This window comes from Passer domesticus, chromosome 1, assembly GCF_036417665.1.
Source record: "Passer domesticus isolate bPasDom1 chromosome 1, bPasDom1.hap1, whole genome shotgun sequence".
In the NCBI taxonomy this organism is placed as follows: Eukaryota; Metazoa; Chordata; class Aves; order Passeriformes; family Passeridae; genus Passer; species Passer domesticus.
The window spans coordinates 87,220,632-87,348,178 of NC_087474.1; the positions used below are offsets into that span (position 1 = coordinate 87,220,632).

At 41.1% G+C, this 127,547-nt stretch overlaps 1 protein-coding gene and 1 long non-coding RNA gene across 3 annotated transcripts; one reads left to right on the forward strand and one right to left on the reverse strand.

Moving 5' to 3' along the window:
- The first annotated feature begins 14,961 nt into the window (after nucleotides 1-14,961).
- Nucleotides 14,962-121,606, forward strand: ANKH (ANKH inorganic pyrophosphate transport regulator). Its single transcript, XM_064428221.1, has 12 exons — nucleotides 14,962-15,095; nucleotides 70,475-70,691; nucleotides 79,020-79,138; nucleotides 80,216-80,299; nucleotides 82,705-82,875; nucleotides 83,461-83,595; nucleotides 86,470-86,562; nucleotides 90,061-90,156; nucleotides 108,119-108,248; nucleotides 108,859-108,982; nucleotides 109,570-109,669; nucleotides 111,979-121,606. The coding sequence occupies exons 1-12, from the start codon at nucleotides 15,000-15,002 to the stop codon at nucleotides 112,093-112,095; spliced, it is 1,482 nt and encodes a 493-aa protein (XP_064284291.1). The 5' UTR covers nucleotides 14,962-14,999; the 3' UTR covers nucleotides 112,096-121,606.
- Nucleotides 27,512-39,216, reverse strand: LOC135288607 (uncharacterized). 2 transcript variants are annotated; one of them, XR_010351660.1, is made up of 7 exons: nucleotides 39,047-39,216; nucleotides 35,210-35,362; nucleotides 34,816-35,076; nucleotides 33,349-33,501; nucleotides 28,386-28,752; nucleotides 28,061-28,226; nucleotides 27,512-27,674 (listed from the first exon to the last, which is right to left on the reverse strand). It is a non-coding gene; the product is annotated as an uncharacterized LOC135288607 (long non-coding RNA). The 2 variants fall into 2 exon arrangements; XR_010351661.1 differs by lacking the exon at nucleotides 33,349-33,501 and having other exon boundaries at nucleotides 39,047-39,215.
- Nucleotides 121,607-127,547: the final 5,941 nt, after the last annotated feature.

The following is a 127,547-nucleotide window of genomic DNA, read 5'->3' on the forward strand; positions in this document are numbered from 1 at the left end:
AAAAAGGTGAGTCAGCCACATTTTGGAACTGCCTACCTATCTCCTTCCACCATCTCAGGAGAGGGGTAGAACAATTTTCATCTCAAGACATACGTGGCATTTTGGAGGGCAGAAACTGATCTACCACACTGATGCCTCAGCCAGGCTGTGTCTAGGTTCTCATCCCAACTATCGCTTTTGAATGAGAATGCCAGTGACACATGAGATACTTTGGCATAGATACCTTCCAGAACAGTACTGTCTAAAAAAAACCTTACCTCAATAATGCTGAAGTTTTCTGCCCAGAACATTTGAATAATCCTGAGAGAGCTCAGGACTCAGGACCCAACTTTCAATGAGTCTTCTTATTTTTTTAGTAAGGCATTTATTAGTGTAGCCGTTTCCTGCCTCCGGAACAAAGGGAAAAAAAGTAAAGCACACAAGAGACCCTAAAATCTATTAGCATTTGACATTAACTGCATCAAAATGATGCTATTTTGTCAAGGAATAACCTCACGGCCTTGCAGCATCAGAGCCTTTTTTGGCAGCACACATAAAATTCAGATTTCACAATGGTAAAATGGCACATCTGATTTTAGCTGCAGATAAAAGCACAACACAATTCTTCAACAATTCAGCTGCTGCTGATTATTAGTATAAGCTTTTATTATTAGTATAAGCTTTCAGACTGCTAAAGAAAATGAATCTATTATCCTGTCTCTGTAGATTTGTACTATCTCCTTCATCTAAAAAGAACACATTTCTAAATTTTTTAAAAATGTTATATTGTTGCTGAGAGACAAACCACATACAGTGCAATCTTACAAAGCTACAATTGTATTTATAATTACTGCCATATATTTTCGGTGTTGTTAAGTTTTTCAATAAATCACCCTGTTTCATTGGCAAGGATTTTTGTATATATATTATCTATCTGTCTCATTCCCTGAGCTGATAGGGTCCCCATCTCTAGAAAGATGGCCTAAAGTGTTGTGAATATGCAGATGTTTCTGTTGAAATCCTTGCCAAGCATTTTGGCAGCTGTGAAATAAATGTTCAGTGTGTAATTTTTGATGGAAACCATATCTGACAGATGGATGAGCATCTTAACTCCACTCTCTGACACTGCTTTAGCCTAAATGTTTTTATACAATTTCTCAGAATAAGAGATAAGAACTCTGAAGAACAGAACATAAGAGAACATCTAATGACCACACTTCAGAGGCTTCCATGCATTCATGTCTTAACTACAGGAGCAGGAGACATTATTAAGTGAAGACAGCTGACAGACTCCCAAAATTTGCCAGCTTGGTCAAAATCTCCAGAAGCTTTAAATAGCCTTTATATTGTCAGCACCAACCAATAAAGTAAAATCAAATATTTAGTCTTCATATTTGCTTTCCAAGAGCTCATTTTCACATTTTCGTAAGATCCACTAGGTACAGCACAAACGATCATTTTTAGAGCACTTTTCAATACCAGCAGGATATCATCATAGAGGTAAATTGCAAAATAAAAATGTAACTAATTAACTTTGACAGTGCATTTATTTGATGAAGTATCATCTTGCACATCATAGAGTCAGTTACAAGCACCTGCTGCCAGGCTGAAGAAATCACTGTTAATCTGCTTAACTGTGAGGCTCCTTTAGCTCCAGACTCCTTCTGATGCAGTCTCATGGGATCCCAGCAGTAGATCCCTCATGGGATCCCAGCAAAACCTTGCTTCCTTCCATGATAAAACAACAAATAGATTTATTGATTAAGAACTGTTCCTGTTTAGAATGTGGAAGTGCAAGCAGGATGGATTAATAGTGATTTGCAAAAGATTAAAAATGGGAATCACATTTAAATCTCTATTCAATTAATTAACATTTACAAAGCATGTTCGGTAACTGGCAAATCTTGGATTATTTACCTTTGATAAAGGGGTATCAAGGGGAGAGCCCTGTGCTGGGGCCCCTTCTGAAGGTTTGGCTCCCTGAGGCTGAGGGCCAATGTGGGCTGTCCATCACTAATGAATGCATTTACGTTTAACACTGCAGCTGGAAGAATTAGCATTTTCACTTATCCCAAGATGTGAAATAAATTAATTACTCTCAGCAGATGCTACCTGGCAACAAGGGATCTGCCAAACTAGAATCAGCTGTTCAAAGAGGGTACAGGCAGACTAACATCCTCCCAAGTCCAATAAGATACCTAAAATGCTGCTGCTGCACAAAGTGCAGCTAGTGGACAAACACTGTGACTGACTGGCTGAAGCTTCATGCATGCAGGACTGCCTTGGGCAGAAGTAAATCCAGGTATTCAGGATGCAGCTGCTCTTACCCACCCACCCCAAATCCAGCTGTTTCCATCCCTTTGCTGTGTGTCTGAGGTTGCAGTGCTCCTGTCTCCATTAAGCCCCAGATGGGTACTGTACACTCTTTCCAAAATCCTGCACCTGTTTGCTTTGGAAAGAAGACAAGCCTGCCCTGGGAAATGGTGGGCAACCAGAATAATGGACCCTCTTTGAACAATACAGAACATCTACAGACCTCACTTGGAACAAGTTTTCATTAACTCATTCATTTTGGGGGCCACTTTTGTGACTGTGAAGAAGAACTTCCATTTTCAGAAATTAGAGAGAACACCCTCCCCTTGGTGTCCCATGTCCTGGACTCCACTATCTTGAAACAAAAGGTTTTACTTGTTTTACTGCAAAAGTGCCCAAAAATGCAGTGCTTTCTGGCATTTTGATGGCAACAACTAAATGGAAGAAAAATTTGGAACAGCTTCAGCACTTGAAGGACAACTCCAGGTCAAATGGCCCCACGGCAGATTTAACAGGCCATGGTGTTTCCTGCATGAATTAACAATTTCATGGACTAGAAAGACCACACTTCACAAGTTCACCCATATCCTGGGAAGATTACAATCTCTGGTCCAGACAGCCACAGGAGGTCAAGCCTCCGGTCATAGCCAGCAATGCAACCAAAATTGGAAGATTACTACCAAGAACAGCTATCACAGAATTTCCCAAATGCTGCGTTAACAAACTGAACTGAAAATGCATTTCTTTTTCAACAAAGGAAGCTTGTCAAAGACATGAGACAAAATTGATAATGAAAAGAGAAGTTAATTTTAAGATATTTTGTTCCTGGTTATGTGGTATAAACATTGACAAAACAATAAAGGTAACAGCTGATCAGGGCAGAACAAAATCTTAATGTTAACAATGCAAAAGCATCTCTTGGGGGAAACTAACAAACATCTTCATTTATATTTTTTTCATTTAAAAACCAAAGAGAAAAAAAAATTAACGTGGTTTATCTGTACTATTGCTTATATACCAGAAGTACACAAAGAAATTTAATTCAATACATAAAACACAAAACATAAAACCACATATTCAATTAAAAATAAAACCAAAATATTCTGGTGTTTGTCTGTTTATGCCTTCATTCCAGAGATGCCCAGATGCATATGAGGAATAATGAAATGCTAGGAAGAGGTATCAAGCTTTGTTCAGTGAATTTTGATAGGACTAGAAGTGTCAGACATATTGAAAATCATACAAAAATTTACTTAAGTTTCATATGGAGCATTAATAAAGACTTCAATGAAATCTGGCATCCTGGAATAACCTAACTCGTTCTGCAACCACATCTGGAAAAAGTGGGAATCAGATGGAGGAGTTTGATATATGTTAGTAAATAGTTATATCATCAAAATAAACTGGTTATCAGCTTCAGGTGGTTCACTCTTGAAAAGGAAATGTTTAAACACTTTTTTTATTTTTTTTAAAGTACTGCTTGATAGAGTAGCAAAAGAGGGATCCATTTCAGAAAAATGATCTGATTAGTGTGGTAAAGGGGGACTATAAGAGGCAAAAAACTGGGAAATAAATCTCAACTCCATCTCCTCAGGGCAGCTGTACACCTGTATCTCCAGCTACCTCAGTGATAACATGTTGCATACATAGAGGCCTCGGGGTCAATCATTTAAAAGGTAAATAAAATAATAAAAGTTAATGTCAAGGTCTGTTATCAAGCAGCAAGTCTGTTTGAGGATTACATATACACACACAAATACCAAAGTTTCATAATTATGGATTTCCGTCTCATAGCTAATCGAGCCTACACAGATCAGTATCATCAGCCAGGATCTGAAAGCACACTTTGGGAATCTGATCACTATCAGCAAGTGATCAGCTCCCAATTTAATGTTACACATAACTACTTCTCCTCAACCTCAAAGTTCAGCACACAACTTCCAGAGGAATTTTTCTGTCACATTCTCAAACATAGTAAGGAACTGCCATTCCACAGTGCTGAACTCCCTTGCCCAGTTTAGTCCATATTCCCATGCCGAGGAGAAAGACTCAAAACCCAGCAGAAGTATGCAAAGAAGCACCAGAAAGAACACTCGCTCTGCTAATCCTTCCACAGAAGCCACCAGCAGTGGAACATGAACACTCAGTGACAGAGAAATCCCACAGCACTGCATCCCTTTTCCTCTACTCGTGCGAATCCTCACGCACAGAGATGATTGTAGCATGGTAACTATTAAGTGAGTAACTGAAATGAAGCATTTCAGTGAGTAACTGAAATGAATGCATTACACCATAAAATAAGATTAAAAGAGTTATTTTCCTATACTAAAACTTGTAAGTATAAAAACAGAGGTACCCCCCAGTGGGAACAAGCAGCAATTGCTGGCTTGCTGGGACAGGTCTTAACTTGCAGGCAGCACAGTGATGTGTTTGCTCGCATGCGACAAAAGCAATTATTTTTGCCAAAATGAATCACTTTACATTCTGGAGCTATACAAATAATTAAGAGTCAACTAAATTTGCCAAAATACATAAGCATAACACCCTGCAACATTAAAGACTCTGCACTATGCAAGAAATTTCAGCTCAAAGCACAAATTGAAACCTCATCATTTTGTCCAAATGATTTCTGAACCCTGAGGAGCTCAACTCAGAGCTGGAAGTTCAAATGGCAGGAACCTGGGGTTGGAAAATTACCTCATGGTACTTGTAACATCTTCCACTATCAAAGCTCTGAGTTAAAAGAAATTGTTTAGGCAGTTGACATGCTGTGAATCAAAGAATGCTAAAACTTTACAGAGAGATTCATCTGCAGGCAAATAGCATTGATTCTAACTTTGTATTCCCAGGGCTTCATGTCAGTCAAACAATGTTCACGGGTTTGTTTTTTTTCTATATACCTTTTATCTGCACTAAAAGCTCATAAGGATCCATTACACCTTTATGAAAAACTAATTTGAATTTTTCCAAGGTTTTCACATAAGTTAGCAAGCTGACAGAAAATATCTGATAAAAATGGGGGGGAAAAGACACTTCTATTTTTTTTTTCAGTTTATTGAACAATAAAATTTTTCAGGCTCAATTCTGACAGGTCATATTTAGCTGATTAAGTGTTTCCTAAGCACAGGAGGCAGTCTGATACACTGCTGTTTGCCAGTTCATCCATTTGTCCTTGCCTGACATTCTTTAAGCTATCTGACCACCTTCAACTATTTTTTGCTAGAGGAGAAAAAGCCTTGGAAAGTCTTCTGAGTTCTTCAGGGATTAGCAGTCAGGCATTTGGGAATTTTAAGAGCACACAATAAACCAAATTTTATTTTCTGGGCATTCAAAAATGACAGATAGCTTCCTGCTTGAAAGAAAACCAGACTTTACTGGGAAACAAACTTGGAAAAACCTGAAAAAATAGTAGCAGAAGAGATTGACATCCGACAGAATACACTGGTAAAATTCCCAATCCAGTCTGCTATTGTCTACAGTGAGTAGATAGAAAAGGATTCCTTCTTCATCCTGAGGAAGACCAGACTTAGTGGATATCAGGTGAATGGGAAGTAAATACGTTGCCTTTGATGGATATTTGGTTTTGAGGATTGCACTTTCCAATCCATCTGGCACGGATACAATTCAGGCACTAGACCATGGTGCCTGTGACATCTGTTACCTGCAAGGCTCAACATCTGTCCTTGCTAGCTGCATTCACTGCTGGCTGTTTGTCACAGCAATGGCTTCAGTGCCAAACAGGTCTCTCATCGAGAGACTGAGGGCAGTACCATCCTCACAGAATCTGTATTTCAAAACACCTTTCACATGGTGCCTCTTCCTGTCTTTTAACAAACAAGGAAAAAAACTGTCACATCACCAACAAAAATAACATTTTAAACTGCAGACTACAGTGAGTACCACAGCATCCTTCAGCAAACTTACATCTATTCTTCTCAGTAGGGCTGATCTTAAACAGCAAGGTACCAAGGCACTGCCTACCATCAATGTAATCCTGACCTACTACAGATGCTTTCACATATTCTTGGACTGATGCCCCAAAATTATTGTCTTCCCCTACGTCCCCATGAGATGCTGCTGCTCCCCCATCCTACCAGGCTGCAGGCTTTAACCTCATCACCTACTCAGGTTCAGCTCCCCGATCCTGAGAGGCAATGCCATGACATCCAGCAAAGGCAAGATCCTTTGGGGAAAATCAATTATTTACCCTGGTGTCATGCCACAAATTCACAGCAGAAGCAACAGAGCACTGCATCTCTGGTTTTACCACTGAGCTCCACCCATGCAGGCAGAAGATGAGGTTATTGTTGTCACTGCCACTGACCAAACAAGCCCTGCTCCAATTGTGAGGTTCATTTTGATTTCCCCACTCTCCCTCCCCACCACTTCCAGCAGATCCTCATTCCCTTGCACCCAGAGCACAGTAATGTCTTCCTGTGCAGTTTTCTGGTGTCACCGAGATGTCATTGCTGTTGGGATGCATCTGGCCAGCTTGATCCAGTGGCCAAGCTTCAAGAGAGAAGCATTCCCACTTCCTTCCATAACAAAGGTTCCTCAAACACAACAAGCCCACCCTGTCACATGTGGTTTCTCTACTACCTCCTTTCACCTGCTCTTGCCTCCAGTCCATAGCACAGCTGCTGGATGGAGAACGAAGAAGGCACTTTTGCTAGAAAGGAAAGGAAAACATCCTGATCCTGGAAGCTGTCTCCACCAAATTCCTTGCAGTTCATGACAACTGAGACAACACATTTGTTACTTTTAGTAAGAAATCCATTCAGCGTACAATTTTTACTTTCAGTAGCAAATGAGAAAATAAATTCTGTTTTATTCCATTGAATTTGATATATCTTTTTTTGCAATTTTAGGTACATGTTAATCTGAATTCTCATAAGCAGATAAGACTGTGCTACAGTTTCTTTTCTAAGTTTGCTAAGACAAGTCTCTTTTTTAGGCTTATCTTAGCACAATGGGGTTCAGCTAATAAAGAGTGTCATTCCACCCACATGCAAGAAACAATTTTTTGACTTTATCCAGATACAAATACACCTGGTTTAGATGGTAAGTTGGAGTCTGAAGGGCTTAACAAACTCACTGTACTGCACCCAAAAAAACAAGAAAACAATTGAAAATTTTGATAACTTAACTAAAAATATTTAGTTTTCCTTGTCCTAGGAAGGATGTGAATCCTATAAATGAATTATCCAGAATGGAAGGCAGAGCAATTCTGAGAGAATCCTGCCTAAGATATTTCAGGTCCACATGCAAGACAACCAGTGCTGTACTTAGTTTCTTTTGTCTCTTCACAACACTGTTTTGAATCTAGAGAAAAAATGGACAGCAAACTGTTGGAAGAAGGGAAAATGCCAATAGCTATGTCATTCATCACCCTTCATGAAATAAAAGATTTCTACATTCCTTTAACAGTTTTACAGGTGCTCTCATAGCAGACTTGAAAGGAAGTGCAAAACAGTATTTGAACATTATATAAACCTCAAACATAACTTTATATCATAGATTGAAAGAATCACAGAATAGTTTGGGTTGGAAGAGACTTTTAAAGGTCACCTAGTCCAGCCCTCCTGCAATGAGCAGGGACATCTCCAACACAATCAGGTAGGTTGCTCAGAGCCCCATCAGGCCTGACCATGACTATGGGGAAAGGGTGGCATTCACCACCTCTCTGAGCAATCTGCTCCAGTGTTTCATCACCCTAATTGTAAAAAAAAAAATTATTCCTTATATCTGATCTAAATTGACCCTCTTGTAGTTTAAAACTATTACCCCTTGTACCATTGCATTTGATAAATACAAAATTTAGCACTGGAGAACTTCAGCTGAAATTTATATTCAGGAGATACTGGCTTTAGGCATGCATATACAATAGTATTTTTGGCCCTCCAAGCACTAATAAATAATGGTTATGCATTTGCATATTACTGCATTCTCAAAAATACATTGCTAACTCATTAGTTTACTATGAGTAATATGGTACTCTATAAAGGCTATTTTGGTAACACAGAAGCCATGTTTGGCAAGACACATTCAGGATGGACTGAGGCCCTTCTAAACAAAACTGGAGAGGGTGAAATATGGCAAGCTTATAAGTGCATATTTCTAAAATGTTTAAACATATTCTCAACAATTAATCTAACAACTGAGCCCTACACAAAAGAAAATTGAATACAGGAATGCAAAATCACCATCTCCTCCCACAGGTTTTAGTTAAATGGCATTCAGTTGCATCAATAATCTCTAAACAGCTCAAGTCCATTATTGATTACTGTTTTAATAAAACACAAGCCATAAAGGTTGACCTTTGCAAGAGTATGCTGTTGGTGGCATTGTGTGTTATTAAATTCCATATACAGAATAGCAAGTGAAATTACATGTGGATGTTTTAGTAGGAATTGAACAGACTGCAAAAAGTACATCCTAATGCTTGAAGCAAAGATGCCAAATTTAAATTTAAAAATGGGTTCTGAATTCCAGGCAAATACACATAAACACATTTTAATTTATTAACTAGAAATAAGTTCTGGAAAATATTTTCAATTATTACTTGCCTTTTTTTTTTCCAAATGTTTGAATGCCCAAGTTACAACCATTAAATAAACTGTAATTTAGAAATTAGGCAGAGTAAAAACCTACACAAAATGCACTAAGATTTAAGATAAAGGATTTAATTTCTTCCATGCTGAGAAAATGCAACATTTGTGCACATTTGCTTTGACAAGGAAAAAGCAATGTTGGAGCCTCAGCCCAATGTGAGGGATGTAATTCCCTCTGTAGAAAGCAAAGTTTATAAGCATTCCAGTGTCTCAGAATCCCAGATACCACACTACAAGCCCTTGAGAGACAGAAACCTTTAACTCAGGCAGCACCTGGTCCAGTTACCCTTCTGCAGTGCCATATTTACATTAATACCAGTCCCACACCGAGGAAGGAGCTATTTGGATTAATCAGCTAAGAAAGAGCACAGCATCATTGCCTTAGTGAGCAGGGCTCCAGCTGGGCATCCCTGAGCACCCCCAAGGGCAGCTGGAGCCCAGCTGCTCCCACCAGCTCTCTTGGGTGGGAGCTGCTGCAGAGTCACGTGCCCCAGGCTGCATCAGGAGAAGATAACAGTTTTGGGCTCAGAACACAAGCCCAAAGAACAAAGAGCGCTAATAAGGCCAGTGCCACAAGTGATGCACACAGCTGAGATCACCCCAGGCCGTGAGGCTGAGCCATAGAGCAGACACCATTGTAAAGATGGGGGATACAGAGCCCGTGGATCTGTACACGGGTGCCCTGTGGCAGAAGGCACATCCTGCACGAGTCCTCCACTGCAGGTGACCAGAGACAGCACTCTGAGTCTCATCCGAAAAATAAGTCAGGCACTACTGAGAAACCCAGGTCTCCTTGTGCCACTGAAACCCAACATCATTTTTATCTTGGTCTACCAAGAATTAATAGGAAGCTTCTTCTGCTTCATCAGCTGGGAAATAATTTTGCCTGAAGCTACCGCCAGGGCGCTTGTGCCAGCCAAAAAAGAAAGACATGGGTTTCCTGCAGGGGCACCATCCTTATCATCTAACTTGACAAGCCAGCTGCGTTCAGAGCAGGCTGGTCTCAGGCAAGTGGCATAGGTCAGTTGTAAAGACCATTTTTATTCTTCACACAGAGAAGCAGCTAAATCAGAACTGTATTAGTCAGACACTTGTCTGACTGACAACCCAATTCCTCTGGCTGTTTTCTGATCTTTCAATTCAACCTTACCAATTCACAGAATAAAATGCTACATACATATTCTTTTCCTGCAGCACTTCTGTAGTCTTTACAGTCGTGAACTGCATCAGCCGAGAAGCCATGGCCAGGCATACAACCCAAGAACCTAGTGCTCCTTGATCCTAAGGCTGATGCAGAAGGAGTGAGACAAGGAGAGTTCCACTAACCCTTTGAGGTAAAGGCCTTCTGCACAGCTCACAGTGATTGTAGTGACTCAGGCTTTGCTGACCCCTGGTAAGAGAAAGTGTTGTGTCTCTAGTCCTCCTTTGTCCTGTCCTTTGCAGGAAAAGAGACACTAGAAACAGGCTTTCTGCAGAACTCAGGTCCATGGAAAGAAGGGGATCTTCAGTTGGGTCCTGAATATTCCTTGCAAAGGTGTGTCTGGTCAGACCCCCAGAAAAATCAGTGTGTAGAAGAATTTCTTTGTTTTTATTCCTCAACACTAAATGGGAAAGAGTATTTTTCCATTTCATGCACAAGACTCGCATTCTGAGCATTCCTTCAATAACATTCAGTCATAGTTTTACAATATTTTAAATTACTATCTTATTGTTTTAACTGCTGTGGTGTAAAGAGCTGGAAATATGCATCAGACTCAGTTCCAACTTAAAAGTTAAATTTGCAAGAGGAAGCTGTTGCTGGGGGAGGAATAACTCAAGACCAAAGCAGAATATGACTGCAGAGATGTCCTTCCATTTTATCTGAAAACATATAGGAAAAAGTCATCATTTACTCTCTGAGCCCACAGACATTCAGACACCAGAATCACTGGCCATTTTTTAGGCTGGGAAATCCAGCTCATCTGTACTCTTATGGGATGACTGGCTGACAAATTTTGTTATTTGCTGGTTTGAGTTTATTGTACAATGAGTGATTTTAAATCACCAGATCACAAGGAAAAAATCCTATGTAGAAGAAAAGGTTTGAAAGAAACCCAGTAGCTCCAAAACGAAGGGATGACAGCTAAACAGCCAACTAGAGATGGAAAACCTAAACACGGTGATTCAAAAAACAAATCCAAGCCATGTTTTCTCTAGCAGGTAATTAGGAGTAGCCTCAACAAGGAAAAAAGAGGCATGGTTCTGAAGTAAGGCAATACCACAGCAGGGTCCTTTCAAGATTCCCACCACGTATTTGTGGTAAGAGGCCTCCTTTAAGCTCAGGACAGCACTGGGTCTCTAACACATTAAAGCCCATGTGCTGATCTTCATGCTGGATTTCTGACTGAGTAAAAGTAATGTGCACTGTCCTGATTCATTCTGCTGCTGGGGACACCTTCAGGCTTTGCCCCCATTGCTTAAGCAGCAATTACATTTCATTACCAGGCACAAGGGAGTTTTGTGATACCTTTCATCATTTCTACACTGTAACACATTGCAGCACTGTACTCTATTCATATGGACTTCTCCAGTGAGATGGCTCCATTTGAGATACTCCCGGACCAGATGATTTTTCTGTAAAGAGCAGTGAGATTATGGCTAATTATTTCCTGCTGTCCTCTCTGTCTTTTTTATTCCACTAAACAAACAGACAGTGTTTGGAATATGAGTAAGAAATGTAGTGTAACAGAAAATATGTTAGAAAGGAAATGATTACTAATCACTGCTTTTTGCCCAATACAGCTAAAATGACCTATTTCCTCAGCTCATCAGCTGAGCAAACTACTGACTTCAAGATGTGAGAAACCATCCTTTTTCTTTGACAGCAAACACAATTTTGCTTCTGTAATGAATCCAAGGAGCAAACATGACCTGGGCTGAAAGAGAAGGACACAAAAACTAGTCTGTCCAGAAAACGAAGACAGGAATGGGAAGCAGAAAGACAAACCTGAAACACTGTCTAACCCTTTATTAAGTATGATTTTAAAAAATGGAACTCAAGAAAGCATCAGTTAGGTTAGCACTTGCCCAGGACACTACAATACATGTGAGGAGGTAAAATGTAAAACTACTCTTAAAATAAAACTGTACTGCTTTGAGCAGCAAGAAGATAAAAAATTAACCACAGCCCTCAAGTGACCGATCAGATGAAAATGAATTAAAGATGTAAGGGGAATGATTCATTATCTAGTGGAATTAAAAAGTGTTAACTACCTTATGAACACATACAAAACCTCCAAATGGATATACTTCTCTTATACTACATTAAACTACTTGGGTTTCTCAGTATTTCCAGGACTGAACATGACTTTGGGACAAATAATCACTATGCACTATGAGACACACAGTATCCAAATGTTTTGATTCAAAAAGCTTTATTTTTGGGGTGGCTTGTTTTTTGGTTTTTTTTCCAGGAATTAGAGGAGGTAGTTCTCAAACATCAGCTCATCTGGACTTTTCAAATGGCAAGCTAAAATCATATATTTACAAGTGGCTTTGGGGATTCCCTTTCACTTTTCTCTGACTCAAAAACAGCACTAAATGTTTCTTTCCCTTATATAAAGAATCTCTCTAAACTGAAACAAGAGGCACACTCTGTAAAGAAAGCATTCTAAAATATGAAGTTTAAAAAAATATTCTTCCATAATTTCACCTACAAGCTGTTCTCAAGACCCATGGCAGGGAGGAATGAGCTCAATGACAATAAAATCTAGTCCTGACAGGAAGGAATTAGTTACTGGCAATACAGTTATCTAAAACCATACACATTCTCAGGAAGAAAGAATGTAATATTGAATTAATGCTTCAATATATATCCAGCCTTGCATTCAAAAGACACAAGGCTTGCTTCAAGGAAAAGGACCTGCAACTTACATCTCAGTGTACATAAAGGCTATGCCTAAATTGGCATGGAATTCAGCTCAGTGCAAGCAAACAAGTAAAACAAGGCAGCTGGTGTAAGGCCACTGCATCTCTAAGAATTTCTCCTTCAAGTCCAGCTTTAGTCAGATTGGCTGGAAGACAAATGTTCCCTCTCAGTGGACACGGTTCGAAGATGTCCGATGGATGAACCACTGGTCCATCTGGAGATGATTAGCTCTCCCTTAGGATGACGAGGAGTTGGTGCTGTTAAACCAAAGACACTCCTAGGCAATCACAAACAACTTCTTCTTCCCTCTTGTCAGTCCATGGTCCTCTCCTGTTTTTCTCAGCTTCGCTCCAGGACACCATGCCTGTGGCATTGTAAGTGATCTACAGGATGAAGGCAGGTTTGCTCTTATAAGCACTTGAGTTTGGTCCCCTGTGCTCACAGCGACGGCTGCTCCAGCTCAAGGGCTGATAGGTGAGACAAACTCCAGCTAAAGGAGGGTAAAAGCCTCCAGCACAACAGGGGCTGACTTTGCCAAGAACCTCAGGAATCAGGGACTCCTTTTCTCCAGCCCCACCCCACAGCCTGTCATTTGCCTACCAGAGATTTTCTGAGCTCCCCTCCTGTTGACTCTCCAAATATGTGCTTGGTCACGGGGACATTTTAATACAGCTGTCTCTGGGAGAGGGAGGCTTTGCAGCACTCTTCTGCTGGCCACTGCTCCTCTGAGGATCAGATACAGGTATCTGACTCCTCACAGGGTTCCCACCTTCCCAAAATATTTGCTAACTCTCCTTGAAGGGGGAAAGGTGAAGATAACACCGCAAATCTAAATGACCCAGAGAAACTCAGTAACAATGAAACCTTGAAACCATGCTGCAATTTTGAAAATGGTGAGAAACTTCTGCAAGTTGTTCAGAAGGGGTTTGCCTTCTCAACTCTCTCCCACCCTTAGCTGACAAAACCTCGTGGCTTGCCACGGCCCCGGCTCAGAAGGCAGCCGGTGCTCCAGCCAGCGAGGGCTCTCCTGCAAGCTCCCTTGGGCCACAAGCACATTCCCTTGCCCACAGCTCGGAGAGATCTTGAGAGATGAAGATGTTATACTGCCAATCGTTCAAGATTTATTTATTTCAGGGTTTTGACCAGAAGCGCTGTGGGTCAGACACCCTGGTTCAGGACCTCCACCCTTCCTGCAGCTGCCCGAGTGCCCCTGCCCGAGGCCCGAAGCCCACGGCTAGGGAACGCCTTCCCTTGCCCCCGGCTGCACGAGCAGGGCGGCGGGCGTGCGGCCGGGGGAAGCCCGGGGGGCCATCGGGACCCGGCGGGGTGAAGGGGCGCGGACAGGTGCCGAGCCCGGCCCGGCCCGGCCCTGCCGCGGGCGGGGGGCGCAGCGCGGCCGCTCCGCCGTCGGGAGGAGCCGCTCGGTGCCGCTCTTTCCCCCGCCGCCGCCGCCGCCCGGCTGCGAGCGTGTGTCAAACCCACGTGCTCCGCCGGCCCGGAGCGGCCCCGCCGCCGGCCCCGCACCGCCGCCGGCCCCGCAGGCCCCGCGCCGGCCGCACGGGCACCGCCGCTGCCGGCCGCGCCGCACCGCGGCCTGCGCCGTCCCCGCAGCGCCGGCGGGGAGGAGGAGGAGGAGGAGGAGGAGGAGGAGAAGGAGGGCGGTGTTTTCCTGCGCGGCGCCGCGGCCGTCGCCCCGCCGCCGGCGAGCGTCAGGCGGGGGGGGGCCCGGCCCGGCCCTTCCCCTGGCCCCCGCGCCCCGAGGATGGCAGCGCTGCCCGCACGAGTGGCTGGCGGCGGTGTCCCTCCTCTTTTTTTTTCCGGCAGCGGCGGCGGCGGCGGCAGCGGCGGCGGATCATTGTTGTGTGGGAGGAGGGCGGCGGGGATGGACTTGATCTCTCGGGTCTCCTGCTAAGGCGGCAGCACAGCGCGCCCCGCCGCCCAGCCAGCGCCGCGCCGGGCAGGGAGGGACCGGACCGGCCCCCCGCCCGCTCCCCGGCTCTTTATTTTTAGGGGGCTCTGCTGCTCCTCTCCTTCTCCCTTATCTCCCCCCCACCCCCTCTCCGCCCGCACACACGCACAGGGACACGCACGCACCCTCCTCCGGTGCCCTTTCATCCTTCCCCCCGCCGTCCTCCCGCGCCGTCTCCTGCCGCGGCAGATGCGCCGCGGGTCACCGCGCAGCTGGGACTATGGTGAAATTTCCAGCGCTCACTAACTACTGGCCCCTGATCCGGTTCCTGGTCCCTCTCGGCATCACCAACATCGCCATCGACTTCGGGGAGCAGGTAAGGCAGCGCCTCTCCGGGGAGCAACCCTCTCCCTCCAGCCCGCCCTCCCTCAGCGCCGGGCTGGCGCGGTCGGTGCCTCCGCCGGCAAGGGAAGGGACGGAGAACCGAGCCAAGCCGTGCCGAGCCGAGCCGAGCCGAGCCGTCCTGCCCCGGCTCATCGCGCCGGGCGGGGACTGCGGCCCCTGCGCCTGCGGGGGCAGCGAGCGGCTGGTGCCGGCGTGCCTGCCCCGGCGGCCGCCCGGGACCACGGGCTGCCCCGCACCGCCAGGAGATGCCCGGGCAAGAATGGCAGGGTTTGGGTTGTTTTGAGGAATTTTTCCCCCTCGCATTTCAGGATTATATAATCTGAAATTACATAATGCATTGGCCGGGGGCTGGTGGTGCTTTATCCCCGCGCTGACACGGCCGCTCAGGTGCAGCAGCCCCTAGCGCAGTGCAGCGCGGCTCGGCGGCGGCTGGAGCGGGGCGGGCGGCCCGGCTGCCGCTGCCCAGGGGAGCCGAGCCCCCCGCCCGCTGCCGCAGCGGTTCGGCCCCCGGCGCCGAGAGCCCCCGGCGCGGCACGGCGGGAGGAGCGCGGCATCCCGCGGGGAGCCGCTCCGCGCCCGCCGGGCAGGGGAACCTCCGGCTGCACCCCTGCCCCCGCCGGCGTTCCGTGCGCCCCGGCACTGCTGCAGTTCTGTGTTGGTGACCTAAGGCTGTCCCCTGGCATGGGCACCGACGAGATAGACCGGCGCATCCGAACCTGCCGTCAGCCTGTCTCCCTGACATGCAGCCGCCCCATTTCGTCCTCCCAATCCCCGCTTGCTGCGTTTGCACTGAGAAAATGTTCAGGGCTTGACTCCCCTGGCCGAGCTAGTGCTCGTTTGCCCCTGCACTGGGGGGGAATCTCTCTCTCACGTTTTGGTATTTATGACAATCCAGGCCCTGTCTTGTGTTAGGCTGCACTATATGGGACCTGTCATTACATTTTTAGTCGGATGGCACACACTACTACTTACTTGCAAGTGTTAAGCTGGGCAGCCACACTAAATATTGCACCCCAATAGCTTCATCCTTGTCCTAAGTTGCACAGTTTGGCTAAGAAGAATAGACACTTGTGCCTGTGCTTCTTGAGAAAACATATCAGAAAAATTAGTGGGTACTTTCAAGCATTTGTAAAGAAGAAAGTGAAAGGAAAAATACTACAGTGGGAAAAAATAGCTGACATTAACCATATGTTTGTCATGGCTGTGTCAATTGCATTTTGATTCCTAGTCCTTTAAATAAACTGCAGTACTAAAAAATACAATTCCATCCTTGTCTAACATCTATGTGCTTTCCTACTAAGTCAGTCTTCTTTAAAACATACTGGGGGAGGGAGGAGGGAGAGGGAAGGGAAATCTAAGTATAGAAATGACAAAGGAAAATGAGATTTAAGTGCTAATAACTATGCCATGTTAATAACATATAGTAGAAGTTAAATTGAAAGCAGTGCACTCAGCAAACTGAGTATGACAGGTGCATTCATATGGTTTGCTTCGTACAAGGTCAGTTCAATTCAAGATAAATGTCAGCCTATAAAAAAACATCCCCATGGCTTCAGTGTGCTCTGAACCAGGATTTCAAAATTTGCAAGAGATTTTATAAGCGAGGGTCCTTCTGTCTGGCTGGGTACCAGTGACACAGGAGGGATGTTAATCTGTGAATGCTACATGTAAACACTTTAACAACTTTCACAGTGTTAGGGACACAAATATCTTAGAAAATGTGTTTTGTTTGATAGCCAAGTCATAGGATTTGATTTTCAGGGGAGTTGAGTTTATCCCTTGACTCAGATGGCTGCCCGGGGAGATATTTAATTGAAAAGGGAGAAATCCAGCCTGCTAGAACTCTAGCTTCTCTCAGGAGCAGAAACTGAAAAGATAGTTTTTCTTACCAGCCTACATGGAAATCAGGAAACTGAAGCAGGGACAAAACCACTCCATGTCTGAAGGGTTCATCAGACAAAAGGACAGTGATTTTATTTTCCTCTATGTAATACATGAAGTTACTTTTGCACTTGTATGATGTTGCTGTTGGACTTGAGAGACTGAAAGTACATTGACTTGCTGAGCCAGTCACCTTTCTGCTTTACATTTTCAAAAAAATGCAATAATTTTAATGTGAGGGATGGAAGCAACATAGAAGAATGGGTGTGCCAACAAATAGCTCTGCAAAGGCTGCAGTACCCCCTCCTTTGAATGTATACTGCAGATAACACAGATTTTTAAGAATGATAAGGGAAGGAAAATTTGCATGAAGGAATGTTACTTGTTCTGGACAATACTGTAAGAGAGACAGGAGAACTGCAGGTTAGAAGTAAGACATGACTGGAAAAAATTAAGGAGAGAATGGACCTTGCCTGACCAGGGAAGAAGAGATGTATAAGAAATGCTGTAAGTCATAAACCCTTTTGATGTATGGTGCTCATACATTGCTCCCTCAGGTGAGGAGAGTATTTGCAAGTAGATAATTCAAAGCAGAGCCTTCTTAGCAAAGCCTTATACTATTAGATACCTCAGATTGAAAAGTGAGAAGCAAAGAGAATCACATCTTTTTTTTTCTTATTACCTTGAGAGGCTTTTCTGGGTGTCGAGTAGTTGTAGTCAATAGCAAACATCACTAGAAAATTACCAGATCCCTGGTATGCAGCTGCCTCTAGGTTTCTTGCTAGGTTAAGGGAAATTTACAGTAAGATTATGTTTGCAGGACATAGGTTAAGGCTGTCACCATTGCCCCATATAAGATGCTTGGTATGGCAAGTCTGTTTAGTTTACAGGAAGTAAAAAATGCTGGCGCAGTGCTTAAGAACTAATAAGCTCAGCTCCTGAAGTCACTTTCAGAACCGCTACAGCCAGTGAAGAGCCTCCTGTTGACCCTGGACTCTAATCCAACAATGCCTTAGGACAAGACTATATTACAGAGTTACTCCAATCTAGTGAGCTGACCTCAGTTCTTCACCTCATAAATTCTCTCAGACAAATACCTGAATTTTTTTCCTCTACTTAAAAAAGTAGTCCTGATGCATAACCAGGTAAATTACCAGAATATTAGAGAAATAAACCATTTCTAACTTACCTTCTTGATTTCCTTCTGCAACCCAATTCCAGTTTATTAACAGTGCTACATGGCTTTTATGAAATTAAATACTACATACCTTTCTTCTTAAAAGTATGGCCTTCAGGAAAATAGTCCCAAATATTTTGGCTAAATGTTCCTTCTCCACTCAAATCTGTGTCTCTGTGTGTCAGTAACATGTGTGTTCATGTGCATGCATCTATATATATCTTTTTCTCCAGGTATATGCATGCACTCATAAATATACACAACACAGCATTTTCATCCCAAGAGTTTAACACCACCAGAAGAGAGACGGTCTCTTGAATTCTGCCATTGAGAGGAGCTTTCAACTCTCAACGTCTTACCCTGAGATTCACAATAATTACTGTTGTATTTAGAGCTCAGTCATTGGAAAGCAAAGTTTGCATGAAAAGTTCTGTCTCCCTTGGAAAATGTTGGATGTACTTGCTTAGAAATAAATAAATACATGGCTGCCATGTGATGGAGAGCAGCACAACCTCAAACAACTCAACCAGCAAATAACAGCATTGCTACTCCGTGGGCTCAAAAATCCATCACCACCCACTTTAGTTTTCCTTTTAACACAGTTCCAGAGCTGCTGACATATATTCTGGTGGCCTGACTTGTAACATAAATGTGTATTTGCATCAGCATTTTTACAAAGGGGGAAAGCTGAGGTGGGCATGAATTCACTAACTTTGTCAGAAGCACAGACTCAGCCGTAGGCAGCGCTAAATACAGTTTGCAGTCGTGGCTGGGAACTCTCTCTGATGCTCATGGGGTGGCAAAGGCCAGACAGAGAGCAGTGTTTCAATCTCAAGTTCTGCTTGCAGTAGTCCCTTAATTATCAATGGGAAGGGACACTAGTACGGTTTTTTGGTTTGGGTTTGGTTTTTTTTAAACTTTGTATCTATCATGTAGATACATTAGTTTGTGTCGCTGTCAGTAGTTGTTGGCGGGGCAGTTTAGCATGCCAGCATAATTTATGTGTGCATCCACGGTGTTCAGTGGCTTGTATGGCCTTGGAAACTAAAACTGAGCAAGCACAGCCCTGCCTCCTCTTTTTCCAAAAGGCACTCAGGTACTCTGGTCCCTGCAGAGAACTTGCCATATATTGCCCACGTTGTAGTGTTTGAGATCCAACAGACAGGCCATAAAGGAAATGCTAAGTGTTTTGGATTCCAAATTATTTTGCAGTAATTGCTGTTTTTTCTTGTATTTGATTGGGGTTTTTTTGGACTGTTGTTTTGTTTTGGTTTGGTTTTTTGTTTTTTTTTTTTTTTTTAAAGTTGCCAGAAAAGGAGAACAAGTCATGAATAATGTATCAAAAAGAATTAGTGAGCTTATTGTCTGCCCATGCCATTTGCAAACTTAGTAGGGGGTTAAACATTTTGATTAATGCCTTATGAAGCTTGGTTTTGGGGTAAGCATTATTGTCTGGACGTTCAAAACAAGTAATGGGAGAGTTCACATTCCCAGCTGTTCACCAGGGATTTGTGCCAAGTTGTGTAACCTTTCCATGGCATAGTTTCCCTGCCTTTGAAGTGTGCCTAGACACCTACCTGTATGTAGATGTAATGAAAATTCATGTGTCAGAAGCACTCTGAATGATGAGATGAAAGGTGCTGTATGAGTGCAAAGTGCTCCTGTTATTGATGTTGTAAGAGGTCAGGGACTTGTTTCAATTGTGTAGGACTTTAGTACCATATAAACAAGAAAGCTAACAGCGTCCTATAATTGGTGTACAACATGACTGTATATTATTACCACAACCACATTATTAATAGGGTAGGCTGACGGAAATGTCCTATTTATTTTAAATGAATGTGAACTATACAGCTTTTAAAATTAAATTTAGATTAAGTTATGTTGAAGAAGGAAACATACACAGAGTATTCTATCAACAGAATTTTTTTGTTTTTATTATTTTCCATAGCATTATTTTGAAGTAGTTTCTATTGCAGAATTCACAAGCCGAATGCTCAGGGAAATAGCTAGGAATGACCACTGAAGTATATCTAACTTTCCTGTTTAGAGTGAGCAAATCCAAGTGAGACTGTCTATGAAGGATTAGAAACCAAACCACGCACACCTGAAGTAGTAACTTTCAGGATCTATACCTCAGTGCTGTGTCCAGAGACTTTTTTGTAAGCAGTGCAGCTTTACTTCCCTGTGCATGCCAGCATGAGCCTTCCAGCCCTGTCTCCTAAATGGTCATCTGCCAGGCTCTGGGGTTTTCACACCAGTGCTAGATGGGCTCTAGACCACGTGGACAGCTCTTGAGACTGCCCAAGAGATTAATTAGGCTTATATGTCAGTGTTAGTGCAGCGGGCATTACACACCAGGCATTGCATTCACTGCTCACGCAGAGCATTTGCTGGCATTTCACAGCAAGCAGTGCATGCTGAGATCTGGGAAGAAGTCAAAGATCTCATGAAACATTTGCAGATAAAAGCCAAATCTCAACAAAGCGCTAATGTTCTTAGAGGTGACAAAGACTTACTCCTGGCAGCTAAACCAATATCTATTTGAATTTTATAGCACGCAAGGTACAAAATAAACAGGTTTTGAAGAGCACTGGGGCTATCACCACTGGAGATTTCACATGGTACTAGAAATTATGAGAATGAACCTGCACTACTAATGAACTGTCCATTCCCTGCAGTGCTCCATGTTGCCATACTGTAAAATACATAATCTTGAGCTAGGACCTATTTTGCTTAATTTGTCAGTACCTTCCCCTTTTTTATCCTGCTCTCTGCTTCCTTCACAAAACCATCCAGTTCCCTGCCTCCCAACTCCCATGGCTATGTCAGCTCGGCACTAAGGACTTCTCTGGACTTTCTTATGCTTCAGTGTTAAGAGCAGGCAGGTTTTGTACTTGATGATAACCATTAAGCATGTCTGAAGGCATTTGCTATCTACAAAGCAGGTAGAGAGAGCTTATTTCCAGGACATGTTGGAAGTGGGGGGATGGGGGCATGGGGGACAGCAACTCCATGCAGCACCAACCAGCCACTTTTTAATGAAGTAAATTAATTTATCTCAAAACTGTAAGTTCAGATTATATTTGCCCACCAGGTTGCTGGAAAATAAAAATGTGAGGTGTGTGGGGTGGAAATTATTCTCCCTACCAGATGTCTAACTTATGCAGTGGGAGACAAGGAACATTTACAACTTTGCCAAGCAGTCCCAGTTCCCAGTCTCCAGGCTGGAGGGCCCTCACTGGAGATACTCCAGTCATAATATCTTTTGATATCCACTGAAAAAGGTGCATGGGGTAACCAAATACTTCTCATGCTTATTTCAGAGATAGGCAAATTGGCTTCTCCTCCCTATGCCAGTGAAAATCTAGAAGACTAAGACAGCATCACAAATTGAAATCAGGTGTTGAAAATACCCCAAGTCTAATTTTAAACCATGGGTTCAAAACTGAAATTTTGAAATGGGTTTGAAACACTGTATTCTACATCATGTTGAGAAATCCCTGAAGTAAAACTTTCGGATGTGAAGTGGCCTGACCATTTGCTTTGTTTTGGGGCTTTTCTTGTTTATTTCTTTTTGCTGCCTTTTTCCAAAGCCGAGGAAGCTGATTTCTCTTCACATTTGCTTTGGTCTGAACTGAATTCTTTTTAATCATTGCTCATTTTGCTGCTGCCTGAAGAAGTTGGTTGTATACAAAGGCTTATATGACATAGCCAATCTTATGACTAAAGATAAAGTGTCTTTTTATATTCAAAGGAGGCATACACTCAAGGCTCTAGCTCTGGAAGTGCAGATTCTATCTGTTCCTATCTTGATCTTAGACAAGACATTTCTCCTTGTGTGAGTTTCGTCAGTTCTAAAATTGTGATGTGTTTCACAAGGCAGTTACAAAGTATATTCCTTCATATTTGTAAAACATGGATGTAAGTTGTTGCATAAATAGAAAATTTAAATATATCTGCCAGCTCATGCAGAAAACTCCATGCATAAAACTGAGCAATGTCAAACAGATTTTGCTTTGCAGCTACTTTGAGAAATCTGTGATGTTTTTAAATAACAGATATTACTGCTGAGCTCAATTCCAGTTTAAATGACATATCAGAACAAGCATTTCTTTAAAAAATATGGGTAATTTGTTACTATCTTATATTTTAACAAGCTAATTTAATCAGCCATTGCAACCTCATGCTCTTTGTATTTGGAAACCTATGGATTTGGGGGTGAAGGAAACAGGAATGTTAATATGCAATTAGATCATCAGATTGCACTTCTTTCTGCTTGCTTGATTTTCTACTGATGTGATACTGCTGTAGCTATGGCTTTAGACACCACCACTGTCTTTTCAGATAACCATTAGATAGAGAATTAAAAAAGAACCACCATAAGAGATGTAAATGGCCTGTGCAGTTTGGTGTCTGAAACAGCAAAGCTCTGCAGTTTTCCCATGTTCTGCCTCCTTCATGGTATCACCTCTCTTTCAGATTTTCCATAGGATGTCACTACCTTGCTATAGAGTTTTTCTGCATGTGCACTTTTTCTTGATGAGTTCCCTCCCAATATAATTTAGAATAAAAGAGCCTCTGTGAAACATTGACTAAGAATAATTCCAGGTGTAAATAAGCATTTTGTTCCAAAGAGGGCTGAAGTAGAGCATTGTTACTTGTAATAGTATAGTTGATTTCCACAGCCTTTGCAAGAGCATTCTAAAAAAGGACAAAGGAAAAATACTGGAGTAAGGAGCAGTTTGTTGAAAAATAAGTGCCACAAGGGCGTGAAATCTCAAGTGCCATTTTAATTATTTTCCCAAAGATGATGCAAAAAATTCACTGTTCCTGTTTTGGCTGGAGTGTTACTGTTGGAGAAAGGGTGGTCACTGTTGCCCAACACAGTTTGCTTTACTGATGTAGTGGTTCAGCAAGAGTTCAGCTTTTTGTGTGGGAAATGAATAAACTGCAATACACTACTTATTTTCAAACGTTTTGCTTCACATAGTATTTCTGCATTGTTAAGGCAGTTTTTTTTTCAACCCTTTTCAATTTTTACAGCCCAGAAAATTTTCAGTGGAGTGCAGAGAAAATTCACATGCATAGGAGCGGGAGAGCATACATGGTTTTATATTTCTTCATTACCTGTTTCCAACTCTTTGTAAGCATTCCCTAAGGTACAGGGTTCTGTGAGGCTGAAAGCTCACTGAACCAAAACATGTGCCAGTCTGTTTGCTGACAAATACATTTGAAAGGCTTTTGGCTGGGAGATGGCCTTTTTACCCAGTGTTTTGCACTTAAGTGTGTGAATGAAGTCAGATGCAGGGTGCACCTGAACTTTAATATGCTGGCATGAAGAATGCAGTGGTGCCTGTCAGCTGGGACTGATGTTTTTCCTTCATCAAGTCAGATGTGCAGCTTGTGTAGTTATAAGTGATGCAACCACATAACCCTATGTTCTTCCCTTGTTTTTTTAAAGATGATGTTTGACATCTGCTTTCCTCAAAATGCAGGGTTTATGTCTAGATTTTATTTGGCTCTTTTTCCTGTTCACTCCCTACTCACCTCTCCTTCCTTCTCCTGCATACCAGTGACCAATGTCTTATTTTTGTAACCTCTGTGTTGGTATGCAATAACTGCTATTCCTGTAGCTATGGATAGTTAAGGTGAGGTAGCCTCTGATCCACCCCTGGCGTCTTCACTCCTCAAGACAAAAGCTTTCCTTGCCACAGCATACTAATGTGCTCCTAGAATTTGGCAGCCTTTGATCTCAAATCTGCTGTCCTGCAGATGGAAGACGGATATTTGAACAAGTCCATCATTGCCATTTCCTCTGTCAGCATCTTACCAATTAAAAAACCTTCAGGCCATTTGAAAAGAAAATGAATTGTTAGCAGCATCTTGGAGTGGGAAGACACTTCACATTTTTGGTTCTGTTGAGAGGGGAAAAAAATGTCAGTTACACAAGAGGAAAGATTATAGCAGTGAAGCATTTATAGCTTGGACGGAAAGGGGAGTTTGATAACCATCTGCAGTTGTATGAACTGTGGTGTGGTCATGAAGGAGAGGAAAGGGGAAATGAGGTTGGCTAGGTCACTGCTGTGGAGAAAAATGTGGGCAGGAGTGGTGAGAAAGACTGGGGTGATAAACACAGTTTAAACTGAAAAGATTTCCAGATTGTTTTCCAATTAAAAAGCAGAGGATTTTCCCTCTCACACTTTAGTTCCTTCTAAAATGTGGCACAAAGAGTGCTGACCTTCAGACAGCATTAGGTGGTGGTGGTAGTGGTTGTGTTTTACATAGGCTCAAATTCAGTGGGTTACCAAAAAAAAAGTGTTGTGATCACTGTAAAGTGATCACATGATGGATCAAACCTGAAGACCACATTTTCAGAGCTTGAGAACCACATCCTCCTCAAAGGCATTCAGTGCACTCTAGAAGGGCACTGTAATTATGGGCTCTTACTAAGGTGAAGTATAAAAAACCTGCAACTCAGAGGTGAGGAATTTCCTCTATTAATAATCGGTGGTCATGATACAGTTTTCTCACAGCACCCTGTTTTTCACATGCTGCCTCCCATATTCAGCATACAGAGAGCATTTGCTGGGGGGATAAACAGAGCTACCTAGCTAGTAGAAGTATTGACTGTGAATCCTTATCTTGTTGCTTTTAGAAGCATTCACTGGAGGCAGCGTGCCCTTTGCTACCCGAGTGAGCAATACGCTGTGTTAGGGTCTCCTGGCAGAGCTGAGGGGAAAAAAATTCCAAACAAAATGAGCTTACCAAAATGCAGGAACCTTTCCAGTATGAGAGAAACAGAGTGTTGAAATGTCCTCAGTGTGGAAATAAGGGAGATCTTAACTCTGCTTTTTAGCTGGAGGTTGCTGAGTTTTTTTTAAAGGCATAAGCTTTTGTCAGACAAGTCGTGGCAAGCACAGGGGAGGTTTCAGTCCTGTGGTCCCATATGGTGTATGCCCACAGCCCTCTACCCTTTCTTGACCTTCCTCATTTACCCTTTCTTACTGTCTTTCCAGTTCAGTTCTTCAGGTACTTTGCTTGGTTGTCCCATGGGTGCTGGAGTGTGTTAGTCACACAGACATCTCTGTGGCTTTGTTGCCAGACTGGAGCTGCAGTGCAGCACCTCTTCCTGATTGCTACCAGGGAGCCCATTCATTCTGCCCTCACCCTGCTACTGGCTTGGGTAATTTATTCTGTCAGTCCATTCCCCTTCCTCCTCCACTGTGGCATTTTGGAGATGACTTTGAACATTAGAATTATTTGCAACCCACTCAGCCCAAGAGGCCAGCTAAGAGGATGAGTTCAAACCAGCCACCAACTCTCCCCAACAGAAGTGAAAATGCCAGGTAATGTACTTGACTTCTCTGGCCATTTTTCTCTGCACTTAGTAGCACATAACAGCTGGTAATATGGGCCTCCAAATTTAGTGTGACAGCACTGTCAGCTTCCCCTGTAGTTATGTTGGGTCATAACTATTTTGGAATCTCAAGCATTCACTTTAAAAGGGGAGCAAAATCCAAACCACACAACATTTTTCAGCACATTAAAACTCCAAAGGCAGTCATCCACTGAAAGCTTTTTTTTGACACAGGTAAACACATTTTTCACATGCTTCTTTAAGACACACATGCGTGTGTACGTGGTGTGCTGTGAGCAGGAGACTGCCCTTATAGGAGAATTATACACTGAGTGGTGCTAAAGTACTGTCTTGATTTCTACTGACTTATATCCAAGACTAAATAAATGGGTGAGGAAATAAGGAGATGGGCTGTAACTGCTCATGCGCCTGATTTGTTGCTTATAGTTTGAGCCATCTCTGGTTACATGTTGCATGTGCAAATGCTGTTTTGTATTTGAATTAATGGTTTTGTGCATGGATTTTAACTTCTCAAAATGTGATCTTGAGAGCAGTCCTGATCACTTCACCACTGTTCTTTATATACTTGTGGGCAGTCATTTTGCTTCAGAGTGTTTTATTTCAAAGCATGAAAGCATGACGACCTTTCAGCATTCAGAGTCTTGTTCTTATATGAGCTTTCTGAGATGCAGTCAACGGTCTGCTGGTTAGGACATGCTCCAGCATTGTAACAGTCTTGGGAAGAGCTTTCGTCAGCAATGCCTTCTGGATCTAATATATAAGTAGTGTGTGTTTTTTCTGTTAATACTGTGCAGAAGCCAGTGTTTCTTTCTTTAAGTAAATTCACAATAAATCACAGCAGGTATCTTACTTGACATTTTCTTATTCCAGGCTTGACCTGTTGGTGAGCTTTGAGTCGCTGTCCAGAAAAGGCCAGTGTCATTTTGGGCTAGCTTTTCCAAATCACAGCATGCCATTCTTGTCAGCTGCAAGCTCCTACCACTTTGTGGGTGGTTGCATCACTGAGGAGAAAATAGCTAAGGAAGGCACAATCATTGCCTCGGGACTTTGCCAAAGAAACCTCATGTGAAGTTACATATTTGTGACTTTGAGCTCCAAGGGTTTGGTCATGCTTGCACTAAACTGCAGATGTGGGGTCTGTTGTATTCAGTGTGCATCCAGAGATTTGGAAGGGGAAATGAGTGGTAGGAAAGAGGGGTTTAGATCAAGCTGTCTGAAAGGAAAAGGTCTGACATCCTTGGCTTTAGAAATACTGCCACATTCCAGAAGTCCTGGGTCATGAAAGCTTTTCACTGCACCAGAAGGGCTGAAATTCTCCAGTCAAAGCGACTGCAGGGCCATAATTTCATCACTAATATCTTGCTGCATAACAAACTAGAAACTTTTTCCTCTGTCATTCTGCTGAAAGTCTAAAGTAGACAAAGGAGGCGTGCCAGTGCAAGTTTAGTTTAATGAGAAGGCCGTCAGATTCTGTATTGAGAGCATCATTGAAAAGAATGTTAAATCAATAGTTGTCCAGCTGGTGATAAAGGATAACCTGCGCTTAACCGTAGAAATAAATAGAGGAAAAAATATGACTCGCTAATATCCTTGACCTTTTTTCAAGAACAGAGAATAGTAGCAGCACATGAAACCATTAGATATGAATACAGTCTCTTGAGAAGTCTGAGTATGGAGTGCTATGACAAGAAATAAGCAAATTGGCTGGACAGGGAAGTGATTCTGTCTGCAGCCAGAAGAACAAAGAATACTTGAGCTTGTTGTTTTGGGTTTTTCACTCTTAACACACTTATAGCATTAGGGAACCCTAAGCACTGTTCTGCTTTTCTGTTGACACAGCATAGGGTGAGGGATGCACAGAGAGGTTGGAACAATTACAAGAAAGGATTAGTAGTTTATTTGCAAGAGGTTAGTATTGCAGCTTTTGGGAGTTGGTTTCAAAGGCAACTACAAGCATGAGTGTCTCTTGTTTGCTTTCCTTGAAGAATCGTGCCTCTATAGTCTCTTGACATTTAAAATGAAATACCTCTACGTTTTCCTTCTTTCTGTTTCAACCAGATAAGATTCTGTAACCTCAAATCTTCTGTGTATATCCCTTTGTTTTGCAATTCCTTTGTGAAAGAAAGAAAACAACCATTGAGAAAGAGAGAAACAGGAGATAAAAATAGGGAGCTGCCCTCAATTCAATTCTTTTTTTGTCTTCCACTGAATCCCTGTGTGGCAGTGCAGTGATGCAGCACCATAACCAACAGTCTGGCATCTGCAGCCTGCCAAGCTGATCCCTGAAGGATCAAGCATCATCAATCTCATCTTTTACTTTCTGGTTTTGGCTCTTTGTTTATACATATTTATTTAAGAAGGGGAAGTTTTGGTTTCAGCCCTCCCATGCACTGCTCTACGTGGTGGCCCTGGACAGCTCCCGTCCCTTCACCTTGTCATCCTGCCTCCTATTTACTGCCCTTTTTTTAGTCCACAGTAATCTCTAAGCTTCAAATACCTGCTTGTCTTCTGTCTCCTCTGCTTTTCCTTTCCTGTGCCTGTCCACAGGCTGCCTCCAAGGCACATCCCATTGCTGTTTTTGCAGACAAGCAGCCCACGGTAAGCACAGCAGCAAGGTACCCACTGCCTGGCCCCAACAGATTCCTTCCTTGCAAACAAGGTGCCTGGTTCAGCAAAAGAAACGCTTAATTAAAAATCTTCTTTGTATTTGTGGCCTTTAAATGTAGGTCTCACTTCAGCTGATGTACAGGTATTTATCTCATATGAGACAGACAGAATTCAAATGAAGAATGTGAGCTTTGTAAAGCTGCAAGACTTTTTACCTAGCAAAGGGTCCATGCTTGCCACTCCTTCCTTCAGACATGCAGTTGTGGTACCAGGCTGCACATTAACCAGCTGTACGTGTTCCTCCTTTCACATCCCACCGTGTCAGAGCCAGGTCCAGGTCAGTGTGGTTCAGATACTTTTTCTCTAGGACTGGCATGGTACAATGCTGGCAAGGCACGGCTGTGACTACTTCACTACCTGAACCGTGGCTCCCCTTCATCCTCACCCAGGTGGCCTGTTTTGAATTCCTGCTCAGCATGATGCCATGTAGGAGAAGCAGTGAAATTTTTGTCCCTGCATGTTGATGTCTGATGGCACATGGTAAATGCCTGGTGTCCTCATTGGTGGCTTTTTTCAAAGTACCTACAAACCAAGGTCAGAGTGATTATTCTCTCTAATTCTTAAAGCCAATTTCTGGATCACAGACAAGAATAGCATTGCCTGCATTCCCCACATGCCTGTTCATCCTGCTGTTAGGTCTCATGGCTGTGGTTAGGTCTCATTGCTCCTGAAAACAGGAATATTTTCTTACCTGCATGGCCAGAGATAAAGTTGTTGGAGTGCTGAGACAATCTAATCTCAACAAAGCCCCTTTAAGATCAGACAGCACGTCTGCTCTTTGGTGTATTCTTTCAAAGACAATCCTTTGAGGAAACCTGGGAGAAGCATGCCAAGCTCAGTCAGTTGTACGTGGGCATGGATATAAGGTGCAGAGGTCCAGATGTTGTGAAGGTGATTGCTGTAGGCTTCAGAGAGAAACGTCCCTATTGTGAACCTGTGCATCCCTTGAGGGACTTTGATGTTCATGACCATTTTTAACATTATAAATATTTTTTAAATGCTATATATAATTTGTCTTCAGACATTTTCAGGTCATAACTAAACTACTAGGCTTGTTCCAAATTAGGGATGGATGGCATGAATAGCACAGTGTGAGTCAGACTCATCACATGTTCCAAATTAAACTTGTGCTGAGCCAACATTGATCTTAAGACTCTTTCTGAAAATGTCTCTACCTCTACAGATATTGCTGATAGTGTTTCTACAGAGGTTGACAATGAAGAAAAATATAAAGCAGAAGCATGGAGAACAACTGTATGATGGAAGGACTCAAAACATGCAACTAGGAGAAAGTATTCTGAATAAAAAAATTTGTGAAATAACAGCTTCAGCAGCATATAGGTTTTGGCTTGCCTAGCACTCTTAAAAGTTCAAATTGCAAACCTCTAAAGTTGATGAAGCAGAGTTGTCTCCTAATGACTACAGATGGATGTTTCCCTACCTAGGAATTGCAAGGTGCCTGAAGTATAACCACAAAGGGCTCTGTTTTCTGGGGGTGGAGCAGAAGAGGAGTTATGAGGGTAACATAAAGATCAGAAGATAGAAGGTCTTGGAGGATTTATCTGATGACCTGTCCCCAGTAGAGGTAATGCATGCTCTGAGATTTCACCTGGGATATTTGTCACAGTTATGACCATACATACTTAAGGCAGGTCAGTTCAAACTTGTTCAAAAGATTAGGCAAAAGAAATCCCAGCTATTAATTTCTCCTTTTTTTTTTTCATCATCTTATCTGTGAAGGTGAAACTGAAAGGTTTTGGTTTCTGTAGCCCAGCAAAGAAAGGTAGAGATTGATTAAAGTGTTTGTCTGTGAGGGAGATGGGATCATGTTTTCTGATGGGAAGATGGTAGCCTACCTGCAAACAAGAGGAAATTGAGTAGCAACATATGACTGTGAATAGACAATGAGCACTTTTAAACTGGAAATGAGGAAGGCTCCCATCTACCAGAAGAATGAGACTCTGGAAAGAGCAGGGTCAGGAAAGCTGACCAACTTGTTTTTAAGATTGCATTAATGGAAGTCATGCTATTACAGGTGTGCCTGGAGCATCACAACGGATTGACTACACCCCTGCAAGTAGCTTCCATTCCCTTTGTGAAGGGAAGGTAGTAAAAACTTCTTAATCTGAATATGCTGTGGTTCTAAAATACTTGTTTTTCAATATTTCTACCTTCTTTAAAGCAGGTCATTGCTCACTTGAGACCTTCACAAACCCAGTTCTCTCTTAGGAATGATTCCCAAAAATGGAAGGTGTCCCCTCACCCAGGGACACAGAGGCAGGGAGCTGCTTCTGCAGGGCTGACATTGCTGCTGTGCTGCTGTGCTGCTGCTGCTGGCGAACAAACAGAGCTCTGTTCATTTTCTGCTCCAGCAGAACGAGCAGGGGGCGGGGAATGGGACAGAAGAAGGATGAGCTCGAGGATGGAGGTTGCTCAACAGAATGAGAAAAACATGATGAGAGAAGACAATGTATATTCCATTTCATAAAGAAATTCATTCAATTACACATGTTAAACAAAATTTGGAAGGGTTTGCCCTTTTATTGTTGTTCACAGGACTCCTTATCTGTTCATTTTTTCTGTTTTGCGTGCTAATGATAAATCAAAGCTGATCATCTTGTCATTGCCATTGATCCTGATTTAGGGAAACCTAAAAACATAAAATACTTTCCATTTTTCTCATTGCTTATTTCTCCCTGCATTCCAAATAGCAAGCTGCTGTTGTGATATGAAAATCATTTTAAAGACTGAAGCATCCAGACTGTACTGACAGCACAGGAAGAGACCTGCTTTTGTTCTATTGGCCACTTTGGAAGTCTCAGTCTGTATATTTTTCATCAATTTGAATTATGTTGCTTTGGTCCTTCTGAAAACAAAGCAACTAGTAATGAAAAAAAAAATCTGTTACAAGTTTTATAAGACACAGTACTTTCAAAAATATGGCATTTTAGAACTGTGGCTATTAAATTTGTTGGCCTCTGCATGACTGGTCTACTAAGAAGCTGTACTGGTGTTGTTCTAGTAAGTTAAAAATGTTATTTTAAAGTGTTTTTGTACTGTCACTAGAACAATGCATGATATAAGACGAGCAAATTCTGAAACACAAGAGTCTTAATTCTGTGTCTGAGAGATTCTGCATTTTTATTTGGGTGAGTTGAGGCTGAGGGAAGAGACTTTCATTTTGCTTGGGGACTTTGGGATTCTTTTTAGTTTCACCACACATATGCACGTGTTGGAGCACTGATGAAGCACAGTCCAGTTACTCTACTGACAGCAAATGGAAGCAAAAGGCCCAACCATGAGGTGTGTCCTCCCTGCTCTGACCTGTGGCCATCATCTTGCCCTACTCCTTCTTCAGCCTTGCTGAGGAGGGATGGCCAGGGGAAGGGGTAGGCCAAAAGGTTTGTCTCACTCTGTCACTGCCATATATGCAAAGAGGTGAATCCTCCCGCCTCCTCCCGCCTTTATAAAAGCTGCCTTTTTTTTTTTTTTTTTTTTTTTTTTTTTTTTTTTTTTTTTAATCAGGGCAATGTTCATTTTTCCACAAATGAAGTGGCAGATCTGTGTACTTTATACTTACATTCTAGGCTCAGGAAGGTTGAAATCTCACTGCAGCATAGCTGTTCCCTTTTCATCTCTGTGATCACTCCTCATTGCTAGAGTAATGCATGGGAAAATGGGTGCAGATTTGGTATTTCCCTAAATATCTTCTCTCCTTCAATAATCATGACGATCCCCGCAAACATAGAAGGTAGCAATGCCCTTAGAAAGCAGAAAACTGATTTTCTTTCTTCCCCAGTCTTTTTAAAAGACTGGTCTTTTTCATTCACTCTTGGTAGTGAATTAGGAATTTGCTGTATCATTGTTAACTAAGAGGAATAAAGACAGTCTGGAAATAGAAATGGCTGCAGCCTGTGCAGATAGATGTCAGCTGTTGCTCAATGTCATTATGAAACTGTGAAGTCATCAGAAATAGTCCCCACAGGGAATGTGAATATTGGGCACAATGCTGGGTTTCCAAACTGAAAACAGAGAGACAGAAACCTGGGTTAAAAAAAAAAAAAGGAGTCTCACATGACATAAAAGTGGCTCTAGTTCTTTTTGGCTCACTGGAAGTTTTTGGCTGTCAATAATGTCTGATACTCACAGAAAAGATACATGAAGATCTATGACCAATAAATGCACTCTTAATCCAAGATGGCCTGTAGAATTTCCCTATGCTTAGTGGGAACTTTGTCCACATTAACATTGAAGCCATGCAAAAACATGACCCTTGAAAGAGAACAGGAGGAGGAGATTTCGGAAAGGATAACTTATCTTGTTAATGACACCAAGGAATAAGACACTCAAGAGAAATCCAATAGCTTCAGCAGTAAAGGTTCCGTAAGCACTGTCAAGGATGAAAAGGAAAACCTTTAAGAAAAAGAGGCAATAAATTTGCTTTCCAACTCCTTTATCACCCATTACATAAAAAAGCCTGAGGGAACAAGATCTTACAATTGGAAAGAGACTTAATGGCCCAAAACTCAGCCCAGACATTGGAACAAAGCTATAGTCATCACATTTCTTTGCTTTCTGGACAAAGAACTTATTATGTAAAAAGCAGAATAAAACTCAAGAGCCTGGGATGCCAATAAGCAAACCTCCCTTTACTCAGACAGTAAAAACCCAGACTGTTAACCCATCAGACCAATGTGGGTTTGAGATGAAGATCCACCACTTTTTCACCTACAGGAAATTACACCATCTGTGCCCTTTGGAGTTTCTCTCAAACATCAAGGCCAAAGATTCCACAACTTCCATCAGAAGTTATTGCTGTTGTAAAAGTGAGGGGTATCTGCTTATTCATATAACATGATTCAGCTTCTTTTGCTTCCAGTAATGTTGAAATCACTGCTGAGTGCTTGTTGCATAGTAGTAGTGATGTTTCAGAAGAAAAAAGAAAAGAATAGAGAAGTTGGTAATTTAAATACTTGTATTACTGCCTCAACAATATTTCTGTATCACTTGTATCACAGACAGAGAAGTCAGCAATGAAGGAGAAGGCAGCTGGCACTCATCATTGACAGAAGAGGAGACAGTGTGTGAAAAAAGTATTTTTACTTAACAAACTCATACCAGATAATCCTAATGAAGCTGCAGGATGTCAGTTGTAGAAAGCAGCAGCCAAATCTCACAGATTTTCATGAAACTTAACAAAATAAGGTGAGGCATGTTCTTTTCTTTTAATGGTCCAACAGCCTGGTCTTTATTTGTAACTGAAGGGTACTTCTGTGAAGAAATCACTGGTGTTAGTAAGTATATAGTAAGATGCAGAGCTCCCAGGAGAGGTAAGGAAACCACTGCATTTGCCTTCACTGGATATCCAAGGAGTGCTGTCTTTGATGCCTCCATTGAATATAACTTTTGCCCACTGACAGAAGGTTACTGCTAAGAAGAACAAGCTCAGGCCTGAACAAACAAGAAGACGATTTTTACTATATGGAAGTGTGAAATGTTTTCTGGGAATAAAGCTCAGATCAAGCTGATTCCTTATAACATTAATCCCATAAAAACTAAATTTAAGGCGGTGATTCAGGCAAGTTTCTGTTTGAAACTAAATTGAGAACTACTGTCCTTGAATAGTTCTATTTTCTACAATTTTCTCTGGTGACAAATGTTCATGTTACCTGCAGAAGAATAACGATACATGTAGCTGACTCTACCCATTCTTAACACAGTCAGAGGAGGAGGGCTAGTTAAGGCCATGAAACAGGCTGCTCTGAAGCTACAGCTACATTTTGTCTTCCTATTTTAAAAATACATAAGGAACCAATTTTTCAATATTGTATTGTCTCAATTGTATTTATTAAACTAATAGCGGGAATAGAAAAAAACCCATTAGTCTAGTCAAGTCAGGTAAGCAAGCCTCAGACAGCTCAAAATTGTGGAGGCTATACAAGAGCTGTAGAGAGGAAGCCGCATTATTTGTGGTATTATGTTTTGGGAAAAAATTGGAGAAAAAAAGTTACAGGTTATAAGATTATATAATCCCACCCAAATGTACAGCTACACTAAAAGAAAAAAAAAAAAAACAAAAAACCCACAAATGGTTTACTTGATTTATCTACATTTCAGTAGGTTTTTAGTTCAGCCTTTTACTATAGAATTTCAGTATCTCATAGGTAGTGTACATGCAGACTTAGGGATACCAGAGCAAAGCTCAAGATAAAAATTAAGTGTGCTTATACAGTGAAAGGGAATTTTTCATTATAATATCTTGGCTGCCTTACTGTGTCTGTGACCAGAGAATTTAGACTTGAAGAAAGGACAGTTTCTGTGTTTCAAACAAGCAACTAACAAATAAGTTCAGTTACAGCATTCTGTGTTTTAACACCATGTTTCATTCTAGATCATCTACACTGTAATTACTTAGTATTCTGAACACCCAGCATATTCTGTTTAAAAAGAACAGGAAAAAAAAAGGAAGTACTGTTTTCTTCTAATGTTCTTTCTAGTTTGCATGACACTGCAACTGTAATTCCATATTTGCAGTTACAGAAGTAGTCAAAAAAGATTGTTTTCTCCAGAAACCCAAAGACCCACCTTTTCAATGGGGCTCATTGCTTCTAAAGAGTGTGCTTTGCCTGCTAGCAAACATCAACCTCCAATTTCTATGCAGATACTTTTGATCACATGTATCTGAGTCATGTTTCTTCTTTAAACATAGGCAATGAATTCTCCAAATACCAAGCCAACCTGCTGTACTGAATGGCCACTTTGCTGCCTGCTGGGCTGGGGTACAGCTGGTGGCAGCAATGCTTCTGTGTTCTCAGCTTAGTTGTCAGCAGTGCGGTTGTTCACAGCCTGACGGGTAATAGCATGCAAGATAAAAAGTGATAAAAATATGTTTTCCAGAAAACCTCACAATCTTAAAGAAATTATTTTTCTTCCATCAAATCACCTCCCCATCCCCTTCCCACATCTCAGCCCCTCTTACTCAATCAGCACCTAATTTCTTCCCTTCCACAGCCAGGATCCACTGAGGATTATTTACAGTGCTGACACTCTCGCTGTCGCGTGGGTCCCAAAGCTATCTCTGGCAGCTTCAGCACAGGAGTGCAGCTAAGCTGGGCAGAACTGCACTGCTGAACTGGGGAGAAGTGACAAACCAGAGGACTTAGTGACATCACAGTCCCCTGCAGCTACTTCCCTTTAGAAAAAAGCTCATTAGTATTAAAGTTAAATTTTGCTTAAGTAATTTATGTACTTTTGAAGTCATCAGCTGAAGAGATGCTGTAAACAAATAATATGGTAATTATAATTCACTGCTGAATGTTTGTCCCAGTTAAGAACTCTGTGTTCAGATTTTTCTTCACTGTTAGTGACTGTCAACATTTCACCTGCCCTATCTAATAGGTGCAGTTCTGTGATGCAAGTCACTTGCTCCTTTGCTCAGTTATTTCCTCCCTGCTCAATGAATAGTTAGCCAATCTAAAAAGAAACGTGAATTATCTGTAAATACTATGTTTGGGCTGCAGGCTGTTAAGTAGAAGCAAATTCAGCCAACCATTGTGTATGTGTGATAAAATGAAATCTGTGCACTGATTTTCCCCCTGCTTTGAACTCTAGGCCATCTTGTATTTCTGGCTGCTTGCTAGAACAATGAGGCTGTATCTGACAACAGAAGTGGACTTTAAAAGGCAAAATATAAATATTTGGAATGTGCCCAGGGAGACGAGTCTCGCATCTTCCTTTTTGCAACAATCAGTCCTGCTTTTCACTGAAAATTTGCCAAAATTCAAGTTAGTGTTTTTGAACTGAAGAAACAAAGCAAATGAGAAACTGTGCCACCTTGAAAACAGATCTCCTGCTGTGAATGCAGCAGTTCAGTAGCAGGGACTTGATCCTGAGTGTTCTGTGGTGTCAGGGGTAGTGGAGGCTCCTGCAAGGCTGAGCTCTGGAGGTCCCTACAGATGTGTTGCACCGGACCTGGTACAGTGAGGCAGCTTGCTCTGAAGCTGTCCTCCTGCACCTGCTCATACTGTTGAGGGGTTCATTCAGGTTAAAAAGAAAAACTCAAAGTAATAGGTGAAGTTAAAATCCCTCCTTTCCCCAGCACACCAAAAGGAAAGCAGGGTTTGCCTGGCCTGGGGCCAGCTGTGGCTGGTGTTGCACCATTGCTGTTTCTGTGCCAGCTGCTGTGGGCTGCAGAGAACGTGTCTCACCTGTTGCTGGCAGGGGCAACCTGTGAGCTGCACTGAGAAGATTATGAGGTCTGTGTAAGCACCTTTAATATCAACCAGGCTCCCATTTTGTTTGTAAGCCCAGTCCCTCCTTCTGCTATCTAAATTGCCTCCACATTCCACATTTGGCTGCAGTTGCAAGCAGTGATGTTGCAAGGGTTCCCACAGAAGGTTACTAAACCTTGATGACCCTTGGTTATCTGGAAGAATTTATCTTGCCAGCTGTTTTCAAGAGAAGAAGAGACACAGAAGGCAAAGCTAGGTCAGTGAAGGTCCCTGAATACTTTAAAGGCCCTCAAATTCCTTGGCAAACAGTGATCAAAAGGAAAAATTTCCAAAGCTGGGAAAGGCAAACAGCATTTTTTTGTTTTGCCTAATTCTGTTCATTTCTTGTGCAACTGTAACAGAAACTTCTACAAAATCTCTGCACTGTATCTCTGTCATGTCTGCTTCTGCATTTACACACCACTAAATGCACACAAAATGGAAAGTATAGTGCTTGAATAAATGAGGATGGTTGTGTATGTGTGTGTAGGTGAAGGCAGGCATGTAGGATTGGACAGGGATAGGAATTGCTCTGACTAGACACTTGGATCACAAGGTTCTACTTCCTTACATGTCAACAGACTGAATTTTTGTGTGAAAGAAATACATCTTGGGGCTGCTGGAGGGAGGGAAAACCCTAAACCTACTTCAGGCCAAGGAAAATAAAGACCTACAGGTCCGTATACAAACTCAGTTTTCTGGCAGGCATAAAACTCTGAAAACCTTATAAGTCTGTATAATCATCTAATAAAAAAATGATACACAGAAGTTGACTGGGCACACAGGAAGTCTGGGGTAGCAGCAAGCAGATCCAAATTTGAAAGCCTATTTATTCATTTTTTTCTCTTTCACATGTTTATGTTATCAGCAATGACTTCAGAGTCAGATTTTAGGTTGGTATTTATTAAAATAAGTTATCCTCAACAGTTAAGTAATCACTAGCATGACATGATTGGTGCAATGTTAACATCACTTGAGGATGATGTGCTGTACTCTCTCTTGTGAAGTTTTGTTTCAGGAGGTAGAGACATTGTCTGAGTATTTCTTTCATTTTACCTAAATTCTTATTCCATCTTGGCTTACCCTGATTTTCATGAGACCCTGGTTTCTGTTTGTCTCTTTGGACAACCTACAGCTAAATTAGTGTCTGTCAGGAAAGGTTATGTGATGTTACATATTGCATTAGGACTCTGAAAACTCCGTCACTCAGCATAAACTGAAGAGTTGCAGCTCCAAGAATTTGGAGGCTTTCTCACTTGATAGCCGAGAAAGCCTCCAGAGCCACCAGCATGTTTGATACCACTGGGCATCTCCATTCAAGTGAAGAAAAACACTTGAAATCTTAGAAATATAATAATGTTAAGCTACAGCCTTTGCCAATTGAGTCTAATAAATTATGTGAAATTTCTACCTTTAACTCCCAAGTATTATAAAATAGTTCTAATGGGATAACTAAATCCATCAAGTCCATGACTTTTTCCACACCATGCAAGAACCATAAACTTCAGAAATCATTTAGGTTTGTCTTCTACTAATTTAAAAATAGAAAGCAAAAAGGCTTTCTATGTGCTTGAGTGGTGTCTTACAAGTAGTCTACAAAATAATCATGGTCAGTGTCACTGTGGTCCTGGTACGATCCTTGTAGTGCTCTAGTGACTTCAAAGCAGCTTTGTGTATGCCTCAAGAAATGGTCAGGCTTGAAAAAACTTGGTAGCAATCAAGTGTTGAATGTAGCTCAGAGGTAAAATATCAAAAAGCACTGAACATAGTGTAGGGATCCAGTCTCGGGTGAGCACTTTCTTGTGTCACAGCCTGAGAAGCTAAATTCATACTTTTTCCAGCATGATCTGGCATGAATTTTATTAAAATAATCTTATTTTTTTGTGCAGCCCCTTCCACAGTACTTCCTACTTATCTGTGCTTCTCTGTTCTTTTCTTCAGTACCTTCACCTCTTTCCCATTTTCCTGATGACCACTGTATATCAACTATTTAACAAGCTGCTGGCCTGATGGTGCTCTGAACTGCTCATTTGCAAGAGCTGATTTTTCTAATGTCTTCATTAATAATCTCTCTACTGACATCAGTTTCCTTTCAGTGCAATTAATTTCATCTACAGTGAATACTGCCTGGCAAAGCTTAAAGTCTTGACTCTCTTCTTGCATTCTTTTTTCCTTGAGTCTGTATTGCACTTCGCTGCTCTTTACTGCATACCCTTGATGTCCCTTGATAGTCTCCTTCACAACTTTTGTTTATTCATTTTCTGCTTTATCATAACCATCTGTTGTCTTGGACTCCTCTTTTAACATTTTCCTTTGTAATCATACCTGTTGCACAGGCTTTCATATTCATACTGCCTGATGACTGTGTTTCTGATCTCTCAGCCTGTTACAGAAGAAACCCAGCATCTGCTCATGCAAATGTGTGCCAATGCTGTGTTTATTACTCCCTCCAAACCACAAAATTTTTCCTCGAAACAAATATTGTCAAAAGAGAAATGAGACCAAGTGGGACAGTTGGTAGAAACAACACATCCAAATGAACATACATTATTTTGCAGCGTATCCTGTATCTCATTCAAATACCTCTTGGCATATGCAAAAACTGCCCAGGCATATGCAAAAACTGCAGATTTTCTCCCAAAGTTGCCCTAAACGGGGACAAAAATGGTTGTGCTACCTTGCCTTCTGCCTAGCTGCCTGCCTCTGAAGCCCGCTGGCTGCTCTCCTCGCCCTAGCGACAGTATTTGTGTTGACATTGCAGTGGCAGTGCCTGGTAACAGGATCCGCTATTTACATACTGCAGGACACGACTCCTGCTCTCTGAGTAGGGTCTCTTGCTCCATACACTGAACCTCTGCAGTTATTTAGATGAAAGATGCAAAGAGTTGAAACCTTCTTGAAAACAGAGTAGGCTGCTGTTGATTCAATTTTTTTTACATTAATACTATTGCCAAGTTTGTTTTCGTCAGTACGAAAAATGTTCACTTTGCTGGATCTGGGTAGAATTCATGGGGATAATCAGCAATTACAAGCAGATCACAATTACTAATTCACTGCAGCATTCTTGGAACATACTGTTTCCATTCCTGTATTGTTACATTGGCATTTAAATTATTAAAGCTGCATATTAACAAGTCATACGTTCTCCCTGGAGGACCTGAAATATTCTGACATTTCTATTAATGAAAATGCTTCAAAAAGTTTTTTTTAAAAAAAGTTTTCATTAAGAGCCATAGGAACATGCAACCATGTTAATAGGCAGCTACATGTCCACTCAATTTAGGAAAAGATTGGCAACTTTAAAATAAAGTAAGCTTGTTGGGATGCTTCTGAGAGCACTTTTTAACTTCTTCACACAGAGATATATGTATTTATGCAGGCTTCTCAGGTCAAAATAAGTTCTCTTGACTAACTATTTTTGAACAGTGCTGAACATTACTTCTTGATGTAGTATAAATTCTTTACAGCATTGCTCAGCAATGTGTTTTTCCAGTCTTGCTCTTTAACCGCCATACAAGTGGCTTGGTTTGGATGAAAACTGAATACAATATCCACGTTTCTGGTGTTCTGTCCCTGTCTGCTTCCTTCCCTCCTCCGCACAGGCGTGGTTGTTGTGCTTGACTGCCTCTTGCAGGGGCTTGTGAGGCACAGAGGGCCAGTATCTCCCCCAGTTCCATGCCTGTGGTGCTGGGGAAGGCAGCTCCCTGTAGCCCCAACATCATGGGGGCATGAGTGCTGTGCATGCTGCTTCTTACTTTTTCCACCCGAATTTAGGTTTATCACCATTACTTTTTCTGCAAATGTAGAAGCCACCCCAGAAGAAACAAAACCAATTCACTGAGTGATAGAGGACCTGGTGCAGCATCCATTGAAGCCAAAGAAATGTTTCCATTGACCTAGGAGGAGGCAGGATGTGGGGAGGAGGAGGAGGAGCAGATGTGCCAGAGAGGCTGATAGGCAGCTGTTGTGCCTGCAGCCAGCAAGGGCAGCCTTCTGCTGGGCAGCTTCCAGCATCTTTACCACCAGTGCTGGGGTTGTCCGTCTCCATTTTTAAGGAAAGAGCAATGGTTGTTCATGTGCAATATTGCAATTTGCAAAAACATAACTATTGTGCAAGACATGACATTTATTTTACTGTGAGATTTCTTGTCACACTCTGTCTCTGTATTAATAGGGTGCAAAACATAATCCACTGGTAAGGGCCTCTCTTTTGGGACAGAGGCACTGTGTGATGTCTCTTCTTCCCTCAGGACCTGGGGTTTTTTTGAGCATACTTCTATCAGGTAGTTCCTTGCCTTGAACTTTCTGGACTATTTGTCCATGCAGTATTTTTAGTATGTGTGCCTGCTGTCCTTCCTACGGGAAATTGCTCAAGGTTTTACACTGTGAGCTGAAGGGGAGAGGTGAGCAGAAGTAGTGATGAACACTTTAGTGGGATGGTTCCTGCTGTTGGATGACAAAACACTTTGAGGTGAGAAGCAAACTCTGTAGGAGAGACCAGAACAAGCTTGCTGCTCCTGCCTCCTGATGGAGAACAACCCACCATGCCTGGATTCAGCAGTGCAAGGAGAAGGAGGAGTTTGGGGAAGTAATAAATATTCTGACCTGGCATCATCTGAGGGATTTAGGCTGCCTGCTGAGAGTCCATAGCAGCTAGGTGCCTCCTCCTTGGGTGAGTTTTTGGGAAAAAATCTCTCTCCTAATTTCACTGAGGAAAACCAGTAACTGGAGTGTCAGCCTGGCTGTACACTACAAAACCAGATCAATTAGTTTGATTTGTTTGATGTTGATTTATTAATTTCTACATGCATTTTATTATTTGGCAGAAATTCTTTGGTTTGCCCACTCAAAAGGTATCTGAAAGCCTAGAGATGAGTGTGACTCAATTGCATTTTTAGCAAAACAAATTAACCCTGCAGATGCTGAAAGATACAGGCTTGTTATTTTTCTTGTCAGCATTGTTTTCAAGCAGATAATAGTTCCAGATATAGTTTTCTTCCTTTAAATACCTTCACAGAAAACAGGTTACTTCCCATAAGTTTAGCTGCATGTTTTGTGTGTAGGACTCTTATCTCAAAGCACACCTCAGATACCTATTCTCTAACTATTTTCTGAGGTAGAGTAGTAGTATTTCAAATGGTCTGAATAAGGAGTAAATTTGTGTTACCAACACCAGATCATCCAGCGCCCTTCTAGTTGTCTTTCAGTGTCCACTTGGATGTCTGTCTAGTCTAGCAACTCCTTTGGACAGCTGTTGCTGAGGGACTTCTGTGGAATGACTTGTCTACTATGGAGGTATTGTCTGTCTTCAGCAGTGAAACTACAGTGGACATAGCAGATCACATGCTCCCATATTGGCCAGGAGGATCATCCTCTTTGTTTAAAAGCTCTTATACTGCTTAGCAAAAGTCTCCTTTTATTCAGTAAAACAATTTAAAAAATCAAAATTTAGATTTGATGTACTACAGTTTTGCTAAACCTGTAGTTTGTAGAGGCATGCACAGATCTCTTTTTTTTTGTTGACTGCACTCAATTGTCTTTCCTTGACTGTGCCGTATTCCTCCAGCCAGGGTGAAAAGCCTCCAGTCATTCTCTGAAAATATATATAGAAATTGGATATCTAAATCCACACAGTGAAGGTCAGCATGGGCTGTTCTGTATTTCTGTGCTACTACTGCATTTCCTGGGATGTGGTTTCTACGTACTCAGATTCTCAATGCACACTGCAAAGATGCCGATACATTGGAGGTCACTTAAGTCCACAGCCAGCCAAGAAACAGGACCCACTTCCTTCACTTCAGACCACATCCTTAAAAACTCCAGGCCATGTTTTGTCTCTGTTAAACATCCTTCAGCAAAGTACTGTCATTTTCTTTTTAATAGTCTTTGCTTCTTACCACTGACAACAGAATGTGGGCATCCCTGCATGTCTCTGTCTATTACCCCCATATTGGCTGTGGCCTCTAATTGATACTTGGGTTTTTCTCAGCAGTGAAAGAGCCACAGACCCCTTATCCTATTAAAACAGTATTAAAATTAAAGAGAAGCAAATGTCACTTTCTGGTGGAGATCAGCCCTTTCATACAGAGCTCTTCTTTTGCACATGGGGCCTAATTGGTTTATATGAGGGTTCCCCCTGGGATATTTGCCTGCCTCCCCACCCCCTCCCAACCCAGTGCCGAATCATGCTAAAGGTTTTAGTTGTGACAGCCACCACTAGCATCTTACTGCCTTTTGTATAACATTATGCTTTTAAGCTGTTGTGGTGTACTCAGAAATGGTTCAGCTTGGCTGGAAGGTGCAGCTCCGTCCTCTAGGACAGCTATGTCACAGTTGTTGTGATTTTTTTTTTTCTTCTTTGTCAGATACCCAGTAAGGAGACTTTGTTACCCAACAGCCATGATCTGTCTGCACAGAAATGCCAGACCAAGGAGAATTAATTCTTATCCCCACAGTTGTCAAAGGATGTTCCTGCTAAGCTAAGATATAACATAATCAACTATATCAGTACCTATTTCTAGGTAGAGCTACCTTTACATATAAACTGCAGTAAGTCTGAGAAGCTTACATGGAAGGTTGTTTTTTTCCATTATAATTTGTATTTGTGCTGCTGGTGCAGGCAAATCAATTCAGGCTCCTGATTTTCTTTTATCTTCTTCTTTCTTTCTGCTATGTCACTGCCCTCAGTTTTTCAGACAATGTGCCAAACTACAAATTAATCCAGTGTCAGGAGAGCAGTAAGAATTACCAACAAGAAAGATTAAAAAGCAAGATACAGTTTGTAAATACTGGTGGCAAAGGCAGGAAATTCACTTTTTCTTCCACTTCAATCTAGCAAGTCTCTTGGGTGAATTATTCATGCTGTTTCCACCCCTGGCTGTATTTAAAAAGGTGTAGCAACAGCACAGCCTTGCCTGAGAGTCATTTTATTCCTACAGCCTTTCACACACACACCAAGGGATGGCTTCTTAGGAGTGACCTTTTTTTAATCCTGTGGCCTCCTTTCATGCAGCTCAATCCCTGCAAATGCAACACAAATCCAATAGAATAACCACCATAATGAATGTGGCTCAATTTCTGATGTTACTGCTGCGTATCTGCTCCTTTTGCTTTTTTCCCCCTCCTCAGAAGGAAAGCAGAGAATAAAGACCAGCTGGGGAGACTCTCATCACTTCATGTCATTTTTCTAATTAGCCCTTAGGATTCTTCCAGGAGTCTCCAGGGGCTGAGCCTAATCAAAGGCTGGAGATACTGTCAGGAAGCAGTGGCATTCATTCAGAGAGTGTGCTTTCCTCCTGACACTGCTTGTACTTCCTTTCAAGTTCTTTTAAGAATCCTTTTAATTCCCTTATTGCTCTTTTAACCTCCTTGTTTTCCTGCTACTATCAAGGAGCAAAGGAATAGGAAGTCTCAGCAGTTTCTTCACATACCACAGTACCGAGGGAGGAAAAACTGAAAAGTAATAGGATTCAGAAAGAATATCCTTCTTCAGTCCAAGGATGAAGCATCTGATTATTCAGCCTTTTAAGCAAACTGCAAAATGACGAGCCAAATTAGCCTCAGGTTCCATATATTTATATTAAAGCTGTATCTTTTGAAGTGTGTGTGTTCAGTGTAATGCCAGTGGTATGTTGAAGTTGGGTCAGTAAGATTAGGGCCCCAAAATTGTCCACAGTTATTTTGCAAATATCTTTTGTGCATAGAAGTCATCTCAAATCACACTTCAGATACCAGTGGATATCCTCTGATATATATGCTGATATATATCAGTACTCTAACTTAGTGAGACTTTTTAATTGTGATATGGAGAAGAAAGATTTAATGGCAATTTTGAATAAGATTTTATTTAAGAAAGACCATTACTAAAATGGTGCTTTGTCCTACAAAAACAATCTGGGTCATTTCTCAGCATGCACCAAAAGCAAAAAAACGATGGACTTGTCAGTCAGGCAGACAAAGCACTTTGAAAGCAAGCGCCACTTACCAAACTTCATCAGGAAAGAATGATGTTTCTACGTGTCAAAGCATGATGTACTCAGTTTAGTCAAGAACCACCCAAAGATAACTCTCATGCCAGTTCAGTCATGAAATTGGGAAGAAATCTGTCAATTTTTTAAAATAAAATAAAAACTTCAGGGTTACAAACTAAAAAAAAAAAAAAATAAATAAATAAAAATAAAAAAAAAGTAAGCTAAAAATCATGAGTTCATTTTGTTATTAGATGCTGGGCAACCATTTCCCCATCTAGTATCTTCTTTACAAGCAATTTTCCTACTTTGTTTTCCATCCTGCTTGTTTTATTTCACTTTGTGCCTTGTCAGGGACAAAGTATAGGAGCAGAAAACTTTTTAATATCAATCAGAAGTCCTCTCTGACTTCCTATTTTTGTAGTACTCTCTGTTTTCTGAATTTAGGAGGACTAATGATAACATTGGAAGAAGAGAGGTGGCAACATGTGCTACAGTTCTTTGCAGAAAATTTAGTTGATTTTGCAACAGAAGAGATGTGTGTGCTTAGGTAATCTTTACCTGGAGGCTGCCATGTTTTTATCATCATGATCCTTTTGCAATAACTGGCTGGAATTATTTATTTATTAAATTATTTTTGTTATTTCACGTTCTCTGAAAGTCTGTAGCCCATAGGAAGGACATGACATAAGTGTTTCCTCTTCCTAAGACAGGCACAGGCTCTTCTGCAGTAGAAGCCAAGTTTCCTTCAGCAGCAGTAGCAATTCAGTTCCACATTTTCCCCTCAGTTTTCTGCATCACAAATTTGCACACTGAGGTTTCTTTCTCCCTGATTTTAACCTCACTCCCAACTTCACCCATGACTTTTGGTAATGTTTAAGAGGCTCTGGTATTTAGTTGGTGCCAGTTCCCTGTTTTGTACTGTTAACCTGCTGCAGACACCTGGTTTAGGGTATCAGCTTCATATAATGCAGTTTTTATGCTGCCGAAAGAGGGATTTGGTGTTGCTACAGATATAGCTTTAACTATGAGGATTCCCACGAAATTATGACTTTATTCTTATGTAGCCCTGTTGTGCTTTTTCCCCAAAGAATATGCACTATATGCTTTTAGACTTTTACTGGATAAACATGAATCAGCAAAGCCACATATGCTTTCAATACAGCAGAAAGTTGTTGACAGTATATATATATTTTTAATCCAAAAAGGGCCCAAACCCAAGTTTTGGCAGGCTCAGCAAGAGAGTTGTTTAAATCACCATTTGGGGCATCCTGCCATCTTTCTCAGTGTACACTGCCTTCCTGTTTATGCCCTTCACTCCCCCAGAACCACCAGTGGGGGCGGGGGGAGAGTGTGTGGAAATTATGCATAATTTGAAGCCAGCCTATGGAGGAATATTAGATTGGAGATTGAAAATAGTTTTGTGGTAAATACAGATGTCCTGTTTCAAAATAAATAATTTCTCTCAGCAATGCCTTTTCGGCTTGCTGAGCTTCCAGAGAGCGTTAAGGGCTATGATAAGTTGGCATTGCTGCTGCGGTATCGTAGCAACTCCAACAAATCAAGGCTGCACCCTCAAACAATGAATCATTCATTTAGAAACCATATCTTCTCTTTCGCTTACTTGTGAAAGATTTATTCCTTTCAGGAGGAAAATTTATATCCACCATACAGACGTAGGCTGCACAATACCTCGTGGAGCGTGTACAATAGCTTTGGAAGGATTGCTCAGGGCATTGCCTTCTGCCAATGCAGTCATTTTAAAGAAGCCTGCAAAAGGCAGCAGTGGTAGATGTTTGGATAGCTGCCACTCTCCAAAGCTGCTTGCCTTCAACCTCAGCATTTTACCTGTCTTGCTGAAGGGAATTAACATCACATCATTATATCTTTGGATTTAGCTGTTTCTAGTAAGGTAGGTGAATCACCTAGTGAGCCAGCAGCTGAAGGTAATGATACTGCCAAGTTAGTTACTAATGGTCTGCTTCTAACAAGCATCTAAGCTATAAGCAGGGGGAAAAAATGTAATTATTTTCTTACTAGGAAATCCAAGCTGAGCACATTGCTAAGAAACACATCAAAAGAGTTGGCTTAAAACACACTAAGTCAGATTTCCTAAACTCTGCTAGACAGCTTTGAAATCTCAAATATCTGAGAACCACTGTAAGAAGCCATCTGAATGAGAAGGCTGTGAAGAAGAAAAGTGCCCTTCCAGGTCTGTGTCCAGTTGCTGAATTAATAACAGCATCAGAGCACAGGCTTTCCTGTTCCTTTGATGTGCATATTGAAAGAGAGGACTTGGCTTAGAACATGTGAGCCGGTTTAGTTAAATACAAATACAGAAGTGAAATGCCTTTGCACAGTAAGAAGGTCTGAAATTATTCTAGCTGTGGACTTAAGCCCTTCAGAGAAGTAATGTAGTGAAGTTATTTGATTAAATTAATAAAGACAGGCATATGCCATATTTAGGCTTGTTGACAATGAAGTAAATAATAAAAAAATTTCTAGGGCATCCGGTGTAATCAAATTTTGTTATATTTGTCATGCTAATTCTTGAATATTAGTTCAGGTTATTCAGAGGTGACAAACATCCAGATTCAGAAATTGAAAACGTGCTTCAAAGGGTTAAAAAAATACAAACCTTTATTTTTTTAAGTTAATAAACAGATCTTTTTAGATCAGATATAGATCTTCTGCCTATTGCTCCAGGAATTCTAAGGCACTAGGGCTGCTCTGTTGCCTTTTTTTGTTTAATTGGTGCATGGCAAGTTTTTCAATCCTTATTGAAGGATTTGAAAGATAAGGTGAGAGAAAACTTGACAAAAACCTTTCTTCTATGTATGGCGCTGACATTGTCAATAAAGAAGTCCCCATTTCTCCAGTGTTTTTTTCAGAGCTGTACAGGAAAACAATGATGAGTGAATAAATGTGTAGTTTCATTGGCAAGTACTTTCTTTTCTGCATTGGACACAGAGTGCCTGATAATTCAGTTAAAGTACTTTACATGGAAGATTTTGATATCTGACTGTGCTGGTTTTGGCTGAGATAGAGCTAAATTTCTTCATAGTAACTGGTATGGGGCCATGTTTTGTATTTGTGCTGAAAACAGTGTTGATAATGTAATAAATAGAATAAAGGAAGATTTAGTTATTGCTGACCAGTGCTTGCCCAGCGTTAAGGCCTGTTCTACTCCTTACTCCACCAGCCAGGAGTCTAGGGGTGCACAACGAGTTGGGAGGAAACACAGTCAGGACAGCTGACCCCAGCTGACACAAGGGATATTCCAGACCAAGTGTCCTCATGCTCGGCATAAAAAGATCTGATGAAAGAAGAAGAAGGGACATTTGGAGTGATGTCATCTGTCTTCCCAAGTTACCTTTATGCATGATGGAGCCCTGATTTCCTGGGGATAGCTGAGCACCTCCCTGCCCATGGAAAGAAGTGAATGAATTGCTTGTTCTGCTTGTGTTCTGCTGTTCTTCTCCTTGTGTGTGTGTCTTTTACTTTTGCAAATAAATCGTTGTTATCTCAGCCCCTGAGTTCTCTCCCTTTACCCTTTACATTTTCTCCCCTATCACAGTGAGGGGATGGAGTGATCCAGTGGCTGTGTGAGCTTCACCCAGCTGATGGTCTGATGTCAGAGCACAAGTACTGCTCCCTCACAATGTGCAAAGTTTAAACACAACAACTATTTGTGCTTTGTTTTAACCATGAAGCAGTGGAGAAACAAAATGACCTCAGTCATTCACTGCTGTCTTAAGGAAGCATCAGGTTATCTGTTGCACGTCACTGTAGAAGAGGACAGTATACAAGTGACAGATAAGCTCTTTGAAAAAGTTCATGGTGATACCTTTCAAAGCTATAATGTCCCACTTTGTTTGGCTTTTTTTACATGAGGGCTTTTTGTTCCTGTTTCAAGATGAGAGAACTAATATATGCCAAAAAAGCCATGATTGGGGTTTAACCTATTTTAAATGTAGCACTTGAAAATGACTTCTGATGCACACAGAACTGTAAAGATCTATCTCTGGTTATAGGATCATCACTGGTATGGAACCAAATTTCAGTAGTGCATTACAGCACTTAATTTTTTTTTCTCTCTTTCTATCATCAGAAAAGACTGGAAACAGTATTTTTGGTTATCATAATGTCTTAATTAAAACTAAATATGTGCAGCACTGCTAGGCAAATATAGAGGAGTCACTCTCTATAGTGAAAAGTCTGGTCATTGAAGAACAAAAAATGTCTGCAGTATTTGCAAACAAGTGTGGTCTGACTTCTAGTTCCTTGGAGTTACATGGTGTATGTGCATTATTTTCTGTTCACCATCTGTAAAAAAGTTACTGGCTTTCTAGGGAAATGCTTGTATCCTTACTCTTCTTTGGCAAATAAGCGAGAGAGGTTTGAGAGGTTAACCTCTAGCAGAAAGGTTTGTAAAGGTAGGACTGTTCACTACGGAAGGAGGCAAACCACCTCATTTTCCGTTTCAAATCAGCTCAAATTGTTTAGTTGAATTCCAGCCTTAATTAAATAGACCTTCAGAGTAGTGGTTTTAATCACCACTGTCTGGTTTGGCTCCCAAATTCAAAAGTCTTGTTAAAATCCATGAGAGAATTGTGAATGTTTTCTTACATGTGGATGGATTTTATTTTTTTTAATTAATGTCGTCCTTTATCTCTTGGCCTCTAGTACATTACAGTGCCACCTCTGAACAGAAGACAAGAAGCACTGAACTTCTCTAGCCAAAGGCAAAAGCAATTTCTCTCTGTGGAACCCATGTGATTGCTGAGGACATTATATTGTCTTCATTCAGAAGGAGTGAATACTCCTTTCTCTCTATCAGATACCTTCTAAAGCTGTTTATGCTTTATGTCTCTGGGGAGTAGAATGGTAGGTTTTCATTCATCATCTGCCAAATTGGCTGTATCAGAATTTCAGGTCTGGCATTTGAAGTTATGACTGCCCTCGTGCCCATGAAAAACTGAGGACACTTTGACAGATAAAATGAAATCTTAGTCTTGATGACCTTTTCCTTGTTAGAAGGGATTGTTTTTTTGGACTATGGCCTCTGGCCTTCAAGTATAGTATCAGATTTTTCCACTCTTGTGCTGTGAGTACTTAGTCACTGGGAAATTCACTGCCAGACAAATCATAGCTCTGCCTTTCCTGTTGTCACTTTTTAGTACCATTCTTTGAATTGTTCATGTGCTGATGAGTTTTTAAGCAGAAAATGCAGGGGAATAAAGTTCATGATTCCTCAGTGAACTGCTCACCACATATACTTCTTCAAAGGATTGAAAAATGGAGAAGATAGACTCAGTTTTTAATTACTCCAAAGAGGCACAGTTTATTTCTCCTTCCTCCAGACATTTACAGGATGTTTATCCTCACTTTAGCAGTCATTTGCTCTCAGACATGCAGATGAACACCACTCCCAGAGGGGCAAAGTGAATAAACCTTGGTTCATTGACTGGTCTGTGGTAGGAAGAACAAAAAACTGTAAGAAACCTTTCCACCTAGGTCTATTTGGCAAGAAAGAAAAAGGAAAAAAATACATGAGTTGCTATCTTCAGGAATTCAAGCCTTCCTGCCCTGAAGGATATTAAATTTAGAAAACATTAGTGCACCGCAAAACCCACAGGACAGATTTCAATGGACTCCACCTAGATTTTGGTGGCAAAACATCCTGGCCACATAAACCAGTGGAGCATTTTGTATGGAAATGTTGGCTTCAGCAGTTATTACTCACAAGTCAAAACAGAAAGATTTATTCCATTTTCCATTTCAGTTTTCCTCCATCTTATAACCTCATGAGGAGAGCTTCCTTCTTTTCAGATTATCCAGATGCAAATACCTATAGAAAGTAGAAGGCAATGAAGAATTCTTCTTTAAGCTTCTTCCTGCTGCATTTTTCACACAGAAGCTTGTTGGAAAAGATTTCTAGAGTCAGAGAGGATGCTTGGGATTCATCTCTGAAGCATCTGCAGCTGCTGTGGAAAACAAATGCAGCCACTTTTATGATCAGGCATTTTGGCTAAGTTTGTTCCAGTATATACATTTTCTAAAAGTAACACTTTAGAGCAGGTAAATGCATTGGAAGGGATTGTGGTCTAATGTAGTGAGGCTCTGTAGCCCTGGAAGATCAAAAAGTGTAATACAAACAAAAGAAAGTCAAGCAAAACTGAGTAAGGAAAACACAAAGGGGGGTGATGTTACATAAAAGAAGACTTTCTTTCCAGTGGACTGAGGCAACAAACTAATTAGGGTCTTTTTCATTCCTAGCCTATTTTTTGAGCAAGGCTCAAACCATGCTGGAGGCACAGCAGCTGGCTCCTACATCTGTCTGGTGTAGGACGTCTCATGCCTTTCCCTACCTTTCTGAGGTTTAAGCAGGTAAAGAAGGAACACAGATCCTGTCACACACTCTTACCAAAGCAATCCTCAGACTCTGTACCCTTACAAGCCTAAGCACCTTATTAAATGCAAGGCTCTCAAGATAGCACGCGTTAAAAAAAAATTTAAAAAACCAAAAAAACCCCAAAACCAAAACAAAACAACCCCCCCCAAAAAAAAAAAAAAAAAAAAAAAAGTCCTTAATCAAATTTCTCATTATCTGGACTTGCAGTGTACATACAGTTATCTTCATTGTATCTTTTAATATATATTCATCTGTTCTCTTTGCACATGTAGTCATGTAAGACAGTGATACTGATAAAATATTGGTTTAACTGATGCTAAAGGAGATAACTTGGGCATGGCTGATAAAAGTTGAAGGCAGCATGATTAAAAGAAAAAAAAAGAAGATCTGTAAACATAACAATATTGAATGGCTCTGGCTGGTGCAATGAAAGTGCAGTGTAGAAAGAAAGATGAGCAGGGTGCTGTGGTGCTTGAGAGCACAGGAAAGTAGGGGTAATATGGTTGTGACCAATCCCTCCCTTGCAGGCTTTTGTGAAAGACTATTATACATTTGTCCTGTTACTTGTTAGAGAAAGGGGACATGGGGAGGCAAAGAGGAAGCTGTAACCATAGTGTGGGGTGAAAAAACCAGGACTATAAAAAACCCCCAACAACCAAGTCCTGCCCTTACATAACAGAGCGTTGTACACACGTACCAGGCTTTCAGCAGCACTGAAGCATACTGCCTCAGAGACTGGCCCAGCTGTTTGGTGTTAGAAAACAGCTGGAGAGCTAAGGGAAAGCACCTCTGAGATGTGACCTGGAGGACTTAAGCCAGAACCCTCTGCTGAGGTTGTCCTTTGGATCATCCCTTGCAAAAGGAGGTGAAGCCTCCTTGTTTGAAATCTGGTGTTGTACTGAAATAGAGGGTGAAATGGAACAAGCAATCCAAGCGATATTAGTACCTGTAATAATAATTTTAAAATAAGATGTAGGCACTCCTTTGTTTTCCAAGCTGTTTCCCTACCTACAAGTGCACAAGATGCATATATTGCTGAAAGGGATCATGCCACATATCTTTTTGCCCTTGTTACCTTTGGAAGAAAAGCGGTTTTCTTTTTCAGTTGTTGGAGACCCATCTTCTAAACTTCAGCCAGATTGTATACAAGCCCTGTTTATACCCATTTGTTCTAAGGCCAGCACTGTCTTCTGAATTAAGTGGCACTTCTTCCCTGTTTTTTCCATCATGGTTATGTTGAAACAGAGCAGCTTCTCAGCCTTCCCTTTGCTATGGAAAACAACCTCTTCTGGTTTCCACTCACTTGATCAGGTTTCTCTGTACCCCTGGATCAACTTAGTAACCTTCCACTGAATTGGGGATGCTCTGAAAGCCTCCTTGATGCTGTAGAGAAGAAAATATTTCTCAGTGTCTACCAGAAATGCCTCACCAGTTCTCCATATGCATTTGCCTCTTTCCATGTCTGCATCACCCTGCCGGTCAGTCATTTGGCAGTGTGTTCGTGCCCCTAGTCCAACAGACAAGCTCCTGGCTCGTACTAGAAATTCTTGTTATTAGTCTCCAGTGTTTGGCTTGGCATTTTCAACTTTTTATTACACAAGTTCTCAAAACTATCTGTGCCTGTGGTGCTTACTAGATTTGCATCCTTAGCATATGTAATCTGCATATTCTCAGTGTTTGTGATGTGATGAATAAAAATTAATGAAAATGCTGAAGAATATCAGCTTGATCTTCAGCGCCCCACCAGTAAATTCCTTTGAGGCCTGTGCATCTCCTTTCAGGATTGCTGATCGCAATTCGCTTTGAGCCAGCCCTGTAAGCATTTCAGAGGTCCTCTTCTAATCCATGTAATTATTCAGTCTGATGAATCCTCTCCTATGTGATACCGTATCAGATGCTGTTACCTAATCAGATTGTACAAACACCAGCATGACAAATTAATTAAACCCCCTGCAATTTCATGCACTGCTTCTTTCAAAGGTTTGCAGTGTAGACTGTCGAGCTGTTGTTGTCCGGACCCTGCATAGAGCTTACTGAGTATGGCTTCAGTCCTCAGCTTTGCTTGTGTTCACTGTTGCTGCATTTGCAGAAAATACAGTGGGAAGTATTCTTTTGATTTTGGGACAATGTTTATTCCAGTTTGAACCATTTCAAGTAATAATAGAAGGAGGAGAATATTCTACTTCATTGGCTGTTTTCTGAAGTGTTCATCATTACTTTCTCTCCTATGTAAGCACTGCTTGAAGATTTCCTCACTTCTTTTTTGTTTTGTTTTCACTGCAGTATGCAAGTTTGGTTGTTTACTGGATGAGGGCAAAGTACGTAATGTGGTCAGAATGCACTGGAGTAGCAGTGCCAGCAGTACTCCCACAGACCCGTGCAAAGGCGTCTGCAGCAAACTGGGATTTTTGTGAGCTGAAACCAGCAGTTCTGCTTCCCACTGCCTTGGTAGCATTCCACCATGAGATCCACCATCTCCTTGAAAAGAAAATGTGTGTGTACAGCCAAATAGGCTTATCTAAAGAACATTTGCAATAGGCTTGCAGCTTTGTTTCTCCCAGGTGACTTCACAATCTCCTCTGTGGTTAATACTCTTGGAGGAGATGCACAAGTAGAGATGTGTGTCCTAAAGGAAGAGAGAAAGATGATGAGCCTCTGAGCCACACTTTGCAACTCTTTTTTGGTCTGACATCTCCAAGCCTGATGAGTCTTTTCTCATAGCATCTTTCAAACCTGGCCTCTTCCACTATTCCACATCTGCCACCACAGGCACAGCTGCCTGTGTATTTTCTACATGGTTTGCTGCCTTCCTGCTACCAACAAACTGCTCCTCTCTGTCATGGGCAAGTTTGGTAAACATGCCAAATTCAAAGTGCTGAGCATCCCAAAGACTTCACTGATTTATCACCAAATCAACACAACTTAGTGTTCAAAAATATTTTAAATGTTGTGGAGTGTAAGAATTTAGACTGTACAAAATGCTTCAAAACAGAATATCTCTTCTTACTCTGACCTGAATATCACTTTCCTCTTTCAAAATCTGTTTATTCCAAACTACTTTGTCCTGATAGAAAACCTTGATCTGTGGCATGACGGAATGCTGGCAGTGAAACAACCAATAAGTGTGTGATAATAACATCAGGTTATTTAGGAGCAGGAGGTTTTGGTATTTTGGTCAAGGTCTACTGTAGGCTTGCTTTGCAGTTTATTAGTTTGCTGTAGGCACACGACCCAGCCTGAAATCAGAAAGTTGGAAGGGCCCTGGGTAAGGGCTTCCAGGGTCACTGGGACAGTGGGTCACTCACCAGCCTCTGTGCAGCCCCTCCCTGGAGCTGTGACACTTTGGCTGGCTTCATATGTTGCACAGTCATACAGTACAAAACCTGTTTGAACTCATGGGTACTTTAAGGTACTTCAGTTCTCCCGGTGTCTAGAGAATAACAGTAATCCTAATCTGAACCAACATTTTTAAAACTAAATAAACAAGCAGATAAATAAATGTAATTTATAAAATTCTTTCATCATAACATAATGTAAACTGTGAAATATTGCAAATAAACATTGCCCTGGAATGTAAACTTGCATGGAAGGTTACAGCACATTTGTGTCCTCAAATATCCACCACGGGACAGAAAGCAAAGAGTATTACTTGACTGAAACTTCAAGGCTGTTTCACCTAACAGCTGTAAGAGAAACATGTCCAAATTGTACAAAGCAAGACTTCTGTCATGCCCACAGGTAGCAGGGTTGAGGGTTGTTAGCACCTGTTAAAAGATGCTATCTTTGGAATAGTAAAAGCAATACTAAATTCAACAAAGCAAAGCTTAGTTGCACCACTTCATGTAGAATTATACCATTCCTTCTTTCCATTGCTGGTATAATTTCACCTGTTTCATTTTGTGAAGGTGCAAAAAAAGAGAGGAGGATTCTTGACAGTCACTGCATCCTTCCATGTCTTCTGGTAATACACCTGGAAGAGCAGAAGCACTCAGAGAAAGCTATTCCTCAAGGAAAAAGCATTTTCTGATTTGCACTGATTTCAGAGTCCTGATCCACTGGATCAGGTCCTACCACCTACATATAATAGCACTTTAAACACATTTACTTATCATTCATGAAACATGAGTTTTGAAACAGCTTATATTATCACAGTACTGGTTGAAGCCCCATCTTAAAAGGGTCTGTGACTCTTAAAAAATTCTAACCAAAAAAATACAATGGCCTTTTTCAGAGGCTTTTCTCTTTATTTTGTACTTTATACCCTTGTTTCTTTCCCAGAGATGTTGGCAGCTGTTCCAGTGCTGGCTGCATGAGTGCTTTCCCAGTGCAGGCAGTAGGGATGGGCCTGGCTGAGTAACTGCCCTGCTGCTTCCCTTTCCCAAGCAATAATGCTGACTGCTGCAGGAAGTCAGCAGGCTGGAGTGTACCCTCCTGCACCCTCAGCTGCACTGGCAGTTTCGATGAAAGGCTGTCCCTCCAGCAGTGCCTGCTTAGGAGGGGCCGTGTGTCCCTGCCGTGCCCTGTGCCTGCTCCGGGCTGTGTTTGCACTGCAAGCCTCGTGACACGAGCGTGAGGAGCGCGCCACTTCATCCTGCCTCAGCCAGGTTTAGCACAAAATGTTGGGTTTACTGCTGTTGGCAGTACATCCATTAGCACTGTAAATCTTTGTCCAGAGTCTGAGAGCCGAGGGGGAACACGGTTGTTCTGGCCCAAACTGGGGTTCAAGAGGTGATCCCCAAATTGGGGGTGAAATAAACGCCATGATCAAAAGAGTTTCAAACAATTCTTCTTTGTCCTATGTTGTTTGGGTTTCAAGATAAGCATGCAACAAAGCTTCAGAGTAGAATTGCCTTTTAATTTTACAATGCCTATAATTCAAGGCTCTTTGGTTATAAATCCCACTAGTTTCAAGGAGAAAAGGCTTAATCCACTAGATACCACTGTGACAAGCATCTGCTTTCTCAAAGGCATCTTTATTAAAATGAATCAAGATAGTCTTCTGTGGGCAAAACATCATGAAAGCTCTAATAGAAAGAAATACCTTATTTTCCTTAAAGTCTTCTGATCAACAGCCACAGATGTATTACAGACTGAAAAAAACCCCAAAACAAAACAAAACAAAAAAAACCCCATAGAATTTGATTATGTAGTTGAGTGGGCTGGCCTTCTCTTCAAAGTGAAATTAGTCATATAGCTAACAAAATAAATTAAATTCTTCACACAGATTTGAACTGTATTTGTTGAAGAGATTGTTGAGTTACAGAATTACTGCATCTCAGTTCCTACTATCAAATAAGGTTTTTGGCACTCTTGCCTGGAATTGAGAAATCAGTCACACTGTTGCTTAAATTTGCAGTGATGGCAACAGTTCTGCTCCAGTGTAACCTCAACAAAGGATTTTCTCCAATATCAGACACTTATAAAAGGAAGTTGAAACATAAAGTCAGAACTTCTAAAAAGGGAACACAGTAGTAGTAAGGGAGTTGCCTCAGAGACATCGAAATATACACAAAGAGATACAATAATTGCCTCTACATCTAAGTTTACGAAAATACAGTCCTTATGTTTAAGCCAATTTGGCCTTACCTCATGGCAGAGGGGGAGGCAATTTGCCAGGCTTTTAAAGCCAGTTCAGCTATCTGTGATGAGACCCAACATGTGAAGGTAACTGGAGCCCACCAGATTCTGGCTGGGGTGGCAGAGGGACTGTGTACAGACTGCCCCATGCCTGACAGACAGCTGCCAGGGATGCATCCAAGGATGGAGAAGGCGAGAGGAGGAAAGTGTTAAAGTCTAAAGCATCTGACGGTGTACGGCAGTGAGAAGCTGTGTTCTGTGATGCCATTTACTGCTCTTTGTAAAGTGCATGGTGATCTAAAGAAGGCTGAAGCTGCTGTTAGATCAACCCACCAGGAACAAACCCATTTGGGGTTTGTAATTTACCCACCAGCAGCAGGCAGAGAAAACATGTTCCTGGGGCCTGGGCCCCAGAGCTCACTGGGGTTATGAGTCCTGTCCTTTTTCATCACAGTAGAGTCACCAATTTCAGAGAATTCACTGCCTGCAGTAAATCTGTGGTGATCTGAGAGAAAGGCTCTTTTTTGGATCATCCGACCCCCAAGTTAGACTATTCAAGAGAGGCGTCACGACACCTGCATTCACTTCACTCTTGTCACAGTCATGGTTTTGACTCTTTGGACCAAAGAGTTTCAGATAGAGAGTTCAGCATCACTAAAGTCTATAAATACCTGGTGTAGAAAAATATGCTTTTACAGTTTAGTAGGCTCGTTTTGAAGATCCACCCCTTTAGGATCAGAGTTGCCAGATTACAGCCCTCTGGAGGATCATCCCATTATACTTCTACAGCTCTTAAACTGCAGTTCCTAAACTAGATAATTTCTTGAATTCCAGCAGACTGTAACCTTGTTTAAGCTCCAGTTACAAACTTTCCTTTAGGACCTGTGACAAAGTATAAGCAAGTTTCCTCTGGGCTGCTCAGGACAAACATAATAGATTATCAGCAAGAACGAGACCAAAGGGAGTAGCAATCAAAACCATCATGTGGCATTATCTCAAATAAATTTTCATTTTCTTTGCAAGCATACCTTCCAGTTTTTGTTGTAAGACACAACCAGCATTGGGTGCTTCAAAATATTTCAGATTCTTGCTCCCAGTATGATTTTGTAAGGTCTGTTTGAGGACCACATTTCCCTGATGTCAGAAAAAATTTTTTTGTCAAGATCAGCATGGGCTGATTTGTTTCCAGCCTGCACCTGAAAATATTAGTGTAGTCTTAGTGCCTTCCTGGCACTTAGGTCCCACCACTAGCTGTGCATATCCTAATTTCAGTTTTTCTACCATGCAAATAGAAAAAGCAGAGTTCTGTTGGGATTGCTGTGTGCTGTTGGCTTAATTCACATGGCTGTAGTGTTTGCATTCTGGTATTACACGCCACCCCTACAAGAGCTTCAGCATTATATTTACCCCTAGGGTGTATGCCACTGCTGTGCAAGTTGGTGGCCTCAGCATCATCACATTTCAGAGACTGTTTTGGGAGCACTTCATGCTTTTGCCCAACTGCCCTGCCGGCCTTGACTAAGCAAGCCCAACAGCCATATTTTGTCCTTTGGTATTCAAGATTCACCAAAGGATAAATTATAACCTGTTTTTCTTGTAGACAGAGAAATGCAGTGAAGTATTCACTCAGGTTACAGGCTGTGCTACGCTATCAAAGCCAGCCGGCTCAATTTTTCAACCCCCATAATGGCAATAGTGTGACAGCTCTCTCTCCCTGCCTAAGAATCTTGGCAGGATGCCCATCTGAAGCCAATTTTGTATTTTGCATTGGAGCAACTCAGAGATAAATTATAGCTGTTCTGAATTAATGTTTTACATCCTCTGTACTTCCCTGCTCATCAGCAAGAGAACAAAAAACCTCACATATGGAGAAGACAGAAAAGAGATTGCATCTAATTTGACTTTGTAGAAATAGAGGGATAAATGACTCAGAAAGTAGAACAAGGCTGGTCTGGGGGCTAGGGAGACTATAATGGGAGGCTGTTCTCCTGATAAAACCTCAGCACAATGTAGAGTAATGCCAAAAAAAATGGTAGATAGTCTGTCTTCACTGCATTTCTTACCACTTTTGAAATCCCTGAGTAAAGACACCCATTATTTAAAACCAGTGACTCAGATAAAGAAAATTACCTGTTGCACTATTGTGTACCAGGATCAGTTTCACTTAAGCTTTGAGAATTCCTCAGTGTTTTTTGTGAACTTAAAAAGTTGGACTCTCATGCCTGTATAAAACAAATGAAAATGAGTTATTAAATTTTACCTGTGCAATTCAAGTTGAGGAGTTAAAGGGAGTAGGGTGGTGGAAAAATGTTCATTGCAATTGAAAGAATCACTTTTAGCAAGGAGGGGTCACTGCATCAGGAATACAAGAATGAGAAAGGATGTCAGTAAAGACAGTTTGAAGCTTGGAGCTAAGTTTGGTGGCTAAGAGAGCATTGAGTTTGTCAGGGGTGTCATGGTGGCAAATATTCTGCTGCTGAAGGAGTCTGTAGAAATGCTGTTAGCAAAACCCAGTTTAAGAATTATTGTGGCAATGTTAGCAGTTCCTTAGTGGAGGAAGCCATCCATAGTATGTCTGGTCACCTCTTTAACTGGAAAATGGGTGGGGTTTTTTTTGTTTGTTTGTTTGGGTTTTTTAAAATTTGTGTTTTATAAACCCAGGGGTAGACACCTTTGAAATTAGATTAAGCATCACACTATAACATGTACTTGGCATGTTATTAAGAACCCTCACAAATTGACTTGTGACTACACTTCTCATTAACACTCACCCTTGCTGGACACATAGAAATCAAAGTCACAAGACTTGCTACAACTCCATGGGTGCTTTCAAGCTTTCTTCCTCTGTGGAGAAGACTCCTAGGTACTACTTAAAGAATTCTGGGTAGAAGCACTAGCCAGGGATTTGCTGAAGGTATTACAAAATTCATTATTGCCAAGCATTTAAAGATTGCTCCAGTGCACCCCTATCTCTGCAGCCTGTGTGTCCCAGTATATTTAGGAAGAATGGTTTTTTGACTTCCTCTATAAACTTACATCTTACCAAGAGGTTAATGTGATACATTTTCCACACCTCCCCTTTTTCATTGACTCCAGTAAGGACGGCGCATATCTAGCTTGACTGCATTTCATATAAACTGGTATTTCACCATGTTCCCATTGTCACAGAAAGCCATTTATTCTGAGAGCAGCAATTTGGCTCCCAGCTGCCATGAGATAACATAAGCAGCAGTAATCAGGTTCTCCCATGGCTTCCCACTCTTCTAGGTCAGAAGGGTATTTCAGCCTTGCTTGTGTAGAAATATTACTGTGCTTCCCCTTGTGAAAGACAGGGTGTTTCAAAAAGAGTGCATGATTTCTAGAGAAACTTGTTTGTTACTTGTGCTCCATATAGCCGCCGTTTGGAAAAACCCATGTGCAATAATTTCACTGTGGGTTGACTTGTTGACTTTGTGGCACTGGATACTGAGAGAACCAGCCGAGCTATTTTTAAAAGGAAATGTTAGCCAGTCGTGTCAACAACACCTGCAGGAACCAGGCAAGGAGTCCAAGGTTCTCAAAACTTAGGCTGAGGACAAAGAAGGCTAGATTTTCTGAGGGAAAATTTTACTTTGGGGAAAGACTACATCTTCTCCTTTCTGTATTCCTCTAGCCCACGTCTTTACCACCCGCTTTCCATTTATTTTCAACAGATACATTAGGTTAAATTCTAGCGGACAAATTACTGATTTAGTGGGACTTTCACTTTCTACTGATACTGAAGTATTGTAAAGTTCCGTAAGAATAGAAAATACTTAGTATTTTCTATTTTCTAAATAGTGAGTTTTGCACTAGCTTTAGAGAAATGAACCCACAGCCACTAGCCACAATTTGTTTTCAAGTCTGCTGAGTAACTTCAATCTCATCCTAATAATGCTGCTACAAAGAATAAGAATGGAAGAGAAAAATAGATACAAATGAAAGGTTTTCCTACTGTTGTTGGAGACTTTATTTATGATGGGTGTTTCCAGCAGAGGAAACACCAAGTTTGTATTTAGGCTAGTGATCTGGGTGCCCTCTATTTGTTGCTTCTAAGCAATTAAGACATGAGCTATTCTGGCAGCTCTACCCTTGCAGTCACAGACACTCACACCTAACAAACTCAGCTTTGTGTAGCCGAAACTGTGCTTTGCCCAGCTGACAGCATGCTGGAGGGAGCAGCTGCTTAATGACAGCCCTTAACCAGCCGTGCTCCCTGCTCCCGACACAACAGCTGAGGAAAATAGCAGACCTCAAATATGTTCTGCTCGGCTGAGGATGGGCAAAGCCCTGGAACATAAGTGACAAGTCCCTGCTGGACCACATGGGCAGATAAATGCTTCCAGAGTAAGGTAATGGACAGCAGATAATTGCATGGTGCACTAAGTACATGTAAAGTTGGGGCTGTACTGCGCGTGTGGGGACAGCTGGCCAAGCTCCAACTTCCAAAGTCAGGCACAGAAGCCTTGTTTGATGGTTATGTGTATTTTTTGTAATCACAGTAGCTTTGACATGTATTTTATAGATTGTTCAGGGGTTTTTGACATACTGCAGTACTTAGGCTTCTTCCTAAGCCCAGTCTTGGACAAGTCAAGAATTTTATGAATTTGCTCAGCTGGCTCCTTACTTCTCCTGTCTGTGGTGAGATAGAGAACATTTTACTCATGCTGAATGAACAAAGCCTGCAGACTTGCTTTGGTTTGCTTTAGCCTTTCACCATGTGCAAGAAATGTTCATTAAATAGCAAAAATTCAGGTTTTTTTTACCTATCTCCACTGACAGCAGAGGGGTTGTAGTTTGTGAGGTACACTTACTTTGGTCTGCTGCTGGCTATTGATGAATGTGAACCACATTAGGGGTGAGGAGCAAAGAGCAGATAACAAAAGATAGCTCCCCCTAATTCTCACACTTTCAACTTCTGAGTAACAAATTTGTTCTCCTTTACATGAAACCCCAAAATATGTGTTTATATGACTGTACTCCAGTGGAGCAACCCACCTCTCCCAGCTGTCTGCCAGTTCTGGCAAAATCAGTAATTTGAAACAGCAGCAGCAGTAGGCTGATCTTTAGAGCAGCCATGAATTGCTAGGATATTACAAGAAGTGATAATAAAAGGTTTTGCTGTAGTATTGATGATCCTGAATTTGATTGTTGGCTTTCACACAGTTTGCTGGGCGTAATTAATACATCCCTTAAAATCCACGCAGAAAGGGAATTGAGAGGATATATCAATTATTTGTCTTTCACGTAGGAGGACATGGGCTCTGAATCATTAATAAAGAGTGGAAAGTGTATAGAAATAAGAAAAAATAAACAATAAAAGTAAATTTTACAGATCTTGCCTCTAGGGTCCTTTCCAGAAGAGGCAAAATAGGAGAATCAATCACCTCACAATTCCAGAGAGAAAGAATTCATAGTAGGGTACTGCAGCTTCAGTCTGTGGAAAGAGAAATACTTTGCCCTTTGCTTTGAGCAAACATGGGTATTGTTCTTGTCTCCTGGTTCCTTAAGGACTTGAACCTGTGTGGTCTCTGCTGTGTGTTGATGCTTGACCTTCACAGCTCTAAACTTGATGCCCAGGAGCACACAGCACAGCTGAAATACAGGCAAGATTTCTGTGCAGTTAAAGTAGTTTAACAAGTTTTGCTGAACCTGTGCAACTCATATTTTGCTGGTGCGCAGCCAAGTTTTGGTCTGGTTTAAAGGCATTTTTTTATAGTTTTTGACAAATTTCAGAAATTTTCACCAAATGCTTTATGCATCAAGATTTTTTATAACTTGAAAATGTTTTAAAAAATCTACAAAGCCAGGGACAAACCTCATTAATTTTCCATAATCCTTCAGCTAGCAAAAGTACTTTTGCAGATATGTTGAAGTGCTTGCTTGGATTTTTTTTTCCACTATTTGAGTATTTTTTTGAGAGAGAAAAGAAATGGATTTACATTACATTACATACATACATACAGGATCTTGTAATTGTGTGTGTCAGGTGACCTTATGTGAAAAAATATGACTTAAGAAATCTGCTTATGTGGAAACGTGAAAGCAGAGGCCTGGCTTCATAATGCAAGGCATGAACATAGAAATTCAAAAGAAACAAACACAACATCTAAATTACTGAAAATTACTGGGGTGAAAATTGAAAGACAGGTGGAGCTAAATATATTCTTGCCATGAGGTAAAAACGTAGGTGATTTAATGTGGAGGACAAGTTCTTTGGTGAAAGTGAGGAGAAGTGGTACTGAATGATGAAACAAAAGATCTTTCAGGGAGAGAAAAGAACATGTGGGAAGTGGTGTTAGGCTGATGCTAGCAAACTTCAAAGTGCAAGGGAGGCAGATGTGGACCTTCAGATGCCAAATTTAGTGACATGTTAAAGTTCAGGATGAGAGTAGCCTCTCAGGTGATTGTCTAGGGAAGGTGTGGGGTCTCCACAATATCTCCCAGATGTTCTGCCTGGGGCAGTGCTCTAAGCTGGCCCCTAGGGACCCTTCCAACTTGAACCTGTCCATATACTTTGGAGCCTAGTGAGGTGTAATCATGGAGAAAGTGACACTCTCCATTTCAGGATGAGAGAGCCATAAGCAGTACTTCATCAAGGACTGAGTTAGTGCTAATAAAAAGGCAATATGCCAGAGTTGTGAGACACTGACAGGTGCAGCACCTGCGTGGATTGGATGTGCCGTGTGCATATGCACAAGTCTTATAACAATATTTGCAGAGATCTAATTTATAAACATGAGGAAAAAGTTACTTTATTAAATGTGCAACTGATAGTAAATCAGCTTACTTTTTACTTTGGGGATATAATGTGTGGAAGAGAACAGAGCCCATTTCTGTGGGAAATTAAAAACAAAAGAAGGAGCACTGCTGTAGGTACTGTATCACTTGTGATTAGGGCAAATATTATTTGTGTGTGGATCCATATGATATGATTTGTATCCTCCCCAGTGTTTTCTAGCACTTAAAAGTAATCAAAATAGAATTTGGTAAAGAAATGATAGCTATTCCACTGGGCATTCTGAAGAGACAGGGAACCAACCTTCTCCTAGTTTTCTATGTCTCAGTTTATGTCTTTGTTTTATCTGTCTGTACTCCTAGACTTCGAAACAGCTTTTGAGAATGAGTCTTTGGTATGAAGAAGATCTGAAGACAAATAACCTCAGCCCAGACTTTACCATGCTTATGCAACATAATCCCAAATGCTTCTCACCTTTGCAGATTAGATCCAGGGAAAACTGAATTAAAAGCTTGCACTCTGCTTTGGGAACAAATCATTCCCTTGCATGTTTCCCCTTGAATACATTTTGGACAATCGATTAGCATCAGTCAGAGGACACCAGGAAAGTCACAATGCAGAGGAATATCTCTGATGTTGATTTTGTCCTGTTCCCCTAGAAGCACTGCTTGCCTAAAAAATGCCAGGAAAAGTTAAAACTTTTGGTCTCACCTCAGGAGTCATGTTTCTCTGCAGACATCAGTGGAAATGGCAGTGGTTTAGGTCTCCTTCATGCTGGTGTCAGGCATCCCTGTCCCACACAAGGGCGTGTCCTGAAGGGCTTCCCACAGTCATGGCTCATAGCTCTTTTGGCTTCGGGATCAGTGTTCTCCACATCCCATAGGGAGGCAACCATCTGCAGCAGCTCATTCACCTCTCCAAGATTGCTCCCTGTCATAAATATTCTGGAGCTTTGTCAAATATAATTTGAAATGAGCCACTTTTTGGCTTCACTGAGTCTGGTTTCTTTCCTGTGGTCCTGCACCACTATCATCTGTGGTTTCTGTATTATTCTCTGCCTCATTGTGCTGTAACCTGTTTGTCATGAACCTGCACACAAGCACAAGGTGCCCTCGGGCAGTGTGCTATAGCTGCTCCTCCAGCTCCCAGTCATGTCCTCCTCTGCCTTAATATCTGCACTGGGAAGGATTTTCCATTTTCACTGAAGTGTCTGTTAGCAATGCTGCTCTAGTTATTCCTGCATCTCCTGGCTGTGCCTGTTTAAAGGTGCAGTTCCCTGATGCATCCCAGGTCAAGTCAGACCTGCAAGTGCTCTAGAACTATGCTATTTTGGATTTAGGGTGTTTATTTAAACTTCTCCCAGGACACACAGCATGGACATGGGGTAGCAAATGTCAACAAGTAAAACTGAGATCCTGATCATTTCTGGTAGAGCAAGAGCCTTGCAGAAATGTTCATTCTTGCTTTTCTTTCCTGCTCAGAAAGGTGAATGGGGAAACAGTTTCAACTGATGGCATTCTAGTTTTCACAGCTTGATTTTTGTTTCACATGGTATGTGAGTTTTCTTCTTCTAGGGCATATTCTCATTGCCTTAGCAGGCAGAGTAGATTGGATTGACATTTTTTTTGTACACTAACTTTTTTAAAAGATAAAATGTGACACTTGCCCTGCATTGTGAATTAAAAAGCAGGAAGCAACCGAAGAATTTCAGCTGTCATTTTCAGTCAGTCCTAATGTTCTTCCTAGGATATCCTCTCCAGAGACAGGCCACATACCACAGGGATGATGAGGTGTTCCTCTCTCAGGGATTTTGTCTTCTTTCAGGTGGAGTTCAGAGCTCTGGTCTCTTGCTGAGGACTGGAATTGTTTCTCTGGGTTGAACCAATGTCAGCACTTGAGCACTGTGGACAGGGGTGACTGGTTGTTCTCCCACAGCCAGCTTTAGTATTGGAGCAGGGGGAAAGTGAAGTATTTTAATAGTGGGCTAATAGGAATTGACCTCAGATGGCATTTCAGACATCTGACACGTGAGCTACAACAGATGCTGACTGAAAATCAGAGATACTGAATTAGGGTAAAAGCACTGCAGAACAAAAGAAAACAAATATCGACTCCCCTGAAAAAGACCCTAAAGAATGAACACTCTTCAATCATAATCTTCAAGATGCAAGGTCTGACTCCCTCTATCCTTGCCGCCCTCTCTTCATACAGTATGGGCAATCTTCTTCAGCCCGAATAAATGTGTGTGTTATTTTCCCCAGTTTTCTCTCACTTTTTTACCTGTGTCCATGGAAGTCTTACACAGACCTGTGTCAGAGGTAAAAAAACTACCTGTTTATCTCAAATTGCCCATGGGGGCTCCTGTGTTTATGAGAAACCCATCCAGAAGCAGAGATGCAGCTCCAGTAGCACTCAGGTAACACCTACACAACGATCCAATTATGCCATGCTTTCAGAGCCTCCTATCTGAAAGGTGTCCATCCCTCTGGCAGCACAGCTCCTACCGTGGCGACAGCGGGAGGCAGAACAGCCAGAGCCAGATGGTGCTTTTGATGCAGAAGATTTTAATGTGACAGGATTTAGTAAATGAAAACTCAGCCAAGAGTCATCACGAGAGAGATTATTTGACAGAGGAGATAGACTGTCCCCTACATCAGCTTGCTCTTTAACTGGATAGTTTGGTTCCCTTCTGTTTTCTTAGGGAATTCCATGTAGGAAGAAAAACTTGTGCAGGGAAGGGCAACACATTACAAATGTTTGCTGAACCAAACATACATTTGGCCAAGATCCTGCCAAACTGAGCAGGTTTTTGATGTCACCTGTAAGTAGATAACTAGCCTGAACGGACTTGAAAACATCTCAGGCAGAAACCCAGTTTCAAACAAGCTGTAGGAACATGCCAGCTTCCAGTATGTTACAGTCTGCTTTTCTGGGATAAGCAAAATTGAGCATTGAAAAAAATGACATTTCTTGGATTTTACATCCTCCTGTTCAAAACATGTGCCTGGGGTCAAGTATTGACTGCACAATCAGTATTTAACTTCAAATGAAGTAGAAAGTTTTGCATAGTTAGATACAGACTAGTGAAATGTAGGTAGTGTGTAGGTAATAATCAGTTTTAAAAGCAGAAGAAAATTTGTACAATAGATGTTGCTTTCCTGGTGGTTTTTGAAAAATTTTTTTATACTTTTAAACCAATACCAAGTAAAATATCCAGTAGTCTCTGAAAAGGGAAGATAATGTGACTAATGGGCAAACTCCATCGAGCCAGCTTATGAGACAGCCTTTGAATTTTTGGCAACAGAGGTGTGTAGCCCTAGATTGGAACCAAACCTTTTCTGCCAACATTAGTGAATAGTGCTAAAAGTTCATGCAAAATAGGACAAGTTAGACCCTTGACATTTTTCTCACAACTGTTGATTTTCAAATCACTGCCTTTGCATGCAAAAGTTTGTTAGATTCATCCATTATTCATGTCCTAGAAATTTGATAAAGGTCTCATAGGTTCCCTCTAAGAGACTAAAGCCAGCTGCAGTACCTAATTGCAAAGACATGGTTACTGGCTTGCAATGTTGTTAAGTGTATTTGATATTCCTCTGACTTGAATCTTTTGGATGGGAATTTAAAAATGCTGGTCCTCTCTGATTTTAGTGAACATACATGACAGCTCACAATTATTCATGAAAAAAAATGTTTAAAGGGTTGTTAGGAGGTCCTCTAGTAAAGATTTCATCTTTCTAGTGATAACAAATGTGTTACAGAAGACATTGAGTAGAAGTAACTGTGTAACAAAGATTCATGCCTGCCTTTTTGAGACGTATTTTAGGAATATGGCTTACTTCATCTAACCTGTCCATGTGTCTAGCAGATTGTGCTCTGCCTGGAAGTGTTTTGTGGGGCTTTTTTCTGTTATTTCTAGAAGAAGGGTCAGCAATATCTATGGCTTTGTTTTAATCACATTTGATGAATTGCACTTTACTGTGACATTTTCACCTACTACTGTATTAGATTAGTGGTTCATTAAGAGCTCAGGTGAAGATGATGTCACCAACATCTGTCTGCCTTCCAGCATCTGGATTGCCTGGTTATCCCATCAAGTATGGTATGAATAAGCCAGTTCAAAGTAGGATGACACCTGAAATGTGTATGATTAAGCTAGCATGCTGTGTTAAATATTGTCATTAGTATTACTGCTACCTAGTTCTGTGTGACTTCACCGACAAGCTACACAAATCTTTGCAGACGTGTGCTTTCTTGTGATACAGATGCTACTGATGAAGTTTCCTTATTGATTTCTGTTCACACAAAAAGGGTTCAAAATAGAGTCAGATTAAAAAATGGAGGCCTTGCCCTGGTTTATATTGCCTTCTTTTATGACAGATTTAATTGGAAATCTAACAGGAAATTAGACTGGAAGATTGCCAGCTGCATGGCTGGCATGGCATGAAAGATCAAGTATCTGTGTCTTTCATACTGCACACCAAAGCAGATTCATCAGTTATCTGGGATTTCTTGTGAAATTTAGGATATTAAATATGGTATCAACAGCTTCAGCAGCAAAAATATTTGGAAGTACACAGGGTAGAAAAGCTATGCAAATTTTCATAGGGAGTTTGAAAATTGAGGATGAAGAGTTTTATATTGATATCTTAAAGTGAAAAAGGAAAAGGCTACAGAAGCTAAACCATCCCTAAACACAGCCCTACTGACTGTTCATTTCCTAAGGATCTTTCCAAAGAAGCATTTAGAAGGATTGCTTTTTCAGGGCTAGTCTCTAGAGTATTTCATCATGTCAGCCACACGTTCCACAGGAGTAAAATTAATGGTAACATATCTCTTACAGAAATCCCCTTTGGATTTTGCCAGTTTACCTTACCTGGTACACAGGGTGTCTCCAGGGAGGATTACTCAGAAGATATCTGCTTGGCTGTCATTTGTTCATTCAAAAGAGATCAGTAAAACCAGAGAGCGAGAGAAAGAGGAGTGCTCAAGTCTTTCTGTCTGTCCTACTTAGATGGAAAAACTTAGTTACCCTGGGGCTAGAGTCATATGGAGCTGTTTTCACTGGCGTGAGGTCCGTGCTAGGCAAAGATTTCTCTCTGCAGAGGGATCATAGTGCCATGCCTTTTGACAAAAAGTTGTTTCTTAAAGCCATGTTTATCCCATGACCTTGTCAGAAGTGGATTACCATCCTCCACAGACTGGTATTCTGTAGTTGTACAAAGCAGGAAGAAAGCACTTGTGCTTGTGAAACTGCTGAAAATAATTCAGCTGTTTACATGTGATGTGAAGTTTTTAAACTAGCCTGCCTGATATTGGTTAGCTGTTTCTCTTTAAATTGAAGCTGCCAGAAATATTTCATTCTTGACAGAAGAAAAAAGAGGGAAAGAGCCATAATCAAGGAACATTTTATTTGGCATAATTTAAGGCTATTTGTCTATTACTGGCAACAGCAATTGGGAGATTAGGCATCTTTTTAGCAAGTTTAAATTAGAAGATCGTAACTCTGTATACACCTTGAAACTGACTACTTCACCATCACAAGTATCATCACAAAAGACAACTGCACTTGACTATTCATTTCAGAGGCCACAGTCTTTCACAAATTGTTTGAGTACACTTTTGTGTACACACTAGTGCTTCTGGCATCAGCAGATTTAATATAATTTGAACTGGTATCAATGCAATAGATGGAATTATCTGTATCCCAGGAAAAGTTACACACAGCAGCTGCAGCTATTCCATATCTAACACATAGTGCTTTCAGGAAGGAACTGGAGCAAGACAGATGAAAACATTTGGAGCTTCAGGCATTCAGGTCAGAGCACATTAAAAGAGAGAGATCTGGCAGACATCAAAGGTGGAGAAGTTGGTATTTTCTACAGCTTTTTGCTCAGTTGACAATGCAGCTTTAGTTTCAAAAATTATTGTCTTATAGAAAGAGTGGAAAAGAACAGTAGGCTCATTTCTACTTCAGGGACACAGGTTCTTTTCAAGTCAGTAGGAGTTGCTTGCTTGTATGATCTTTGGAAGGGCAAATAAAGTCAAATAACTGCAATAAAAAGCTTATGCTTACATTTTAAATGGAAGGACTTCACCACAATTACCTGATGATACTCTAGCTGGTTTGTTCATTCAGATAAAGTGGTATTTGATCTGTGTAAGTGTCAGTGAGGTTTGGGTGGTGGCTTGGCGAGGTGTTCCTGGTTGGCCTCATTGCCATGGCCCTGTCAACACATATCAACTGTAACCCATAGAATTATACTTGTTAAAACAAATCATATTTCATCCTTCATGCTTTTTGAATCTAATATTGTTTTAACAGTTTGCTGGGTGTACCAGATGATTGATGCTGTCACACTGCAGATAAAAATCTATCATTCTGTCATTTTTATTCAATACTTTAGAAGCATTTTGGTTCAAGCTGGAATCTGAAGGAATGTTACACATCTTTTTTTACAGCTCACCTTAGTTATAAAAATAATCCATCTAATTCTCAGTGATTAATTGGCAGACATTTCCTAAACACAGACCTAGAATAAATTAGTAAGTTAGTTGTTCCTGAATGTGTCTTGAAATGTGCTGTAGTTAGTTTTAGATTTCCTGCAAGGGGATATAAATGAATATGGTATCAGATACAAACACACAAATTTGCATATATACAAATATGTATTTATCAACTACTTGAAAGGAGATCAGTTGTGTTTAATCACATGCATATTTGGCCTCATTAAACAATGAAAGTCATAGAATAATATATGGTATTTGCAATAATTACATGGGATGTTGTGAAAAGCTTGTTGCGTGGAAAAAAATTTTTAGCTGCTCAACCATGAGTGTATGTCAGAGCTTTTGCCTGGAAAGATGAGCTGCAAGGACTATGGTCTGTTGAAATCATGGCTGAAACCTCAGAGCAGTATTTCAGTGGTTTTGTATTATCCATGACTATTAACAGGTCATAAAATTGCTCTAAAAAAAAAGAGAATAACTTCTGGTGTGACAGAAGTTCCATTGCATATTTCAGAAATAGACACCTTATCTTTGAGTCTACTTGACTTGAATTTAGTCTATATTAAATTATTTTGCCTCTGTCACAGGTCACAAATTACTGCTGCTGAATCCAAAGAAATAAAGTCCCGATTGGGGTGAAAACAATGACAGCTAAACTTGCTTGTTCCTTCAGAAACCAGATGCAGGAGATTGTGTTTGGTAGCCCTGCACATGTGCTACATCATTTGCTCTTTCTGTGTTTCAACAGGCATTGAACAGGGGCATTGCTGCTGTCAAGGAAGATGCTGTGGAAATGTTGGCCAGCTATGGGCTGGCATACTCCCTGATGAAGTTCTTCACGGGTCCGATGAGTGACTTCAAAAATGTAGGTCTGGTGTTTGTGAACAGCAAGAGAGACAGGACCAAAGCAGTTTTGTGCATGGTTGTGGCTGGCGCTGTAGCTGCTGTATTTCATACTTTAATAGGTAAGGTCACTTCACGTCTAGTTAATATGACTTTTAATTTGTTTCCCTCACCCATTCTTCAAACTGCTTAAGCTGTAGGTTTAAGATTTCATTTGTAAGTACAGCAGGAGATGCAGAAGAGATAAGCTCTCTTGGGCTGGTGTCTTGCCCATCTGCGCAATTTTTATTGCTTTTTAAACAGGTTATTAAGGAGTAGATTCCAAGCACAGGGCTCTCCTGCCTGGAAACAAAACATGCTACTGATCTCTTTCAGTCAGGTGTGTGAGCAAAACTTTGACAAGGTTGACAGGTTGCCTGAAGCTGATAGCTCAGTGTTACTGCGAGGTATTAATGATTAGCTAGTAGTATCTGCTGGGTTGGTTTGGCAGGCCTTCAAGATGTGCTTGGTATGGCTGTTTGTCAGTTCTTGGTGGCATTGTTGGTGTACTCTTTCTGTATGCATTCCTTTGCTACTTATCTCACAGTACAAAACTCCCAGCAGGCAGGAGCCACATCCTCATTAAACTATCAGGTAGTACTCTCTACTGCTGCTAGGCATCAGCCACTTCTGTTGAATAATTAATCTGTGAGGAAGAGGTTAGTAAGAGCAATTTATACCAAACTGAGACCAGCTCCCTGAGTGTACTCTGAAACAAAGAAAACACACAAGCAGACACAAAATGAACATTAAAAAAGGCAGCCACAGGATTTGCCAGTTTTTGAGAGCCTACAAAAATGGGATATCAGCTCAAGGATCAGCCACAGCAATGAAAACCATTTAACTTGGAAGACTTTTAAGTTCATCCTCTCCAAGAACTCCACGAGATTCTCTGCACCTTCTGGCTCATTCTACAGAGCTGAAACTTCTGGACCATAGCAATGAGGAACAGGAGATTCTGGAGGAAGAAGCAGAGAGTGCACTGCATTGAGCAGGTAAAATCCTAAAAAGCTGAGAGTTGTAAGGGGTGGGAGGGAGGAGGTAATTGTCACAGCCTATGGAGGCATGTGTTGGCTGACAGGCATTGAATTGGATCAGCATCAGCAGGGTGTCATTCCCTCACAGATAAAAGGGAAATGCAAGTGTAATGGCAGTATCCTGAATTGCTGTGGAATCTGAGTGGCCTTGAAGGGAGCATTCATTATCAGGCTGTTAGTATCTCAAGAGCAACATGTGCTACAATTCATCACATAGAATAGAATAGAATAGAAGAGAAGAGAATAGAATAGAATAGAATAGAATAGAATAGAATAGAATAGAATAGAATAGAATAGAATAGAATAGAACTATTTCAGTTAGGTAGGTACAAGATCCATCTGGTAAATACAAATGCCCCACCTCTTACCATTTTATTGGCTGCCAGCTATATTCACCAGCTTGATGTGCCTCCCAAGCACTAGAGTTTGTTTTGACCATCATATCTCTTATTCCATCACTGGTATGCGAGCCCTGTGCCATTTAGCTTTGCTCCATGTTACAGTCATAAAAAATGCTTACAGTTATGACTCACTAGCCAGGGCAACTGTGTGCCAGGGATTAGATCTTGCTAATTTTATAAACTGAATCCATGCATTCAAGTTAATGTAATTCACTGATTTCAATTGGTCACTTCTTAAACATGTTTACTTTTGAAGCTGTTTTATTGAGTCAGTGTTATAAATTTTGGCCCATTTGTACATTTGGCTCTCATATTTCTTTGCTTGGAATGTTTCTTCATCCCTCAGAGCTGCTTTTCTAGTTGCTCACTTGCTTTTCTGCCAGTGCTGGTCAAGGTTTTTGCCTTTGCCAGCTGGATAAAAAGTTATTTTCTAGTCATACAGTATTTTATTTTAAGCTAGAATAGATTTTAAGAAAGTTTTAAGTATAACTATCAGATTTCCAGGTGAAAGACATAACTGGATTTTCCATGTGGGACGTCTTTTGAAAGGAGGTGTTTGGAACAACAGTTGGAAAACCTGTCAGCTAAGTTTCTTGCCTTTGCCTGAAAGTAGAGCCCTGCTGAGTTCAGAACCTCTGAAATGCACTCTGCAGACACTGGGAAAAAAAGGAGGCTATGCTTACCATGCTTTAAGGTCTTGAATTAAAGGGCTGCACACAATCTTTCAGCTTTTTATGGTGACAGACTGCAAAATATTTTTTGGTATTTTAACTTGTCTATGCCTGAAAATATGCAAAGGCCACAGCAGAGACTGGCAGAGCGCCTGAGGGAATGGAGTTAGTCAGATTCTAGCACCAATTGCCTGGGTGATGTTGCCAAATTTTATGTTCCAAGTTTCCTTTGAACCTGTTTCAAGTCCTGATTATTTTGCTCTGACCCACAGATACACAGCCTGCCTAGCAGGAAGAAGAGAAGGAGTCCAGTGACAGGCGGCCTCCTAGGACCTGCAAGCGCTCCCCAGCAGCTGCAAGCCGCTATCTACGAGAGACACAATACAGGTCACTGGTGCTTGATGGATGAAAAAGAGAAACAAATAACACTTAGGGGACTGAATTTTTTTCCACATGCCATAAATATAGGGCTAAGGAAGATGACATGTCTATCTGCCATGGACTGTCAAAGCCCAGGAAGAAACAGAAAACAAAAAGCCAAAATGAAATAAGGAGTACCAAAAGGAAGAAAACAAGTGGTGGTAGAAACACAGTGACCACAATGAATCACCACATTTCCAACTGTGATAGAAACTGTTTGCAGTCGACACACACAGCTCCTCACAAACAGTGGCCTCTACTCATGGAAAAATCAAACCAGACCACCCACCTGACTCATGCTTCATTTCTTCAGCACCACCTTCCCACTGCTGCTTCCCCACTGGGGCTCACACAATCCTCTGTGCCAGTGACTGGCTGTGCTAAACCACTTGAACTCACAGCTGCAAGCTCTGGGTCCCTCAGTCATCACCCAGCCACATCCTTATGAAGGTCTGCAAAGTCCTCACCAGCAGCTCCTGTCACTCCCCTCTGCAGGTAGCAGTAACAACTGAGAACCAAGCTGGCCAAAGGGATTCAAAACCATGTTCTCATCCTACTTCCAATGCTTCTGTAAACCTTGTCAGTACAGTATTCCTGGATTAGCTGTTTCAGGTGTGATCTGGAAATAGAATATAGTATTCTGCCTTCCTTTCTCTGGGCTACTGTGAGGGCAGCTACTGCCACCAATTCGTCTCTTGGTGGGAAAGTCACTATGGAGCCAGGGTCTAAAGTGTCCTATTATTTCAGAGACTGGCTTTTTGATGGCTGTAAGAGAAGGTATTCAAGATGCTAAGCCTGTCTATGCATAGTTTTGACATCTTACTAAATTGCCAGCTTGACAGAGGAGAAAAGTCATTTCTATAACATTATGCTAACATAATGCATTTCTTAGTGTTGCTGGTAAGTCCTCCATACTAAGTGAGCCTTTTAATATCAGTGTCATGAAGAATATGCACATTTTCTTTGGGAATAAAACAGCATTGTTCAACTTTTCACCAGTTTACTGAGAAATAGTATACTGAGACAGTTTATTTCCTTTTGAATAATTCTCAGTAGTTCCAGAAATGACAGGGCAGCAATTACTTTGAGGAAATATCCTCTTTGCTTTTTACTATCCCTGATTAAAAATGACATGATGGATCATTGTCATCACCAGGAGAAAAAGAGTGGAACTTCAGTAACCAGTAAACTTAAATGTAGGTTAACTTTTGCAGTAATCTATAGCAGATTGGATGGCCAAGACATGTGAGTGATTTGTTTTGTGCCCATTTATTGCTGTCAGGCTGCTGAGCGTGGGCCATAGATTGCACAGGGGAACACTTCAGCAGTTCCTGGCAATTCAGCTGATACTTTTGAACTTCCCACGTGCATGATAACTGCATGTACATTAAAAATCTTCATAGGAATTGAGACATAGTTGTAATGCCACCAATTCCAGTGTAACACTACTGGAACTTTCCAGAGACTAGGAATTGCAGAGTGGGTTGCAACAAGCAGAGGTATTTTTTTTTAGTCAGTCTTGTTCGAACAAGATCACTGTATACTAAACGTTTTGCCCTGGAAAAAAGGGCCAGCACAGGAACACAAATCAGAATATATCTGGGCTTGCTGCTTTCTCCATCTCCCTCCTCTCTAAATAAAAAATAAAATGTTATTAATTAAAAATTTTCCTACTTCAACATGGTCATTGCTAAAGCAGTAACATGCTTCCCTGGCTGCCCCAACCCTTTTTCCACAACAGGGACAGTTTCTTTTAAACAAGGTACTCAGGACAAAGGAAGAAAGCCTATGACCAAAGCACTTTTGGATAGCAGTGATTGTGTCTCAGTTAAAATAGAATCATTTTGAGACTTATAAAATGTTGGCTTATATAAAGATATTTCAGATACTAAAAGTCATTCATAGATTTGGGAAATATGATTGCAGTAGTCAGTCTTCACTGAGATGCTCCTAAGCTGTTTTGGTTTTCTTTAATTCATGTATTACTATAAGTAAAGAAAAAAATCTCAACACCTTAAACACTCATCTGAGCTTTCACATGGGGAAAAAGGAGGCTTTCTCTTCTGTTTTAAATTCAAGCTAACCAAAGACATAAAGAAATCTGTATACACTGTGGCATCTCCAAATGAAGATTTGCTATTGTTTTTTAACACTGGTATTTTCCTATCTGCCCAAAACACTTAGTTGAACAAATTAGCTCAGTGCATTAAGCATGGTGCTAATAACACCGAGGTTGTGGGTTTGGTCCTTGTGCAGGCAATTCACTTAAGAGTTGGACTTTTTGGTCCTTGTGTGTCTGTTTCAACTCAGAACATTCTATGATTGAGAAACTGATGAGAATCAGTTTTGGCCATGTGAACCATCTTTCTGACAAGCAGCAGAATCGATTTGTTACTTTTCAAGTCTCCAAGTTCATTTTTAAGACTGGCAGCAAAGTATGTAAATGGAATGTGTCTAGAAAGAACACACTTTAACCCAAAATCATGTTTTGGATTTTTTTCTTCCAGTAAAGCTATTTTTGACATATGTAGCTCTGTGTCTGGAAGTAAATAGTGTCACTTCCTCTGAGAGTTTTTTCTTTGTGATTTAAGTATGACATATTCATTAGCAGTCAGCTCCAAAATAACTACAGTACAGGTATTTGTCTGAGATTGCTGGCATCATTAAGAGTGTGTTATTTTAAGGGTGTCTGAAGTTTGTATGGTAGTAATTGGCTTGCTAGAGAAATTGGTGTAGGGACCAGGAGATCCAATTAGGTGTACAGTTTTCAGTGTCATTTCTTGACCTTCTGGGTCTTAAAACTCAACTGGAAAATCCAAAAGCAAGAATGCCTGCTTAGCTTCTGTAGCAAATCTGATCCTTAGACATAGCAAAACAAATGAGGTATTAGAGAAGAGCAAACAGGCAGCTTGTCTTGAACTTTTCTGTTTTAGTTGAAATGATGCAAGAAGTGGGAAGCTCCATCTGCTTTAGATTCATGTAATACTCTCTGGCTCTGTTGTCTGTGTTATTAATTTTGTGCCATTCTTCATAATAAGTTTGTAAGGTTGGCCAAGGTTGAGTTCTAATTGCATCAGCAATTGCTTGATTCACAACTCAGTGACACATGCCTGAATGTTTGTCAGTGAATGTCAGCTTGCTAAATCCTTCTGTGTGAGGACAGAAACATTCATGGACATCAGCAAAAGTGATTGTGTGCTTTCACTGACATATGAAATAGTTGACTATTTTGAAAATAATGTTTTAAGTATAAACATTATGAATTTTTTTTAAAAAAAAACCAAAATCACATTAAAAAGTGCAGTTAATTTTTTTTTTATGGGGAGCTTACAGAGCTCAGTGCTGATATCCCTAGAAACCTTAAAATATGGTGCTATGAGTTGTAATGGTATAAGTGCCTTGAGAGTGCTCTGCCAATAAACTATTACTCTTTCTTAAGAGTACTTCAGCCTCTGACCCTCTGATTGTGTGATTTTTTTCTGTAATAGTAAATTTTAGGTTTAAATTTTAAAAAATTTAAAAAAAAAACCACAATGGCCTTTAGAGATAAAAAGGTTACGTATTACTCACATTCTAAATACTTTAAAAGTCTCATTTAAAACAGATAAAGGACAGGGAGAGCAAGGAATGGTGACTTCTGCAGTGTGCTGTGCTTCTGGCACTGCTCTGCTGGAGGTGGCCTCTCCACAGAAGCAGGTTCCTCAACATGTGGACTACAATGCTCAGTCCTGATGTGGAAGATAAGGTGGTGTGTTACCTGCATTGGTTTTTAAGTTTTTGTGCAGAAGTGTAAAGCACACTCAATGGAACCTAAGAGAAAGTTCAATGAATCTGACCTTCCTACATGGCTTGCCTCACAGGCCTTCCAGATTTCTTCCCTTCATTGAAATAAGTTGATTCAGGAACATCCATGTACTGCCCTGACATAAAAGCAGCTTTCCACAAGGACTTACCACACAAAAAACCCTTCGTAGCTGAAAGTTTTCAAAACACTAAGTGAAGATTGGTGCATGGCTATTCATGCAAAAATATAAAAGAGGCTGTGCTTGATGTTTGGTTGAACTCCCAACAAGCACCTGAGCACTTCAGGGACTAAACTGCCTTCTTAGAAATGAAGAAAAGTTGGAGTCCTGGTTTAAAATTCTTCCCCAACCCTCGTCAAAAGAAACAAGGCTGGGGGTGCCTGAGGAAGATGGCTAAGCAACTTGGGATTTACTGAGTGAATTTGGAGACTGAGTTTAACATTCATAGTTCAGATGAAACACACATAGATAGGGACCAGCATAGGGAAAGGGGGAATTTTTAACATTTTTAGCATCTTTTGGGCAGTCCTGGTTATCTGGAATGAGGCTTGTGCTTGTTCACAGTGCTGTCATGCCACCTTATTTTATTTTACTATCTTGTTTACACTGTCTTATTCGACTTAAACAGTCTTTTCAGTTCTGTTAATCATTTAACTGCTGTATCTCTCAGCCATCACAAAACAATGACAACTTAAACTCCTCTTTAATTGCTTCCAAATATTGTTTACAAGTTATGAAAGGCAGTTTTAGGCTAAGAGGATTGAATTTGATGACTAATGTTAGCATTTGTCAATCCAGTAATGAGACCTGCATGCATGAAAAGGATCTCTTTCCTGAAATACCCTATATGAAGATTTGTACAAAGATAATAGGGTTGTTATAAATGGAAAATTAGATAGAAGGTCACATTCGAAATAGTTAACTTAGAAAATACACAAGTAGGAGAGAACTGAAATAAGGTTCCCCAGATACAAATAATTCTGCCATATACTTGCCTTGGGGGAGATCGGCCTTACAGCCTAATAATTCTTTTAACAGCTATTGCAAGTGTATAGGGGAAATCAAGTAGTGATGTGCAGGTCTAGAACATAGTTTATAAAAGGTTAAAACTGATTTGGATTATTTACCTCTACACATTATATTTGTCTCCATAGTTCAGACTCCAGACAGAGCCTTTGTTAGTCCTGGTTATTAGGACAAATCTGGGGTTTTAAAAACAGCTGGATAACATGGGTACAAACAGAACTGTAAGCAGTTCTGCAGAGAGCTGTGTGGGAACTTCCCATGTCTGTGCAGCCTTCAACCCAACACTTTGAGAAGAGGGGCCTGGAAAGAGAGAGTTGTCCAACACTAAAAGTTGGCTTGGGTTGAAACAGGACGGTGAAGAACAATCAGAAGTGGGAACCCCCTGATTTCCAGAGGTGCCCTGTTCTGACTTGTGGCTCTGGAGGTGCTGGCTCTGGATAAGGAGGGAACCAAAGGCAGGTCAAGGCTGCCTAGGGACTGCACAGCAAAGCATTGTGTCCTGTCAGGCCCTGGCAGAGCTGGTCATTAGGCAGAGTAAGGGAGAGACATAATGACTGTGATTTGTTGCATGCCATCACAAATCACCATATCATTTTAGAGCTTTGGGCAGATTTACAGGTAATGTCAATGAGAATGCGGTGATAATAGATGGTTTCAGCATTTGTAAGGCACATATATCCCATGAAATACACAATGCCTGGTGAAAAAGCTTTTCTAACAAAGAGCCTTGATTTATTGAAGGAGCAGTAGATTTTCTGGAGTGCCAGTGTGTTCATTTAGCCAACAGATGTGGCACTTACTATGCTCATCTCCCAATCCAGCCATTTGTTATCACGCCTCTGCCAAAGGTTACTTTAAAAAGAACCATGAGAGTACTTCTTAGTCATAAACAGCAGCTGGTGAGGTTGCAATATCTGAAGCCCTTGCAGCTGTTTGCTAAGTGGATGTGTGTCTGAGCTCCAAGGCATTACAGTCTTTCAGGTACTTCTGAATATCTCACCCAAGAGTCCACATGCAACCTTTGTTTTTCATTCTTATCTTGTTTCTCTACAGCATATAGTGATTTGGGGTATTACATTATTAATAAGCTGCACCATGTGGATGAATCAGTGGGAAGTAAAACTCGGAGGGCCTTCCTTTATCTTGCTGCCTTCCCCTTTATGGATGCCATGGTGAGTGCCTGATTCAGAACTGAAATTTAATGTTAATGGTATGTTTTTGTGACCCTAGCTCACAAACTTTGTAACCTGATGGGAAACTGAAGTATGTAGAAGTAAGGTGTGTCCTTGGCGCGCAGCAATTCTGTATATACTTTGACTCATCTCCTTCTACTTGGAGAAAGCATCTGAGTGGACTTTAAACATCCAGAGATCATGACAAATGTCAAAAACCTCAGCTGCCTTGTCAGAGTTACAGTATGTGCCTGTTGGAAAGCACTGGTGATCTTGTGATGAGCTGCACTGGTTGTCTGTATGTAACCTCATTCTGATTTGTGGTGAAAGATTTGAACTGACATGCATTCCCAGACCTGCAGAGCTCACAAGGAATAAAATCAATAATTTCTCAAAGCAAATTTGTCAAAAAGATGGTTCTTACCATCAGTTTTTGCAAGCACAGCTAACCCCAGTATAAAGAGAGCCACACATAGGGAGAGCTGCTGCTTCCCAGATCACCAGGCTCATTGGTGTGGCCTGCACAACATGAAAATGTGGCAGCTCTCTTTAATGCCTCTACTTCTGTGTAAAACTGGTGAAGGAGAACATTCTTACGCCAATGCCTCCACCATTTTCTCTCCACTTTGTCTGCTTGAAACAGTGACTGACAGTAAAAAGAATTTGGATCATTAAAAAGAAGTTGGATTTCTTTTCCAGAGAGGACTCAGTATAACTCAGTGGGCCAATGAATATTACACTTCAGAGGTGCATCCAGAGAGTGAATTTATTAGATTTACTATGATAATTCATCCTGGGCAGCGTCTGATTTGTGAAGGGCTGCTTTCTTACTAGATGTGCTCAGAAATGTCTATAGTCTGTGAATTTATCCCTATTCTCCCTGCCAGCCTGGCAATGAGGGACTCAATGCAACAGTGCTTTCTCTCCATTAATGGCTTAATGTTTGCCCAGGTTCACACCAGGAACTGCTGCAGGTTGTTTGTGTACAATGTAACAACCAGAAGACAGCATTCTTGGACCTGAAATCATTCACAATATCATAATCACTTCCCAAACTTTTCTCTGTCTTTTTTTCAGGCATGGACCCATGCTGGGATTCTGCTGAAACACAAGTACAGTTTCCTAGTAGGATGTGCCTCCATCTCAGATGTCATAGCTCAGGTAAAGGCTCCTCATAGAAGTCACTGTTCCAATTGTGTTATGGAGCAGATGCTTTCCTCTGCAGGAACTCTCTAGCACAGAGTCTCTCTGTGCCTTCTCTCTCTTCCGTAGACACCAGAGGAAGTAATCTTGTGTGCTGCCCTCTGACTGTTCATCATGTGAAGGCTTTTTGCTGGCAGTTGTGGTTTAGGACAGTCTCACTTGACTGGATCAAGTCAGTTCCCAGGGCTGTTTGGCTTAGGGTCATGTCCTGGAGCACTTCCACAGCCCTGTTTCATAGTGTCTGAGAAACGAGCTCTGTATGTATGCGTGTACATTTGGCGAAAAGAAAGGTCAGGCAAAGAGACCACGGGCTGCTACCAATCCTGAGGCTGAGAGAGTGCTTTGTAATAGATCTTTCTCTCTCTGTACATTCTTCCCAGCACTTTGCACAGTTCCAGTGAAATCCTGAGCTGGAGGTGAAGGCACGATTCTCCAGCTGACCTGTCAGTTTTGCACATGGTGTCTAATCCAAAGAAATGCAGTGTAAGCTGCCTTCTGAGTACTTGTTACTGCTCCAAAAGGTGAAGGCTCAGAAGTGTTCCAGAAGGGGTCTGTGGTGATAACCCCCGGGTGATTCAGAGAAGACAAAATGTTTTTTGAACTTTCAAAAGGGAGGTGTTAACTATCCTGTTGCTTTGTATTAGGCACACTGAAAAAACAGCATTCATACACACTGTGTTGTAGCATTTAAGAACCAATATACAGCCCTCATTTGAAAACATATAAAAATATTAGGAAATTAAGAGTCCCAGCAACTGTAAACTGTTGCTGTAGTGCCTCATTACCAGCTGTATGGTGTAATGACTGGAGAAGAAAGAGGATAAAACAGTACAACATCGAAAGAAATATGAAATCAATGGCACTCAGTTCAGTTTTCCATAGCATTTTCCTTCCCTGAACATAAAGAAACCATAAACCAGGTTGAACTGTTCAGTCAGTTGCTACTCTGTATTTGTCAGGTCTGCCCCACTGCAGTGGTGCACTAAATCCCCAGAGATAATACCAATTACTGCAAATGACCTTAACCCACAGGGTCTTCTCTTGTTCCGACGTGACCTACAAAGTTTCCTGACCCTGGGCGTCAGGTCACGCACAGCTAAATACAGAAACAAATTCTTATTTTGGCCCTGCCCTTTCCACAGCGGGTGGTGAGTGGGGTGCCAGGGTTGTGAAGAATAAGACACCTGTCATCTTCTTTCAACAGAATACTACACAGAGCAAGAGCAAATCCAGAACACAGAAAGTTGTGGCTGTCATAGCCCAGAACTCTACACCTACGTGTGCACCCTACACAGGGAGTAGGGGCACAGGCAGTAGCCACTTTTTCTTGAGTAGCTTGACATGCACACTCTTTGTGACTGACTTTGCTTCTATTTACTGAAAAGCAATATTTTTGTAGGTTTGAAAACCCTCATGAGCAGTGTGGCCTGCCTCAGGAACATTTGCAGAGTGTGGTTTTTCTTAACTACTTGTACAGCTGAAGGAGAGAACCTGCTCCTGAACAAAGTGTATTTTATTTCTAGTAACTCATTTGAATGCCAGCATGTCCTGGCAGGACTGTCCTGCTTCTGCTCTTCACAGCACCATACACAGTTGGCTTTCCAGTTGTGCCCCCCATGCTGAGTCATTTGGAATTCGACAGGCATTTCATCCACTCTGTTCTTAACAAAGAGAATAATATCATATTAATCAGTTCCTTTACATTTTATGGATTGAGCATTTAGTCTTAAGAGGCTGAATTATGAACTGTTCATTAGCCCAAAAGTTTCCATTTAATTTACATTAATGTGGCACTCAGCTGAAAAGCAAATAATGAAATAGTGAAATTTCACTTGAAAAAGTTGAAAATTAGGTTGACATAAGACTTCCTGCTCCTAAATGTTGAAGTGAATATTTTAAAAATCTGGCTTTTTAATTGTCACTACCCTCCCCCCTGCCCCCCCAAAAAAAACCAAAAAAAACCCAAAACAGTAGGGCTTAGAAGCTGACCCTAGAAGCATGTCTCCAGCCTCAGCGTGTATCAGAATAGCACATTCTCCTGGGAAGGGTGACTCTCAGCCACATGCTTGCTGCCAGACCCTGCCAGATTTTCATGCCAGCCTTCTCCTATTTATGGGTTCTAGTCTGACACCTGCCCAAACTTCAAGTCCTGTTTCATAAAGTATGCAGTTAACTCTTGTTCTTTCCATGTACGTGACCAAATACTGGGGGATCCTGACTTAAGTTCCCATAGATATTGTAGCCATGCAAGTTGTTGCTTAGCAGGAATCAGACAGGAATCAGACAGGAATCAGCCAGGAGGTGTGTTGGCCCTGGAGAAGCACACAGACAAATTGTTAATCGTCTGTTTGTTTTCTCTACAGGTTGTTTTTGTAGCCATTTTGCTTCACAGTCACTTGGAGTGCAGGGAGCCTCTCTTGATCCCAATCTTGTCCTTATACATGGGAGCACTTGTCCGGTGTACCACGCTCTGCCTCGGATACTACAGGAACATACATGATGTTATTCCTGACAGAAGTGGGCCTGAAATGGGGGTATGTCTTCATGCTTGTGGTTTTTTTAACTCAATAATTTTACATGGGGTCTTTTTGTGTTGTAATACTGCATTAAACCACTGTGCATGGAGGGCCTTCCCTCTGTCCTGCAGGAAAAACATTTTCAGTTAAAGAGGCATGGTGGAAATTATTCCAGCAACAGCACAAGTGACACAATGCCTTCCATGGTTTGGATGTGTCTGCTGAGGACCTCTGTGCTGAGCTGTAAGACAGCACAGCATGAACTAAGTGAACACCTTAGTTCATATGAAAGAAGATATCAAAATTTCTCTTTTTCTTCAAATGTCATATTGTTTTTCATGGAGCTTTGTCTGGTAGTCAGAACAAATTATGCAGATAGATACCTTATGCATTATTTATTGAGATTCATGACACATCTTCTTTTGAATCAGTATTGCTACCATGAGTGAAAATATTTTAGGCTCCTCATATTAAAAATTATTGAAATGAATGTACCAAACTGACAGTGGATGGGAAAAGCAGAAAACCTTTATCCATGCTTTTGGTCGTGTGCTGCATGCTTTTTTCCCAAACTCACTTCATTTTTTTTACCCTGTTTTGCAGGGAGAAGCTACAATAAGAAAGATGCTGAGTTTCTGGTGGCCTTTGGCATTAATTTTGGCAACTCAGCGAATAAGTAGGCCCATTGTCAACCTTTTTGTCTCCCGGGACCTAGGTGGCAGTTCTGCAGCCACAGAGGTAAGAAAGGCAGTGCTCTCCATTACTGCAAATGATCATTTCCATGGCATTACCCCTGTGCCTCTCTCTTCAGCTAAGCTGACAAGAAAAAATTGTCTTAAATACATTTCTGTTTAGTGCGCTTTTTATGCTTGAAAAGAAGATTGCTTGGACTCTCACCATGAGCCCTTCTGTCAGGTCTACTGGGACCTCACCCTCAACGAGACTAGTAGAATTTTTTCTCTGAACAGTGCCTGCATCCCAGATTTTCATGCTCTACACATATAGTCTGGAGCATTGAGATCCCAGAAATTTTAGGACAGTTGACAGTACTCTCCTGTCCTACTCTTTCCTGTCATGTATATTTTATGGCTGTGAAAACTGAAGTGAAACTACTGTTAGCAGTCAGTGCATTACACAGAACAGTGTAGAGACATAAAAAAGCACATATTAAAAAAAAAAATCAGCCTCCTGGTTGGGATATGAAATACACCCTGTTTCTGTTGAGGAATTTCAGATTACTCTAGTAAGTCTCCTACAGCTGTTGGGAGGCAGATTTCTGATTGTGATGCAGAGCTTTTACCAATGCTCACCACAAGCTGACCCATTCTCTTAAGTCTGGGGCACTTCTACTGCCAGCTTCATGCGAGGATGTCTGGATGCATATAGCCATAGGATAAACAAAGCTGTAAGATACTAAATTAAAAGAGAAGTTCAAAGAACATGATACAGTGTACTTCACTCATGCAGGAGGTGCCAGGGACTGCAAATAAACAGCTGTGAGAAAAGAACTTAGGAAACGTAACACTTTTACATATGTGATTCAAGGATCAGTCTATGTGTTAACAGTGGTCTCCATACAAGGGGAGCCAAAAATTAGCAAAGATCAGTTTTGCATTTCTTGGTGACTTTCAATTTTAGATGCATCACATTTCATGGCTAGCCAATTCCTTTTTCTTGCTATTAGGATGACTCCAAGTATGTGTCACAGCTGGGGATTTTCTGGCAGTTTTACACAAACAGTCATGGTCACATCCCAACTTTCTCTGATTTCTGAAATAATTGCCTTTGAAAAGGGAGATGCTGACAACACAAATAACATCAGTGTCTGGACCATCTGTTTCCACGGGACTTTTACAGGTCCCCTATTCAATAATAGCAGCAGTTTTCACTGTGGGCAGGGAGTCCTGTGAAGGACTAGGCTGTAACATGTTCATGAGGACCACAAATCCACTTGCACTGTCCAGCTCCCTCTGCTTTTGTTTGGACTGCCAGCACAGTTGTGGTGATTGGGCTACCCCTTTGGTGGTGGCTTTCATAGGGGCCTTTCTCATCTGTCAAACACAGGTGCTAGATATTTAGGAAAACTTTCATGCATCTGTGTTGAAATAATACTAATTGAGGAAAAAAATCACTACTAAAAACTTAATACTTTCATCCATCTTTGCAGTCTTTTTGGAAAATAAGCAAAATACCTTTTATATTCCTTACTCGATTTAACCTAGTTAGGTTTCATACAGATGGAAATTCTGATGAAAATACAGTAATGGGAGAGTGTGCAATTAAAAAGGATGCTATCTTAAAATTCCAATTTGTTTTATTTGAACCAATTACTTTTTCAAGGTGCATTAAACATTATTAATGCTATTATTAGCAGGGAAGGATCTATACCACTCTCTTCCTCTCTGTGGATATCACCACGTTCCACTCCATTTTAAACAGCACAGGGAACAAATTAGCTTGCTACATGGTCCTGTGTTTGTATAGATCTTTTCACAAAGCAAAGACAGCAGTTACATTTATAATGGGAAAATGGGCTCAGATAATCAACAAAATGTATTTTGAAAGTTTGGGAGTGAAACAAAAACAGCAGTAGTTAAAAAAGGTCTTTCTTAACACTACCATTGCCAGATGTAAAATGAATGAGAAATATGTGGATTGTAACAGATCTGAACTTGCAAACAAAAGGCACCCAAGAACTTTGATTTCTGGAGTTAAGAGAGTCAGGCAGTTCTCAGTATAGATGCATACTTCAGCTCTGAGGACTAGAAAACTTAGTAGATTTACAAGTAGCCACAGGAAGAGCTCCTAAACACCCTTCCTACATGAAGGACATGTATTTGGACTTTTTCTTCAGCAGTCAGAAAAATCACTACGTTATTTCATATATTAATATGGGGGGAGCTTATGTCTTTGATAAACCTCTTGGACTGTACTTATGAGAGAGTAAAAGGGCAGTGAATTGTTAAAATTTCAGGCAGTGAATTCTTTCTTATAATAAAAATGTTCACCTGGAATTTTGTCTGGTGCTCATCAATGAGCACCAAAGTGGGGAGAGGTAGATTTTTTTGGTCTTGTGGGTGCCTCTTGCCTCCAAGGAGTCATATTGATGTCCAAACTCAGTCAGCCACTGAGATCCAATGATTTACAGTCTGTCTTACTTGAAGCTATTTTATTTATGGATAACCAAGTAAAATGTATATAAATTGAAATTATGTGTTATGATCCAAAACTACTGTGAGCTCCAAGGCATTCTGCTGCTCAGCTATCTGTAGGTAAAATAACTCAGGAGCTATATGGAGAAAGGTGTTGGCCTGGTAAGGGGTGCACCACAGGTCAAGTTAACTATTATCTCAGAGTATCAGACGGATGGTGAAATGACAAAGTTGACTTAGGTAACTTCATGGCACAAAAAAAAATCATAAGCTTAAAATGCCAGACCAAATGATGGCCATTTTGATGGTCTTCCTGCAACAAAAAGCTTCCAGTCGCTGGTGTGGTTTTGCATTTGTGCCAAGGTCAATGTGGTGATACTGGTGGGCAATAGTACCCCGTGTTAGTTTCACCGTTGTGTTTGAAGATTTGAAGTTCATGTTTCTCTGTCTCTATTCATAGGCAGTGGCGATTTTGACAGCTACATATCCAGTGGGACACATGCCCTATGGCTGGCTGACAGAGATCAGAGCTGTGTACCCTGCTTTTGACAAGGTGAGTGTCCCTGTTAAGGCTGTCATAAATACCTCTTGTGGGGTTTTGCATGTGTGGTCCTCCTAGTTCTCTCTCTTGTTCCACTGATAGGTTTTCTTAAAATCAGTTAAAATTAATTGTCTTTCGGAGGCTTCAAGCTGTTGTCTGATTTATGATTTTAACCTTAGCTCTGTGTTACAAGGTATTAAGCTGCCTTTTGGATAGATAGGTGCTCTATTTTTAGGGATTAAAAAAGTCCTCACAGTGAGGTAGCTACTTAGGTAATGAAGTGATTTCTCACAAAGTGTCATCACTGAATGAGCAAGCTCACGTCTCTGCTCCAGTTTTTGTGATATCTCTCAAGTGGGTTTGGGTTAATTTGCTTATGTTAATATTTATCAAAGGGTGTTTCACAGACTGACACTAACACAGATAACAGACATTCTTTTAGTAGTACTGACTTAGCTGACCAAGGCTATGAAGATTTTTGTTGGTAAATATGTAATTATGTAAGAATGCAAGGACTGTTCCTGGAACTGAGCACAGAGCAGAAATTCATTTTATTTAGTCTCTTTTTTTGCTCTGATTTATGACTGGTACTCACTAGTCCATATGTCAGGCAAAGAACTGTCCTGTTACTCTGGAATTCAAATGCCAGATCCACTCCTTCACTTTATTTACCAATTAGTAACTGAAGTTTCTGGCTCCAAATACTCATGGAAAATATGTTTGTTTTCTCTGGAATGTATTTAACTGGAGCAAGCCCTGTTTAATGTCATCCACCATATTTCCAAGGAGAATTTAAAACCAACATGAAGTCAAATCAATCATAACCTTCTAACCTGCCTCTGTACAACTAAATTGACCTGTCAGATAAAATCTAGGAGTTCTCAGAGGCCATGCTGCTGAAAAGGAACTGCAGAGGCAAACCCAGTGAACAGCAAGATAAAAATAGTTTGGGACAGGAAACTCAGGAGCTGCTAGCCTCATTTGATGCAAGCCACAATCAAATGCACTATTGTCAAGCAATAGTAACAGCAATTAAGACTCCTAAATTCAGGTCACATTTAGCTGGTGAAAGATACACTGACAACTGCAGTGGTGACAGGATTAGACCATGATTCGTCTATTTGTTTATTTCAGTTAAATGGCTTCTCACAGGGCTCTTGTGGGACAATGTGAGGAAGAAAGTGCTAGGGTAAGGCACAGATGGGTACAGTTTATCTAACTGCTGGAAAAGTTCTCGCAGGAAATTTAGTTACATGTTTGAAGAGCAATTTGTAATGAAATGTACAAAACAAGGCAGCAGCAGTATAAAGGGTATCTCATCCTGACTACCATATGTGTAAATGTCTTCACTGTACTTTTCAGATAATAAATACTAAACCTGAAACCCACAGTGGGTTTTTGAAGATTGCTGTGAGAACTGCTTTTCCTTCAGTCATGCATCACCTTGTGTCACTGTGCCTTCCAAAAGCTTTGTTTCCATAAGATAAGTCTTTCACAGAGGAGTCCAGATAGAAACACTTTTTTATATCTGGACCCTGTAAGGTGTCCATTGTGATTTTCAGAAGCCAAAAGAGTGTGTTGCATTCAAACTCCCATTTTCTTTCTGGGAGTTATTCCAGTTATTGAGGAGGCTGGCAATGCTGATGGCCATCAGAAGCACACCGACTGATAGGATTTGAGATGCCCCTCTTCAAGATTATTGTCTTCACAAGGGAAATCATTATCTCTCTTCACATTTGTAAGAGAGATACAGAATCCTACTTCAGTCTTTAATGAGACTTTGTGTCCAAAGCAACCCCATGGCCTAGCAGTTGCATTCAGGCTAAGGGTCACTACTGACATTTTGGAAGAGAGCAGGCATATGCTAGTTCTGTGCTCTGTATGCTGTTTTATATGGTAGTAATGCCATTGCTCCTAATGGACCCTGCCACCTGACTCAGTGCAAAACCAGTTTTGAGATTTGTGAATGCTATTTATCTGATGACTAGATGGGAATTGGTTTTGCTCCATAGTATTTTGTTCTGAGAACTAAATAGTGTGGAAGAGTTATGAACAAATAGTATGTGGTCAAGAGATGGAGCAAAGGGCAGAGTATGGCAAGGGCAAGGATAGCAGCAGTGAGGTACAAACAAATGAGAAAGCTTTTTCTTAGCAGTCCTTTTGGATGGCTTGTTTTGGGTGTGCTTTATTTCCTCTTTGTTATTTTAGGCTTGTTAGGAAGTTGAGCCGTGCAGCAAAAAGTTCATTTAAACAGTGGTGAGTGATGTAAGCAAAGCTAATCCTCATATCTGTGAAAACTAACAGCAAAGCAAAGTATTTCTTTAGAAACACAATTAATAGTAATAGATGCATGAAAAAAATGTTTACAGGGAGTTTTCATAACCTGTTCCCAAAAAGGTCAGATGGAGTGGCTTCCTGCTTTGGGGTCTGAGTTGCCTACATCTTCAAACACCCAAACTTCCAAGCAGGTATTTAGGCAGGAACATGGGGCTATCTAGGTCCAATTGCTGCACTGATTTGAACAAAAGCCTTAAATTGCAAAATTCCATCAAGCACCCAAATGTGTGGGGAATAATCTACTGTTCACAGTGCTCCACTCCCCAAATGTGTCTGCAATAGTTCTATTTCTCCTATGTGTAAGTCCAGTAGAGAAGGCTGACTCTCTGACAGGTACTGCTGTTCTACCCAAGTTACATCTAGGGTGTATAAATGTACATCTCATGGTACAGGTTTTTTCATCAGGTGCAAAAACTCATGTGTCTCAGGGTAAATGCAATAGATGACCTAAGAGCCTCTTCTTTAAGAGCTCCTAATGGTAACCTGCTTTGATATCCCATCCTCTCCTTTCACAGACCATTTATTTGGTTTTTATGCATTCCCCCAGGTCAATTTTAAATCTTCAGCTTCATTTGCTATATTAGACATTTGGAAGAAGGCTTTTGTTGTTTTAAATAAAACTTTGCTGCCGTGTGAGTACAGAGCCCATGTTCAAGGTGGAACATCTAATAGTCCTAATTATGTTCTGTTCATTAAACTGCATTAATGGAGCCAGCTGTTCCAGAAGCTTTGTTTATATTACCTGCTTGTCTAATTGGATCAGTAAGGATGCTTGCATTCTTGATTTGGTACCAATTTGTGGTAAAAGAGAATCAAATCCAGTTTTTTCCTGTGAAAACATGCTACAAACATTAAAATAAGGTTTAAAAAAATCATGTGGTGTTTTCTTAGAAAGAGCTTTTCAAAGCTGAATTTGTTAAATAGGACTTATTCTTTGGAAAAGGAGGGAGATTACTCAGCCCTCAGTGACCATAGCAGCAGTTGCAGTCAGTTTAAGCAGAAAATGTTCCGTAGTGGTACAAAGTACTCAGAAAGCTCTGGGTTATAAAGCAAACAAGCCAAGGCAGACACGGACAGGCACAGACAGTGAGGTCCAGCACATGACCCTGGTGCCAGCAGCTCCTGGTAGTCTGGAGCCAAGCTAATGCTCGCTATCTCTTTCTCTTGCCCTAGAATAACCCCAGCAATAAACTGGTGAACACCAACAGCACCGTCACAGCAACACATATCAAGAAGTTCACTTTTGTTTGCATGGCATTGTCCTTAACGGTAAGAAACCTTTGTTCAACTTAGTGGTTTTCATCTCCACCAGAGAATTGTCTCCTCTACCTAATGCTAAAAGCACTAGCAGTTTAAGAAAGGTGAGTTGTCTTGTTGTGTGAAGTTGTCTTGCTTTTATCTGGAGAAGGGAGCGTGATCATAGTATTGGAGTAACAAGAAAATCAGCTGTCATTAGCTCAGGCTACATATCTAAAAGATTGGAGTTACTCCATTTTATTTTCACTACTTTTCATTTCAAATCAGACTCCCGTGCAAAAAGATATCAGAGACCTGCTTTTCTTTTCATCTCTTTTTGTTTCTTCTTTTAAATGAACAAAACTTCAGGTAACCAGTGTGTCAGGAAGACAAAAGACTGCATTTGTGTCACATGCAGTGGGATGGCAGCCTGTCCCTGAGCATTTTTCATTTACTGTGCATGGTGAGAAAGGCAGCATGGGTTGACCCTGCAGTAGCTGCTCCCTGCTGCCTCTCCTGGCACTGGATTTTCATGTGGGGGTACTTTGATGCACATTTGTTCTGTTTGCTCTCTAAATTAACTAAAAAGGGAATCTCGGAGATGATACTGACACTGACTAAATGATCTAAATCTGTGCCATTTCATGGGGATGATTTTCAGGGAGAAATTTTGCTGAGCCTGCCATGTTTCAAAATGACTAATTTGCACACATAAATACAGTGCATTTTCATTTTGGACTGTTTCTGCAGTCTTCTTAGCAACAAACAGGCAGTTGTGGAAGAAAACTGCAGCTGGTGGGAATCATAGCAAATAATGGAGCATCTGCTCCAGGACCGGGGTAAATCCAATGTCTGTTTCTATAAAGGATGATTTATATTAGTGCGTAGGGCCAGGACATTGTCTCAACACAGTACCTGCACTAGAGGACAAAAGAAATTGAGAACCTAGAAAATAAGTTTTTCATAGAAGAAGTCCTTCATTACGCTAGAGAAGTACTTGGGAAATGTGGCAGTTGTTTTAGGATACAATGCTCAAAGTCCTACAATTGAATCTACTCATAGCCTAGACAGGTTTGTTGTTTACCCTCAGCATTGCATACTTTCCATGGGGTACCTGGCTGCTTTGGAACTCTCTTTTCCCTACATTCACCAATTTACTATTGAGTATGGGAGTGCTGACAGAATTTCTCTCTCCCCTTCATTTTAGTGTAGAACCTTTATGTCTGAGCTGCAAATGGCTTATGCATGAAGAGAAACTAATTTATGTCAAAGGAAATGTTACAGCACACAAGCCAGAAGTATTTGTAACCATCTCCACCCCACCTGAGAATGTGAGATACAGAACTCTGTGCTGTTTCACAGTTGAAAATGAAGCAGTTCAATACATCCATAGCTGAATTACATTTCTTCTGCTCTTTGTTTCCTATACTTTTTCCCTAAACAGCTACAACTGGCCACCATCAAAGACAGAATTGTATGAACCAATGTGGCATCTCCTCTGTCTTTTAATTTCTTTATGCTTGACCTCTTTTCATGAGGCTTAGAGATAAACAGCTCTTGCTCTAACTTGTATTTCCTACAGCAAGAAAGAGACATATGCCTCCACTGAATTGGCCATTGTCTGGAGACTTTCCATGAGACCCTAGCTCTAGTTATCTACCATCACATGCCTTGAGGTTTTCTTTTGTGTCCTGTTCCAGACCAAAGTTATGTTCTCTACAGTTGGAGCCTCCCTCAAAGTCTGTCAGTGTCGTTACAGACCCACAAAGGGGAAAGCTTTCCTTGTTCTAAGTTGTTGTGAGAATACTATTTCAATCTCAGAGTTTTCTCTGAATTGACTGTATTCTTAATCCCCCATGATATTTATCAGGTTACTCTGGTTCTGATAGATTACAAGCTTTTCACATTACCATCACTATCCTCTTCAGAGTAATTTTTAATCACCTCAATTAGGTTTTGTTTTGTGACTTCCTGGGGTTTTGCATCCAAAAGTTCTCATTTTACTTTCAAGGGCAGTTCTTTCATGAGATCATCATGAGACATCTGCCAGCAATGAAATTCCAGAAACACTTTTGAGGTCCATAACTTTTCCTGTCCCATTTCTATTTTTGACTGCTAGTGACAGATTCTTAGGATTGCTTGTCAACGGGCAGAGCAGAAAAATAGACATGAGCTCTAAAGATTCAGTTGTATTCAAAGTCATGAGCCTGCAAATGCTTCAGCACACAAACTCAGCAGATATTGGGATGACTCATGTTAATGTGTGCCACAGGCTCTAAGGAAGTAGACTTCAAATTTGCCTCTGTTGTAGCCAGGTGAGTTCCCATGGCCATTGGTGATAGCTGTGTTTTTCTTCAGAGGCTCTACTTCGACGACTTCTACATGGGAGTCAGACTAGTGGCATCACCACTGGTACCATCCTGTTCTTTCAGGTCAGAGGGAAGGGCTCCCAGGCTGATAAGACAAAACAAATCCAGTACTTAGACATGTCATGTAAAGGTATTTTCCAGTAGATGATCTGTAGAAGGATTCCAGAAGATGTAAGGATAAAGGAAGTCCATTAACAACATGAAAAAATAACGGTGAAGTTTTAAGTACAAGCAGCAGCCATGCAGGGAAGTACCTTCCCAATGTAAAACCTTGGGAAACTTTCAATCATCAAAGGCATACTATTTCAATAGAACTAGGAGAAAAATGTCCTACCTCCTTCCACAGACCAGTCATGCCTGCACAAGAAGTACTGCAATCCTACTACTGCAAGAGAAACATCTTGTCACTGTTGTTGGTAGAGACATTATTAGGTCAGAGTAGAAAAAAAGGCATAGTTTTGTTAAGAAACATAACTTCATGGTTTGTTAAATCCTCATGGGATCTGAAAGGCTATACCAGAGCCTTTCCAGGCTAACTTTGCAACATGCACTGGTGTTCTTTCAAGGATGATCATAAGTAGTATCTCATGGCTTTGAAGCTGCCATTAATGCTAGGGTATTAAAGCTGCTTCTTCAAAAAACGGGAATTAGTTGTATTGCTCAGTGAAAAATGTGCAGACAAGCTGTTTTATTTAAAGGTTTTAAGTAGAAGCCATTAAACTCCTGATAGGTAAGACAGCTGTTGTGATTAGTCACATTGATGTGGTTTTTTTGTAAGTGGGGATTCCTTCCAAAGCCGTGTTTTGTGACTGTGCAACTGAATGTAAAATTTGTGTAGTGGAGGGAAGGGAGGTTTTTCCGTAAAAATAAAGGACCATTCTAATTTTAAAAAGTAAGTTGTACTTGGTAATTTGCATGCAGTTCAAAGGGTGTCCATAATGCTGTTTGCCAGTATCTGCTACTTCACTGCCAGTAGGCACTTCGGGAAAAATGCTTCTTTCCATATATTAGTAGAAATACTGCTCCAAATGCCAGTGCTGCTGCCATTGCAGATCAGGCTTTTGAAAAAGAAAACATTTTGGTTCAATGCTGTTTAGATGGCCCTGCAGATCAGCCCTGAGGTTGCTGCACAGCTGTAAACTAAGGGAAGACACAGACTCGAGAAAAGTGGTACATCTGTAGCCCATATCCCTTTGGTTGGGGGATATGTCAGCCTCAGAGCACTGCAGAAATGCCAGAGTAATTTGTCTGGTTGCCAATTTACTGCATTTCTCCACTGCAGCAAAGGTTTGCTCTGTCAGGGGAGAGCACTCCCTCACATATGAGCTGTGCATAGAGGGGCAGGCTCTGTGAGGAGCAAGCTACTCAAAGGAACCCTGCCATACAGGGGAGTAATAGCAAACAGGCTGTTCTTTAGCAAGGGGTTTTCTTAGAATACTGATAGTGTCTCTGAGTTTGGATACCAGAGTGCAAAATTCAGGGGTTTTTCCAAGGCAGCCCGTGATGGGGCACAGATACTGCCAAATTGCCTTTCTCTTTTTCTGTTTTTCTTTCTTCTTTTTTTTTTTTCAATTTTCTCCCCATTTTCCAGCTGAGCTCTTTTTTAAGTCTTCTGTGATGACACAGAAGTTGCACTCAGTTAAGGTCCTTTTCCCTGGCTAATGTTAGCTGCTGGCAGCCACGTGATTAGTGTTTGGTCATCTGCCTCTGAACTGCAAAGCTTTGCAGGCTGATTTCACATCAGTAGTTAGTGCTGCTGTACAAAAGTAAGACAGGTCTCCTTTGTGAGGGCTCAGGCTGCTTTCCTGCAGCCACTGCAGCCTCGTCTGTGTGGCCACAGCCGTGCCTCACACATGTCTGCGTGTGAGGCCATGTGCCCTGAGCTGAGAGCCATCGATTGTGCAGGCAGCTCTGGGAAAGTGGGACAGTAGCAACATTCACATGTCAGAATCATGCTGGAAGGCAAGTCATGTCTTAGTTAACATGAGGTCTGAGCACCCTCATTTTAGTAGCTGTGCTGGGGTAAAAGCACGGCCAGCTCAGCGCGGCTGGCAGCAGGTCACTGCATGGGGAACATGCAGGGTGCTGCTCAGAGAAAGCAGCTTCTTAGCACTGTGAAAGCTCCCTAGCTCTCTGTCACTGAAAGTGACCCTGAATAGTCTGCATTTACTTGTTCATTTACAGCAGGGAAGGAGCAATCAGTTCTTCCAGCAGTAGTTTGAGAACTGTGCAATTTAGTTCATCTTTGAGTTGTGGGGCAGGCCACAGTGGCTTGTGGGATACAGTTCCAAACACCAGCTCCTGTTGCTGCATGGTTCACATTAGCTGAAGTGTCAGCAAGACACGTGGCTGGTTATCTTCATATTCTGTAGTGTTCTGTAGATTACAATAGGTTTTCTCTTCCCACTAAGACAGGCTCCAGGTGCCAGGGTGACATGCTGTGTGCACCACACCATGTTCATCCATCTGTCACCAAGATAATGTACAGCAGGAGAGCTGCACAGTACCTCGAAGTTTTAATATGTGTGCTACTAGAAACAGCTCAAAGCTCTTTCCAGCTATTGAAAAGGAATTTCAATCCTGCTTTGCTTTTTTTTTTTTAATGAACATATGGTTATGGACAATTGGAGAAGGTAGCAGTTTTCAAGGGCAGAAGCTAATTGTATAGAATACTGCTTTATATTTAATTAGTTAACACTGCTTAAGAAGCAAAATCCAGATGTTCAGTTTTGCTCTGTCATTTTTCATTCCTTTCTATTCCAAAAGAATGAAGACAAAATATAGCATGGAGAGGTGTTCACATTTACACTTGTATGTGTGTGTGATTTATGCAAGATTTATAAATTTCATATTTGCTTGTTACAAACATACTAATGAAAACTTTAAATCTCTTAAAAAATAAATAAAAATAACCATCACCATGAAGTTTCAATGAAAGAGATTATTCAGGCACTTCAGCTGAACAGATTAATGTGCATTGTGTTGTGGTAACCAAATTAAAATTCCAAGTCACCTGCATTAGATTTAAATCTCAGCGAAAGTTTAAATGTAATGTACTTAGAAGCAGACAACTGGTCAGTTTACTGGCTTGTATGCTTAATCCTGAGAGTTGAGTGTGTGTGTGTGTGTGTGTGTGTGTCAATACATGTCAAAATGTCACCTACTTTACAGTCAGGGTTGGTTTATTGACTCCTCAGTTAAATTGCTCATAATTGAGGAGTCTAATGATAACTTCAAAATGTTTCTAATACTAGTAAAATTATTTTCTATTTTATTTGTTAGGTAATCTCTTAGATTCTATCAATAAAAAGCTAGATTTTTTTTTTTTTTGTAAATAGTGTATATTATTTAGATTCGTAACTTGTTCTTTTGACGGAGGATTAAAAAGTTCTGATTTCTAAGGATTCCTGCTGATGAGCAACTGTAGTTTGAGGAGTTACTACTGGCAAGTGTTGTTTCTTTCATTTGCTGGTAATTATGAGACCCTTAGGAAGAGCAGCACACAGAAATTTTGTCAGCTCTCCAGTGATTATAACTTGTAGCACAGTTGTAGCTGTAGCATAAACTACCATCACTTGGCAGCTATATTCATCTCATAGATTAATGTATAATGTATGTATCTGATAAGCATGTCATCATACTCAGTATCATTCTAAGTGAGGGGTTTTATATTATAACTATCAGAAGGTTTAAGCTGCAGCATTTAACCTGTTTGCTTGTGTATCTTTTATTTCTCCCCAAACGTGGGCAAAAAAGAGAGACAGATGCTGGGAACCATAGACTTGAAAGATTCAATAGAGGGACACCATCTCCACCTGAAAGCAGCAGGGTGAGGTCCAGAGTCACTGGGTTTCTCTTGATGGATCCCTGTGATGGGATCAGTTTCAGCCTGAAGAGGGGAGGAGGAAAGTCTTTGTTCCATTTGACAACAGTTTACTGCAAGCCATCCCATCATTTTCCTAATTCTCAGTCATCATCTACTGGGTTATGTTCTGAAGTTAAGCACCTAGGAGTTAAGAAAACCCTGATCAAGAACAAGGAAGCCAGTGTAACAGGCTTGAGAAGCATGAGAAGCACAGAAGACAAGACTCAGTAGTTGCTGCTTCCTGCTTAACTCTGTCAGAGCAAGAGTCAAACACTGTGGAAGAGTAGCAACTGTGTTTCATCCAGGCTAAAAAGCCGTGTCTGTTTACAAGACAACTTGAGATGCCTGAGTTTTTGCTCTCTGTTTTGGATTTGGTTATGCCAGAACTGCCAAGTAGGTACTGGCTGCTGACTCTTCTGTCAAGTTGATCAGCAAGGCTCCACCAGCCAGTGAATTGTAGCACTGGCAGGTACTACTGGAGTCAGAATGAATATAGGGAGAATATTCAATACAACTCAGTGTATTATTGCAATAGCATTGCCTTATTGACTTATTCCCTGATGCTGTGCAAACGCTCTACTCAATAGTTGTTCAATTTCCAGTTGAACTCAGTAAATCATATTTCCCAGCCCTAAGTCTGGCAGCTGATTTTTCCCGTGAGGGACACTAAAGACTCTACAGTTTTCATAGGCCCATTTGCTCTCAAATATTCAGTCTGTAGTGTAATAAATATACCATTTCATATCCCTTTCTGCACTTACAAATAAGTTCATTTTCCACCTGATAAACTATCCTGTGTGAAGCTGTTACATGCATTAGAGTGATGTATTTGATGTTTTCAACTATGCTGTCTGCTAAATAATGAGACATAAAGCAACTCTTGACAGAAGTTAAAGGAGAAAAGTGAAAGAATTCATTGCATCTCTGCAGCCAGCCTGACTGCTGGCCTACTAGGTACCCTTAGCTTGCACTCAGGATAACATGAATTAGGCTTGCATGTTGAAAAATGCCAAGGAACGTGTTCCCATATCACTGAAATCTTTTGAAGGTAGAATCCTTAGCATGAAATAACTGCATGGCAGTTCTCTGCAGTGCACAGCTCCCACTGGGTCCCAGGAGTCCCATGGCATTTAGCCACCATGAAAGCACTTCCTAAGCTGCAGTAGCTAGAGAAGTACCACACTCTCTGTTTTCTTTCCAACTTTGGAGATCAAATACCTGGAAGGCCAAGATACAGAAAATTGCATTCAGGGCCTGACCCGAGATTAATTTTTAAATGCCTTAAGCAGCTTCACCGTAGCCAGGGGGTATGCAAAGGAGTGTTTTAAAATAGAATTTGCCACAAGCAGTACATGTGAACAAGTTTTCACAAAAATGTTGGATAGTGTTTTTCTCCTTCCCAAAAGAAAATAAGGTCAGTTACCATTACTACTGTGAAATCAGTGTTAGACTGTCAGGTAGCAAGAAAACGTAGAAAGACTTGAATTTATGCTCTCACCTTTGTGTATTTAAGCCAACAGGGGAGAAGGGTTGTGTGTGCTCATTTGATTAAGTTTGGTAATGATCAGCCTAGAGAGGAGCAAAGTGATTTGCAATTCTGACCCATGCAAGAAACTCTTGGGGTTTTTACTCCATTATTCCTGTTACACTCTCACAAGTCCTTTAGCCAAGTACCTGCTGCCTCATCCCCATTCTTTCAAGTGATTTAGATGCTGAAAAAGGGAGCAAGAAAAAAGAAAAGGTGACTGTTTCTGTTTCCTTGTGACTGATGCCATGTATTTCCTCAGTGTATTGAGAGGATTGCTACCAGAAAACATCACTCAGTAGTTGCAACTTGGATAGCTTTGGTAGCTATAAACAATTCAGGCTGCTAATACTGGTTCTTAGTTCACAAGCTGAAATCTGAACAAAGTGGGGATTTCTGAGATCCTTAATTTAGCCCTTCTTTACTGGGCTTTACATCTAACCTGCATGCAATGCTAAAAACTCCTCACTTCCCCATCTCAACTCTTATGGAAATGACAGATAGCAGGCATTCTGAAGATGGCCCACAAGGACCAGTCTGAATTCAGAAAAGGTGTGGTACTGGAAAGGTGTGTGGTGAAATATGAGCATATTTAATACTAAAGAGAGAGCTGTAGTCTTTGTGCAGTGATGGTGCAGAAGAGCAGCTGAACAAGTAAATATAAAAGGAACTAAAGTTCACAAAGCCTCATTTTTTCACAAATTTTTGACTCGTGGCCTAGGGAATAGCATCATGGTCTGAAGATGACAAGCTGTATGTTTAAGTTCCTTGGCATTTCAGATACTGAGCATCTTCCCTGCAAATGGGGAATGCAATGTTGTGTCAAGTTAGAAACCTCATTTATCTGTTCTGTCTTGAGGATTTGGCTACTGTAAGCATTTCTGCCTTACCAGAAGAAACAGCTGTGCCACACCTTAAAAAAAAGGATCATGATGATTTCTTTCATGTGAACAAGGAAATCTGTGGATTTATCCGTGTTCATGTGCTCAAGCTAAAACATTGCACAAACTAAGTTACTTTGTAGAAATCACAAATTTTAATTCTGGAGCAGGAAGTTTCTGATGGCAATAATGCTTTTTTTTTTTTTAAATGCTTGTGTTTTGACAAAGCACAAATGTTTTTGGCACTATGCTTTGCAGTGTTGTAGTTCCAGAAGGTCAGTTACCAACCACTGCACTAGAATTTATAAATGGAAACTTATGTAAGAGCCAACTTTCTTAAAGTGGCTTGTGTTACTGCATTAACTAGGGTGAGCCTTTGCTGTCTTTTAAGGTTGACCAAGGTTATATGTTTTTTTTTTGGGGGGGGGGGTGGGGGGGGATGGGGGTGGGTTTAGGAAGTCTGACTGCAGAATTTTAGAGTTTTAATAATAATTGATTTTTTCTATGCATCCCACAATGTCATATTGCAGATTCATACTGCCAAATCTCATTCCCCTTCCACATTGTTTACAGCAGTCAAATTTTATAGTATATTGTCCAGTTCATCCAGGTTAAAGCAGTGGTGGATCCTCCCCTGTCTAAGGTCATGCTTACAGCTCTCCTGAACTGCAGTTTTTCCTGAATATCTCCTTTTCTGCTTGTGAGAATAATCAATTACCCCTGAAGACCTCAGAGTAGCTACTGTGGTGTATCTCCATTCCTGGTATTTGTTGCTTACTTTCAGGAATACCTTTCTATATAACAAAGAAGAGCTTAGTCATGGCTAGCGACTCTTTAAGAAACAGTACAAACCATATTTTTCTCAGAACTGAAGTCCTCTATAGCTTTATTTAGTCTTCTCTGTAGTTCTTCCTCCTGAGTTTAAAGATAAATGAAAGAAAATGAGACAAGCTGAGTTGGTCAGAGTGCTAACAATGCCAAAGTTGTGGGATCAATCCCTGTACAGGTCATTGACTTCAGCGCTGGACTCAATGATCCTTGTGGGCCCCTGCCAACTAAGAATATTGTGTCATTCTATGAAATGTATTTAGGAACTATATTTTGCTGCCACCATATCTACCTGTGACATTCTGTGTCAGAAGTTGAAGCCATAGCAGAGGCCACTGGATTTGTGTTCATTTTTTCTTATCTTTTATTGGCTGTCTTTGTTTTGCATCTCTGCATTGCTTTATTATCAAAGGTTTACTAAAGTCATGGCAAATTTGGACTGAGAGAGAGTAAAATCCACAGGAATAAATGTCACAACAACAATCTGGTCCTTCTCAGAGGACACAACCCCAGTTGCTGACTACACCAGTATTTGAAATTCCCTGGTTGACGGAGTTCAGGGTCCTTATCTCTTGTGAGCGTACACAGAAAGAACATGAAAAACACAGACAACTCTTCAAACTTCTCCAACACTCTCAAATCTTACTTCACCAATGGTCTCATTACAGCCTTATTGTATTAAAAAGATCTCACAAGTCTTATCAAGAATATCCATACTTTAAAAAAACAGCACTAACTTTTAAGACTTAATCTGTTGTATTTTGACTTTACTTTTGTAGACCAGATGAAGGTCAAGGACAGCTTTTAGAGTAATAAAACCTCATCTACTCATCCAATGGAGCAATTTGTTTTGACTTCTTTGATTTTGCCCATCTCTTAGCTCCAAGATTGTTTTTTTTTAATCTTCAGGCTACTGGCACAAAAAATAACAATTGGAAAATGGCATATTGGCAAAGAATAACAATTGGAAAATGGCATATTGGCCGATAGTTGCTCAAGAAGCTTTTCACTTTTTCAAGGTCAGGTTTAGTTCCCATTTCAGTAAAAAATTGTTTCAGACACGAATGGAATCATTCCTGTCTGCACAGGAAGATGCGGGACCACTAGAGGCAGACTTTATGAAATCCTCCCAAGAGCCTTGTCCTATCCATGGTACTGCATTGAGCCTTTGTCCTGGAACAAAGGTTTTTTGTTTGCTCCAGTGAGGTGGAGATTAATGTCTCCTTCATGATTGTTCAGGTTTCACACAAAGAGTCTGTTTTGCATATGAGCGGCTGGAGCAGGCAGAAAAGGAAGCATCAAAAATTGTCCCTGCAGCAATGTTTCTGCTCAAACTCTGTGTTCACAGCAGGAAGAGTAGCAAGGGGGGCAGAAAACTTGGGACAGAAGAAAATTGCTAAGTTGGGAGATGGACAGTTTTCAAAAAGAAACCAGAAATCTGACATCTTTGGTTTATTGAGCCTTTTTAGAAGTGAAGTAAAATATTCTTCTTTCTGTAAAAAAAATTAAACAGCATAATTCATTGGGAAGATATAACGACTACCTTAAACAATTTAGTGACCCAACCCAGCATGGAAAATACCACCTAAGTACTTTCAGCAGCAGCTGGGGAGAAAGCAGATGTGTCATTATGTTAATGCTATCAGAGCATCAGTGAACTGTGCAGCTGCTGGACGTGCCTTTATTTCTAAAGAACATAGTGCTCTGTCACTCTGGAAAGCTGGGGGAGGTGGGTGGAAATTTAGAGATGTATAAACCAATTCTTTCAGGAGGAGATATAAAGTTAGGGGGTGTTCCCACAAGCAGGCTCTGGTTCCCCTGCTACTTTACAAATTTTATGAAGGCTGATTGCACTTTACACCCCCTGCACAGAACACAAAGTTCAGAGAAATCTATACTGACTTGCATGCACTTGAGGGATCATCATTGTCAGAGAATGTCCTTGTGATTCAAGTCATCAGCATTATCATAAATCAGTTTCAAGATGTGACTGCGGTCTGACATTTTTACTGCTCACAGATCCCGGGCTTTTGGTTCATGGGACCACACCATTTTTCCGGTTGGAAAGGCCTCAAGGACCTTCATCAGGTCCAGCCTTTGCACAGAGCAGTGTCTGCTGTGGTGTCAGAACAAGTTCCCTGGGGCTTTGGACAGCCTGTTCCTGAAAACTTTACATTTCCCACACAAGAAAAGGACCCAGTTTCTTACCTTTTCTGAGTTGCAGGGCACATGAACACACATCATAATGTGTCTCGACAGAGCATCAGACTGCAGCAACCTTGGCCCTGAGATGTTCACCATTGGTTAGAGCATGCTGCTGATAACACTGAGGTTGTGGGATCAATCCCTGTGTGGGCCATTCACTGAAGAGTTGGACATGGTAATCCTTGTGGGTCCCTTACAACTCAGAATATTCTGTGGTCCGTGACTTAACGCCTCAATCTCAAACAATTTAGGATTTTGAATTTAGGTTTTTTGGTGTGTATCAAAAATTCCTCAAAACTGCAGGCATGGCTCTGCAAAGGCTGCTGTCTGACAGGAAATACAGCAAAGATAGCACAAGTCTGCAGGCTCATTCTGGCAAGCACCGGGTCTTGGTATGCAGTAAGCTTCTGTAACAAGGCAGTGATGCTGGCCTGTAGTGTTGTGTGAAACCCAGTGATTCCTCCACAGATTCCAGAGATTTATGGTTGTTTCTAGAACTGTGCTTCAAAAAAAGAAAAGAAAACAACTACCAATCTAACTGAAAAACACCACTTAAGTCTTTAAAGACAACAAGGTTTTTACTTGATTATTTTCACAGTAAATTAGATAAAATTTCCCATCAACAGGCAATAATGCCTTTGTGATAAAACCTGGACTTTATGATTTCTTGGCCCACAATAAAACACAAAAGCTCTTCTTTGTGTAAATCAATGAGTAGCTGCATCGCCTTCCTTCATAAGAACCCTGTTGAATTCTTTCTGTATTTTTCAACTGCCTGAGAGGTGCATGGTAGCTTCAGGAGGTATTAGGACTTTGTATTCTGTGCCACACCTCTATTCAACACGGAAGCACACCTCAAGGGGAATCTGAATAGGGGGGTAACTATTAACTTCTCTGTTGTTTCACTACTAGTAAGGAGTTAATAGTTACAAAATGCCGTTACTTATAATAAAAATACAGAAGTACCCTTTCTTTTAACAATAAGATGCTAGAGTAAGATTTTGAGTGAAAAGCTCCAGTACTATGTAGTCATTTAGAGAACTAAATTTTCAAGGTTGATGAAGATATGGATTTGAAATAACTGTAAAAACGCTATTTAGCACTAACAAATTAAACTACTTTTTTTTCCAACATCTTACAAAATAGATTACTGGAACAGAGAAGAGAAATCCAGCATTTGACACGGATGCTAGTTAGAACAAGATATTATCTTGACGTCAAAAATATATCTGTGAAATCAGCCCATCTTGTGCAATACAAGCTCTGAAAGGAGACAGAATTATGGAAGTTCTGTTTATGTCAGAAAGAGGGAGACCATGGAGACATTTGGCAAATCAGGAGATCCAACCACATAAGACTCAGTCCACTTTTTGATTTGTTTGTTGCTCAGTTCAAAAGGCTAAATCATGCGATTTCTATTCCTCCATACTAGTAAAAGTTCTAAACTTAGCTGATACTATCCCAAGGACCCGAGGTGCAATTCAAAGTTGAGATGTGTAATAATTTTCAAAGTAGGTTTCCTCTGCCCTCACTGGGCACCTTGTAGCATAAATGGTAATCGGAAATGAACAAGGCATGGGTTAAATTAAACTACAAGCCTCAATACATACATAGAACAATATTTTTAGGGTAAAACATTTCACTTGGATAACCATACTTCTGCAAATATAACAGATTCAACAAATTATATGAAACATCTGCTGAGGGGTTTTTTGTAGAAGAAAAACAGGAACTGCATTTCATCACAGAATAACCTTTACCAGGTTAACTATCTTCCACAATAAAATCTGTTATTCCAGACTCATTCCAGGTTGGCATATGTCTAACCTATTTTTAAAAACATCCATTTTGGATTCTTTAATTTCTTTCTGAGGAACATAGAGCCATACCATGTCTCTGTCATCTGCCATTGTTTTTTCTTACTGAAGACTGCACAAAATCTAGCGAAGTTGTACGGTTGTTCATAGCTCATTGGGATACTATTTTGTGCTTTATATTTATCAATGAATTCTTGAAAAATAGGTAGTTTTCTAGGAGTGCTGAAAACCAAATCAGTCTGGCACCCTGCAGATTACTATACACATGACAATAGCCTTTGTTAGCATAATGTATTATAATGCATTATGTAGTGGGTCTCTGAGGTTTAGTAATCTGTCAGCAACCAGAATAAATGGAAATAGCTTCCAGGAGATGCAAGGCCTATGAAAAGACTGTTATTTTTCAAGAACTAGAAGCATTCGGTCTCACACACGCAGCCTTTGAAACAAAATCTCATGAACAATCTTTCATCACAATCATTTGTGAAAGTCAAATGCTATAATTGTACTTAAGAGAATAAAGAGAAATTGAACTGAACACTAGCAGTTCTGTACTTTCCCTATTGAAAAAAAAAAGATTTGGTGCATTCTCTTAGGCTTGGTGAGAGCAGAAGTTTTTAATTTTGACTTCTGAATATGCTTAGACATGGAATTTGTTAGCTGAAGATAGCCAGGTTCCACATTTCCACATAAAAATAGGGACGCCTCGTTGAGGAGGGTGTCTAAGCCACAAGTGAGAGCATTTTCTACTTTAATGCACAACTGTATTGAAAAAAACCACTAATATTACATAACAGTGCATAACCTGCATGGGATGAAGGTGCACCAGGATTACTGAACTCCTGAAGCCATAACTCCCATGCAGACTGGGAAAGGCATCTCTTACACTACATTTGCCCTGCTTTTTATGCCCTTCCCCTCGGCGTCTCCCAGTGACCTTTAGCAGAGAGATAGTACTAATCTAGCTGGAGCTTTGATGTGAGCAAGTACAGTTGCACTAGTTTCCTTATGGTGCTGTGAGCTGTTGATATATTTAGTAAAGTTTTTCAAATTTTACTAGTATAGAACAATTGAGGGCAAAATATCAAAACCCTTCAGATCAATTGAAATTACTAAAATATCTTCAGAAATACTTAGCTAACTGTTGTTGATACTATAGTTGATAATACATACTACTGCCTTTATGCAGATCTGCTTATTCTCTGTAGCATTCCACTCTGCTGTTTACACCTTCATTTCTTCCTGTATTTTTAAAGCGCTCATCACTGGTTAAATGATCAAAGGCTTTAACAAAACTATCCTTTAATATCATGCTGCACTCATACCATAAGGCATCAGAAAATCAAATAAGCTCTGTTGCTAGAATTCTACAAGAAAAATCCTTACTCCCAAAATATTGAAATGCTTTGGCCTCAGCAGAGTTGCCAGGTACAACACTGAACAGCCAACTGCAATTGCAGCCTGAAGCTGCAGTGCCACTCTGCATGCACATTGCTTGCCTCTGCAGAAGCTTTCACTGTTTAGTCTTCATCTCTTGATTAGGTTAAATGAAGGCATAGCTGTAACCCTAACCAAGCCATTTATTCTATATTTAACCTTGCAGACGTGCATAGAAATGCAAGGTGGGGGAGAAAACAGTGTTAAATTAGGAGAAAGATAGGAAACATCCAATTGGTAAATATACTTCCTAAAATCTTTCCTGATCTGAGTCACAGGAAGTTAGCACTGCTTATTCCAGTAGAGCCAATCTTTAATTGTCTGTGCCATGTTTTCTTGGACTACTGTTACCATCTTCTCCTGTCTTTTGTCAAGCATTACCTTTTACCAAGGTAATGGCAAACATCCTAAAGACCAATCAGAATCACAAAAAGCTGACTTCATCCTATTTTCAGAATATGCCATCTGTAACAAAGTCAGCAGCTGAAATACCTTCCTGCTTTGCATGTTTAGTGTTATTCTTTGCCTGAAGTAGAGCCTGGGTTTGTCTTTGAAACAGTAAAGTTGCAAGCACTCAAGGATTTAAACTGCAGAGGGCTTGAATGATGCAAAGCATTAGTTTATTTTCCTGATGCTTTGTTCCCTCTGGGCGTTGAGAATATCATCTCATAAGATGATAGAGAGGGCTCCCTTAGCAAAATGTAACTAGTTATCAGTACTGCAACCAAAAAGATGGAAGGATACTGAGACGAAAATAGAAAGTACTTCTGCTGCCGTGTTTCACCTCCTCAAACTGCTTATTCTTGAGCTTAGTAGTCTTTGCCCACCAGCTGCTGTATAAGCGCTCTTTGAAGTCATTTACCAGCACAACTCTGCTGATCAGGGGTGGGGAAGACTGCAGTTTGCAACAGCTGAGGAGGAATGACCACACACCACCTGGGTGTGAGTCATCCTCCCTGACTGGCAAACTGACCTTACTCTGGTGGGAGCAGGGTGGACATTTACTCTTTTCTTATTAGGGCCAGAAGGAAACCTTTTTGAGAGCAGAATTGAGTACAGTACCTTTGGTCACTCATTTGCTTGCCTGTCTAACCATATTCAGCACTCTCAAGTGGCTGTTGAAGAGGGAAAGACTGCTCTGTTTGCCTTTTGCTGGCAGGTTCTGCTGTTAGCATACACGTATGGAATCTGGCAGCAGCTACACTGCTCATTAGGACACTAAATGGCACTGTGCAGTGCAAGCAGTGTAAATGTCCTTGCTTTCATGAAAACAGCAAATTATAAGTGAAGAGTGAGCATCTTTGTATCTTACTTTATTTATTTGGCTTTGAAGAAAGGTTTGACAAAATATTCCCTGTATGACTGATTTACGGGTCATTTGCAGTGAGAGTACAAGTGACTGCAGTCTGCCTAAGGGTGTCTCCAGCGATGAAAGAATTCACTCGGTTGTTGCGCAGTTACTTTTTAATAACTGAATTCTCAACCACACAACCCCCTCTGCTCTAGATTCTCCCCTCTGCTGCCTCATACCCTGTACAAGTAGATTGGCACAAGAAGTGCTCAGTTCTTTTGTCTTCTGCTCTTACCTTACTCCACTTACTGTTCTCTGTAGAGGAGATGGAGATACACCCCAAGACAGTATCAAATTAGTCAAGTAAAACATGTAATTGTAACAAAAACAGTAGTACCTACCCTAAGAAGTGGAGAAGAAAACTGAAGGTGGACCTTTATGCAGGAATGTGAAATGTTTTGTTCACCACACGGAGGGTCCTTCCACAGGCCTCTCAGTGACAGGCCTTGGGAAGCTTCTGCAGTCTGGGTGCTTGGAGGCTAAACAGGACAATTTCTGACACCCTACCAAAGAATGAGGATGAAATCCCAGCTGTCTCAGAGGTGGTAGGATTTCAGAGACTAGTTTGAAAAGTCATCTGCACATGTAGGGGTGTGACAACTGGATTAAAAGAAAAGAGCTAGTTGCTATGATACTAGGTGGTAGGCTAAATTATAACAGAGTGGTTATAGAGTCTTACAGACTATATTGTACAGCCAATGTGCAGAATTTACAGGGTACACAGATTTTTAACCTGACAAGAGGAGTGCCAGAGTGTTTAAGGTCCCCAGTTTTGCACCATCAGTCAGTTTACTTCCTTAATATTCACTTTACAATAAATAACAATATAAGAATAACAAGAATAATTGTTAAAAAATAAGAAGAAGAAATAATTTTTTAAATCACAAAATCAAATTAAATAACAAAGTAGTTATACCTGAAGGTACACTTTCTTATAGGGAAAGTCCTGTAAAGACTGTCAGGACTGTTTTTCACTGAGTGCCTTGAATTGAAGCCATAATTGCAGCTGCCAACAGCCCCTTCAGCCCAGATGGAAACCTCAGAACTGACCAAAAAAATTAAACAGCATGTACTACCACTGTACCAAGTGCCATGGGTTTTTTATGGAAATCTTCCTTTTCTGTATGGACTAAACAGCACACTCTTTTAATGAAAATAACAAGACTTAGTGGATTTGTAGCCTGAGAGCACCATGTCTGCAGGACTGTGCTGAACACCTTTGCCTTGCCATCAGACTTATTGCATACCAACAGTACTCTTTTCAGCAGCAAATTTAAACCCCTAGTCTTAGATTCAGGTCAGATCTCTGGGTCTTGGAGGACTTCAAATCTTTAGTTACTGAAAAATTTGATAATCTGTTTAGGAGTACAAGTGTTTTAACCAGATCAAGTGCTGTAAAAATCTGGGGGTTTACTGCTTGAATAACAATAGACCATTCAAATACAACCACTTGCAGAAACCATACAAATTCTTTCTCTATGCATCACGCTTGGTATGTGAGGAAAATTAAGAGTAAGAATTGCTTCTGAAGTTAAGGTATCTGTCTTATGTACACGTGTATTTGAATGCAAGCTGAATATAAATATATAGTTTGTGTATTTACCATTAGTAGAGTTATCTACTCATAAGTAAACAAATATTTTAGTCCAAGAAGGCCTACCTTTTCTTGTGCTTCCCTTCAGAAATATAAAGATTTTTTAAATTTTGTTCTTTCTAGCTCTGTTTTGTGATGTTTTGGACGCCAAACGTGTCAGAGAAGATTTTAGTTGACATAATTGGAGTAGACTTCGCTTTCGCAGAGCTGTGTGTCGTTCCTTTGCGCATCTTCTCCTTTTTTCCACTTCCAGGTAAAAAAATAAAAGGAAAATAAAAGTTCTGTAACCTCAGTGGTTCCTTCAGAGCATAAGCATTGTATAATAAAAGCTAATACTTCTATCAAAGAGCAAGACAAGCTGGACAACCATTATCAAAATGTTTCAGATTTCTAACTCTGTAATTAAATGCAACATCTCTTAGTGTTTTCTGTTTATATGACAAGACAGTTTCATAATAAAGGTAAATTACAAATACAAAAATAAGTACATGTAGATACCCTTTTTGTGCCTGTTACACCATGTGCCACACAGGAGCCAGATAGAAATTTTTCCTTGGTAGAACTTCTCTTTAAGGAAGGGGATAGTTTGGGGTTTTTTTAATGAAGAAAACAGAGTGGATTGACTAATAAATTGGTTTTAAGAGAACAGCTCTTAGAGAACAGCTCATTTTTTTTTGTTTCTTCATTTTCCCAAATCAGTATATTAGAGCAATTTGAACATAAGTTCTACTTCCTTTACCAGCAGTAAGTTTTGTAGTGGTTATTCCTGAACAGTGCTCTCTGCACGGAAAAACTGTATATGAAATGACTGACTTTATTTTTTTTACTATTCTTGCCTCTTTTTCTCCCCTGTTTATGAACAGTGACTGTCAGAGCACACTTGACTGGTTGGCTGATGACTCTGAAGAAGACATTTGTGTTGGCACCCAGCTCAGTGCTGCGAATTATCGTCCTCATCACCAGTCTCATCGTGCTGCCTTACTTAGGGTAAATCATTATTCCTCACAGAACCCCTGGATTTGCTTTCCTCTTCATTCCTCTTCCCTGTCACTTGATAGCTGAATTTGCATAGCTTGGAACATTTTCTCCAAATACTAACCATGGTACAAAGTCTAAATAGTGTCACTATCTGGAAGAGAAACATTTACAAATTTACAAGTGTGACTGCTCTAGACAGGCACAATAGTGATGTTCCTTTGGAAAAAATACACCAATGTCAAAGAGGCAAAAATGTATCTTATGGGGAATTTATTTCCATGTTACTAAACTCACTGTTAAGAAAGCTAATAGAACAATATCTTGTTTATAAGTTTAATAATCTATTCTACAGCACACTGTACAAGACTTTAAATTCTTAGTCCATAATTTGATTCTGTGTGCTTCTTTTACTAAACAGTGTAGCCATTAAAAACAAACAAGTCCTTTAAAATACCAGTTATTCTCTTAGGCAGTGTATTGTGTCTTTGAAGAAAATATTTCTATCATCAGATTGGTTATATATGCCAGTGAAAATGTAATTATGAATCATGCATTCTCACACAACAATGACTGCTTTCTTTCTATGCCTCCAACAGAGTTCACGGAGCCACTCTTGGAGTAGGATCCCTTCTCGCCGGTTTTGTAGGAGAATCCACCATGGTTGCAATAGCAGCCTGTTACGTCTATAGGAAGCAGGTAAGAATTAGTCTCTGTGGGATCTGATGAAAGCAGGCGGTGAATGTATAGTGAATTTTAGTTCAGATTACGTTACACTTCAGCAACGTAACTCCCCAGAATCCTCACTGCGGTTTGCTTCCCTGTCAAGTCTCAGGAGTATGCAGCTTGGCAAGTCTTCGGGTTGAAATAAAACCAAAACATCCCCTCCAGCTGTTAATGGGCACCTAGGCCATGGGACATGCTGGTCTGCAGTCAGAGAGCCTCTGCTCCTCAAAGCACGTGTATCATGGATATCCTGTCCTTACCACCAGCACTTTTGCACTGTATATTTGCTGCTGCAGTACAGCTTAGCACCTTTATGTAGGCACAGGAACTACTCATCCAAGCTTACAATATGTGTATGTATATGTGTATACAATCATAGAATCACCAAATCACAGCATGATAGAATGGTTTGGGTTGGAAGAAAACTTAAAGTTCCAATGAGTTCCAAGTTCCTTCCCATGGAAGGTGTAATGTAATGTTACCTAGTGTATACATTTACATCTGTAGGTATACACTATGTAATACGTATATCTCTGTATATATATTATTGTATATATATATTATTCCTTTACAAAACCAGCTCTGCTGAAAATCAACAAGTACAGGTGCTTATGGTTTTTTGCCATCCAGAGGAGTGGCTTAAAACAACACTACTTCTGCAGCAGTTGACAGTAAGAGCTTATAAATAATTTAACAGTGATTTTTTGCATACTTTAAACACTACAGTCCTACAGTCCTGTGTGGAGTAGTGGTGGAACATGGATTTTGAAGATTCCACTAAATTAGATCAAACACAGAATAAATATTGGCTGGGTGACTGGGTACATTGCAGTACCTGCATGTTGCTCCCTTTCAGTTATGTGTTCAAGGCACCATGTAGGGCACTAGGTCCAGCTCCAAGCAGAACCAGCAAGGTGTGTACATCATTCTGTAGTACAGAAGGACTCTGTGGATGGAAACAGAAAATATAATCTATGCAGTGGCTTTTTTTTAAAATTAGATTTCTTATGAAGTGCCAAGTGGAAATACCCATCACTTCTGTTTTTGAGAAAAAAAATTTAAAAAACAGCCAAACTACAGAAGATGGAATATCTAAAAGCCTTATATTGGAACAACCTAAAATCAGTTTTGATATGTGCTGACAGTACAGGCCATGGCAAGGTATCAAAGTGTACAAGGTTCATAAGGCAGTAGAAGAATCATAATGTCTGTCATGATTAATTTGTCATGTTTGCCTTGGGAACCAAAGAGTAAAACTTTCAGACACTGAAATGTCTTGTCTTGACCTTTGGTTTCACAACATCCTCATTACTAGTTAGTTACCATATTAGCTCAGAGAGTCTTTCTGGCCAGGGACATTGTGCTTAATTTTTCTCAGTGGTGAGTGCAGGTAGTAGGAGTAATAACCGTGCCAACCTAATTTATTCTTTATTCAGTGTGACAGTGGCAGAGCCAACCAGTAGCTCTATTACACCAGGTTGTTCTGACCTGCAGTTGGAGAGCTGCAGATCAAATGTTATGTAGACACCTCTGAAATTTTGGAACTCTGATACACCCATCTCAGCTGAATCAGTAATACCTGTGGGGGATATTTTGTCAGCTGTACAATTGTTTTCAGTAAAACTAGTCAGCCTGCTGAGAAATGGGTAATAAGGAACAGATGCTTCAGCTTGTTTTTTAGGGGTCTGAACTCTTCTTAGCTTTACTAATCCAGGACATCCTGGATGAATCATAGGACTCTTGAATGACCTCCTGCTCCTGCTGGACGAAAATACTCTAATATTACTTTGCTTTGGTGAGGCAAGAGATCACAGTGGATCAGCAGCACTAAGAAAAGCCACAATGCTCACATCTTGTAAAATTCCTGAAGTCTGACATTTGAGAAATTAGGTTGCCACCTCACCTCCCTCCCTAGAGAAGCTTTTCTTCTCTCACTTTTTGTTTTCCTTCCTTTTTTAAAATAAAAAGTCTGTGATGTAAAAGATTCCAGATGCTCTCTTCCCTCCAGTCTTGCTGAAGCTTGTTTTGGATGTCGCTTAGCATAAGAAATGCTTGATTGCATTTATGTTAGAAAGGAGAAAACTGAGCCCCAGAAAGGCCATGGAAATCTTCTGAGTTAAGCCAAGTCATTAGTGGCAAGCCACAAATATGACACAAATATTATAGTTTTTAATAAAATACTCTAACAAACCATATTCTCACTTCTCCCAGTGTCCAGAGTTGATGGGAGTGTGTTCATGCACAGTTTACTGATAGGTTTCTGGATGCTTGTTTCAATCTAGAAAAAGAAGAGGAATGAGAATGAGACAGCTGCAGAAGGTGAAGACTCTGCAATGACCGACATGCCTCACACGGAGGAAATGACAGACATCGTAGAAATGAGAGAAGAGAATGAATAATAAATGGGATGCAATTGTTCTCTGCAGGGACGATTGGAGTGACGCTTCAGCATCTTGTCGTCTCTCATACTTTTTTGTTTGTTCGTTTTTATTTTTGTAATAAAGAGGCCTTGATTTAAAAGGTTTCAGATAAATTCTCTAGCATACTGAGTATGCTCTCACTGATGAGGGACCTAAAAAGAGGTCTTTGCTTCTTTCTTTTTTTTTTTCCAATTGAATTTTTTTTTTTCTCACTCCATGCAAGCGTAAAAGATACAATTGCATCACTGTAGAGTCTTCCTTCCTTATGCATCCACCTTCTCTGGACAATCTGCATTTGTCAACCAAAGCCCTGCTCCTGTGCGCCTGTGCGTGTGCGGACCTGCGCTCGCACGCTCGCACACGCACACCGCCACGTGCCACTGGCTCAATGCTACTGCCATAACCCCACTCCCTCCCCTCTCTCCTTTTCCTTCCTTTTCTTTATGAGAAATGGAAAAGAAGTTTGGAATACAGAGCTTTATTTTACTTGCTTGAAAATGACTTTGCTACATAAACTAATATACTATGGTGAACTATATCTTTTTGTTTGGCCTCATCACTAGAGCTTATACTGCACAGGGTACAAGACAGGGAGGAACTTGGGAGTCTCCCCATAAAAAGTGGAGAAAAACATGTTCCTCTCTCATGTTGAAAGTGTGTGGATGTGTATATACACACACAGGTACATGAACAGAGACATACATATATATATATTTTTATATATGTATATGCATATGATAAATAAAATACACACAGGACAAGAACTCTATTTAGCTTTCATTCCATCAGAAAGATAGTAATCTTTTGAAGAATATAAACATTTAATTCAGAATTTTCTTGAATCATTAAGTCCCACCTTACATATAATTTTCTTTAGAAAAAAACATGCACTTTCCTCTTGTGAAGAGGGTGATGGCAACTGCTAGACTTTGACTGTATTTGAATAAAAGAAAAATAAATATTGACAAGCTTTACCAAAGTTCTTGTCCACTGACCTAACTTTAATTTTTAAAGGTTGATTTGTTCTCTATAATTATTTCTGGTGCCTCTGTATTAAAAATGAATAAGACCAGATAACGTATGCAGGATACCATGCTGATAACATTACTACACATAGTTCCGTGAAAATTTTTATATAGAGATGTACACATACGTGTGTGTGCATGTGTATGCATACTTCTATACACATGCACACACACACAAAGAAATGTATGTTTTGCTATAAGTATTTACCTATGCAGTAGATCAAAATCCATGTGGTGAAGCTCAAGTACTGATGGTCCTCCAAGCTGAAAATTAGGGATTTGGGTGATCTGTCGGCTCTCAAGGCAGCGTTGTGTGGGAGCGAGGAGCAATCCACATCAGCCCTGTGGAGCTGTGCTTGTGGCTGGAGTGCACCTTAAAAAACAGCGTGAGGTCGGGTGGGAGACTCAGGCTGGGTGGAAGTGAAGGCTGTGTTAGAGGTGAGGGAAGCAGAGAGGTTTTGGGTGTCACCAGTGCTGCTGTGGCAGCAGTTTGTGTTTCTGTGCTCTTCTGTGTTTGGCTGCGGGGCAGCACTTGTTACTGGTCTGTAGTAGCTTGGGTCCTTTCAGATTTAATCATGTCAGAGTCTGGAAACCATTATCCTCCATCCTATATCCATAAATCAATTAATTTAAACCTTATTTAGTAAAAGTATATTTTTCTAAGTTGTGGAAATTATTATTTAATTGTGGACAAATTATGTTTCTAGATTTATTTGCCAGGTAGTCCCAGTAGTCAGAGAACTGATCAAAACTAAACATTACTTTAAATGTTTTATCGGTATATGTGTATGTAGACATACACATGTGTATAAATATATATATATATTGTATATTATGTACATTTATTTTAAACTACAATACGTTTCCTATTTTTCCAAGTTTAGCTAAAAATGTCTCTACAAAACTACTGAGGTGACTAGTAACCAGTTATGGCCATCATGAAAGGCATTGTATCAATGAACTTTACATTTTATTGGAAAGATTTGTACCAATTTGTTACATATGCAAATACAATAAGAAAAAAAATTTAGAAATTACTGTGTTAACTGACAGATTTGCTAAATCAGTTTACGGTTAATGAGCAGTGGCATTAGGAGGGTAAGACTAAAACCAATAACCATGTTTGCTGTGTCATCACAGGGTAATACTTTTTGACAGTAGGCTAAAACAAATTCTTTTTAAAAAACCCTCAGAAAAATTAATGTGTGCAGGATGTAAACTGTACACATTCATGAATACAGGTTCTCAAACAGTTATATGTATATAATTTGTATATAGACAGTTACAGATCACAGTGGCCATTTGAGGTCTCCTCTATTCATGTAGTTTTGATTTCTCCAGCACATTTGTCTCCAAGTCCACAAGATGCAGTTTTTCAGGAACTGTAGAGATGAAGCAGGAAAATATTTTTGTGTAATGTTTGTATTTCTTTTAGTACATGACTAAAATTCAAACAGCAGTACTTCTGAAAAATTTTGAGCCTTACCAATGTAGGTTTCAAGGTAATGATTGCACCAAAAAGTAAAAATCTGAAAACAAAGGATAACACTGAGGCTTGTACTTTAGATAAAAGATAAACAAATTTTAAAAAAGTAATTATTGGTCATACAGAGCTAAACTAATGGCACTGTAAAAGATAAATTTTCAATTGTGTGTGTAATACTTACTAGTCCTTTACTTTGCAAGATACTGAATGAGCACAGGAGTGGTCGGATTTGGGCAAGAATTGAAGCAGTGACATAAGGACACGTGCATTGCATCTCTTTCTGCTTCCTGCAGGTCATGTATTTCTTTACATTTCTCTGCTGGATTAACAAAATGTGATGACATTTCTGCAGGGAGTGGTTCCCTGCCAGCCCCTCGTGCTGGTCCCGCTGCTGGGCAGGCAGGGTGCTCAGCGAGGAGGGAGCTCTCCCTCTGTCCCTTGCAGATACCAGGCATGCTTCTGGAATGTTGGCAGGAGCTTCAGCAACCTGCTGAAACCTCCTGCTCCCTGTTAGTGGCAAATGGAGCTGGCCAGTGTGGTGGGCTACAGGCTGGGAGTGAGCAGACATCCTCTGTGGCCAAAGCCCTGGTCAGAGCATCACGGATAGTGTCTCTATCAGGTAGATGCTGGCATATTCCCTGTCCTGCACTTCTTCCTTTCCAAAAGTACTTCCTTGAGTTCTAGTGCAATGGCTTAGCTGTGTCTCTCTTGTGCAGTTGCTTATGAAATGGTTATCTATCTCTGTGGTAATTATTTTGCAATAGAAACCCATCCTGTTTCTGTGTCTGAGAGCTGGAGCACTGTCATCTCAGTGAATTCATGTGGAGACTTGGCCTTTCCAGACTGAATTACATAATTGAAGTTATAATAAAAAGAGGAAAAATGTTGATCTGCATCATACATCTTGTATTTCAGAGCAGCTCACACAGAAGGAAATAAGAGCAGAACACTGATAAGCTGTGGATTAATGTTCCTCAGCTTTTAATAAGTACATAAATTTGTGTTAATGTGTCTTGAGCTTTCGTTTTTCAGAATTAAGAGAAAACATTGCAGGTTTTTTCCCCTCCCTGCCCTAAGCAGGCTCTCCCGCTCACCAAGCACGGGACTTGATGGACAAAGCTCTGCATCTCTCAGCCGGTGCCTGGTGCCTGAAGCCATTCGGGTGCAGCAGCGGGTTCCCAGCCGTGGGGCAGTCCTGCTCCCCATCCCCCCTGGCACAGCCATTCCAGGCAGGAGGGTTCAGATCCCCGCTTGTTTAGATAGAGCCGCCCTAAGTGAAAGGATTGGGTAAGTAACAGAGAAGTCTTCTTGTTTTCCACTCATTTTGCTGCTAAATATTTCCTTTGAGCAGGAGATTTATATCTGGCGCTTGCCTGGTGTTTCACCGAATCTGCAGCCAGAGCAAAACAGTCCCAGACAGAGGCTTGGCTGATGAATGCAGCTGATTCAGGGCAGGCACAGCCCACAAACAGAAACCTTTTGAAGGCAGGAGCGCCTTCTTTTATGGGATGGCGCCGTGTGCTTAGAAAGAAGGCAGAAAGGATGCTTTCAGGCCCGGGCAGCCAGAGGCATCGGGCATGGTTTGGTGCTGGGCTGCAAGGTGGCACGGGGAATGGAGCATCCTGCACTTTGGGCATGCCAGCCCCGCTGCTGGTGAAGTGCAGGACACTGTAGGGCATGGCAAGGGGCAGCATGGGCTCTGCCTCACTGAGGGCTTGTGGTTGTGGTGTGGTTGGCAGAGGCTTGAGTGCAGCTGGTTGTTTCCTGGGGACAGTGGCAGTAACCCTTGGAAAGCCTTGGAATATGTGTATGGGTGTGTATAGGAGAGTGCTGCGCAGGCAAGTTTGTTACGGCCTTTGGATTGTTCCTTGGAACAAGGGTTCAAGTCTAAACATGATCTCAGTGTGGGACTAACGCTAAGCCATTTTTAAAAATTGCAATTGAAGCTACATAAATGAAGTAAATGAAAGAGCAGACCTTATACCATTAAGCTGAAACATGATTTAGATTAGTGAGCTGGAATGGGAGAGAAAGGGGACATGTTGACAATCTTAAAGATACTGTATATCCCTCCTAAAGACAGCAGCATGGTGTGGAGATGAGGGAATCAAAGGGCAGAAAACACCATTTCCCTTCCAGCTGTCCTGGAGAGAGACTGAGGATGAGGAGTAGTGTCTGTGTAACACCACTTCTGAGTATGCTGGTTTCCCAGTAGAGGAGCCTTCAGAGACAGGAGTGTGAAACATCTTTGAGGATGATTGAAGCAGAAATAAAGCAGCATGCAGGTTTTATAATGTGCAGTAAGGAGGCACTACATGTCTTCCTTACAGTTTCTGAGTAACTGGCAGGGCTGCATTGGGGAAATGTCACTTAAGTATTAATTAAACATGACAAAATTATCACAATATTGGTAGCAAATTGGCAAGTCCCAAATACCAGCTTAACCATAAAATGTTAGGATTCCCTTCCTTTGTTCATCTTTGGCTTTCTACTGAGTACAGCAAACCATCTATTTTGAAGGAAGTAAGGTCCTGTGGAGGGGTTGCAGTGCAGAACAGGCTGTGGGGGCTTGTGGTAGAGTCCCAGGCAGGAAGAGGAGCTCTGAATTTGTTCTGTGCCCTGCAACACGCTGTATAGCAGCCTGGCAGCATCGTGAAACAAGGCAGAATTGTTGGCTTAGCAGCAAGCTGGGTCCAAGCGTGGTCACAAGCTGCAGCAGCCCTGCAGGGCAGCGGGAGGGCATGGGATGCAGGGCAGCCCTGGCTCCAAGCTCGGGCTCAGGCAGCTTGTGTGGATTTGCTTTGGAGAGCCAAGTTCAATTGTCAGTGCATAGATGCAATCCTCAGCAAAACCACTGCCAGACCTCTCAGTAATTGGCACCTTCTGAACAAAAAGGCCAAAGACAAAGTACGGGGGCAGAGAGCTCGAGCTTTAAGCTCGGCTTGGAGCACAGACTTGCACAGAAGGGCTTTTTGGCTGCAGCTCCTGCAAATTAATTGTTGGGTTAGAGAATGAGCTTCAGTCTCAGCATTTCATAACCATGACATGCAAACCATCTCAGTAAAACAGAAGGATGGCAGTATATTTCTAGGTGCTCTTTTGTCTGTAATCCCGAGGGGAAACTTTTCTTTAGTTTTACCAAACCTTGTCACTGCTCAAATCAATTTATTAGTTTTACCTCATTGTTTTCTGTCATTCCAAGTCCAGTGTCTTCAGATATTTCCTCCTTTTCGTCTAAAGGTTCCTGCTAGGCTTATTTTGTCTGTTGACATTTTGAGAAGAAAAATGTAATTGTCATGCTGACTGAATGTCAACTAATGCTGTGATTAAAAAGTAGCTTACCACAAAACTCTTCTTTGATGGACTGGTTTTTACTTCACTTTTGATAAGCTGGAGAGTCAAGAAGTAGAAGGAATTGGGGGGAATCTTTATCTAAAATCAAGAATTAAATGAGTTAATTCAAGTTAATTTCTTAACTCCAGCCACCTTGTAACTTTCTAGTGAAACCCTTTACCCAGTCTATTCCAGCAAAGTTAGCAGTGCATCCCCAGAGCAGCACAGAATAGTTTGAGACATGCAGGTTTTGTATATTTTACAATTGAATATATAATTAATTGAAAAATCTGGTTAACAGGGGTAATCCATTAGGTTTAAAATTCATCTGGACATGAGCAGCGTGGTCCAGTATCAAAGGTGGCCCTGCTTTGAATGGAGGGGGACATAGCAAGAAAACTGCCTGCAATCCCCTTACAACCTAAATTGTTCTCTGATTCAACCAGGAACCTTGAGAGGTCCCTTCATCTTAAAGGCCTTAAGATTGCTTGCCTTTTTTTAGGCTTTTAGTTCAGGATTGAGAGAGAGACAGTGCCTAATAGGGGCCTACAGTGTAGATATGTGAGAAAAAATGTTGAGCTGCACAGATTCTTTTGCTGATGACAAAACTTTGGTATTACAGAGCCAGCTTTACAGCACCCTCCTACCCTCTGGGAGCCCACAATGAGAGCAAAGCAAAAATAAGCTATTGTATCTGCAGATAAAGTATTTGAGTACTGTACTGCACTTCTCCCATTAACTCTCTAAGTAAAACTACCCAAAACCAGCAGGCAATTGCACTTATTACCTGATCCTCCCACCTCTCTTCGTGTGCATCATTCAGCATTTTAAAAATGCTACCCTTTCTCATAACTCCCCTTTCTAATCAAGGTAATGCAAAGTAAATACTTACATTTATGTAATAGAATGGCTTGGCCTATCTGTAAATGACAGCATATAAATCCCCTGTTAGGATTGGATGTAAAAATTGGAACAGCAGCTTTATCCATAATTCATCAAAAAACGCACAACAGAAATGCAAAGAAAAAAATGCAGAAGTGAAAAAAATAGTAATTTCATTAGCTTTTAAGGAGACTACTGCCTGGCTGGCAACTAAGGTGTATGTACACACGCAGAAAAGAGCAGAGCCTGGAACTAACCTTCATTGCTCAGTTTTGTAGTTTGCTCTCCAAAGCAAATGTAACTCTGCTTTTGTGTCTATTATGATAAACAGAAAAATCCCTCCTAAGCTACAATGAAACAATTGGAAGGCTACAGGCAATAAATTAACTGGTTACTTAGATCAACTGATTTTATCCACCAAGTTTGCAAGCACCATGAAACTGCAAAAGCAAAATCTTGAAAAACATTAAGGATACCTAATTTTGTAGATGACATTTCCTTGCTTATTACCATCAACAAGTTTTTCACTTGGTTTAATAAAATTATTTGCAATATCTTGCTATATTTTCAAAAAGCAAATGCACAGGATGCAAGGCTTAACCTGTGTTTTCAAATGGCAGAAACAGCCCCTGCTATCATAAAGGCAATCAAGCTCATATCATGTCAGGTTTTGATCTTTCAGAACATTGCTCTGTCTCCTCCCTTATTTTAGATAATTTAGGTTATTTTGTGGTTACTGCCACTGCCTTAGTTTTGTGAACCAAACACCTATGGAAGGTTTGTGAAACACCTATGGAAGGTTTGTGATGAGACTTGAAGTTGGGATTGCAGGGAGTCTCAAAGCCCTCTGCTCTGCTTGTGCTATTTGACAGGGAATTTTGCCACCACAGGCCACAGAAATTCAAAGTGGCCTTGGCTCTCTCTGGTGGAATGGCTGAAATGCATTTCATGGGGTTTGGGCAGCACAGCTGAGCAGCATTCCCTTTGAGAAAGACTTGTTTCATCTGCATGGGACAGAAGGCTTCTGAGAGTGCCTGAGGAGGAGCACATGTGAGTGTAGAGGACTGAGTGTGTACACATGGACACAAAGGGACAAGTGGCTGCAAATGAATGAGCTGAAGTGTCTTTTGCAAGCACCCTGCACTGTGTTACCCTGCCAGGACCATACTGGAGGGCAAAGAGAGCAAGAAGCCCTTCTTTTATCATCTTTAGTGAAAGCTTCTCTGTCATTTAAAGGTTACTGGCATCTTAGTAGATCCTAGTTACTAGAAAACACAGACTTTGTAGTGCTAGGAGCACAGCAGAGAGCAAACTCCACTGTGCCCTTTGCAGTGGAGAAGCCAGTGTCACACAGCCTGCTCTCTGCAGCTTGGCACACTTGAGCAGGGCCAGCCACAAGGTCAGTCTAGAAGGAAAGTACAAACCTTGAGCAAACCTAAAGTACAGAGCAGCAGCCAAGAACTGTTCTGTCTTCACAGCAGGAAGTCATCATGGAGAACCAAACTGTGTAGTGGTAACTCCCAGGAAGTCTCAGTTCTGATGCAATTTCTGAACAAGGATAGCTTTGGCCATATCATGCAAGGTCAGACTGCACCATTTGTAAAATGATACTACAAGCACAGAGGGTTCTCCAATCTCAGAGGGGTGCTATAAGGATAACATTCACTAATGCTGGTGAAAGATGCTTGGATACTACAGGGAACAGTGTCACAGAAATGCCTAAAAATAATGAATTCATATTTGCATGTTCTAATTGTGCCTTTGGGTTCTCTAAAATTGACTTGTTTTTAGTTTTATAGAAATACTTTTAGAATTGAGAGTGAGAAGTAGTGTCTGGAAGCAGCATCCTAAAAAAAAAGGCAACCTAAAATCTGAAGGGTCTTGCTCAGAAAAGAGGGGAAAGGAAGCTTGGGAGCCTCATCTCTTCCCAGCCTGGCCCTCTGACCATGGATTATTCTGCAGGACAATATCTTGTTTTGTTCTCAGCAGGCTAACAGTGCTGAAAGAGGGAAAAGCAATAGCTAGCCACACTTCCAAAGTTGCCCTAGGATTAAGGTTAATTCTTACTCAACACACTTCTCTAGGGAAAAGGCCCCATTTTTCAGTTTGTTCCTATAATTTGAAGGTAAATCTGAAAACTAGGCAAACACATATTTCACCTGAGAGGTATCAGTGGGTTTTCATTTCTTTCAGAATATCATTCAGCATCAACATCAGATTCTTTCTTAGGATAAAGCTGTCTTTATGCAAAGCAGTGTGCCTAATAGCCATCCTCGACTACTTAAACAAGTCAATTTTGCAAGGACTGTAGCTGTCAAGCCAGAGCACTGTTTGGAACTACAGTACAGGGATCCTAGATTTTAAATGAAATGTTACCTCATGCATCATTTTCTATCATACTTGTGAAATTCCAGTTAGTTTATCTCAAAATAAATGTTGCTTTCTGTAATTTGTACACATGCTAAAGCTGCTGGTATGTTTTTTTAATAACTGTTCTGCTTTGCTTTAAACATGTGGGTTTTCTTTAAACAAAAATGAAGGTTAAAACTTTGTACATTTTTAAGATGATTGCTAAGGTCAGAAGTATAAAAGTATATGTTGCATTAAAATTGAGTGCTGTTTATGTATTTAACATAGATGTATGTTTTTGCATTGTTAAAAAGAACAATCCATGCTTTCTTTGAGGGGGATCTGTGCTCCAATATTGTCTGATAGCTTTCATATTCTAATTACTTTAATTAAAGTTCTAACAGTTTGCATATGATTCATGATTCTGATTTCTTCCATTTTATTAAATCTGATAATCTGACATGGTCTAAAATGCTCTTCTCATTTGGAACAAGCAAAATATACCTCCTGGTGAGAAATTAATCCAACACTCAAATTGTTTTTGAATTACGAGCATGATGCTGCCAACTGCAAGGTCTTAACTTGAAGTTCATGAAATCCAAAGGTAAAATGATGCAAGAAAAGCTCTTTATTTCTACAAAGCCTCCAAGTGTCGTTGATATGGAAATAACATAGTCAGAACACTTTTTCCATACCAAATCAAATACTTTTATCATTCCTGTTAAACAGACACTTAGTATTTAAAGGGACAGCATTATTCTCATCAGGCTAAGGCAAACTCAAGTGTCAGGAGAATATTCATCCATCTGGCTGGTCACCAAAGCTGTTCTTATGAAGCTGCAAAAGCATTTTTAATCAAAAATGGATTTTTATTTTGATCGCATTCCTTAAGTATTCCCAAATGACCAAATGTGAGCCACTCAGAGCCAGTGAGAAGACTGGCTTTTAGTGTTTTGACACTTGAGCAACCACTGGTTTTAAAATGGTCTTGGAGAGGTACCATGGTAAGACTCTGCTCATGACCTCTTGGGATTCTGGTGCCTCAGCTCTCCTTATACTGGCCCACAGCAGAGATCCAGCCTTAGGGTTTCCTGCACCTTGTCAGCCCTTCAGTTCCTGCCTGTTTCTTCTTGTCTCCTCCTTTTTGGGCTCCATGACCACCCTCTCATGCCCCTGCCATCTGTGAAGGGCTGGGAACTACAGCTCTGTTTTCTCCTGGACCTTGGTGAAAGGCTATCCAGGGGACATTCAGAGAACCCTGAACTGGCTCTAGCCATGTCCAGCTCCCCCATCCCACTCTCCAGCCATGCCTGCAGAGAGGATTGGCTTATTCTTGAGACCATGAGGACTGTGCAGAGTCTGAGACCGTGAGGCCTGAGCAGAGAAGAGAACACAATCAGGGTATCTACACCAGCAAATTATGTCTCTAACTGGCTGGGGCTTGCTGGCTGCTGGCACCTGCTGGCACGGCTGTCCCATGCACAGAGTGGTCCCTGATCTTCCCAAGCCCTCCCTGCCCAGAGCACTGCCCCTGCAGGAGGCCATGCTAAAGAAAAATAGGAAAAGAAAAGGGAGTTTGGATAGGGCTCAGAAAAATATACTGTCCTTGTTCCATTCATGAGGCCAGGCCAAGGGAGCAAACAGGCCAGAGCCTGTTTGGAAACAGGTTTGAGAATTGCTGCCACACTGCTTCATTTTGAGCCAACTGAGCAAGGCCAAACAGCACAGTCACATGGTGGCCAGTTTGATATTTCTCAAATTAAGCTTTCTCTTTCAGGGATTTGTAGGCTTTATTTCACTCTTCCTAAGAAAGTAAGGGCCTGATCTAAAGTAGGGGAAAAAGTAAAGCATGAGGTCAAATAGCATTATTACTTCACCTTCTTAGCTTGTAGTGTTGAAAGTCTCCTCTCCCTCACACCCAGCAGCAGCCCCTCCTCTGACCTCCATCAGTAATGATGACAATTAGCTCTTCCGTTAATGATGTATATTGAAATATAATCCATTTTATTCCCCCAAAGGACATGCACAGACCTCAAATGAGAAAGTACCCAACTCCAGACAGAAACCCTCCCACTTGTGGATGGTTCTGCACGGCATTAACTTCTGTGTCCAAAAATCAGTGACAAAGTGGCAGAATGCAGCTCTGCTGGAGGTCTACAGCATCTGAGCTGCTGGGGGAAGACCTACTCTGTGCCAAGGAAAAGGCTTCTTACCACAGACAGGTCAAAAAGTACCGACACTAACAGAGGCATGGCACTAAGGGAGCAGAAGCCTCGCCATTGCCTGTAAACGCCACTACTGAATGAGGATGTGTTGGATGGCACAGCAAACACTCTCCCAGTCCCTGTGACATGCATGGAGACCCACGGGGAGGAAAACCAAAGCCTGAGTGTTGCTTGACAAGCCAGGAGAAGCCAAGCAGCAGTTATCAACTCCACACTGGCTGTTCTGCAGCTGTGAAAAATGAGCCTCCATCCTCTAGGCAACATAAAAACTGTCTCATGAGTGGATATTTTCCTGGCAGCTGGAGCCAGTGCTCCCAAACTTACAGCCAGAATAGATTGCTCTGTGCTGAGCCCACCTACCATACACAGGTGGTAAATTCCCACATCCTCCAGTGCAGCATTTCTTTAAAAAGCAGTGGTTTTGGTGGCAAGCCCCACCGATGACAACAGTCTCTGCAGTGCAGCAGGATGCCTTCCCAACTGCAGATCTTACACCTTCTCTCCTAGCTCCTCAAAGGAAACTTCACACCATTATTTCTTTTGAATTTTCCATGCTGTTGTTTTACATATTTCTGGGAAGGCAGACACACCAGAATGAGCATCCATGGGACGGGGTCTTGTGGGATTGTGTTAACACGCAGCCCTTTCATACAAGGTCTTACAAATGAGGTGATTATTGAAGCTATCACAGATTTGCTTTAACCATCCCTAAGCACTGCTCCAATTAATTTTTCCTTTTTCCTTATTTTTTTAAATAATGTTTCCAGCTACCTGCTACCTTCTAGAAGGCACTATTTTGTGTAATTACAAGAGGTTTTACGTTTGCAACATATGTTTGATGAGACAAAATCCAGAACATCTGAGTGAAGGGAGCTCTGAAGAGGGCTCATCAGTAAATGAACACCGTGGAACCACTTGGCTGTCTAAAAGCAGTGTTAATATCAGATGCTAAAAGCCAGTGTGCAAGAGTCATGTGCCAGCCCCTGGGGTAATATCTGCAGGAGGTGCAGCAGGCCAGTGATGCTCTGGGTGGGGGTTTGCTGGGGAGGATCTTAGGGGCCCTGAATGGAAGATGAGAGTCTGAGGCTCACAGGGGACAGCTTGTTCTGACACTGTGCAAAAGCTATTTAAAAAAGGGAAATAAGCTATTAACTCAAAGAATTTTGGTGGGTTTCTTGCTGGTTTAGTTGTAAACCATCCCTTTCCTCTATGTTTTCAACCCTATTAGCCAAGCAGCTTGACAATGACACTGAGAAGAAATTTTATTGTCTCTTCTGTCTCCTTTTTGAATATAAACTCAAAAGACATGCTCAGGTGAGAGAACAGAAACTGCTCTAAACTGCTGCTTGCTGGCTTCCTGAAAGAAACACAATCCTCCAAAATGCAGGTGCACTCATGACGCAGTTCACTGGCACAGAAGCTGAAGTTTGCCAGCAAGAGATGAACCTGCCTAGGAGGGGCAAGAAGCAGGGTCTCACCCAGGCTCTTACTTTCAGCTCTGCAGAACCACTCCTTGAGCAAAACACCAGGTCTTCTGTATAAAACAAAGGTCAAAATGTTTTGCAATACTGAAAAAAAATATTCAAAGTAGAGAGCCTGGAAAGAGTTTGAGTGAAATGGACACATTTTGTAGGTTTATGCCCCATCCTGTACATTCTCCTTGCTCAATGTTATTTATTATTTCTCTTACCCTTTATACAAAAGCAAAAAAAATCTTATGATGCAGAAGACACTCAGAAACAGTGATGACAACAGTAATAGTTCAGTAAGTGGTCCATCTCTAAATATATAGCCTATTCACTTTTACACTGAGTATGTCTTTCACCTAGAAATATTTTTTATCATCTCATTAACAGCAGTACAGGCAATAATATTCTGTTTTTCAAGGTACTTTAAATCTTTGTAAGTATCTCAGCTACAACTGGTTTTCCCCTTTATAATAAGGACAGTAAAAATAAATTATGCTTTGTGCACTTTCAACTGCAGTTGGAAACTAACAGGTTTCTACATCTTAAAAAATTATTTGATTTACTCTTGGAAAATATGAGAATCCAATCTCACCATTTCTCACCATACATTATTTTTGACACTATGAAGCCTCATGTTTGTGAAGCAGGAATAGGTTATCCCAGAACCACTGCTCAGGATTTACTGTCACACAGTGATTCCGTCTGTGAAGACTCACATGCCTCAATACATTGCATGAAGGTTTGGATGAATATATAGACAAAACCTGATACTCAGCAGCCAAAGAGAGGGCTTGCTACAAATTTCAGCTACTAGCAGATTCTTATTCTAGGTGTAAAACAGATGAACTACTCAATATTCAAAAAGCTAAAAATGCAAAGGCACGAAAAATCTCAAGTTTCTTATCACTTCATTTCAGTGTTCCACATGTCTTCAAAATGTCTTTCACCTACCTATGCACTAAGAACTTCAATTAAGATATCTTGTCATGCGAGTCTTTATGGCTGATGCTGCTAAACCCTGGTTATTGAGACCACTGGATCACAAGGCAAAGATCAGTAGATCAGTAGGTCACAAGGCAAAGCGTTTTGGCCCCACCGTATTTCCTCAGCACGGTCGGTGTGTGTGCATCACCAGTGTGCTCTGCATTTGCGGGAGCAGCGCGGGGCAGTGACAAGCCAGCAGAAGCCCGGCTGTGCCTTGGCAAGGAAGGCAAGGAAGGGCTGCGGGTGCCACCAGCTGGGCGGTGTGGGAGCCTGGGCTGTCCCCTGGCCTGCAGGGACACCTGGTGACAGAGCGGGAGGGGAGGCTCGCCCTGCGCGGTGCGGGACCCGGTGCGGGCTCCTGAGCTCCCCTGCAAAGCCACTGCGAGCCGGGGACAGCTGCGGAGCAGAGGTGAGCATCTCCAGTGACAGGTCTGGGAAACGCCGTAAGCCTGTGTCAGAAGGAAGGTACTTGTTTCATAATTATCCTAGCTGGGTTTCTTCTTCTTCTTCTTTTTTTTTTTTTTTTTTTTCTAAATCTAAGACGTATGAGGCACAAGGGCACCATACATCTTAGATTATGTAACAAGGGCAATGTGTGAATTCTGTCCCATCCCAGCAAGCCACAAGCGGTTGCAGAAGTATCTGATTCTAAAAAGATAAGACAGATGGGGAGGGAGGAAAGTACCCACTGTGTTCAGCCTATATAAAACACAATTTCAATACAATGAAGGTTTTGGGGTTTTTCAATTTAAAAAAAAAAAGTTGTTTTTTTCAGACTGAAAGCCTCATACTGAAGAGCACATGCAGAGGCCACCTACTACAGCCCCTGCAGCACTGACTGCTGCAACATCCCAAAGGAAATGTATCCCGTCAAAGACCTTGTGGGCAGGTGTCTAAAAACACCACCCCAAACCCCACAATTCCAAAAAGAAGCAAATTGGGCAAACTGTCCCCTAGAGGAGAGAGCTGGTGATCACATTCAGTGTGCCCCTCCTTCCTCAGCATGCCAAAGTATCCTCCCAACAGCCTGATAAACCAGCCTTCAGTCAGTGCTGACCAGTTCTTCAATGGCCCAGTATGTTTCAGGGTAGTTTTTTTGCCATCCCAATGACTTACACTCTGTTGTGAACAGAAGTAAGAGAATTTCATCAGCATCCAGGCAGAAATGAGTGCTCTGGGGAAAGGGGACTAGAGAGATGCCTTCTTTGGGAGGCTTCTATCATGCTGAACTTCCTGCTTCACTTTCAGCTCTGTGGAATTAATAACATTTCTTTTCCATTTCTGAGAGCCTGAAGTTCTTCTCAAGAAATTCATAAATTGACCAGTGTGCTTCAAGCCAGACACATTCAGAGAATATGTCAATGTCATAGCACAAATATTCATTGCAGCCAGCTTGAGAACATGGCTCCTGTCATCTTCCAGCATTAAGCAAAAAGGCAAGCATTCATGAAGAACATCTGACCACCTTCAGACATTCTTGGTCCTGTCCTGCCAGCTAGCATAGTGGGAAAACAAATGGCAATTATGTCCAGAAGAAAGCGAGACACAGGAGCTGCACAATCACACTATTTATATACCAGGGACACAAGATGATAAGTTGAGCCCCACACTCCATACACAGTGCAAGAGCTCCCTCTTTCCACTTTCTTCAAAATCTACATGGTTCTCTGACCACATC

Coding starts and splice junctions, on each gene's coding strand:
- ANKH (XM_064428221.1), top strand. CDS start 15,000: ATGGTGAAATTTCCAGCGCTCACTAACTACTGGCCCCTGATCCGGTTC. Junction 82,876..83,460: donor GAAGTGGGCCTGAAATGGGG/GTATGTCTTCAT, acceptor CCTGTTTTGCAG/GGAGAAGCTACAATAAGAAA. Junction 108,983..109,569: donor ATCGTGCTGCCTTACTTAGG/GTAAATCATTAT, acceptor TGCCTCCAACAG/AGTTCACGGAGCCACTCTTG.